Here is a 144,179-nt window from a genome sequence, read left to right as displayed (position 1 = left end):
TCAAAAAATATCATAGAACATAAAAAGTAGGAAACTTAATTCTCTACACAAAAGGTCTCTTAACATTTTGCCATAGCTCTCTTCGTTTCCGAGATATTTGCAGATTTATCTCAAGGGAAGGGGCCTGACGGACATATTTCGAGATATTTCTTCTTCTTGTTGTTCTTCTTCTGCACAGCTAAGCTGGAAGTGGCATTTGCAGCTCGCAATAGTGCAGAGTTATCTCAAAGAAAGGGGCCACGGTGTTTCTGTATCTCTATTATGTTGGTGCGGCTTTGGAACTTTTAAATATCTCGATATATCTCGAAAACTACGCTTCTGATCAAAAAATATCATAGAACATAAATTGTAGGAAACATAATTCTCTACAAAAAAGGTCTCTTAAGATTTTGCCATAGCTCGCTTCGTTTCCGAGATATTTGCAGATATATCTCAAGGGAAGGGGCCTGACGGACATATTTCGAGATATGTCTTCTTCTCGTTGTTCTTCTTCTGCACAGCTAAGCTGGAAGTGGCATTTACAGCTCGCAATAGTGCAGAGTTATCTCAAAGAAAGGGGCCACGGTGTTTCTGTATCTCTATTATGTTGGTGCGGCTTCGGAACTTTTAAACATCTTGATATATCTCGAGAACTACGCATCAGATCAAAAAATATCATAGAACATAAAAAGTAGGAAACTTAATTCTCTACAAAAAAGGTCTCTTAACATTTTGCCATAGCTCTCTTCGTTTCCGAGATATTTGCAGATTTATCTCAAGGGAAGGGGCCAGACGGACATATTTCGAGATATTTCTTCTTCTTGATGTTCTTCTTCTGCACAGCTAAGCTGGAAGTGGCATTTGCAGCTCGCAATAGTGCAGAGTTATCTCAAAGAAAGGGGCCACGGTGTTTCTGTATCTCTATTATGTTGGTGCGGCTTCGGAACTTTTAAATATCTTGATATATCTCGAGAACTACGCATCTGACCAAAAAATATCATAGAACATAAAACGTAGGAAGCTTAATTCTCTACAAAAAAGGTCTCTCAACATTTTGCCATAGCTCGCTTCGTTTCCGAGATATTTGCAGATTTATCTCAAGGGAAGGGGCCTGTCGGACATATTTCCAGATATTTCTTCGTCTTGTTGTTCTTCTTCTGCACAGCTAAGCTGGAAGTGGCATTTGCGGCTCGCAATAGTGCAGAGTTATCTCAAAGAAAGGGGCCTCGGTGTTTCTGTATCTCTATTATGTTGGTGCGGCTTCGGAACTTTTAAATATCTCGATATATCTCGAAAACTACGCTTCTGATCAAAAAATATCATAGAACATAAATTGTAGGAAACATAATTCTCTACAAAAAAGGTCTCTTAACATTTTGCCATAGCTCGCTTCGTTTCCGAGATATTTGCAGATATAGCTCAAGGGAAGGGGCCTGACGGACATATTTCGAGATATGTCTTCTTCTTGTTGTTCTTCTTCTGCACAGCTAAGCTGGAAGTGGCATTTACAGCTCGCAATAGTGCAGAGTTATCTCAAAGAAAGGGGCCACGGTGTTTCTGTATCTCTATTATGTTGGTGCGGCTTCGGAACTTTTAAATATCTTGATATATCTCGAGAACTACGCATCAGATCAAAAAATATCATAGAACATAAAAAGTAGGAAACTTAATTCTCTACAAAAAAGGTCGCTTAACATTTTGCCATAGCTCTCTTCGTTTCCGAGATATTTGCAGATTTACCTCAAGGGAAGGGGCCTGACGGACATATTTCGAGATATTTCTTCTTCTGTATGTTCTTCTTCTGCACAGCTAAGCTGGAAGTGGCATTTGCAGCTCGCAATAGTGCAGAGTTATCTCAAAGAAAGGGGCCACGGTGTTTCTGTATCTCTATTATGTTGGTGCGGCTTCGGAACTTTTAAATATCTTGATATATCTCGAGAACTACGCATCTGATCAAAAAATATCATAGAACATAAAACGTAGGAAACTTAATTCTCTACAAAAAAGGTCTCTCAACATTTTGCCATAGCTCGCTTCGTTTCCGAGATATTTGCAGATTTATCTCAAGGGAAGGGGCCTGACGGACATATTTCGAGATATTTCTTCTTCTTGTTGTTCTTCTTCTGCACAGCTAAGCTGGAAGTGGCATTTGCGGCTCGCAATAGTGCAGAGTTATCTCAAAGAAAGGGGCCACGGTGTTTCTGTATCTCTATTATGTTGGTGCGGCTTCGGAACTTTTAAGTACCTTGATATATCTCGAGAACTACGCATCAGATCAAAAAATATCATAGAACATAAAAAGTAGGAAACTTAATTCTCTACAAAAAAGGTCTCTTAACATTTTGCCATAGCTCTCTTCGTTTCCGAGATATTTGCAGATTTATCTCAAGGGAAGGGGCCTGACGGACATATTTCGAGATATTTCTTCTTCTTGATGTTCTTCTTCTGCACAGCTAAGCTGGAAGTGGCATTTGCGGCTCGCAATAGTGCAGAGTTATCTCAAAGAAAGGGGCCACGGTGTTTCTGTATCTCTATTATGTTGGTGCGGCTTCGGAACTTTTAAATATCTCGATATATCTCGAAAACTACGCTTCTGATCAAAAAATATCATAGAACATAAAACGTAGGAAGCTTAATTCTCTACAAAAAAGGTCTCTCAACATTTTGCCATAGCTCGCTTCGTTTCCGAGATATTTGCAGATTTATCTCAAGGGAAGGGGCCTGACGGACATATTTCGAGATATTTCTTCTTCTGTATGTTCTTCTTCTGCACAGCTAAGCTGGAAGTGGCATTTGCGGCTCGCAATAGTGCAGAGTTATCTCAAAGAAAGGGGCCACGGTGTTTCTGTATCTCTATTATGTTGGTGCGGCTTCGGAACTTTTAAATATCTTGATATATCTCGAGAACTACGCATCAGATCAAAAAATATCATAGAACATAAAAAGTAGGAAACTTAATTCTCTACAAAAAAGGTCTCTTAACATTTTGCCATAGCTCTCTTCGTTTCCGAGATATTTGCAGATTTATCTCAAGGGAAGGGGCCTGACGGACATACTTCGAGATATTTCTTCTTCTTGATGTTCTTCTTCTGCACAGCTAAGCTGGAAGTGGCATTTGCAGCTCGCAATAGTGCAGAGTTATCTCAAAGAAAGGGGCCACGGTGTTTCTGTATCTCTATTATGTTGGTGCGGCTTCGGAACTTTTAAATATCTTGATATATCTCGAGAACTACGCATCTGATCAAAAAATATCATAGAACATAAAACGTAGGAAACTTAACTCTCTACAAAAAAGGTCTCTCAACATTTTGCCATAGCTCGCTTCGTTTCCGAGATATTTGCAGATTTATCTCAAGGGAAGGGGCCTGACGGACATATTTCGAGATATTTCTTCTTCTTGTTGTTCTTCTTCTGCACAGCTAAGCTGGAAGTGGCATTTGCGGCTCGCAATAGTGCAGAGTTATCTCAAAGAAAGGGGCCACGGTGTTTCTGTATCTCTATTATGTTGGTGCGGCTTCGGAACTTTTAAATACCTTGATATATCTCGAGAACTACGCATCAGATCAAAAAATATCATAGAACATAAAAAGTAGGAAACTTAATTCTCTACAAAATAGGTCTCTTAACATTTTGCCATAGCTCTCTTCGTTTCCGAGATATTTGCAGATTTATCTCAAGGGAAGGGGCCTGACGGACATATTTCGAGATATTTCTTCTTCTTGATGTTCTTCTTCTGCACAGCTAAGCTGGAAGTGGCATTTGCGGCTCGCAATAGTGCAGAGTTATCTCAAAGAAAGGGGCCACGGTGTTTCTGTATCTCTATTATGTTGGTGCGGCTTCGGAACTTTTAAATATCTCGATATATCTCGAAAACTACGCTTCTGATCAAAAAATATCATAGAACATAAATTGTAGGAAACATAATTCTCTACAAAAAAGGTCTCTTAACATTTTGCCATAGCTCGCTTCGTTTCCGAGATATTTGCAGATATATCTCAAGGGAAGGGGCCTGACGGACATATTTCGAGATATGTCTTCTTCTTGTTGTTCTTCTTCTGCACAGCTAAGCTGGAAGTGGCATTTACAGCTCGCAATAGTGCAGAGTTATCTCAAAGAAAGGGGCCACGGTGTTTCTGTATCTCTATTATGTTGGTGCGGCTTCGGAACTTTTAAATATCTTGATATATCTCGAGAACTACGCATCAGATCAAAAAATATCATAGAACATAAAAAGTAGGAAACTTAATTCTCTACAAAAAAGGTCGCTTAACATTTTGCCATAGCTCTCTTCGTTTCCAAGATATTTGCAGATTTACCTCAAGGGAAGGGGCCTGACGGACATATTTCGAGATACTTCTTCTTCTTGATGTTCTTCTTCTGCACAGCTAAGCTGGAAGTGGCATTTGCAGCTCGCAATAGTGCAGAGTTATCTCAAAGAAAGGGGCCACGGTGTTTCGGTATCTCTATTATGTTGGTGCGGCTTCGGAACTTTTAAATATCTTGATATATCTCGAGAACTACGCATCTGATCAAAAAATATCATAGAACATAAAACGTAGGAAACTTAATTCTCTACAAAAAAGGTCTCTCAACATTTTGCCATAGCTCGCTTCGTTTCCGAGATATTTGCAGATTTATCTCAAGGGAAGGGGCCTGACGGACATATTTCGAGATATTTCTTCTTCTTGTTGTTCTTCTTCTGCACAGCTAAGCTGGAAGTGGCATTTGCGGCTCGCAATAGTGCAGGGTTATCTCAAAGAAAGGGGCCACGGTGTTTCTGTATCTCTATTATGTTGGTGCGGCTTCGGAACTTTTAAATATCTTGATATATCTCGAGAACTACGCATCAGATCAAAAAATATCATAGAACATAAAAAGTAGGAAACTTAATTCTCTACAAAAAAGGTCTCTTAACATTTTGCCATAGCTCTCTTCGTTTCCGAGATATTTGCAGATTTATCTCAAGGGAAGGGGCCTGACGGACATATTTCGAGATATTTCTTCTTCTTGTTGTTCTTCTTCTGCACAGCTAAGCTGGAAGTGGCATTTGCGGCTCGCAATAGTGCAGAGTTATCTCAAAGAAAGGGGCCTCGGTGTTTCTGTATCTCTATTATGTTGGTGCGGCTTCGGAACTTTTAAATATCTCGATATATCTCGAAAACTACGCTTCTGATCAAAAAATATCATAGAACATAAATTGTAGGAAACATAATTCTCTACAAAAAAGGTCTCTTAACATTTTGCCATAGCTCGCTTCGTTTCCGAGATATTTGCAGATATAGCTCAAGGGAAGGGGCCTGACGGACATATTTCGAGATATGTCTTCTTCTTGTTGTTCTTCTTCTGCACAGCTAAGCTGGAAGTGGCATTTACAGCTCGCAATAGTGCAGAGTTATCTCAAAGAAAGGGGCCACGGTGTTTCTGTATCTCTATTATGTTGGTGCGGCTTCGGAACTTTTAAATATCTTGATATATCTCGAGAACTACGCATCAGATCAAAAAATATCATAGAACATAAAAAGTAGGAAACTTAATTCTCTACAAAAAAGGTCGCTTAACATTTTGCCATAGCTCTCTTCGTTTCCGAGATATTTGCAGATTTACCTCAAGGGAAGGGGCCTGACGGACATATTTCGAGATATTTCTTCTTCTGTATGTTCTTCTTCTGCACAGCTAAGCTGGAAGTGGCATTTGCAGCTCGCAATAGTGCAGAGTTATCTCAAAGAAAGGGGCCACGGTGTTTCTGTATCTCTATTATGTTGGTGCGGCTTCGGAACTTTTAAATATCTTGATATATCTCGAGAACTACGCATCTGATCAAAAAATATCATAGAACATAAAACGTAGGAAACTTAATTCTCTACAAAAAAGGTCTCTCAACATTTTGCCATAGCTCGCTTCGTTTCCGAGATATTTGCAGATTTATCTCAAGGGAAGGGGCCTGACGGACATATTTCGAGATATTTCTTCTTCTTGTTGTTCTTCTTCTGCACAGCTAAGCTGGAAGTGGCATTTGCGGCTCGCAATAGTGCAGAGTTATCTCAAAGAAAGGGGCCACGGTGTTTCTGTATCTCTATTATGTTGGTGCGGCTTCGGAACTTTTAAATACCTTGATATATCTCGAGAACTACGCATCAGATCAAAAAATATCATAGAACATAAAAAGTAGGAAACTTAATTCTCTACAAAAAAGGTCTCTTAACATTTTGCCATAGCTCTCTTCGTTTCCGAGATATTTGCAGATTTATCTCAAGGGAAGGGGCCTGACGGACATATTTCGAGATATTTCTTCTTCTTGATGTTCTTCTTCTGCACAGCTAAGCTGGAAGTGGCATTTGCGGCTCGCAATAGTGCAGAGTTATCTCAAAGAAAGGGGCCACGGTGTTTCTGTATCTCTATTATGTTGGTGCGGCTTCGGAACTTTCAAATATCTCGATATATCTCGAAAACTACGCTTCTGATCAAAAAATATCATAGAACATAAATTGTAGGAAACATAATTCTCTACAAAAAAGGTCTCTTAACATTTTGCCATAGCTCGCTTCGTTTCCGAGATATTTGCAGATATATCTCAAGGGAAGGGGCCTGACGGACATATTTCGAGATATGTCTTCTTCTTGTTGTTCTTCTTCTGCACAGCTAAGCTGGAAGTGGCATTTGCGGCTCGCAATAGTGCAGAGTTATCTCAAAGAAAGGGGCCACGGTGTTTCTGTATCTCTATTATGTTGGTGCGGCTTCGGAACTTTTAAATATCTTGATATATCTCGAGAACTACGCATCAGATCAAAAAATATCATAGAACATAAAAAGTAGGAAACTTAATTCTCTACAAAAAAGGTCTCTTAACATTTTGCCATAGCTCTCTTCGTTTCCGAGATATTTGCAGATTTATCTCAAGGGAAGGGGCCTGACGGACATACTTCGAGATATTTCTTCTTCTTGATGTTCTTCTTCTGCACAGCTAAGCTGGAAGTGGCATTTGCAGCTCGCAATAGTGCAGAGTTATCTCAAAGAAAGGGGCCACGGTGTTTCTGTATCTCTATTATGTTGGTGCGGCTTCGGAACTTTTAAATATCTTGATATATCTCGAGAACTACGCATCTGATCAAAAAATATCATAGAACATACAAAGTAGGAAACTTAATTCTCTACAAAAAAGGTCTCTTAACATTTTACCATAGCTCGCTTCGTTTCCGAGATATTTGCAGATTTATCTCAAGGGACGGGGCCTGACGGACATATTTCGAGATATTTCTTCTTCTTGTTGTTCTTCTTCTACACAGCTAAGCTGGAAGTGGCATTTGCGGCTCCCACTAGTGCAGAGTTATCTCAAAGAAAGGGGCCACGGTGTTTCTGTATCTCTATTATGTTGGTGCGGCTTCGGAACTTTTAAATATCTTGATATATCTCGAGAACTACGCATCTGCTCAAAAAATATCGTAGAAGATAAAAAGTAGGAAACTTAATTCTCTACAAAAAAGGTCTCTTAACATTTCGCCATAGCTCGCTTCGTTTCCGAGATATTTGCAGATTTATCTCAAGGGAAGGGGCCTAACGGACATATTTCGAGATATTTCTTCTTCTTGTTGTTCTTCTTCTGCACAGCTAAACTGGAAGTGGCATTTCCAGCTCGCAATAGTGCAGAGTTATCTCAAAGAGAGGGGCCACGGTGTTTCTGTATCTCTATTATGTTGGTGCGGCTTCGGAACTTTTAAATATCTTGATATATCTCGAGAACTACGCATCTGATCAAAAAATATCATAGAACATAAAAAGTAGGAAACTTAATTCTCTACAAAAAAGGTCTCTTAACATTTTGCCATAGCTCGCTTCGTTTCCGAGATATTTGCAGATTTATCTCAAGGGAAGGGGCCTGACGGACATATTTCGAGATATTTCTTCTTCTTGTTGTACTTCTTCTGCACAGCTAAGCTGGAAGTGGCATTTGCGGCTCGCACTAGTGCAGAGTTATCTCAAAGAAAGGGGCCACGGTGTTTCTGTATCCCTATTATGTTGGTGCGGCTTCGGAACTTTTAAATATCTCGATATATCTCGAAAACTACGCTTCTGATCAAAAAATATCATAGAACATAAATTGTAGGAAACATAATTCTCTACAAAAAAGGTCTCTTAACATTTTGCCATAGCTCGCTTCGTTTCCGAGATATTTGCAGATTTATCTCAAGGGAAGGGGCCTGACGGACATATTTCGAGATATTTCTTCTTCTTGTTGTTCTTCTTCTGCACAGCTAAGCTGGAAGTGGCATTTGCAGCTCGCAATAGTGCAGAGTTATCTCAAAGAAAGGGGCCACGGTGTTTCTGTATCCCTATTATGTTGGTGCGGCTTCGGAACTTTTAAATATCTCGATATATCTCGAAAACTACGCTTCTGATCAAAAAATATCATAGAACATAAATTGTAGGAAACATAATTCTCTACAAAAAACGTCTCTCAACATTTTGCCATAGCTCGCTTCGTTTCCGAGATATTTGCAGATTTATCTCAAGGGAAGGGGCCTGACGGACATATTTCGAGATATTTCTTCTTCTTGTTGTTCTTCTTCTGCACAGCTAAGCTGGAAGTGGCATTTGCGGCTCGCACTAGTGCAGAGTTATCTCAAAGAGACGGGCCACGGTGTTTCTGTATCTCTATTATGTTGGTGCGGCTTCGGAACTTTTAAATATCTTGATATATCTCGAGAGCTACGCGTCTGATCAAAAAATATCATAGAACATAAAAAGTAGGAAACATAATTCTCTACAAAAAAGGTCTCTTAACATTTTGCCATAGCTCGCTTCGTTTCCGAGATATTTGCAGATTTATCTCAAGGGAAGTGGCCTGACGGACATATTTCGAGATATTTCTTCTTCTTGTTGTTCTTCTGCTGCACAGCTAAGCTGGAAGTGGCATTTGCGGCTCGCACTAGTGCAGAGTTATCGCAAAGAAAGGGGCCACGGTGTTTCTGTATCTCTATTATGTTGGTGCGGCTTCGGAACTTTTAAATATCTTGATATATCTCGAGAACTACGCATCTGATCAAAAAATATCATAGAACATAAAAAGTAGAAAACCTAATTTTCTACAAAAAAGGTCTCTTAACATTTTGCCATAGCTCGCTTCGTTTCCGAGATATTTGCAGATTTATCTCAAGGGAAGGGGCCTGACGGACATATTTCGAGATATTTCTTCTTCTTGTTGTTCTTCTTCTGCACAGCTAAGCTGGAAGTGGCATTTGCGGCTCGCACTAGTGCAGAGTTATCTCAAAGAAAGGGGCCACGGTGTTTCTGTATCCCTATTATGTTGGTGCGGCTTCGGAACTTTTAAATATCTCGATATATCTCGAAAACTACGCTTCTGATCAAAAAATATCATAGAACATAAATTGTAGCAAACATAATTCTCTACAAAAAACGTCTCTTAACATTTTGCCATAGCTCGCTTCGTTTCCGACATATTTGCAGATTCAGCTCAAAGGAACTGGCCTGACGGACATATTTCGAGATATTTCTTCTTCTTGTTGTTCTTCCTCTGCACAGCTAAGCTGGAAGTGGCATTTGCAGCTCGCAATAGTGCAGAGTTATCTCAAAGAAAGGGGCCACGGTGTTTCTGTATCTCTATTATGTTGGTGCGGCTTCGGAACTTTTAAATATCTTGATATATCTCGAGAACTACGCATCTGATCAAAAAATATCATAGAACATAAAAAGTAGGAAACTTAATTCTCTACAGAAAAGGTCCCCCAACATTTTGCCATAGCTCGCTTCGTTTCCGAGATATTTGCAGATTTATCTCAAGGGAAGGGGCCTGACGGACATATTTCGAGATATTTCTTCTTCTTGTTGTTCTTCTTCTGCACAGCTAAGCTGGAAGTGGCATTTGCGGCTCGCACTAGTGCAGAGTTATCTCAAAGAAAGGGGCCACGGGGTTTCTGTATCTCTATTATGTTGGTGCGGCTTTGGAACTTTTAAATATCTCGATATATCTCGAAAACTACGCTTCTGATCAAAAAATATCATAGAACGTAAATTGTAGGAAACATAATTCTCTACAAAAAAGGTCTCTTAACATTTTGCCATAGCTCGCTTCGTTTCCGAGATATTTGCAGATATATCTCAAGGGAAGGGGCGTGACGGACATATTTCGAGATATGTCTTCTTCTTGTTGTTCTTCTTCTGCACAGCTAAGCTGGAAGTGGCATTTACAGCTCGCAATAGTGCAGAGTTACCTCAAAGAAAGGGGCCACGGTGTTTCTGTATCTCTATTATGTTGGTGCGGCTTCGGAACTTTTAAATATCTTGATATATATCGAGAACTACGTATCTGATCAAAAAATATCATAGAACATAAAAAGTAGGAAACTTAATTCTCTACAAAAAAGGTCTCTTAACATTTTGCCATGGCTCGCTTCGTTTCCGAGATATTTGCAGATTTATCTCAAGGGAAGGGGCCTAACGGACATATTTCGAGATATTTCTTCTTCTTGTTGTTCTTCCTCTGCACAGCTAAGCTGGAAGTGGCATTTGCAGCTCGCAATAGTGCAGAGTTATCTCAAAGAAAGGGGCCACGGTGTTTCTGTATCTCTATTATGTTGGTGCGGCTTCGAAACTTTTAAATATCTTGATATATCTCGAGAACTACGCATCTGATCAAAAAATATCATAGAACATACAAAGTAGGAAACTTAATTCTCTACAAAAAAGGTCTCTTAACATTTTACCATAGCTCGCTTCGTTTCCGAGATATTTGCAGATTTATCTCAAGGGACGGGGCCTGACGGACATATTTCGAGATATTTCTTCTTCTTGTTGTTCTTCTTCTACACAGCTAAGCTGGAAGTGGCATTTGCGGCTCCCACTAGTGCAGAGTTATCTCAAAGAAAGGGGCCACGGTGTTTCTGTATCTCTATTATGTTGGTGCGGCTTCGGAACTTTTAAATATCTTGATATATCTCGAGAACTACGCATCTGCTCAAAAAATATTGTAGAAGATAAAAAGTAGGAAACTTAATTCTCTACAAAAAAGGTCTCTTAACATTTCGCCATAGCTCGCTTCGTTTCCGAGATATTTGCAGATTTATCTCAAGGGAAGGGGCCTAACGGACATATTTCGAGATATTTCTTCTTCTTGTTGTTCTTCTTCTGCACAGCTAAACTGGAAGTGGCATTTCCAGCTCGCAATAGTGCAGAGTTATCTCAAAGAGAGGGGCCACGGTGTTTCTGTATCTCTATTATGTTGGTGCGGCTTCGGAACTTTTAAATATCTTGATATATCTCGAGAACTACGCATCTGATCAAAAAATATCATAGAACATAAAAAGTAGGAAACTTAATTCTCTACAAAAAAGGTCTCTTAACATTTTGCCATAGCTCGCTTCGTTTCCGAGATATTTGCAGATTTATCTCAAGGGAAGGGGCCTGACGGACATATTTCGAGATATTTCTTCTTCTTGTTGTACTTCTTCTGCACAGCTAAGCTGGAAGTGGCATTTGCGGCTCGCACTAGTGCAGAGTTATCTCAAAGAAAGGGGCCACGGTGTTTCTGTATCCCTATTATGTTGGTGCGGCTTCGGAACTTTTAAATATCTCGATATATCTCGAAAACTACGCTTCTGATCAAAAAATATCATAGAACATAAATTGTAGGAAACATAATTCTCTACAAAAAAGGTCTCTTAACATTTTGCCATAGCTCGCTTCGTTTCCGAGATATTTGCAGATTTATCTCAAGGGAAGGGGCCTAACGGACATATTTCGAGATATTTCTACTTCTTGTTGTTCTTCTTCTGCACAGCTAAACTGGAAGTGGCATTTCCAGCTCGCAATAGTGCAGAGTTATCTCAAAGAGAGGGGCCACGGTGTTTCTGTATCTCTATTATGTTGGTGCGGCTTCGGAACTTTTAAATATCATGATATATCTCGAGAGCTACGCGTCTGATCAAAAAATATCATAGAACATAAAAAGTAGGAAACATAATTCTCTACAAAAAAGGTCTCTTAACATTTTGCCATAGCTCGCTTCGTTTCCGAGATATTTGCAGATTTATCTCAAGGGAAGTGGCCTGACGGACATATTTCGAGATATTTCTTCTTCTTGTTGTTCTTCTGCTGCACAGCTAAGCTGGAAGTGGCATTTGCGGCTCGCACTAGTGCAGAGTTATCTCAAAGAAAGGGGCCACGGTGTTTCTGTATCTCTATTATGTTGCTGCGGCTTCGGAACTTTTAAATATCTTGATATATCTCGAGAACTACGCATCTGATCAGAAAATATCATAGAAGATAAAAAGTAGGAAACATAATTCTCTACAAAAAACGTCTCTTAACATTTTGCCATAGCTCGCTTCGTTTCCGAGATATTTGCAGATTCAGCTCAAAGGAACTGGCCTGACGGACATATTTCGAGATATTTCTTCTTCTTGTTGTTCTTCTTCTGCACAGCTAAACTGGAAGTGGCATTTCCAGCTCGCAATAGTGCAGAGTTATCTCAAAGAGAGGGGCCACGGTGTTTCTGTATCTCTATTATGTTGGTGCGGCTTCGGAACTTTTAAATATCTTGATATATCTCGAGAGCTACGCGTCTGATCAAAAAATATCATAGAACATAAAAAGTAGGAAACATAATTCTCTACAAAAAAGGTCTCTCAACATTTTGCCATAGCTCGCTTCGTTTCCGAGATATTTGCAGATTTATCTCAAGGGAAGGGGCCTGACGGACATATTTCGAGATATTTCTTCTTCTTGTTGTTCTTCTTCTGCACAGCTAAGCTGGAAGTGGCATTTGCGGCTCGCACTAGTGCAGAGTTATCTCAAAGAAAGGGGCCACGGTGTTTCTGTATCCCTATTATGCTGGTGCGGCTTCGGAACTTTTAAATATCTCGATATATCTCGAAAACTACGCTTCTGATCAAAAAATATCATAGAACGTAAATTGTAGGAAACATAATTCTCTACAAAAAAGGTCTCTTAATATTTTGCCATAGCTCTCTTCGTTTCCGAGATATTTGCAGATTTATCTCAAGGGAAGGGGCCTGACGGACATATTTCGAGATATTTCTTCTTCTTGTTGTTCTTCTTCTGCACAGCTAAGCTGGAAGTGGCATTTGCAGCTCGCAATAGTGCAGAGTTATCTCAAAGAAAGGGGCCACGGTGTTTCTGTATCCCTATTATGTTGGTGCGGCTTCGGAACTTTTAAATATCTCGATATATCTCGAAAACTACGCTTCTGATCAAAAAATATCATAGAACATAAATTGTAGGAAACATAATTCTCTACAAAAAACGTCTCTTAACATTTTGCCATAGCTCGCTTCGTTTCCGAGATATTTGCAGATTCAGCTCAAAGGAACTGGCCTGACGGACATATTTCGAGATATTTCTTCTTCTTGTTGTTCTTCCTCTGCACAGCTAAGCTGGAAGTGGCATTTGCAGCTCGCAATAGTGCAGAGTTATCTCAAAGAAAGGGGCCACGGTGTTTCTGTATCTCTATTATGTTGGTGCGGCTTCGGAACTTTTAAATATCTTGATATATCTCGAGAACTACGCATCTGATCAAAAAATATCATAGAACATAAAAAGTAGGAAACTTAATTCTCTACAAAAAAGGTCTCTTAACATTTTGCCATAGCTCGCTTCGTTTCCGAGATATTTGCAGATTTATCTCAAGGGAAGGGGCCTGACGGACATATTTCGAGATATTTCTTCTTCTTGTTGTTCTTCTTCTGCACAGCTAAGCTGGAAGTGGCATTTGCGGCTCGCACTAGTGCAGAGTTATCTCAAAGAAAGGGGCCACGGTGTTTCTGTATCTCTATTATGTTGGTGCGGCTTCGGAACTTTTAAATATCTCGATATATCTCGAAAACTACGCTTCTGATCAAAAAATATCATAGAACATAAATTGTAGGAAACATAATTCTCTACAAAAAAGGTCTCTTAACATTTTGACATAGCTCGCTTCGTTTCCGAGATATTTGCAGATTTATCTCAAGGGAAGGGGCCTGACGGACATATTTCGAGATATTTCTTCTTCTTGTTGTTCTTCTTCTGCACAGCTAAGCTGGAAGTGGCATTTGCGGCTCGCACTAGTGCAGAGTTATCTCAAAGAAAGGGGCCACGGTGTTTCTGTATCTCTATTATGTTGGTGCGGCTTTGGAACTTTTAAATATCTCGATATATCTCGAAAACTACGCTTCTGATCAAAAAATATCATAGAACATAAAAGGTAGCAAACTTAATTCTCTACAAAAAAGGTCTCTTAACATTTTGCCATAGCTCGCTTCGTTTCCGAGATATTTGCAGATTTATCTCAAGGGAAGGGGCCTGACGGACATATTTCGAGATACTTCTTCTTCTTGTTGTTCTTCTTCTGCACAGCTAAGCTGGAAGTGGCATTTGCGGCTCGCACTAGTGCAGAGTTATCTCAAAGAAAGGGGCCACGGTGTTTCTGTATCCCTATTATGTTGGTGCGGCTTCGGAACTTTTAAATATCTCGATATATCTCGAAAACTACGCTTCTGATCAAAAAATATCATAGAACATAAATTGTAGGAAACATAATTCTCTACAAAAAACGTCTCTTAACATTTTGCCATAGCTCGCTTCGTTTCCGAGATATTTGCAGATTCAGCTCAAAGGAACTGGCCTGACGGACATATTTCGAGATATTTCTTCTTCTTGTTGTTCTTCCTCTGCACAGCTAAGCTGGAAGTGGCATTTGCAGCTCGCAATAGTGCAGAGTTATCTCAAGGAAAGGGGCCACGGTGTTTCTGTATCTCTATTATGTTGGTGCGGCTTCGGAACTTTTAAATATCTTGATATATCTCGAGAACTACGCATCTGATCAAAAAATATCATAGAACATAAAAAGTAGGAAACTTAATTCTCTACAAAAAAGGTCTCCCAACATTTTGCCATAGCTCGCTTCGTTTCCGAGATATTTGCAGATTTATCTCAAGGGAAGGGGCCTGACGGACATATTTCGAGATATTTCTTCTTCTTGTTGTTCTTCTTCTGCACAGCTAAGCTGGAAGTGGCATTTGCGGCTCGCAATAGTGCAGAGTTATCTCAAAGAAAGGGGCCACGGGGTTTCTGTATCTCTATTATGTTGGTGCGGCTTTGGAACTTTTAAATATCTCGATATATCTCGAAAACTACGCTTCTGATCAAAAAATATCATAGAACATAAATTGTAGGAAACATAATTCTCTACAAAAAAGGTCTCTTAACATTTTGCCATAGCTCGCTTCGTTTCCGAGATATTTGCAGATATATCTCAAGGGAAGGGGCCTGACGGACATATTTCGAGATATGTCTTCTTCTTGTTGTTCTTCTTCTGCACAGCTAAGCTGGAAGTGGCATTTACAGCTCGCAATAGTGCAGAGTTATCTCAAAGACAGGGGCCACGGTGTTTCTGTATCTCTATTATGTTGGTGCGGCTTCGGAACTTTTAAATATCTTGATATATATCGAGAACTACGCATCTGATCAAAAAATATCATAGAACATAAAAAGTAGGAAACTTAATTCTCTACAAAAAAGGTCTCTTAACATTTTGCCATAGCTCGCTTCGTTTCCGAGATATTTGCAGATTTATCTCAAGGGAAGGGGCCTAACGGACATATTTCGAGATATTTCTTCTTCTTGTTGTTCTTCTTCTGCACAGCTAAACTGGAAGTGGCATTTCCAGCTCGCAATAGTGCAGAGTTATCTCAAAGAGAGGGGCCACGGTGTTTCTGTATCTCTATTATGTTGGTGCGGCTTCGGAACTTTTAAATATCTTGATATATCTCGAGAACTACGCATCTGATCAAAAAATATCATAGAACATAAAAAGTAGGAAACTTAATTCTCTACAAAAAAGGTCTCTTAACATTTTGCCATAGCTCGCTTCGTTTCCGAGATATTTGCAGATTTATCTCAAGGGAAGGGGCCTGACGGACATATTTCGAGATATTTCTTCTTCTTGTTGTACTTCTTCTGCACAGCTAAGCTGGAAGTGGCATTTGCGGCTCGCACTAGTGCAGAGTTATCTCAAAGAAAGGGGCCACGGTGTTTCTGTATCCCTATTATGTTGGTGCGGCTTCGGAACTTTTAAATATCTCGATATATCTCGAAAACTACGCTTCTGATCAAAAAATATCATAGAACATAAATTGTAGGAAACATAATTCTCTACAAAAAACGTCTCTTAACATTTTGCCATAGCTCGCTTCGTTTCCGAGATATTTGCAGATTCAGCTCAAAGGAACTGGCCTGACGGACATATTTCGAGATATTTCTTCTTCTTGTTGTTCTTCCTCTGCACAGCTAAGCAGGAAGTGGCATTAGCAGCTCGCAATAGTGCAGAGTTATCTCAAAGGAAGGGGCCACGGTGTTTCTGTACCCCTATTATGTTGGTGCGGCTTCGGAACTTTTAAATATCTCGATATATCTCGAAAACTACGCTTCTGATCAAAAAATATCATAGAACATAAATTGTAGGAAACATAATTCTCTACAAAAAAGGTCTCTTAACATTTTGCCATAGCTCGCTTCGTTTCCGAGATATTTGCAGATTTATCTCAAGGGAAGGGGCCTGACGGACATATTTCGAGATATTTCTTCTTCTTGTTGTTCTTCTTCTGCACAGCTAAGCTGGAAGTGGCATTTGCGGCTCGCACTAGTGCAGAGTTATCTCAAAGAAAGGGGCCACGGTGTTTCTGTATCCCTATTATGTTGGTGCGGCTTCGGAACTTTTAAATATCTCGATATATCTCGAAAACTACGCTTCTGATCAAAAAATATCATAGAACATAAATTGTAGGAAACATAATTCTCTACAAAAAACGTCTCTTAACATTTTGCCATAGCTCGCTTCGTTTCCGAGATATTTGCAGATTTATCTCAAGGGAAGGGGCCTGACGGACATATTTCGAGATATTTCTTCTTCTTGTTGTTCTTCTTCTGCACAGCTAAGCTGGAAGTGGCATTTACAGCTCGCAATAGTGCAGAGTTATCTCAAAGAAAGGGGCCACGGTGTTTCTGTATCTCTATTATGTTGGTGCGGTTTCGGAACTTTTAAATATCTTGATATATCTCGAGAACTACGCATCTGATCAAAAAATATCATAGAACATAAAAAGTAGGAAACTTAATTCTCTGCAAAAAAGGTCTCTTAACATTTTGCCATAGCTCGCTTCGTTTCCGAGATATTTGCAGATTTATCTCAAGGGAAGGGGCCTGACGGACATATTTCGAGATATTTCTTCTTCTTGTTGTTCTTCTTCTGCACAGCTAAGCTGGAAGTGGCATTTGCGGCTCGCACTAGTGCAGAGTTATCTCAAAGAAAGGGGCCACGGTGTTTCTGTATCCCTATTATGTTGGTGCGGCTTCGGAACTTTTAAATATCTCGATATATCTCGAAAACTACGCTTCTGATCAAAAAATATCATAGAACATGAATTGTCGGAAACATAATTCTCTACAAAAAACGTCTCTTAACATTTTGCCATAGCTCGCTTCGTTTCCGAGATATTTGCAGATTCATCTCAAAGGAACTGGCCTGACGGACATATTTCGAGATATTTCTTCTTCTTGTTGTTCTTCCTCTGCACAGCTAAGCTGGAAGTGGCATTAGCAGCTCGCAATAGTGCAGAGTTATCTCAAAGAAAGGGGCCACGGTGTTTCTGTATCTCTATTATGTTGGTGCGGCTTCGGAACTTTTAAATATCTCGATATATCTCGAAAACTACGCTTCTGATCAAAAAATATCATAGAACATAAATTGTAGCAAACATAATTCTCTATAAAAAACGTCTCTTAACATTTTGCCATAGCTCGCTTCGTTTCCGAGATATTTGCAGATTCAGCTCAAAGGAACTGGCCTGACGGACATATTTCGAGATATTTCTTCTTCTTGTTGTTCTTCCTCTGCACAGCTAAGCTGGAAGTGGCATTTGCAGCTCGCAATAGTGCAGAGTTATCTCAAAGAAAGGGGCCACGGTGTTTCTGTATCTCTATTATGTTGGTGCGGCTTCGGAACTTTTAAATATCTTGATATATCTCGAGAACTACGCATCTGATCAAAAAATATCATACAATATAAAAAGTAGGAAACTTAATTCTCTACAAAAAAGGTCTCTTAACATTTTGCCATAGCTCGCTTCGTTTCCGAGATATTTGCAGATTTATCTCAAGGGAAGGGGCCTGACGGACATATTTCGAGATATTTCTTCTTCTTGTTGTTCTTCTTCTGCACAGCTAAGCTGGAACTGGCATTTGCGGCTCGCACTAGTGCAGAGTTATCTCAAAGAAAGGGGCCACGGTGTTTCTGTATCCCTATTATGTTGGTGCGGCTTCGGAACTTTTAAATATCTCGATATATCTCGAAAACTACGCTTCTGATCAAAAAATATCATAGAACATAAATTGTAGGAAACATAATTCTCTACAAAAAACGTCTCTTAACATTTTGCCATAGCTCGCTTCGTTTCCGAGATATTTGCAGATTCAGCTCAAAGGAACTGGCCTGACGGACATATTTCGAGATATTTCTTCTTCTTGTTGTTCTTCCTCTGCACAGCTAAGCTGGAAGTGGCATTTGCAGCTCGCAATAGTGCAGAGTTATCTCAAAGAAAGGGGCCACGGTGTTTCTGTATCTCTATTATGTTGGTGCGGCTTCGGAACTTCTAAATATCTTGATATATCTCGAGAACTACGCATCTGATCAAAAAATATCATACAACATAAAAAGTAGGAAACTTAATTCTCTACAAAAAAGGTCTCTTAACATTTTGCCATAGCTCGCTTCGTTTCCGAGATATTTGCAGATTTATCTCAAGGGAAGGGGCCTGACGGACATATTTCGAGATATTTCTTCTTCTTGTTGTTCTTCCTCTGCACAGCTATGCTGGAAGTGGCATTTGCAGCTCGCAATAGTGCAGAGTTATCTCAAAGAAAGGGGCCACGGTGTTTCTGTATCTCTATTATGTTGGTGCGGCTTCGGAACTTTTAAATATCTTGATATATCTCGAGAAATACGCATCTGATCAAAAAATATCATAGAACACAAAAAGTAGGAAACTTAATTCTCTACAAAAAAGGTCTCTTAACATTTCGCCATAGCTCGCTTCGTTTCCGAGATATTTGCAGATTTATCTCAAGGGAAGGGGCCTGACGGACATATTTCGAGATATTTCTTCTTCTTGTTGTTCTTCTTCTGCACAGCTAAGCTGGAAGTGGCATTTGCGGCTCGCACTAGTGCAGAGTTATCTCAAAGAAAGGGGCCACGGTGTTTCTGTATCCCTATTATGTTGGTGCGGCTTCGGAACTTTTAAATATCTCGATATATCTCGAAAACTACGCTTCTGATCAAAAAATATCATAGAACATAAATTGTAGGAAACATAATTCTCTACAAAAAACGTCTCTTAACATTTTGCCATAGCTCGCTTCGTTTCCGAGATATTTGCAGATTCAGCTCAAAGGAACTGGCCTGACGGACATATTTCGAGATATTTCTTCTTCTTGTTGTTCTTCCTCTGCACAGCTAAGCTGGAAGTGGCATTTGCAGCTCGCAATAGTGCAGAGTTATCTCAAAGAAAGGGGCCACGGTGTTTCTGTATCTCTATTATGTTGGTGCGGCTTCGGAACTTTTAAATATCTTGATATATCTCGAGATCTACGCATCTCATCAAAAAATATCATAGAACATAAAAAGTAGGAAACTTAATTCTCTACAAAAAAGGTCTCTTAACATTTTGCCATAGCTCGCTTCGTTTCAGAGATATTTGCAGATTTATCTCAAGGGAAGGGGCCTGACGGACATATTTCGAGATATTTCTTCTTCTTGTTGTTCTTCTTCTGCACAGCTAAGCTGGAAGTGGCATTTGCGGCTCGCACTAGTGCAGAGTTATCTCAAAGAAAGGGGCCACGGTGTTTCTGTATCTCTATTATGTTGGTGCGGCTTCGGAACTTTTAAATATCTCGATATATCTCGAAAACTACGCTTCTGATCAAAAAATATCATAGAACATAAATTGTAGGAAACAGAATTCTGTACAAAAAAGGTCTCTTAAGATTTTGCCATAGCTCGCTTCGTTTCCGAGATATTTGCAGATTCAGCTCAAAGGAACTGGCCTGACGGACATATTTCGAGATATTTCTTCTTCTTCTTGTTCTTCCTCTGCACAGCTAAGCTGGAAGTGGCATTTGCAGCTCGCAATAGTGCAGAGTTATCTCAAAGAAAGGGGCCACGGTGTTTCTGTATCTCTATTATGTTGGTGCGGCTTCGGAACTTTTAAATATCTTGATATATCTCGAGAACTACGCATCTGATCAAAAAATATCATACAACATAAAAAGTAGGAAACTTAATTCTCTACAAAAAAGGTCTCTTAACATTTTGCCATAGCTCGCTTCGTTTCCGAGATATTTGCAGATTTATCTCAAGGGAAGGGGCCTGACGGACATATTTCGAGATATTTCTTCTTCTTGTTGTTCTTCTTCTGCACAGCTAAGCTGGAACTGGCATTTGCGGCTCGCACTAGTGCAGAGTTATCTCAAAGAAAGGGGCCACGGTGTTTCTGTATCTCTATTATGTTGGTGCGGCTTCGGAACTTTTAAATATCTCGATGTATCTCGAAAACTACGCTTCTGATCAAAAAATATCATAGAACATAAATTGTAGGAAGCATAATTCTCTCCAAAAATGTCTCTTAACATTTTGCCATAGCTCGCTTCGTTTCCGAGATATTTGCAGATATATCTCAAGGGAAGGGGCCTGACCGACATATTTCGAGATATTTCTTCTTCTTGTTGTTCTTCTTCTGCACAGCTAAGCTGGAACTGGCATTTGCGGCTCGCACTAGTGCAGAGTTATCTCAAAGAAAGGGGCCACGGTGTTTCTGTATCTCTATTATGTTGGTGCGGCTTCGGAACTTTTAAATATCTCGATGTATCTCGAAAACTACGCTTCTGATCAAAAAATATCATAGAACATAAATTGTAGGAAGCATAATTCTCTCCAAAAATGTCTCTTAACATTTTGTCATAGCTCGCTTCGTTTCCGAGATATTTGCAGATATATCTCAAGGGAAGGGGCCTGACCGACATATTTCGAGATATTTCTTCTTCTTGTTGTTCTTCTTCTGCACAGCTAAGCTGGAAGTGGCATTTGCGGCTCGCACTAGTGCAGAGTTATCTCAAAGAAAGGGGCCACGGTGTTTCTGTATCCCTATTATGTTGGTGCGGCTTCGGAACTTTTAAATATCTCGATATATCTCGAAAACTACGCTTCTGATCAAAAAATATCATAGAACATAAATTGTAGGAAACATAATTCTCTATAAAAAACGTCTCTTAACATTTTGCCATAGCTCGCTTTGTTTCCGAGATATTTGCAGATTCAGCTCAAAGGAACTGGCCTGACGGACATATTTCGAGATATTTCTTCTTCTTGTTGTTCTTCCTCTGCACAGCTAAGCTGGAAGTGGCATTTGCAGCTCGCAATAGTGCAGAGTTATCTCAAAGAAAGGGGCCACGGTGTTTCTGTATCTCTATTATGTTGGTGCGGCTTCGGAACTTTTAAATATCTTGATATATCTCGAGAACTACGCATCTGATCAAAAAATATCATAGATCATAAAAAGTAGGAAACTTAATTCTCTACAAAAAAGGTCTCTTAACATTTTGCCATAGCTCGCTTCGTTTCCGAGATATTTGCAGATATATCTCAAGGGAAGGGGCCTGACGGACATATTTCGAGATATTTCTTCTTCTTGTTGTTCTTCTTCTGCACAGCTAAGCTGGAAGTGGCATTTACAGCTCGCAATAGTGCAGAGTTATCGCAAAGAAAGGGGCCACGGTGTTTCTGTATCTCTATTATGTTGGTGCGGCTTCGGAACTTTTAAATATCTTGATATATCTCGAGAACTACGCATCTGATCAAAAAATATCATAGAACATAAAAAGTAGGAAACTTAATTCCCTACAAAAAAGGTCTCTTAACATTTTGCCATAACTCGCTTCGTTTCCGAGATATTTGCAGATATATCTCAAGGGAAGGGACCTGACGGACATATTTCGAGATATTTCTTCTTCTTGTTGTTCTTCTTCTGCACAGCTAAGCTGGAAGTGGCATTTACAGCTCGCAATAGTGCAGAGTTATCTCAAAGAAAGGGGCCACGGTGTTTCTGTATCTCTATTATGTTGGTGCGGCTTCGGAACTTTTAAATATCTTAATATATCTCGAGAACTACGCATCTGATCAAAAAATATCATAGAAGATAAAAAGTAGGAAACTTAATTCTCTACGAAAAAGGTCTCTTAACATTTTGCCATAGCTCGCTTCGTTTCCGAGATATTTGCAGATTTATCTCAAGGGAAGGGGCCTGACGGACATATTTCGAGATATTTCTTCTTCTTGTTGTTCTTCTTCTGCACAGCTAAGCTGGAAGTGGCATTTGCAGCTCGCAATAGTGCAGAGTTATCTCAAAGAAAGGGGCCACGGTGTTTCTGTATCTCTATTATGTTGGTGCGGCTTCGGAACTTTTAGATATCTTGATATATCTCGAGAACTACGCATCTGATCAAAAAATATCATAGAACATAAAAAGTAGGAAACTTAATTCTCTACAAAAAAGGTCTCTTAACATTTTGCCATAGCTCGCTTCGTTTCCGAGATATTTGCAGATTTATCTCAAGGGAAGGGGCCTGACGGACATATTTCGAGATATTTCTTCTTCTTGTTGTTCTTCTTCTGCACAGCTAAGCTGGAAGTGGCATTTACAGCGCGCAATAGTGCAGAGTTATCTCAAAGAAAGGGGCCACGGTGTTTCTGTATCTCTATTATATTGGTGCGGCTTCGGAACTTTTAAATATCTTGATATATCTCGAGAACTACGCATCTGATCAAAAAATATCATAGAACATAAAAAGTAGGAAGCTTAATTCTCTACAAAAGAGGTCTCTTAACATTTTGCCATAGCTCGCTTCGTTTCCGAGATATTTGCAGATTTATCTCAAGGGAAGGGGCCTAACGGACATATTTCGGGATATTTCTTCTTCTTGTTGTTCTTCTTCTGCACAGCTAAACTGGAAGTGGCATTTCCAGCTCGCAGTAGTGCAGAGTTATCTCAAAGAGAGGGGCCACGGTGTTTCTGTATCTCTATTATGTTGGTGCGGCTTCGGAACTTTTAAATATCTCGATATATCTCGAAAACTACGCTTCTGATCAAAAAATATCATAGAACATAAATTGTAGGAAACATAATTCTCTACAAAAAAGGTCTCTTAACATTTTGCCATACCTCGCTTCGTTTCCGAGACATTTGCAGATATATCTCAAGGGAAGGGGCCTGACGGACATATTTCGAGATATTTCTTCTTCTTGTTGTTCTTCTCCTGCACAGCTAAGCTGGAAGTGGCATTTGCAGCTCGCAATAGTGCAGAGTTATCTCAAAGAAAGGGGCCACGGTGTTTCTGTATCTCTATTATGTTGGTGCGGCTTCGGAACTTTTAAATATCTTGATATATCTCGAGAACTACGCATCTGATCAAAAAATATCATAGAACATAAAACGTAGGAAACTTAATTCTCTACAAAAAAGGTCTCTCAACATTTTGCCATAGCTCGCTTCGTTTCCGAGATATTTGCAGATTTATCTCAAGGGAAGGGGCCTGACGGACATATTTCGAGATATTTCTTCTTCTTGTTGTTCTTCTTCTGCACAGCTAAGCTGGAAGTGGCATTTGCGGCTCGCACTAGTGCAGAGTTATCTCAAAGAAAGGGGCCACGGTGTTTCTGTATCCCTATTATGTTGGTGCGGCTTCGGAACTTTTAAATATCTCGATACATCTCGAAAACTACGCTTCTGATCAAAAAATATCATAGAACATAAATTGTAGGAAACATAATTCTCTACAAAAAACGTCTCTTAACATTTTGCCATAGCTCGCTTCGTTTCCGAGATATTTGCAGATTCAGCTCAAAGGATCTGGCCTGACGGACATATTTCGAGATATTTCTTCTTCTTGTTGTTCTTCTTCTGCACAGCTAAGCTGGAAGTGGCATTTGCGGCTCGCACTAGTGCAGAGTTATCTCAAAGAAAGGGGCCACGGTGTTTCTGTATCCCTATTATGTTGGTGCGGCTTCGGAACTTTTAAATATCTCGATATATCTCGGAAACTACGCTTCTGATCAAAAAATATCATAGAACATAAATTGTAGGAAACATAATTCTCTACAAAAAACGTCTCTTAACATTTTGCCATAGCTCGCTTCGTTTCCGAGATATTTGCAGATTTATCTCAAGGGAAGGGGCCTGACGGACATATTTCGAGATATTTCTTCTTCTTGTTGTTCTTCTTCTGCACAGCTAAGCTGGAAGTGGCATTTGCGGCTCGCACTAGTGCAGAGTTATCTCAACGAAAGGGGCCACGGTGTTTCTGTATCTCTATTATGTTGGTGCGGCTTCGGAACTTTTAAATATCTCGATATATCTCGAAAACTACGCATCAGATCAAAAAATATGATAGAACATAAAAAGTAGGAAACTTAATTCTCTACAAAAAAGGTCTCTTAACATTTTGCCATAGCTCTCTTCGTTTCCGAGATATTTGCAGATTTATCTCAAGGGAAGGGGCCTGACGGACATATTTCGAGATATTTCTTCTTCTTGTTGTTCTTCTTCTGCACAGCTAAGCTGGAAGTGGCATTTACAGCTCGCAATACTGCAGAGTTATCTCAAAGAAAGGGGCCACGGTGTTTCTGTATCCCTATTATGTTGGTGCGGCTTCGGAACTTTTAAATATCTCGATATATCTCGAAAACTACGCTTCTGATCAAAAAATATCATAGAACATAAATTGTAGGAAGCATAATTCTCTACAAAAAACGTCTCTTAACATTTTGCCATAGCTCGCTTCGTTTCCGAGATATTTGCAGATTCAGCTCAAAGGAACTGGCCTGACGGACATATTTCGAGATATTTCTTCTTCTTGTTGTTCTTCCTCTGCACAGCTAAGCTGGAAGTGGCATTTGCAGCTCGCAATAGTGCAGAGTTATGTCAAAGAAAGGGGCCACGGTGTTTCTGTATCTCTATTATGTTGGTGCGGCTTTGGAACTTTTAAATATCTCGACATATCTCGAAAACTACGCTTCTCACCAAAAAATATCATAGAACATAAATTGTACGAAACATAATTCTCTACAAAAAAGGTCTCTTAACATTTTCCCATAGCTCGCTTCGTTTCCGAGATATTTGCAGATATATCTCAAGGGAAGGGGCCTGACGGACATATTTCGAGATATTTCTTCTTCTTGTTGTTCTTCTTCTGCACGGCTAAGCTGGAAGTGGCATTTGCGGCTCGCACTAGTGCAGAGTTATCTCAAAGAAAGGGGCCACGGTGTTTCTGTATCCCTATTATGTTGGTGCGGCTTCGGAACTTTTAAATATCTTGATATATCTCGAGAACTACGCATCTGATCAAAAAATATCATAGAACATAAAAAGTAGGAAACTTAATTCTCTACAAAAAAGGTCTCTTAACAATTGGCCATAGCTCGCTTCGTTTCCGAGATATTTGCAGATTTATCTCAAGGGAAGGGGCCTGGCGGACATATTTCGAGATATTTCTTCTTCTTGTTGTTCTTCTTCTGCACAGCTAAGCTGGAAGTGGCATTTGCGGCTCGCACTAGTGCAGAGTTATCTCAAAGAAAGGGGCCACGGTGTTTCTGTATCCCTATTATGTTGGTGCGGCTTCGGAACTTTTAAATATCTTAATATATCTCGAGAACTACGCATCTGATCAAAAAATATCATAGAAGATAAAAAGTAGGAAACTTAATTCTCTACGAAAAAGGTCTCTTAACATTTTGCCATAGCTCGCTTCGTTTCCGAGATATTTGCAGATTTATCTCAAGGGAAGGGGCCTGACGGACATATTTCGAGATATTTCTTCTTCTTGTTGTTCTTCTTCTGCACAGCTAAGCTGGAAGTGGCATTTGCGGCTCGCACTAGTGCAGAGTTATCTCAAAGAAAGGGGCCACGGTGTTTCTGTATCCCTATTATGTTGGTGCGGCTTTGGAACTTTTAAATATCTCGATATATCTCGAAAACTACGCTTCTGACCAAAAAATATCATACAACATAAATTGTACGAAACATAATTCTCTACAAAAAAGGTCTCTTAACATTTTGCCATAGCTCGCTTCGTTTCCGAGATATTTGCAGATATATCTCAAGGGAAGGGGCCTGACGGACATATTTCGAGATATTTCTTCTTCTTGTTGTTCTTCTTCTGCACAGCTAAGCTGGAAGTGGCATTTACAGCTCGCAATAGTGCAGAGTTATCTCAAAGAAAGGGGCCACGGTGTTTCTGTATCTCTATTATGTTGGTGCGGCTTCGGAACTTTTAAATATCTTGATATATCTCGAGAACTACGCATCTGATCAAAAAATATCATAGAACATAAAAAGTAGGAAACTTAATTCTCTACAAAAAAGGTCTCTTAACATTTTGCCATAGCTCGCTTCGTTTCCGAGATATTTGCAGATATATCTCAAGGGAAGGGGCCTGACGGACATATTTCGAGATATTTCTTCTTCTTGTTGTTCTTCTTCTGCACAGCTGAGCTGGAAGTGGCATTTACAGCTCGCAATACTGCAGAGTTATCTCAAAGAAAGGGGCCACGGTGTTTCTGTATCCCTATTATGTTGGTGCGGCTTCGGAACTTTTAAATATCTCGATACATCTCGAAAACTACGCTTCTGATCAAAAAATATCATAGAACATAAATTGTAGGAAACATAATTCTCTACAAAAAACGTCTCTTAACATTTTGCCATAGCTCGCTTCGTTTCCGAGATATTTGCAGATTCAGCTCAAAGGATCTGGCCTGACGGACATATTTCGAGATATTTCTTCTTTTTGTTGTTCTTCTTCTGCACAGCTAAGCTGGAAGTGGCATTTGCGGCTCGCACTAGTGCAGAGTTATCTCAAAGAAAGGGGCCACGGTGTTTCTGTATCCCTATTATGTTGGTGCGGCTTCGGAACTTTTAAATATCTCGATATATCTCGAAAACTACGCATCAGATCAAAAAATATGATAGAACATAAAAAGTAGGAAACTTAATTCTCTACAAAAAAGGTCTCTTAACATTTTGCCATAGCTCTCTTCGTTTCCGAGATATTTGCAGATTTATCTCAAGGGAAGGGGCCTGACGGACATATTTCGAGATATTTCTTCTTCTTGTTGTTCTTCTTCTGCACAGCTAAGCTGGAAGTGGCATTTACAGCTCGCAATACTGCAGAGTTATCTCAAAGAAAGGGGCCACGGTGTTTCTGTATCCCTATTATGTTGGTGCGGCTTCGGAACTTTTAAATATCTCGATATATCTCGAAAACTACGCTTCTGATCAAAAAATATCATAGAACATAAATTGTAGGAAACATAATTCTCTACAAAAAACGTCTCTTAACATTTTGCCATAGCTCGCTTCGTTTCCGAGATATTTGCAGATTCAGCTCAAAGGAACTGGCCTGACGGACATATTTCGAGATATTTCTTCTTCTTGTTGTTCTTCCTCTGCACAGCTAAGCTGGAAGTGGCATTTGCAGCTCGCAATAGTGCAGAGTTATGTCAAAGAAAGGGGCCACGGTGTTTCTGTATCTCTATTATGTTGGTGCGGCTTTGGAACTTTTAAATATCTCGACATATCTCGAAAACTACGCTTCTCACCAAAAAATATCATAGAACATAAATTGTACGAAACATAATTCTCTACAAAAAAGGTCTCTTAACATTTTCCCATAGCTCGCTTCGTTTCCGAGATATTTGCAGATATATCTCAAGGGAAGGGGCCTGACGGACATATTTCGAGATATTTCTTCTTCTTGTTGTTCTTCTTCTGCACGGCTAAGCTGGAAGTGGCATTTGCGGCTCGCACTAGTGCAGAGTTATCTCAAAGAAAGGGGCCACGGTGTTTCTGTATCCCTATTATGTTGGTGCGGCTTCGGAACTTTTAAATATCTTGATATATCTCGAGAACTACGCATCTGATCAAAAAATATCATAGAACATAAAAAGTAGGAAACTTAATTCTCTACAAAAAAGGTCTCTTAACAATTGGCCATAGCTCGCTTCGTTTCCGAGATATTTGCAGATTTATCTCAAGGGAAGGGGCCTGGCGGACATATTTCGAGATATTTCTTCTTCTTGTTGTTCTTCTTCTGCACAGCTAAGCTGGAAGTGGCATTTGCGGCTCGCACTAGTGCAGAGTTATCTCAAAGAAAGGGGCCACGGTGTTTCTGTATCCCTATTATGTTGGTGCGGCTTCGGAACTTTTAAATATCTTAATATATCTCGAGAACTACGCATCTGATCAAAAAATATCATAGAAGATAAAAAGTAGGAAACTTAATTCTCTACGAAAAAGGTCTCTTAACATTTTGCCATAGCTCGCTTCGTTTCCGAGATATTTGCAGATTTATCTCAAGGGAAGGGGCCTGACGGACATATTTCGAGATATTTCTTCTTCTTGTTGTTCTTCTTCTGCACAGCTAAGCTGGAAGTGGCATTTGCAGCTCGCAATAGTGCAGAGTTATCTCAAAGAAAGGGGCCACGGTGTTTCTGTATCTCTATTATGTTGGTGCGGCTTCGGAACTTTTAGATATCTTGATATATCTCGAGAACTACGCATCTGATCAAAAAATATCATAGAACATAAAAAGTAGGAAACTTAATTCTCTACAAAAAAGGTCTCTTAACATTTTGCCATAGCTCGCTTCGTTTCCGAGATATTTGCAGATTTATCTCAAGGGAAGGGGCCTGACGGACATATTTCGAGATATTTCTTCTTCTTGTTGTTCTTCTTCTGCACAGCTAAGCTGGAAGTGGCATTTACAGCGCGCAATAGTGCAGAGTTATCTCAAAGAAAGGGGCCACGGTGTTTCTGTATCTCTATTATATTGGTGCGGCTTCGGAACTTTTAAATATCTTGATATATCTCGAGAACTACGCATCTGATCAAAAAATATCATAGAACATAAAAAGTAGGAAGCTTAATTCTCTACAAAAGAGGTCTCTTAACATTTTGCCATAGCTCGCTTCGTTTCCGAGATATTTGCAGATTTATCTCAAGGGAAGGGGCCTAACGGACATATTTCGGGATATTTCTTCTTCTTGTTGTTCTTCTTCTGCACAGCTAAACTGGAAGTGGCATTTCCAGCTCGCAGTAGTGCAGAGTTATCTCAAAGAGAGGGGCCACGGTGTTTCTGTATCTCTATTATGTTGGTGCGGCTTCGGAACTTTTAAATATCTCGATATATCTCGAAAACTACGCTTCTGATCAAAAAATATCATAGAACATAAATTGTAGGAAACATAATTCTCTACAAAAAAGGTCTCTTAACATTTTGCCATAGCTCGCTTCGTTTCCGAGACATTTGCAGATATATCTCAAGGGAAGGGGCCTGACGGACATATTTCGAGATATTTCTTCTTCTTGTTGTTCTTCCTCTGCACAGCTAAGCTGGAAGTGGCATTTACAGCTCGCAATAGTGCAGAGTTATCTCAAAGAAAGGGGCCACGGTGTTTCTGTATCTCTATTATGTTGGTGCGGCTTCGGAACTTTTAAATATCTTGATATATCTCGAGAACTACGCATCAGATCAAAAAATATTATAGAACATAAAAAGTAGGAAACTTAATTCTCTACAAAAAAGGTCTCTTAACATTTTGCCATAGCTCTCTTCGTTTCCGAGATATTTGCAGATTTATCTCAAGGGAAGGGGCCTGACGGACATATTTCGAGATATTTCTTCTTCTTGATGTTCTTCTCCTGCACAGCTAAGCTGGAAGTGGCATTTGCAGCTCGCAATAGTGCAGAGTTATCTCAAAGAAAGGGGCCACGGTGTTTCTGTATCTCTATTATGTTGGTGCGGCTTCGGAACTCTTAAATATCTTGATATATCTCGAGAACTACGCATCTGATCAAAAAATATCATAGAACATAAAACGTAGGAAACTTAATTCTCTACAAAAAAGGTCTCTCAACATTTTGCCATAGCTCGCTTCGTTTCCGAGATATTTGCAGATTTATCTCAAGGGAAGGGGCCTGACGGACATATTTCGAGATATTTCTTCTTCTTGTTGTTCTTCTTCTGCACAGCTAAGCTGGAAGTGGCATTTGCGGCTCGCACTAGTGCAGAGTTATCTCAAAGAAAGGGGCCACGGTGTTTCTGTATCTCTATTATGTTGGTGCGGCTTTGGAACTTTTAAATATCTCGATATATCTCGAAAACTACGCTTCTGACCAAAAAATATCATACAACATAAATTGTACGAAACATAATTCTCTACAAAAAAGGTCTCTTAACATTTTGCCATAGCTCGCTTCGTTTCCGAGATATTTGCAGATATATCTCAAGGGAAGGGGCCTGACGGACATATTTCGAGATATTTCTTCTTCTTGTTGTTCTACTTCTGCACAGCTAAGCTGGAAGTGGCATTTACAGCTCGCAATAGTGCAGAGTTATCTCAAAGAAAGGGGCCACGGTGTTTCTGTATCTCTATTATGTTGGTGCGGCTTCGGAACTTTTAAATATCTTGATATATCTCGAGAACTACGCATCTGATCAAAAAATATCATAGAACATAAAAAGTAGGAAACTTAATTCTCTACAAAAAAGGTCTCTTAACATTTTGCCATAGCTCGCTTCGTTTCCGAGATATTTGCAGATATATCTCAAGGGAAGGGGCCTGACGGACATATTTCGAGATATTTCTTCTTCTTGTTGTTCTTCTTCTGCACAGCTGAGCTGGAAGTGGCATTTACAGCTCGCAATACTGCAGAGTTATCTCAAAGAAAGGGGCCACGGTGTTTCTGTATCCCTATTATGTTGGTGCGGCTTCGGAACTTTTAAATATCTCGATACATCTCGAAAACTACGCTTCTGATCAAAAAATATCATAGAACATAAATTGTAGGAAACATAATTCTCTACAAAAAACGTCTCTTAACATTTTGCCATAGCTCGCTTCGTTTCCGAGATATTTGCAGATTCAGCTCAAAGGATCTGGCCTGACGGACATATTTCGAGATATTTCTTCTTCTTGTTGTTCTTCTTCTGCACAGCTAAGCTGGAAGTGGCATTTGCGGCTCGCACTAGTGCAGAGTTATCTCAAAGAAAGGGGCCACGGTGTTTCTGTATCCCTATTATGTTGGTGCGGCTTCGGAACTTTTAAATATCTCGATATATCTCGAAAACTACGCTTCTGATCAAAAAATATCATAGAACATAAATTGTAGGAAACATAATTCTCTACAAAAAACGTCTCTTAACATTTTGCCATAGCTCGCTTCGTTTCCGAGATATTTGCAGATTTATCTCAAGGGAAGGGGCCTGACGGACATATTTCGAGATATTTCTTCTTCTTGTTGTTCTTCTTCTGCACAGCTAAGCTGGAAGTGGCATTTGCGGCTCGCACTAGTGCAGAGTTATCTCAACGAAAGGGGCCACGGTGTTTCTGTATCTCTATTATGTTGGTGCGGCTTCGGAACTTTTAAATATCTCGATATATCTCGAAAACTACGCATCAGATCAAAAAATATGATAGAACATAAAAAGTAGGAAACTTAATTCTCTACAAAAAAGGTCTCTTAACATTTTGCCATAGCTCTCTTCGTTTCCGAGATATTTGCAGATTTATCTCAAGGGAAGGGGCCTGACGGACATATTTCGAGATATTTCTTCTTCTTGTTGTTCTTCTTCTGCACAGCTAAGCTGGAAGTGGCATTTACAGCTCGCAATACTGCAGAGTTATCTCAAAGAAAGGGGCCACGGTGTTTCTGTATCCCTATTATGTTGGTGCGGCTTCGGAACTTTTAAATATCTCGATATATCTCGAAAACTACGCTTCTGATCAAAAAATATCATAGAACATAAATTGTAGGAAACATAATTCTCTACAAAAAACGTCTCTTAACATTTTGCCATAGCTCGCTTCGTTTCCGAGATATTTGCAGATTCAGCTCAAAGGAACTGGCCTGACGGACATATTTCGAGATATTTCTTCTTCTTGTTGTTCTTCCTCTGCACAGCTAAGCTGGAAGTGGCATTTGCAGCTCGCAATAGTGCAGAGTTATCTCAAAGAAAGGGGCCACGGTGTTTCTGTATCTCTATTATGTTGGTGCGGCTTCGGAACTTTTAAATACCTTGATATATCTCGAGAACTACGCATCTGATCAAAAAATATCATAGAAGATAAAAAGTAGGAAACTTAATTCTCTACGAAAAAGGTCTCTTAACATTTTGCCATAGCTCGCTTCGTTTCCGAGATATTTGCAGATTCAGCTCAAAGGAACTGGCCTGACGGACATATTTCGAGATATTTCTTCTTCTTGTTGTTCTTCCTCTGCACAGCTAAGCTGGAAGTGGCATTTGCAGCTCGCAATAGTGCAGAGTTATCTCAAAGAAAGGGGCCACGGTGTTTCTGTATCTCTATTATGTTGGTGCGGCTTCGGAACTTTTAAATACCTTGATATATCTCGAGAACTACGCATCTGATCAAAAAATATCATACCACATAAAAAGTAGGAAACTTAATTCTCTACAAAAAAGGTCTCTTAACATTTTGCCATAGCTCGCTTCGTTTCCGAGATATTTGCAGATTTATCTCAAGGGAAGGGGCCTGACGGACATATTTCGAGATATTTCTTCTTCTTGTTGTTCTTCTTCTGCACAGCTAAGCTGGAACTGGCATTTGCGGCTCGCACTAGTGCAGAGTTATCTCAAAGAAAGGGGCCACGGTGTTTCTGTATCTCTATTATGTTGGTGCGGCTTCGGAACTTTTAAATATCTCGATGTATCTCGAAAACTACGCTTCTGATCAAAAAATATCATAGAACATAAATTGTAGGAAGCATAATTCTCTCCAAAAATGTCTCTTAACATTTTGCCATAGCTCGCTTCGTTTCCGAGATATTTGCAGATATATCTCAAGGGAAGGGGCCTGACCGACATATTTCGAGATATTTCTTCTTCTTGTTGTTCTTCTTCTGCACAGCTAAGCTGGAACTGGCATTTGCGGCTCGCACTAGTGCAGAGTTATCTCAAAGAAAGGGGCCACGGTGTTTCTGTATCTCTATTATGTTGGTGCGGCTTCGGAACTTTTAAATATCTCGATGTATCTCGAAAACTACGCTTCTGATCAAAAAATATCATAGAACATAAATTGTAGGAAGCATAATTCTCTCCAAAAATGTCTCTTAACATTTTGTCATAGCTCGCTTCGTTTCCGAGATATTTGCAGATATATCTCAAGGGAAGGGGCCTGACCGACATATTTCGAGATATTTCTTCTTCTTGTTGTTCTTCTTCTGCACAGCTAAGCTGGAAGTGGCATTTGCGGCTCGCACTAGTGCAGAGTTATCTCAAAGAAAGGGGCCACGGTGTTTCTGTATCCCTATTATGTTGGTGCGGCTTCGGAACTTTTAAATATCTCGATATATCTCGAAAACTACGCTTCTGATCAAAAAATATCATAGAACATAAATTGTAGGAAACATAATTCTCTATAAAAAACGTCTCTTAACATTTTGCCATAGCTCGCTTTGTTTCCGAGATATTTGCAGATTCAGCTCAAAGGAACTGGCCTGACGGACATATTTCGAGATATTTCTTCTTCTTGTTGTTCTTCCTCTGCACAGCTAAGCTGGAAGTGGCATTTGCAGCTCGCAATAGTGCAGAGTTATCTCAAAGAAAGGGGCCACGGTGTTTCTGTATCTCTATTATGTTGGTGCGGCTTCGGAACTTTTAAATATCTTAATATATCTCGAGAACTACGCATCTGATCAAAAAATATCATAGAAGATAAAAAGTAGGAAACTTAATTCTCTACGAAAAAGGTCTCTTAACATTTTGCCATAGCTCGCTTCGTTTCCGAGATATTTGCAGATTTATCTCAAGGGAAGGGGCCTGACGGACATATTTCGAGATATTTCTTCTTCTTGTTGTTCTTCTTCTGCACAGCTAAGCTGGAAGTGGCATTTGCAGCTCGCAATAGTGCAGAGTTATCTCAAAGAAAGGGGCCACGGTGTTTCTGTATCTCTATTATGTTGGTGCGGCTTCGGAACTTTTAGATATCTTGATATATCTCGAGAACTACGCATCTGATCAAAAAATATCATAGAACATAAAAAGTAGGAAACTTAATTCTCTACAAAAAAGGTCTCTTAACATTTTGCCATAGCTCGCTTCGTTTCCGAGATATTTGCAGATTTATCTCAAGGGAAGGGGCCTGACGGACATATTTCGAGATATTTCTTCTTCTTGTTGTTCTTCTTCTGCACAGCTAAGCTGGAAGTGGCATTTACAGCGCGCAATAGTGCAGAGTTATCTCAAAGAAAGGGGCCACGGTGTTTCTGTATCTCTATTATATTGGTGCGGCTTCGGAACTTTTAAATATCTTGATATATCTCGAGAACTACGCATCTGATCAAAAAATATCATAGAACATAAAAAGTAGGAAGCTTAATTCTCTACAAAAGAGGTCTCTTAACATTTTGCCATAGCTCGCTTCGTTTCCGAGATATTTGCAGATTTATCTCAAGGGAAGGGGCCTAACGGACATATTTCGGGATATTTCTTCTTCTTGTTGTTCTTCTTCTGCACAGCTAAACTGGAAGTGGCATTTCCAGCTCGCAGTAGTGCAGAGTTATCTCAAAGAGAGGGGCCACGGTGTTTCTGTATCTCTATTATGTTGGTGCGGCTTCGGAACTTTTAAATATCTCGATGTATCTCGAAAACTACGCTTCTGATCAAAAAATATCATAGAACATAAATTGTAGGAAGCATAATTCTCTCCAAAAATGTCTCTTAACATTTTGCCATAGCTCGCTTCGTTTCCGAGATATTTGCAGATATATCTCAAGGGAAGGGGCCTGACCGACATATTTCGAGATATTTCTTCTTCTTGTTGTTCTTCTTCTGCACAGCTAAGCTGGAACTGGCATTTGCGGCTCGCACTAGTGCAGAGTTATCTCAAAGAAAGGGGCCACGGTGTTTCTGTATCTCTATTATGTTGGTGCGGCTTCGGAACTTTTAAATATCTCGATGTATCTCGAAAACTACGCTTCTGATCAAAAAATATCATAGAACATAAATTGTAGGAAGCATAATTCTCTCCAAAAATGTCTCTTAACATTTTGTCATAGCTCGCTTCGTTTCCGAGATATTTGCAGATATATCTCAAGGGAAGGGGCCTGACCGACATATTTCGAGATATTTCTTCTTCTTGTTGTTCTTCTTCTGCACAGCTAAGCTGGAAGTGGCATTTGCGGCTCGCACTAGTGCAGAGTTATCTCAAAGAAAGGGGCCACGGTGTTTCTGTATCCCTATTATGTTGGTGCGGCTTCGGAACTTTTAAATATCTCGATATATCTCGAAAACTACGCTTCTGATCAAAAAATATCATAGAACATAAATTGTAGGAAACATAATTCTCTATAAAAAACGTCTCTTAACATTTTGCCATAGCTCGCTTTGTTTCCGAGATATTTGCAGATTCAGCTCAAAGGAACTGGCCTGACGGACATATTTCGAGATATTTCTTCTTCTTGTTGTTCTTCCTCTGCACAGCTAAGCTGGAAGTGGCATTTGCAGCTCGCAATAGTGCAGAGTTATCTCAAAGAAAGGGGCCACGGTGTTTCTGTATCTCTATTATGTTGGTGCGGCTTCGGAACTTTTAAATATCTTAATATATCTCGAGAACTACGCATCTGATCAAAAAATATCATAGAAGATAAAAAGTAGGAAACTTAATTCTCTACGAAAAAGGTCTCTTAACATTTTGCCATAGCTCGCTTCGTTTCCGAGATATTTGCAGATTTATCTCAAGGGAAGGGGCCTGACGGACATATTTCGAGATATTTCTTCTTCTTGTTGTTCTTCTTCTGCACAGCTAAGCTGGAAGTGGCATTTGCAGCTCGCAATAGTGCAGAGTTATCTCAAAGAAAGGGGCCACGGTGTTTCTGTATCTCTATTATGTTGGTGCGGCTTCGGAACTTTTAGATATCTTGATATATCTCGAGAACTACGCATCAGATCAAAAAATATTATAGAACATAAAAAGTAGGAAACTTAATTCTCTACAAAAAAGGTCTCTTAACATTTTGCCATAGCTCTCTTCGTTTCCGAGATATTTGCAGATTTATCTCAAGGGAAGGGGCCTGACGGACATATTTCGAGATATTTCTTCTTCTTGATGTTCTTCTCCTGCACAGCTAAGCTGGAAGTGGCATTTGCAGCTCGCAATAGTGCAGAGTTATCTCAAAGAAAGGGGCCACGGTGTTTCTGTATCTCTATTATGTTGGTGCGGCTTCGGAACTTTTAAATATCTTGATATATCTCGAGAACTACGCATCTGATCAAAAAATATCATAGAACATAAAACGTAGGAAACTTAATTCTCTACAAAAAAGGTCTGTCAACATTTTGCCATAGCTCGCTTCGTTTCCGAGATATTTGCAGATTTATCTCAAGGGAAGGGGCCTGACGGACATATTTCGAGATATTTCTTCTTCTTGTTGTTCTTCTTCTGCACAGCTAAGCTGGAAGTGGCATTTGCGGCTCGCACTAGTGCAGAGTTATCTCAAAGAAAGGGGCCACGGTGTTTCTGTATCCCTATTATGTTGGTGCGGCTTTGGAACTTTTAAATATCTCGATATATCTCGAAAACTACGCTTCTGACCAAAAAATATCATACAACATAAATTGTACGAAACATAATTCTCTACAAAAAAGGTCTCTTAACATTTTGCCATAGCTCGCTTCGTTTCCGAGATATTTGCAGATATATCTCAAGGGAAGGGGCCTGACGGACATATTTCGAGATATTTCTTCTTCTTGTTGTTCTTCTTCTGCACAGCTAAGCTGGAAGTGGCATTTACAGCTCGCAATAGTGCAGAGTTATCTCAAAGAAAGGGGCCACGGTGTTTCTGTATCTCTATTATGTTGGTGCGGCTTCGGAACTTTTAAATATCTTGATATATCTCGAGAACTACGCATCTGATCAAAAAATATCATAGAACATAAAAAGTAGGAAACTTAATTCTCTACAAAAAAGGTCTCTTAACATTTTGCCATAGCTCGCTTCGTTTCCGAGATATTTGCAGATATATCTCAAGGGAAGGGGCCTGACGGACATATTTCGAGATATTTCTTCTTCTTGTTGTTCTTCTTCTGCACAGCTGAGCTGGAAGTGGCATTTACAGCTCGCAATACTGCAGAGTTATCTCAAAGAAAGGGGCCACGGTGTTTCTGTATCCCTATTATGTTGGTGCGGCTTCGGAACTTTTAAATATTTCGATACATCTCGAAAACTACGCTTCTGATCAAAAAATATCATAGAACATAAATTGTAGGAAACATAATTCTCTACAAAAAACGTCTCTTAACATTTTGCCATAGCTCGCTTCGTTTCCGAGATATTTGCAGATTCAGCTCAAAGGATCTGGCCTGACGGACATATTTCGAGATATTTCTTCTTCTTGTTGTTCTTCTTCTGCACAGCTAAGCTGGAAGTGGCATTTGCGGCTCGCACTAGTGCAGAGTTATCTCAAAGAAAGGGGCCACGGTGTTTCTGTATCCCTATTATGTTGGTGCGGCTTCGGAACTTTTAAATATCTCGATATATCTCGAAAACTACGCTTCTGATCAAAAAATATCATAGAACATAAATTGTAGGAAACATAATTCTCTACAAAAAACGTCTCTTAACATTTTGCCATAGCTCGCTTCGTTTCCGAGATATTTGCAGATTTATCTCAAGGGAAGGGGCCTGACGGACATATTTCGAGATATTTCTTCTTCTTGTTGTTCTTCTTCTGCACAGCTAAGCTGGAAGTGGCATTTGCGGCTCGCACTAGTGCAGAGTTATCTCAACGAAAGGGGCCACGGTGTTTCTGTATCTCTATTATGTTGGTGCGGCTTCGGAACTTTTAAATATCTCGATATATCTCGAAAACTACGCATCAGATCAAAAAATATGATAGAACATAAAAAGTAGGAAACTTAATTCTCTACAAAAAAGGTCTCTTAACATTTTGCCATAGCTCTCTTCGTTTCCGAGATATTTGCAGATTTATCTCAAGGGAAGGGGCCTGACGGACATATTTCGAGATATTTCTTCTTCTTGTTGTTCTTCTTCTGCACAGCTAAGCTGGAAGTGGCATTTACAGCTCGCAATACTGCAGAGTTATCTCAAAGAAAGGGGCCACGGTGTTTCTGTATCCCTATTATGTTGGTGCGGCTTCGGAACTTTTAAATATCTCGATATATCTCGAAAACTACGCTTCTGATCAAAAAATATCATAGAACATAAATTGTAGGAAACATAATTCTCTACAAAAAACGTCTCTTAACATTTTGCCATAGCTCGCTTCGTTTCCGAGATATTTGCAGATATATCTCAAGGGAAGGGGCCTGACGGACATATTTCGAGATATTTCTTCTTCTTGTTGTTCTTCTTCTGCACAGCTAAGCTGGAAGTGGCATTTACAGCTCGCAATAGTGCAGAGTTATCTCAAAGAAAGGGGCCACGGTGTTTCTGTATCTCTATTATGTTGGTGCGGCTTCGGAACTTTTAAATATCTTGATATATCTCGAGAACTACGCATCTGATCAAAAAATATCATAGAACATAAAAAGTAGGAAACTTAATTCTCTACAAAAAAGGTCTCTTAACATTTTGCCATAGCTCGCTTCGTTTCCGAGATATTTGCAGATATATCTCAAGGGAAGGGGCCTGACGGACATATTTCGAGATATTTCTTCTTCTTGTTGTTCTTCTTCTGCACAGCTGAGCTGGAAGTGGCATTTACAGCTCGCAATACTGCAGAGTTATCTCAAAGAAAGGGGCCACGGTGTTTCTGTATCCCTATTATGTTGGTGCGGCTTCGGAACTTTTAAATATCTCGATACATCTCGAAAACTACGCTTCTGATCAAAAAATATCATAGAACATAAATTGTAGGAAACATAATTCTCTACAAAAAACGTCTCTTAACATTTTGCCATAGCTCGCTTCGTTTCCGAGATATTTGCAGATTCAGCTCAAAGGATCTGGCCTGACGGACATATTTCGAGATATTTCTTCTTCTTGTTGTTCTTCTTCTGCACAGCTAAGCTGGAAGTGGCATTTGCGGCTCGCACTAGTGCAGAGTTATCTCAAAGAAAGGGGCCACGGTGTTTCTGTATCCCTATTATGTTGGTGCGGCTTCGGAACTTTTAAATATCTCGATATATCTCGAAAACTACGCTTCTGATCAAAAAATATCATAGAACATAAATTGTAGGAAACATAATTCTCTACAAAAAACGTCTCTTAACATTTTGCCATAGCTCGCTTCGTTTCCGAGATATTTGCAGATTTATCTCAAGGGAAGGGGCCTGACGGACATATTTCGAGATATTTCTTCTTCTTGTTGTTCTTCTTCTGCACAGCTAAGCTGGAAGTGGCATTTGCGGCTCGCACTAGTGCAGAGTTATCTCAACGAAAGGGGCCACGGTGTTTCTGTATCTCTATTATGTTGGTGCGGCTTCGGAACTTTTAAATATCTCGATATATCTCGAAAACTACGCATCAGATCAAAAAATATGATAGAACATAAAAAGTAGGAAACTTAATTCTCTACAAAAAAGGTCTCTTAACATTTTGCCATAGCTCTCTTCGTTTCCGAGATATTTGCAGATTTATCTCAAGGGAAGGGGCCTGACGGACATATTTCGAGATATTTCTTCTTCTTGTTGTTCTTCTTCTGCACAGCTAAGCTGGAAGTGGCATTTACAGCTCGCAATACTGCAGAGTTATCTCAAAGAAAGGGGCCACGGTGTTTCTGTATCCCTATTATGTTGGTGCGGCTTCGGAACTTTTAAATATCTCGATATATCTCGAAAACTACGCTTCTGATCAAAAAATATCATAGAACATAAATTGTAGGAAACATAATTCTCTACAAAAAACGTCTCTTAACATTTTGCCATAGCTCGCTTCGTTTCCGAGATATTTGCAGATTCAGCTCAAAGGAACTGGCCTGACGGACATATTTCGAGATATTTCTTCTTCTTGTTGTTCTTCTTCTGCACAGCTAAGCTGGAAGTGGCATTTACAGCGCGCAATAGTGCAGAGTTATCTCAAAGAAAGGGGCCACGGTGTTTCTGTATCTCTATTATATTGGTGCGGCTTCGGAACTTTTAAATATCTTGATATATCTCGAGAACTACGCATCTGATCAAAAAATATCATAGAACATAAAAAGTAGGAAGCTTAATTCTCTACAAAAGAGGTCTCTTAACATTTTGCCATAGCTCGCTTCGTTTCCGAGATATTTGCAGATTTATCTCAAGGGAAGGGGCCTAACGGACATATTTCGGGATATTTCTTCTTCTTGTTGTTCTTCTTCTGCACAGCTAAACTGGAAGTGGCATTTCCAGCTCGCAGTAGTGCAGAGTTATCTCAAAGAGAGGGGCCACGGTGTTTCTGTATCTCTATTATGTTGGTGCGGCTTCGGAACTTTTAAATATCTCGATATATCTCGAAAACTACGCTTCTGATCAAAAAATATCATAGAACATAAATTGTAGGAAACATAATTCTCTACAAAAAAGGTCTCTTAACATTTTGCCATAGCTCGCTTCGTTTCCGAGACATTTGCAGATATATCTCAAGGGAAGGGGCCTGACGGACATATTTCGAGATATTTCTTCTTCTTGTTGTTCTTCCTCTGCACAGCTAAGCTGGAAGTGGCATTTACAGCGCGCAATAGTGCAGAGTTATCTCAAAGAAAGGGGCCACGGTGTTTCTGTATCTCTATTATGTTGGTGCGGCTTCGGAACTTTTAAATATCTTGATATATCTCGAGAACTACGCATCAGATCAAAAAATATTATAGAACATAAAAAGTAGGAAACTTAATTCTCTACAAAAAAGGTCTCTTAACATTTTGCCATAGCTCTCTTCGTTTCCGAGATATTTGCAGATTTATCTCAAGGGAAGGGGCCTGACGGACATATTTCGAGATATTTCTTCTTCTTGATGTTCTTCTCCTGCACAGCTAAGCTGGAAGTGGCATTTGCAGCTCGCAATAGTGCAGAGTTATCTCAAAGAAAGGGGCCACGGTGTTTCTGTATCTCTATTATGTTGGTGCGGCTTCGGAACTTTTAAATATCTTGATATATCTCGAGAACTACGCATCTGATCAAAAAATATCATAGAACATAAAACGTAGGAAACTTAATTCTCTACAAAAAAGGTCTCTCAACATTTTGCCATAGCTCGCTTCGTTTCCGAGATATTTGCAGATTTATCTCAAGGGAAGGGGCCTGACGGACATATTTCGAGATATTTCTTCTTCTTGTTGTTCTTCTTCTGCACAGCTAAGCTGGAAGTGGCATTTGCGGCTCGCACTAGTGCAGAGTTATCTCAAAGAAAGGGGCCACGGTGTTTCTGTATCTCTATTATGTTGGTGCGGCTTTGGAACTTTTAAATATCTCGATATATCTCGAAAACTACGCTTCTGACCAAAAAATATCATACAACATAAATTGTACGAAACATAATTCTCTACAAAAAAGGTCTCTTAACATTTTGCCATAGCTCGCTTCGTTTCCGAGATATTTGCAGATATATCTCAAGGGAAGGGGCCTGACGGACATATTTCGAGATATTTCTTCTTCTTGTTGTTCTTCTTCTGCACAGCTAAGCTGGAAGTGGCATTTACAGCTCGCAATAGTGCAGAGTTATCTCAAAGAAAGGGGCCACGGTGTTTCTGTATCTCTATTATGTTGGTGCGGCTTCGGAACTTTTAAATATCTTGATATATCTCGAGAACTACGCATCTGATCAAAAAATATCATAGAACATAAAAAGTAGGAAACTTAATTCTCTACAAAAAAGGTCTCTTAACATTTTGCCATAGCTCGCTTCGTTTCCGAGATATTTGCAGATATATCTCAAGGGAAGGGGCCTGACGGACATATTTCGAGATATTTCTTCTTCTTGTTGTTCTTCTTCTGCACAGCTGAGCTGGAAGTGGCATTTACAGCTCGCAATACTGCAGAGTTATCTCAAAGAAAGGGGCCACGGTGTTTCTGTATCCCTATTATGTTGGTGCGGCTTCGGAACTTTTAAATATCTCGATACATCTCGAAAACTACGCTTCTGATCAAAAAATATCATAGAACATAAATTGTAGGAAACATAATTCTCTACAAAAAACGTCTCTTAACATTTTGCCATAGCTCGCTTCGTTTCCGAGATATTTGCAGATTCAGCTCAAAGGATCTGGCCTGACGGACATATTTCGAGATATTTCTTCTTCTTGTTGTTCTTCTTCTGCACAGCTAAGCTGGAAGTGGCATTTGCGGCTCGCACTAGTGCAGAGTTATCTCAAAGAAAGGGGCCACGGTGTTTCTGTATCTCTATTATGTTGGTGCGGCTTCGGAACTTTTAGATATCTTGATATATCTCGAGAACTACGCATCTGATCAAAAAATATCATAGAACATAAAAAGTAGGAAACTTAATTCTCTACAAAAAAGGTCTCTTAACATTTTGCCATAGCTCGCTTCGTTTCCGAGATATTTGCAGATTTATCTCAAGGGAAGGGGCCTGACGGACATATTTCGAGATATTTCTTCTTCTTGTTGTTCTTCTTCTGCACAGCTAAGCTGGAAGTGGCATTTACAGCGCGCAATAGTGCAGAGTTATCTCAAAGAAAGGGGCCACGGTGTTTCTGTATCTCTATTATATTGGTGCGGCTTCGGAACTTTTAAATATCTTGATATATCTCGAGAACTACGCATCTGATCAAAAAATATCATAGAACATAAAAAGTAGGAAGCTTAATTCTCTACAAAAGAGGTCTCTTAACATTTTGCCATAGCTCGCTTCGTTTCCGAGATATTTGCAGATTTATCTCAAGGGAAGGGGCCTAACGGACATATTTCGGGATATTTCTTCTTCTTGTTGTTCTTCTTCTGCACAGCTAAACTGGAAGTGGCATTTCCAGCTCGCAGTAGTGCAGAGTTATCTCAAAGAGAGGGGCCACGGTGTTTCTGTATCTCTATTATGTTGGTGCGGCTTCGGAACTTTTAAATATCTCGATATATCTCGAGAACTACGCTTCTGATCAAAAAATATCATAGAACATAAATTGTAGGAAACATAATTCTCTACAAAAAAGGTCTCTTAACATTTTGCCATAGCTCGCTTCGTTTCCGAGACATTTGCAGATATATCTCAAGGGAAGGGGCCTGACGGACATATTTCGAGATATTTCTTCTTCTTGTTGTTCTTCCTCTGCACAGCTAAGCTGGAAGTGGCATTTACAGCTCGCAATAGTGCAGAGTTATCTCAAAGAAAGGGGCCACGGTGTTTCTGTATCTCTATTATGTTGGTGCGGCTTCGGAACTTTTAAATATCTTGATATATCTCGAGAACTACGCATCAGATCAAAAAATATTATAGAACATAAAAAGTAGGAAACTTAATTCTCTACAAAAAAGGTCTCTTAACATTTTGCCATAGCTCTCTTCGTTTCCGAGATATTTGCAGATTTATCTCAAGGGAAGGGGCCTGACGGACATATTTCGAGATATTTCTTCTTCTTGATGTTCTTCTCCTGCACAGCTAAGCTGGAAGTGGCATTTGCAGCTCGCAATAGTGCAGAGTTATCTCAAAGAAAGGGGCCACGGTGTTTCTGTATCTCTATTATGTTGGTGCGGCTTCGGAACTTTTAAATATCTTGATATATCTCGAGAACTACGCATCTGATCAAAAAATATCATAGAACATAAAACGTAGGAAACTTAATTCTCTACAAAAAAGGTCTGTCAACATTTTGCCATAGCTCGCTTCGTTTCCGAGATATTTGCAGATTTATCTCAAGGGAAGGGGCCTGACGGACATATTTCGAGATATTTCTTCTTCTTGTTGTTCTTCTTCTGCACAGCTAAGCTGGAAGTGGCATTTGCGGCTCGCACTAGTGCAGAGTTATCTCAAAGAAAGGGGCCACGGTGTTTCTGTATCCCTATTATGTTGGTGCGGCTTTGGAACTTTTAAATATCTCGATATATCTCGAAAACTACGCTTCTGACCAAAAAATATCATACAACATAAATTGTACGAAACATAATTCTCTACAAAAAAGGTCTCTTAACATTTTGCCATAGCTCGCTTCGTTTCCGAGATATTTGCAGATATATCTCAAGGGAAGGGGCCTGACGGACATATTTCGAGATATTTCTTCTTCTTGTTGTTCTTCTTCTGCACAGCTAAGCTGGAAGTGGCATTTACAGCTCGCAATAGTGCAGAGTTATCTCAAAGAAAGGGGCCACGGTGTTTCTGTATCTCTATTATGTTGGTGCGGCTTCGGAACTTTTAAATATCTTGATATATCTCGAGAACTACGCATCTGATCAAAAAATATCATAGAACATAAAAAGTAGGAAACTTAATTCTCTACAAAAAAGGTCTCTTAACATTTTGCCATAGCTCGCTTCGTTTCCGAGATATTTGCAGATATATCTCAAGGGAAGGGGCCTGACGGACATATTTCGAGATATTTCTTCTTCTTGTTGTTCTTCTTCTGCACAGCTGAGCTGGAAGTGGCATTTACAGCTCGCAATACTGCAGAGTTATCTCAAAGAAAGGGGCCACGGTGTTTCTGTATCCCTATTATGTTGGTGCGGCTTCGGAACTTTTAAATATCTCGATACATCTCGAAAACTACGCTTCTGATCAAAAAATATCATAGAACATAAATTGTAGGAAACATAATTCTCTACAAAAAACGTCTCTTAACATTTTGCCATAGCTCGCTTCGTTTCCGAGATATTTGCAGATTCAGCTCAAAGGATCTGGCCTGACGGACATATTTCGAGATATTTCTTCTTCTTGTTGTTCTTCTTCTGCACAGCTAAGCTGGAAGTGGCATTTGCGGCTCGCACTAGTGCAGAGTTATCTCAAAGAAAGGGGCCACGGTGTTTCTGTATCCCTATTATGTTGGTGCGGCTTCGGAACTTTTAAATATCTCGATATATCTCGAAAACTACGCTTCTGATCAAAAAATATCATAGAACATAAATTGTAGGAAACATAATTCTCTACAAAAAACGTCTCTTAACATTTTGCCATAGCTCGCTTCGTTTCCGAGATATTTGCAGATTTATCTCAAGGGAAGGGGCCTGACGGACATATTTCGAGATATTTCTTCTTCTTGTTGTTCTTCTTCTGCACAGCTAAGCTGGAAGTGGCATTTGCGGCTCGCACTAGTGCAGAGTTATCTCAACGAAAGGGGCCACGGTGTTTCTGTATCTCTATTATGTTGGTGCGGCTTCGGAACTTTTAAATATCTCGATATATCTCGAAAACTACGCATCAGATCAAAAAATATGATAGAACATAAAAAGTAGGAAACTTAATTCTCTACAAAAAAGGTCTCTTAACATTTTGCCATAGCTCTCTTCGTTTCCGAGATATTTGCAGATTTACCTCAAGGGAAGGGGCCTGACGGACATATTTCGAGATATTTCTTCTTCTTGTTGTTCTTCTTCTGCACAGCTAAGCTGGAAGTGGCATTTACAGCTCGCAATACTGCAGAGTTATCTCAAAGAAAGGGGCCACGGTGTTTCTGTATCCCTATTATGTTGGTGCGGCTTCGGAACTTTTAAATATCTCGATATATCTCGAAAACTACGCTTCTGATCAAAAAATATCATAGAACATAAATTGTAGGAAACATAATTCTCTACAAAAAACGTCTCTTAACATTTTGCCATAGCTCGCTTCGTTTCCGAGATATTTGCAGATTCAGCTCAAAGGAACTGGCCTGACGGACATATTTCGAGATATTTCTTCTTCTTGTTGTTCTTCCTCTGCACAGCTAAGCTGGAAGTGGCATTTGCAGCTCGCAATAGTGCAGAGTTATGTCAAAGAAAGGGGCCACGGTGTTTCTGTATCTCTATTATGTTGGTGCGGCTTTGGAACTTTTAAATATCTCGACATATCTCGAAAACTACGCTTCTCACCAAAAAATATCATAGAACATAAATTGTACGAAACATAATTCTCTACAAAAAAGGTCTCTTAACATTTTCCCATAGCTCGCTTCGTTTCCGAGATATTTGCAGATATATCTCAAGGGAAGGGGCCTGACGGACATATTTCGAGATATTTCTTCTTCTTGTTGTTCTTCTTCTGCACGGCTAAGCTGGAAGTGGCATTTGCGGCTCGCACTAGTGCAGAGTTATCTCAAAGAAAGGGGCCACGGTGTTTCTGTATCCCTATTATGTTGGTGCGGCTTCGGAACTTTTAAATATCTTGATATATCTCGAGAACTACGCATCTGATCAAAAAATATCATAGAACATAAAAAGTAGGAAACTTAATTCTCTACAAAAAAGGTCTCTTAACAATTGGCCATAGCTCGCTTCGTTTCCGAGATATTTGCAGATTTATCTCAAGGGAAGGGGCCTGGCGGACATATTTCGAGATATTTCTTCTTCTTGTTGTTCTTCTTCTGCACAGCTAAGCTGGAAGTGGCATTTGCGGCTCGCACTAGTGCAGAGTTATCTCAAAGAAAGGGGCCACGGTGTTTCTGTATCCCTATTATGTTGGTGCGGCTTCGGAACTTTTAAATATCTTAATATATCTCGAGAACTACGCATCTGATCAAAAAATATCATAGAAGATAAAAAGTAGGAAACTTAATTCTCTACGAAAAAGGTCTCTTAACATTTTGCCATAGCTCGCTTCGTTTCCGAGATATTTGCAGATTTATCTCAAGGGAAGGGGCCTGACGGACATATTTCGAGATATTTCTTCTTCTTGTTGTTCTTCTTCTGCACAGCTAAGCTGGAAGTGGCATTTGCAGCTCGCAATAGTGCAGAGTTATCTCAAAGAAAGGGGCCACGGTGTTTCTGTATCTCTATTATGTTGGTGCGGCTTCGGAACTTTTAGATATCTTGATATATCTCGAGAACTACGCATCTGATCAAAAAATATCATAGAACATAAAAAGTAGGAAACTTAATTCTCTACAAAAAAGGTCTCTTAACATTTTGCCATAGCTCGCTTCGTTTCCGAGATATTTGCAGATTTATCTCAAGGGAAGGGGCCTGACGGACATATTTCGAGATATTTCTTCTTCTTGTTGTTCTTCTTCTGCACAGCTAAGCTGGAAGTGGCATTTACAGCGCGCAATAGTGCAGAGTTATCTCAAAGAAAGGGGCCACGGTGTTTCTGTATCTCTATTATATTGGTGCGGCTTCGGAACTTTTAAATATCTTGATATATCTCGAGAACTACGCATCTGATCAAAAAATATCATAGAACATAAAAAGTAGGAAGCTTAATTCTCTACAAAAGAGGTCTCTTAACATTTTGCCATAGCTCGCTTCGTTTCCGAGATATTTGCAGATTTATCTCAAGGGAAGGGGCCTAACGGACATATTTCGGGATATTTCTTCTTCTTGTTGTTCTTCTTCTGCACAGCTAAACTGGAAGTGGCATTTCCAGCTCGCAGTAGTGCAGAGTTATCTCAAAGAGAGGGGCCACGGTGTTTCTGTATCTCTATTATGTTGGTGCGGCTTCGGAACTTTTAAATATCTCGATATATCTCGAAAACTACGCTTCTGATCAAAAAATATCATAGAACATAAATTGTAGGAAACATAATTCTCTACAAAAAAGGTCTCTTAACATTTTGCCATAGCTCGCTTCGTTTCCGAGACATTTGCAGATATATCTCAAGGGAAGGGGCCTGACGGACATATTTCGAGATATTTCTTCTTCTTGTTGTTCTTCCTCTGCACAGCTAAGCTGGAAGTGGCATTTACAGCGCGCAATAGTGCAGAGTTATCTCAAAGAAAGGGGCCACGGTGTTTCTGTATCTCTATTATGTTGGTGCGGCTTCGGAACTTTTAAATATCTTGATATATCTCGAGAACTACGCATCAGATCAAAAAATATTATAGAACATAAAAAGTAGGAAACTTAATTCTCTACAAAAAAGGTCTCTTAACATTTTGCCATAGCTCTCTTCGTTTCCGAGATATTTGCAGATTTATCTCAAGGGAAGGGGCCTGACGGACATATTTCGAGATATTTCTTCTTCTTGATGTTCTTCTCCTGCACAGCTAAGCTGGAAGTGGCATTTGCAGCTCGCAATAGTGCAGAGTTATCTCAAAGAAAGGGGCCACGGTGTTTCTGTATCTCTATTATGTTGGTGCGGCTTCGGAACTTTTAAATATCTTGATATATCTCGAGAACTACGCATCTGATCAAAAAATATCATAGAACATAAAACGTAGGAAACTTAATTCTCTACAAAAAAGGTCTCTCAACATTTTGCCATAGCTCGCTTCGTTTCCGAGATATTTGCAGATTTATCTCAAGGGAAGGGGCCTGACGGACATATTTCGAGATATTTCTTCTTCTTGTTGTTCTTCTTCTGCACAGCTAAGCTGGAAGTGGCATTTGCGGCTCGCACTAGTGCAGAGTTATCTCAAAGAAAGGGGCCACGGTGTTTCTGTATCTCTATTATGTTGGTGCGGCTTTGGAACTTTTAAATATCTCGATATATCTCGAAAACTACGCTTCTGACCAAAAAATATCATACAACATAAATTGTACGAAACATAATTCTCTACAAAAAAGGTCTCTTAACATTTTGCCATAGCTCGCTTCGTTTCCGAGATATTTGCAGATATATCTCAAGGGAAGGGGCCTGACGGACATATTTCGAGATATTTCTTCTTCTTGTTGTTCTTCTTCTGCACAGCTAAGCTGGAAGTGGCATTTACAGCTCGCAATAGTGCAGAGTTATCTCAAAGAAAGGGGCCACGGTGTTTCTGTATCTCTATTATGTTGGTGCGGCTTCGGAACTTTTAAATATCTTGATATATCTCGAGAACTACGCATCTGATCAAAAAATATCATAGAACATAAAAAGTAGGAAACTTAATTCTCTACAAAAAAGGTCTCTTAACATTTTGCCATAGCTCGCTTCGTTTCCGAGATATTTGCAGATATATCTCAAGGGAAGGGGCCTGACGGACATATTTCGAGATATTTCTTCTTCTTGTTGTTCTTCTTCTGCACAGCTGAGCTGGAAGTGGCATTTACAGCTCGCAATACTGCAGAGTTATCTCAAAGAAAGGGGCCACGGTGTTTCTGTATCCCTATTATGTTGGTGCGGCTTCGGAACTTTTAAATATCTCGATACATCTCGAAAACTACGCTTCTGATCAAAAAATATCATAGAACATAAATTGTAGGAAACATAATTCTCTACAAAAAACGTCTCTTAACATTTTGCCATAGCTCGCTTCGTTTCCGAGATATTTGCAGATTCAGCTCAAAGGATCTGGCCTGACGGACATATTTCGAGATATTTCTTCTTCTTGTTGTTCTTCTTCTGCACAGCTAAGCTGGAAGTGGCATTTGCGGCTCGCACTAGTGCAGAGTTATCTCAAAGAAAGGGGCCACGGTGTTTCTGTATCCCTATTATGTTGGTGCGGCTTCGGAACTTTTAAATATCTCGATATATCTCGAAAACTACGCTTCTGATCAAAAAATATCATAGAACATAAATTGTAGGAAACATAATTCTCTACAAAAAACGTCTCTTAACATTTTGCCATAGCTCGCTTCGTTTCCGAGATATTTGCAGATTTATCTCAAGGGAAGGGGCCTGACGGACATATTTCGAGATATTTCTTCTTCTTGTTGTTCTTCTTCTGCACAGCTAAGCTGGAAGTGGCATTTGCGGCTCGCACTAGTGCAGAGTTATCTCAACGAAAGGGGCCACGGTGTTTCTGTATCTCTATTATGTTGGTGCGGCTTCGGAACTTTTAAATATCTCGATATATCTCGAAAACTACGCATCAGATCAAAAAATATGATAGAACATAAAAAGTAGGAAACCTAATTCTCTACAAAAAAGGTCTCTTAACATTTTGCCATAGCTCTCTTCGTTTCCGAGATATTTGCAGATTTATCTCAAGGGAAGGGGCCTGACGGACATATTTCGAGATATTTCTTCTTCTTGTTGTTCTTCTTCTGCACAGCTAAGCTGGAAGTGGCATTTACAGCTCGCAATACTGCAGAGTTATCTCAAAGAAAGGGGCCACGGTGTTTCTGTATCCCTATTATGTTGGTGCGGCTTCGGAACTTTTAAATATCTCGATATATCTCGAAAACTACGCTTCTGATCAAAAAATATCATAGAACATAAATTGTAGGAAACATAATTCTCTACAAAAAACGTCTCTTAATATTTTGCCATAGCTCGCTTCGTTTCCGAGATATTTGCAGATTCAGCTCAAAGGAACTGGCCTGACGGACATATTTCGAGATATTTCTTCTTCTTGTTGTTCTTCCTCTGCACAGCTAAGCTGGAAGTGGCATTTGCAGCTCGCAATAGTGCAAAGTTATGTCAAAGAAAGGGGCCACGGTGTTTCTGTATCTCTATTATGTTGGTGCGGCTTTGGAACTTTTAAATATCTCGACATATCTCGAAAACTACGCTTCTCACCAAAAAATATCATAGAACATAAATTGTACGAAACATAGTTCTCTACAAAAAAGGTCTCTTAACATTTTCCCATAGCTCGCTTCGTTTCCGAGATATTTCCAGATATATCTCAAGGGAAGGGGCCTGACGGACATATTTCGAGATATTTCTTCTTCTTGTTGTTCTTCTTCTGCACGGCTAAGCTGGAAGTGGCATTTGCGGCTCGCACTAGTGCAGAGTTATCTCAAAGAAAGGGGCCACGGTGTTTCTGTATCCCTATTATGTTGGTGCGGCTTCGGAACTTTTAAATATCTTGATATATCTCGAGAACTACGCATCTGATCAAAAAATATCATAGAACATAAAAAGTAGGAAACTTAATTCTCTACAAAAAAGGTCTCTTAACAATTGGCCATAGCTCGCTTCGTTTCCGAGATATTTGCAGATTTATCTCAAGGGAAGGGGCCTGGCGGACATATTTCGAGATATTTCTTCTTCTTGTTGTTCTTCTTCTGCACAGCTAAGCTGGAAGTGGCATTTGCGGCTCGCACTAGTGCAGAGTTATCTCAAAGAAAGGGGCCACGGTGTTTCTGTATCCCTATTATGTTGGTGCGGCTTCGGAACTTTTAAATATCTCGATATATCTCGAAAACTACGCTTCTGATCAAAAAATATCATAGAACATAAATTGTAGGAAACATAATTCTCTACAAAAAATGTCTCTTAACATTTTGCCATAGCTCGCTTCGTTTCCGAGATATTTGCAGATTTATCTCAAGGGAAGGGGCCTGACGGACATATTTCGAGATATTTCTTCTTCTTGTTGTTCTTCTTCTGCACAGCTAAGCTGGAAGTGGCATTTGCGGCTCGCACTAGTGCAGAGTTATCTCAACGAAAGGGGCCACGGTGTTTCTGTATCTCTATTATGTTGGTGCGGCTTCGGAACTTTTAAATATCTCGATATATCTCGAAAACTACGCTTCTGATCAAAAAATATCATAGAACATAAATTGTAGTAAACATAATTCTCTACAAAAAAGGTCTCTTAACATTTTGCCATAGCTCGCTTCGTTTCCGAGATATTTGCAGATATATCTCAAGGGAAGGGGCCTGACGGACATATTTCGAGATATTTCTTCTTCTTGTTGTTCTTCTTCTGCACAGCTAAGCTGGAAGTGGCATTTACAGCTCGCAATAGTGCAGAGTTATCTCAAAGAAAGGGGCCACGGTGTTTCTGTATCTCTATTATGTTGGTGCGGCTTCGGAACTTTTAAATATCTTGATATATCTCGAGAACTACGCATCAGATCAAAAAATATGATAGAACATAAATTGTAGGAAACATAATTCTTTACAAAAAACGTCTCTAAACATTTTGCCATAGCTCGCTTCGTTTCCGAGATATTTGCAGATTCAGCTCAAAGGAACTGGCCTGACGGACATATTTCGAGATATTTCTTCTTCTTGTTGTTCTTCCTCTGCACAGCTAAGCTGGAAGTGGCATTTGCAGCTCGCAATAGTGCAGAGTTATCTCAAAGAGAGGGGCCACGGTGTTTCTGTATCTCTATTATGTTGGTGCGGCTTCGGAACTTTTAAATATCTTGATATATCTCGAGAACTACGCATCTGATCAAAAAATATCATAGAACATGAAAAGTAGGAAACTTAATTCTCTACAAAAAAGGTCTCTCAACATTTTGCCATAGCTCGCTTCGTTTCCGAGATATTTGCAGATTTATCTCAAGGGAAGGGGCCTGACGGACATATTTCGAGATATTCCTTCTTCTTGTTGTTCTTCTTCTGCACAGCTAAGGTGGAAGTGGCATTTGCGGCTCGCACTAGTGCAGAGTTATCTCAAAGAAAGGGGCCACGGTGTTTCTGTATCCCTATTATGTTGGTGCGGCTTCGGAACTTTTAAATATCTCGATATATCTCGAAAACTACGCTTCTGATCAAAAAATATCCTAGAACATAAATTGTAGGACACATAATTCTCTACAAAAAACGTCTCTTAACATTTTGCCATAGCTCGCTTCGTTTCCGAGATATTTGCAGATTTATCTCAAGGGAAGGGGCCTGACGGACATATTTCGAGATATTTCTTCTTCTTGTTGTTCTTCTTCTGCACAGCTAAACTGGAAGTGGCATTTCCAGCTCGCAATAGTGCAGAGTTATCTCAAAGAGAGGGGCCACGGTGTTTCTGTATCTCTATTATGTTGGTGCGGCTTCGGAACTTTTAAATATCTTGATATATCTCGAGAACTACGCATCTGATCAAAAAATATCATAGAACATAAAAAGTAGGAAACTTAATTCTCTACAAAAAAGGTCTCTCAACATTTTGCCATAGCTCGCTTCGTTTCCGAGATATTTGCAGATTTATCTCAAGGGAAGGGGCCTGACGGACATATTTCGAGATATTTCTTCTTCTTGTTGTTCTTCTTCTGCACAGCTAAGCTGGAAGTGGCATTTGCGGCTCGCACTAGTGCAGAGTTATCTCAAAGAAAGGGGCCACGGTGTTTCTGTATCCCTATTATGTTGGTGCGGCTTCGGAACTTTTAAATATCTCGATATATCTCGAAAACTACGCTTCTGATCAAAAAATATCATAGAACATAAATTGTGGGAAACATAATTCTCTACAAAAAACGTCTCTTAACATTTTGCCATACCTCGCTTCGTTTCCGAGATATTTGCAGATTTATCTCAAGGGAAGGGGCCTGACGGACATATTTCGAGATATTTCTTCTTCTTGTTGTTCTTCTTCTGCACAGCTAAGCTGGAAGTGGCATTTACAGCTCGCAATAGTGCAGAGTTATCTCAAAGAAAGGGGCCACGGTGTTTCTGTATCTCTATTATGTTGGTGCGGCTTCGGAACTTTTAAATATCTTGATATATCTCGAGAACTACGCATCTGATCAAAAAATATCATAGAACATAAAAAGTAGGAAACTTAATTCTCTACAAAAAAGGTCTCTCAACATTTTGCCATAGCTCGCTTCGTTTCCGAGATATTTGCAGATTTATCTCAAGGGAAGGGGCCTGACGGACATATTTCGAGATATTCCTTCTTCTTGTTGTTCTTCTTCTGCACAGCTAAGGTGGAAGTGGCATTTGCGGCTCGCACTAGTGCAGAGTTATCTCAAAGAAAGGGGCCACGGTGTTTCTGTATCCCTATTATGTTGGTGCGGCTTCGGAACTTTTAAATATCTCGATATATCTCGAAAACTACGCTTCTGATCAAAAAATATCCTAGAACATAAATTGTAGGACACATAATTCTCTACAAAAAACGTCTCTTAACATTTTGCCATAGCTCGCTTCGTTTCCGAGATATTTGCAGATTTATCTCAAGGGAAGGGGCCTGACGGACATATTTCGAGATATTTCTTCTTCTTGTTGTTCTTCTTCTGCACAGCTAAACTGGAAGTGGCATTTCCAGCTCGCAATAGTGCAGAGTTATCTCAAAGAGAGGGGCCACGGTGTTTCTGTATCTCTATTATGTTGGTGCGGCTTCGGAACTTTTAAATATCTTGATATATCTCGAGAACTACGCATCTGATCAAAAAATATCATAGAACATAAAAAGTAGGAAACTTAATTCTCTACAAAAAAGGTCTCTCAACATTTTGCCATAGCTCGCTTCGTTTCCGAGATATTTGCAGATTTATCTCAAGGGAAGGGGCCTGACGGACATATTTCGAGATATTTCTTCTTCTTGTTGTTCTTCTTCTGCACAGCTAAGCTGGAAGTGGCATTTGCGGCTCGCACTAGTGCAGAGTTATCTCAAAGAAAGGGGCCACGGTGTTTCTGTATCCCTATTATGTTGGTGCGGCTTCGGAACTTTTAAATATCTCGATATATCTCGAAAACTACGCTTCTGATCAAAAAATATCATAGAACATAAATTGTGGGAAACATAATTCTCTACAAAAAACGTCTCTTAACATTTTGCCATACCTCGCTTCGTTTCCGAGATATTTGCAGATTTATCTCAAGGGAAGGGGCCTGACGGACATATTTCGAGATATTTCTTCTTCTTGTTGTTCTTCTTCTGCACAGCTAAGCTGGAAGTGGCATTTACAGCTCGCAATAGTGCAGAGTTATCTCAAAGAAAGGGGCCACGGTGTTTCTGTATCTCTATTATGTTGGTGCGGCTTCGGAACTTTTAAATATCTTGATATATCTCGAGAACTACGCATCTGATCAAAAAATATCATAGAACATAAAAAGTAGGAAACTTAATTCTCTACAAAAAAGGTCTCTTAACATTTTGCCATAGCTCGCTTCGTTTCTGAGATATTTGCAGATATATCTCAAGGGAAGGGGCCTGACGGACATATTTCGAGATATTTCTTCTTCTTGTTGTTCTTCTTCTGCACAGCTAAGCTGGAAGTGGCATTTGCGGCTCGCACTAGTGCAGAGTTATCTCAAAGAAAGGGGCCACGGTGTTTCTGTATCCCTATTATGTTGGTGCGGCTTCGGAACTTTTAAATATCTTGATATATCTCGAGAACTACGCATCTGATCAAAAAATATCATAGAACATAAAAAGTAGGAAACTTAATTCTCTACGAAAAAGGTCTCTTAACAATTGGCCATAGCTCGCTTCGTTTCCGAGATATTTGCAGATTTATCTCAAGGGAAGGGGCCTGACGGACATATTTCGAGATATTTCTTCTTCTTGTTGTTCTTCTTCTGCACAGCTAAGCTGGAAGTGGCATTTGCGGCTCGCACTAGTGCAGAGTTATCTCAAAGAAAGGGGCCACGGTGTTTCTGTATCCCTATTATGTTGGTGCGGCTTCGGAACTTTTAAATATCTTGATATATCTCGAGAACTACGCATCTGATCAAAAAATATCATAGAACATAAAAAGTAGGAAACTTAATTCTCTACAAAAAAGGTCTCTTAACAATTGGCCATAGCTCGCTTCGTTTCCGAGATATTTGCAGATTTATCTCAAGGGAAGGGGCCTGGCGGACATATTTCGAGATATTTCTTCTTCTTGTTGTTCTTCTTCTGCACAGCTAAGCTGGAAGTGGCATTTGCGGCTCGCACTAGTGCAGAGTTATCTCAAAGAAAGGGGCCACGGTGTTTCTGTATCCCTATTATGTTGGTGCGGCTTCGGAACTTTTAAATATCTCGATATATCTCGAAAACTACGCTTCTGATCAAAAAATATCATAGAACATAAATTGTAGGAAACATAATTCTCTACAAAAAATGTCTCTTAACATTTTGCCATAGCTCGCTTCGTTTCCGAGATATTTGCAGATTTATCTCAAGGGAAGGGGCCTGACGGACATATTTCGAGATATTTCTTCTTCTTGTTGTTCTTCTTCTGCACAGCTAAGCTGGAAGTGGCATTTGCGGCTCGCACTAGTGCAGAGTTATCTCAACGAAAGGGGCCACGGTGTTTCTGTATCTCTATTATGTTGGTGCGGCTTCGGAACTTTTAAATATCTCGATATATCTCGAAAACTACGCTTCTGATCAAAAAATATCATAGAACATAAATTGTAGTAAACATAATTCTCTACAAAAAAGGTCTCTTAACATTTTGCCATAGCTCGCTTCGTTTCCGAGATATTTGCAGATATATCTCAAGGGAAGGGGCCTGACGGACATATTTCGAGATATTTCTTCTTCTTGTTGTTCTTCTTCTGCACAGCTAAGCTGGAAGTGGCATTTACAGCTCGCAATAGTGCAGAGTTATCTCAAAGAAAGGGGCCACGGTGTTTCTGTATCTCTATTATGTTGGTGCGGCTTCGGAACTTTTAAATATCTTGATATATCTCGAGAACTACGCATCAGATCAAAAAATATGATAGAACATAAATTGTAGGAAACATAATTCTTTACAAAAAACGTCTCTAAACATTTTGCCATAGCTCGCTTCGTTTCCGAGATATTTGCAGATTCAGCTCAAAGGAACTGGCCTGACGGACATATTTCGAGATATTTCTTCTTCTTGTTGTTCTTCCTCTGCACAGCTAAGCTGGAAGTGGCATTTGCAGCTCGCAATAGTGCAGAGTTATCTCAAAGAGAGGGGCCACGGTGTTTCTGTATCTCTATTATGTTGGTGCGGCTTCGGAACTTTTAAATATCTTGATATATCTCGAGAACTACGCATCTGATCAAAAAATATCATAGAACATGAAAAGTAGGAAACTTAATTCTCTACAAAAAAGGTCTCTCAACATTTTGCCATAGCTCGCTTCGTTTCCGAGATATTTGCAGATTTATCTCAAGGGAAGGGGCCTGACGGACATATTTCGAGATATTCCTTCTTCTTGTTGTTCTTCTTCTGCACAGCTAAGGTGGAAGTGGCATTTGCGGCTCGCACTAGTGCAGAGTTATCTCAAAGAAAGGGGCCACGGTGTTTCTGTATCCCTATTATGTTGGTGCGGCTTCGGAACTTTTAAATATCTCGATATATCTCGAAAACTACGCTTCTGATCAAAAAATATCCTAGAACATAAATTGTAGGACACATAATTCTCTACAAAAAACGTCTCTTAACATTTTGCCATAGCTCGCTTCGTTTCCGAGATATTTGCAGATTTATCTCAAGGGAAGGGGCCTGACGGACATATTTCGAGATATTTCTTCTTCTTGTTGTTCTTCTTCTGCACAGCTAAACTGGAAGTGGCATTTCCAGCTCGCAATAGTGCAGAGTTATCTCAAAGAGAGGGGCCACGGTGTTTCTGTATCTCTATTATGTTGGTGCGGCTTCGGAACTTTTAAATATCTTGATATATCTCGAGAACTACGCATCTGATCAAAAAATATCATAGAACATAAAAAGTAGGAAACTTAATTCTCTACAAAAAAGGTCTCTCAACATTTTGCCATAGCTCGCTTCGTTTCCGAGATATTTGCAGATTTATCTCAAGGGAAGGGGCCTGACGGACATATTTCGAGATATTTCTTCTTCTTGTTGTTCTTCTTCTGCACAGCTAAGCTGGAAGTGGCATTTGCGGCTCGCACTAGTGCAGAGTTATCTCAAAGAAAGGGGCCACGGTGTTTCTGTATCCCTATTATGTTGGTGCGGCTTCGGAACTTTTAAATATCTCGATATATCTCGAAAACTACGCTTCTGATCAAAAAATATCATAGAACATAAATTGTGGGAAACATAATTCTCTACAAAAAACGTCTCTTAACATTTTGCCATACCTCGCTTCGTTTCCGAGATATTTGCAGATTTATCTCAAGGGAAGGGGCCTGACGGACATATTTCGAGATATTTCTTCTTCTTGTTGTTCTTCTTCTGCACAGCTAAGCTGGAAGTGGCATTTACAGCTCGCAATAGTGCAGAGTTATCTCAAAGAAAGGGGCCACGGTGTTTCTGTATCTCTATTATGTTGGTGCGGCTTCGGAACTTTTAAATATCTTGATATATCTCGAGAACTACGCATCTGATGAAAAAATATCATAGAACATAAAAAGTAGGAAACTTAATTCTCTACGAAAAAGGTCTCTTAACAATTGGCCATAGCTCGCTTCGTTTCCGAGATATTTGCAGATTTATCTCAAGGGAAGGGGCCTGACGGACATATTTCGAGATATTTCTTCTTCTTGTTGTTCTTCTTCTGCACAGCTAAGCTGGAAGTGGCATTTGCGGCTCGCACTAGTGCAGAGTTATCTCAAAGAAAGGGGCCACGGTGTTTCTGTATCCCTATTATGTTGGTGCGGCTTCGGAACTTTTAAATATCTTGATATATCTCGAGAACTACGCATCTGATCAAAAAATATCATAGAACATAAAAAGTAGGAAACTTAATTCTCTACAAAAAAGGTCTCTTAACAATTGGCCATAGCTCGCTTCGTTTCCGAGATATTTGCAGATTTATCTCAAGGGAAGGGGCCTGGCGGACATATTTCGAGATATTTCTTCTTCTTGTTGTTCTTCTTCTGCACAGCTAAGCTGGAAGTGGCATTTGCGGCTCGCACTAGTGCAGAGTTATCTCAAAGAAAGGGGCCACGGTGTTTCTGTATCCCTATTATGTTGGTGCGGCTTCGGAACTTTTAAATATCTCGATATATCTCGAAAACTACGCTTCTGATCAAAAAATATCATAGAACATAAATTGTAGGAAACATAATTCTCTACAAAAAATGTCTCTTAACATTTTGCCATAGCTCGCTTCGTTTCCGAGATATTTGCAGATTTATCTCAAGGGAAGGGGCCTGACGGACATATTTCGAGATATTTCTTCTTCTTGTTGTTCTTCTTCTGCACAGCTAAGCTGGAAGTGGCATTTGCGGCTCGCACTAGTGCAGAGTTATCTCAACGAAAGGGGCCACGGTGTTTCTGTATCTCTATTATGTTGGTGCGGCTTCGGAACTTTTAAATATCTCGATATATCTCGAAAACTACGCTTCTGATCAAAAAATATCATAGAACATAAATTGTAGTAAACATAATTCTCTACAAAAAAGGTCTCTTAACATTTTGCCATAGCTCGCTTCGTTTCCGAGATATTTGCAGATATATCTCAAGGGAAGGGGCCTGACGGACATATTTCGAGATATTTCTTCTTCTTGTTGTTCTTCTTCTGCACAGCTAAGCTGGAAGTGGCATTTGCAGCTCGCAATAGTGCAGAGTTATCTCAAAGAAAGGGGCCACGGTGTTTCTGTATCTCTATTATGTTGGTGCGGCTTCGGAACTTTTAAATATCTTGATATATCTCGAGAACTACGCATCAGATCAAAAAATATGATAGAACATAAATTGTAGGAAACATAATTCTTTACAAAAAACGTCTCTAAACATTTTGCCATAGCTCGCTTCGTTTCCGAGATATTTGCAGATTCAGCTCAAAGGAACTGGCCTGACGGACATATTTCGAGATATTTCTTCTTCTTGTTGTTCTTCCTCTGCACAGCTAAGCTGGAAGTGGCATTTGCAGCTCGCAATAGTGCAGAGTTATCTCAAAGAGAGGGGCCACGGTGTTTCTGTATCTCTATTATGTTGGTGCGGCTTCGGAACTTTTAAATATCTTGATATATCTCGAGAACTACGCATCTGATCAAAAAATATCATAGAACATGAAAAGTAGGAAACTTAATTCTCTACAAAAAAGGTCTCTCAACATTTTGCCATAGCTCGCTTCGTTTCCGAGATATTTGCAGATTTATCTCAAGGGAAGGGGCCTGACGGACATATTTCGAGATATTCCTTCTTCTTGTTGTTCTTCTTCTGCACAGCTAAGGTGGAAGTGGCATTTGCGGCTCGCACTAGTGCAGAGTTATCTCAAAGAAAGGGGCCACGGTGTTTCTGTATCCCTATTATGTTGGTGCGGCTTCGGAACTTTTAAATATCTCGATATATCTCGAAAACTACGCTTCTGATCAAAAAATATCCTAGAACATAAATTGTAGGACACATAATTCTCTACAAAAAACGTCTCTTAACATTTTGCCATAGCTCGCTTCGTTTCCGAGATATTTGCAGATTTATCTCAAGGGAAGGGGCCTGACGGACATATTTCGAGATATTTCTTCTTCTTGTTGTTCTTCTTCTGCACAGCTAAACTGGAAGTGGCATTTCCAGCTCGCAATAGTGCAGAGTTATCTCAAAGAGAGGGGCCACGGTGTTTCTGTATCTCTATTATGTTGGTGCGGCTTCGGAACTTTTAAATATCTTGATATATCTCGAGAACTACGCATCTGATCAAAAAATATCATAGAACATAAAAAGTAGGAAACTTAATTCTCTACAAAAAAGGTCTCTCAACATTTTGCCATAGCTCGCTTCGTTTCCGAGATATTTGCAGATATATCTCAAGGGAAGGGGCCTGACGGACATATTTCGAGATATTTCTTCTTCTTGTTGTTCTTCTTCTGCACAGCTAAGCTGGAAGTGGCATTTGCGGCTCGCACTAGTGCAGAGTTATCTCAAAGAAAGGGGCCACGGTGTTTCTGTATCCCTATTATGTTGGTGCGGCTTCGGAACTTTTAAATATCTCGATATATCTCGAAAACTACGCTTCTGATCAAAAAATATCATAGAACATAAATTGTGGGAAACATAATTCTCTACAAAAAACGTCTCTTAACATTTTGCCATACCTCGCTTCGTTTCCGAGATATTTGCAGATTTATCTCAAGGGAAGGGGCCTGACGGACATATTTCGAGATATTTCTTCTTCTTGTTGTTCTTCTTCTGCACAGCTAAGCTGGAAGTGGCATTTACAGCTCGCAATAGTGCAGAGTTATCTCAAAGAAAGGGGCCACGGTGTTTCTGTATCTCAATTATGTTGGTGCGGCTTCGGAACTTTTAAATATCTTGATATATCTCGAGAACTACGCATCTGATCAAAAAATATCATAGAACATAAAAAGTAGGAAACTTAATTCTCTACAAAAAAGGTCTCTTAACATTTTGCCATAGCTCGCTTCGTTTCTGAGATATTTGCAGATATATCTCAAGGGAAGGGGCCTGACGGACATATTTCGAGATATTTCTTCTTCTTGTTGTTCTTCTTCTGCACAGCTAAGCTGGAAGTGGCATTTGCGGCTCGCACTAGTGCAGAGTTATCTCAAAGAAAGGGGCCACGGTGTTTCTGTATCCCTATTATGTTGGTGCGGCTTCGGAACTTTTAAATATCTTGATATATCTCGAGAACTACGCATCTGATCAAAAAATATCATAGAACATAAAAAGTAGGAAACTTAATTCTCTACGAAAAAGGTCTCTTAACAATTGGCCATAGCTCGCTTCGTTTCCGAGATATTTGCAGATTTATCTCAAGGGAAGGGGCCTGACGGACATATTTCGAGATATTTCTTCTTCTTGTTGTTCTTCTTCTGCACAGCTAAGCTGGAAGTGGCATTTGCGGCTCGCACTAGTGCAGAGTTATCTCAAAGAAAGGGGCCACGGTGTTTCTGTATCCCTATTATGTTGGTGCGGCTTCGGAACTTTTAAATATCTCGATATATCTCGAAAACTACGCTTCTGATCAAAAAATATCATAGAACATAAATTGTAGGAAACATAATTCTCTACAAAAAAGGTCTCTTAACATTTTGCCATAGCTCGCTTCGTTTCCGAGATATTTGCAGATATATCTCAAGGGAAGGGGCCTGACGGACATATTTCGAGATATTTCTTCTTCTTGTTGTTCTTCTTCTGCACAGCTAAGCTGGAAGTGGCATTTACAGCTCGCAATAGTGCAGAGTTATCTCAAAGAAAGGGGCCACGGTGTTTCTGTATCTCTATTATGTTGGTGCGGCTTCGGAACTTTTAAATATCTTGATATATCTCGAGAACTACGCATCTGATCAAAAAATATCATAGAACATGAAAAGTAGGAAACTTAATTCTCTACAAAAAAGGTCTCTCAACATTTTGCCATAGCTCGCTTCGTTTCCGAGATATTTGCAGATTTATCTCAAGGGAAGGGGCCTGACGGACATATTTCGAGATATTCCTTCTTCTTGTTGTTCTTCTTCTGCACAGCTAAGGTGGAAGTGGCATTTGCGGCTCGCACTAGTGCAGAGTTATCTCAAAGAAAGGGGCCACGGTGTTTCTGTATCCCTATTATGTTGGTGCGGCTTCGGAACTTTTAAATATCTCGATATATCTCGAAAACTACGCTTCTGATCAAAAAATATCATAGAACATAAATTGTAGGAAACATAATTCTCTACAAAAAAGGTCTCTTAACATTTTGCCATAGCTCTCTTCGTTTCCGAGATATTTGCAGATTTATCTCAAGGGAAGGGGCCTGACGGACATATTTCGAGATATTTCTTCTTCTTGTTGTTCTTCTTCTGCACAGCTGAGCTGGAAGTGGCATTTACAGCTCGCAATACTGCATAGTTATCTCAAAGAAAGGGGCCACGGTGTTTCTGTATCCCTATTATGTTGGCGCGGCTTCGGAACTTTTAAATATCTCGATATATCTCGAAAACTACGCTTCTGATCAAAAAATATCATAGAACATAAATTGTAGGAAACATAATTCTCTACAAAAAACGTCTCTTAACATTTTGCCATAGCTCGCTTCGTTTCCGAGATATTTGCAGATTCAGCTCAAAGGAACTGGCCTGACGGACATATTTCGAGATATTTCTTCTTCTTGTTGTTCTTCCTCTGCACAGCTAAGCTGGAAGTGGCATTTGCAGCTCGCAATAGTGCAGAGTTATCTCAAAGAAAGGGGCCACGGTGTTTCTGTATCTCTATTATGTTGGTGCGGCTTTGGAACTTTTAAATATCTCGATATATCTCGAAAACTACGCTTCTGATCAAAAAATATCATAGAACATAAATTGTAGGAAACATAATTCTCTACAAAAAAGGTCTCTTAACATTTTGCCATAGCTCGCTTCGTTTCCGAGATATTTGCAGATATATCTCAAGGGAAGGGGCCTGACGGACATATTTCGAGATATGTCTTCTTCTTGTTGTTCTTCTTCTGCACAGCAAAGCTGGAAGTGGCATTTACAGCTCGCAATAGTGCAGAGTTATCTCAAAGAAAGGGGCCACGGTGTTTCTGTATCTCTATTATGTTGGTGCGGCTTTGGAACTTTTAAATATCTCGATATATCTCGAAAACTACGCTTCTCACCAAAAAATATCATAGAACATAAATTGTACGAAACATAATTCTCTACAAAAAAGGTCTCTTAACATTTTCCCATAGCTCGCTTCGTTTCCGAGATATTTGCAGATATATCTCAAGGGAAGGGGCCTGACGGACATATTTCGAGATATTTCTTCTTCTTGTTGTTCTTCTTCTGCACAGCTAAGCTGGAAGTGGCATTTACAGCTCGCAATAGTGCAGAGTTATCTCAAAGAAAGGGGCCACGGTGTTTCTGTATCTCTATTATGTTGGTGCGGCTTCGGAACTTTTAAATATCTTGATATATCTCGAGAACTACGCATCTGATCAAAAAATATCATAGAACATAAAAAGTAGGAAACTTAATTCTCTACGAAAAAGGTCTCTTAACATTTTGCCATAGCTCGCTTCGTTTCCGAGATATTTGCAGATATATCTCAAGGGAAGGGGCCTGACGGACATATTTCGAGATATTTCTTCTTCTTGTTGTTCTTCTTCTGCACAGCTAAGCTGGAAGTGGCATTCGCGGCTCGCACTAGTGCAGAGTTATCTCAAAGAAAGGGGCCACGGTGTTTCTGTATCCCTATTATGTTGGTGCGGCTTCGGAACTTTTAAATATCTCGATATATCTCGAAAACTACGCTTCTGATCAAAAAATATCATAGAACATAAATTGTAGGAAACATAATTCTCTACAAAAAACGTCTCTTAACATTTTGCCATAGCTCGCTTCGTTTCCGAGATATTTGCAGATTCAGCTCAAAGGAACTGGCCTGACGGACATATTTCGAGATATTTCTTCTTCTTGTTGTTCTTCCTCTGCACAGCTAAGCTGGAAGTGGCATTTGCAGCTCGCAATAGTGCAGAGTTATCTCAAAGAAAGGGGCCACGGTGTTTCTGTATCTCTATTATGTTGGTGCGGCTTTGGAACTTTTAAATATCTCGATATATCTCGAAAACTACGCTTCTGATCAAAAAATATCATAGAACATAAATTGTAGGAAACATAATTCTCTACAAAAAAGGTCTCTTAACATTTTGCCATAGCTCGCTTCGTTTCCGAGATATTTGCAGATATATCTCAAGGGAAGGGGCCTGACGGACATATTTCGAGATATGTCTTCTTCTTGTTGTTCTTCTTCTGCACAGGTAAGCCGGAAGTGGCATTTCCAGCTCGCAATAGTGCAGAGTTATCTCAAAGAGAGGGGCCACGGTGTTTCTGTATCTCTATTATGTTGGTGCGGCTTCGGAACTATTAAATATCTTGATATATCTCGAGAACTACGCATCTGATCAAAAAATATCATAGAACATGAAAAGTAGGAAACTTAATTCTCTACAAAAAAGGTCTCTCAACATTTTGCCATAGCTCGCTTCGTTTCCGAGATATTTGCAGATTTATCTCAAGGGAAGGGGCCTGACGGACATATTTCGAGATATTCCTTCTTCTTGTTGTTCTTCTTCTGCACAGCTAAGGTGGAAGTGGCATTTGCGGCTCGCACTAGTGCAGAGTTATCTCAAAGAAAGGGGCCACGGTGTTTCTGTATCCCTATTATGTTGGTGCGGCTTCGGAACTTTTAAATATCTCGATATATCTCGAAAACTACGCTTCTGATCAAAAAATATCATAGAACATAAATTGTAGGAAACATTATTCTCTACAAAAACCGTCTCTCAACATTTTGCCATAGCTCGCTTCGTTTCCGAGATATTTGCAGATTCAGCTCAAAGGAACGGGCCTGACGGACATATTTCGAGATACTTCTTCTTCTTGTTGTTCTTCTTCTGCACAGCTAAGCTGGAAGTGGCATTTGCGGCTCGCACTAGTGCAGAGTTATCTCAAAGAAAGGGGCCACGGTGTTTCTGTATCTCTATTATGTTGGTGCGGCTTCGGAACTTTTAAATATCTTGATATATCTCGAGAACTACGCATCTGATCAAAAAATATCATAGAAGATAAAAAGTAGGAAACTTAATTCTCTACACAAAAGGTCTCTTCACATTTTGCCATAGCTCGCTTCGTTTCCGAGATATGTGCAGATTTATCTCAAGGGAAGGGGCCTGACGGACATATTTCGAGATATTTCTTCTTCTTGTTGTTCTTCTTCTGCACAGCTAAGCTGGAAGTGGCATTTGCGGCTCGCACTAGTGCAGAGTTATCTCAAAGAAAGGGGCCACGGTGTTTCTGTATCCCTATTATGTTGGTGCGGCTTCGGAACTTTTAAATATCTCGATATATCTCGAAAACTACGCTTCTGATCAAAAAATATCATAGAACATAAATTGTAGGAAACATAATTCTCTACAAAAAATGTCTCTTAACATTTTGCCATAGCTCGCTTCGTTTCAGAGATATTTGCAGATTTATCTCAAGGGAAGGGGCCTGACGGACATATTTCGAGATATTTCTTCTTCTTGTTGTTCTTCCTCTGCACAGCTAAGCTGGAAGTGGCATTTGCAGCTCGCAATAGTGCAGAGTTATCTCAAGGAAAGGGGCCACGGTGTTTCTGTATCTCTATTATGTTGGTGCGGCTTCGGAACTTTTAAATATCTTGATATATCTCGAGAACTACGCATCTGATCAAAAAATATCATAGAACATAAAAAGTAGGAAACTTAATTCTCTACAAAAAAGGTCTCTTAACATTTTACCATAGCTCGCTTCGTTTCCGAGATATTTGCAGATTTATCTCAAGGGAAGGGGCCTGACGGACATATTTCGAGATATTTCTTCTTCTTGTTGTTCTTCTTCTGCACAGCTAAGCTGGAAGTGGCATTTGCGGCTCGCACTAGTGCAGAGTTATCTCAAAGAAAGGGGCCACGGTGTTTCTGTATCTCTATTATGTTGGTGCGGCTTCGGAACTTTTAAATATCTCGATATATCTCGAAAACTACGCTTCTGATCAAAAAATATCATAGAACATAAATTGTAGGAAACATAATTCTCTACAAAAAAGGTCTCTTAACATTTTGCCATAGCTCGCTTCGTTTCCGAGATATTTGCAGATTTATCTCAAGGGAAGGGGCCTGACGGACATATTTCGAGATATTTCTTCTTCTTGTTGTTCTTCTTCTGCACAGCTAAACTGGAAGTGGCATTTCCAGCTCGCAATAGTGCAGAGTTATCTCAAAGAGAGGGGCCACGGTGTTTCTGTATCTCTATTATGTTGGTGCGGCTTCGGAACTTTTAAATATCTTGATATATCTCGAGAACTACGCATCTGATCAAAGAATATCATAGAACATAAAAAGTAGGAAACTTAATTCTCTACAAAAAAGGTCTCTCAACATTTTGCCATAGCTCGCTTCGTTTCCGAGATATTTGCAGATTTATCTCAAGGGAAGGGGCCTGACGGACATATTTCGAGATATTTCTTCTTCTTGTTGTTCTTCTTCTGCACAGCTAAGCTGGAAGTGGCATTTGCAGCTCGCAATAGTGCAGAGTTGTCTCAAAGAAAGGGGCCACGGTGTTTCTGTACCTCTATTATGTTGGTGCAGCTTCGGAACTTTTAAATATCTTGATATATCTCGAGAACTACGCATCTGATCAAAAAATATCATAGAACATAAATTGTAGGAAACATAATTCTCTACAAAAAAGGTCTCTTAACATTTTGCCATAGCTCGCTTCGTTTCCGAGATATTTGCAGATGTATCTCAAGGGAAGGGGCCTGACGGACATTTTTCGAGATATTTCTTCTTCTTGTTGTTCTTCTTCTGCACAGCTAAGCTGGAAGTGGCATTTGCAGCTCGCAATGGTGCAGAGTTATCCCAAAGAAAGGGGCCACGGTGTTTCTGTATCTCTATTATGTTGGTGCGTCTTCGGAACTTTTAAATATCTTGATATATCTCGAGAACTACGCTTCTGATCAAAAAATATCATAGAACGTAAATTGTAGGAAACATTATTCTCTACAAAAAAGGTCTCTTAACATTTTCCCATAGCTCGCTTCGTTTCCGAGATATTTGCAGATTTATCTCAAGGGAAGGGTCCTGATGGACATATTTCGAGATATTTCTTCTTCTTGTTGTTCTTCTTCTGCACAGCTAAACTGGAAGTGGCATTTCCAGCTCGCAATCGTGCAGAGTTATCTCAAAGAAAGGGGCCACGGTGTTTCTGTATCTCTATTATGTTGGTGCGGCTTCGGAACTTTTAAATATCTCGATATATCTCGAAAACTACGCTTCTGATCAAAAAATATCATAGAACATAAATTGTAGGAAACATAATTCTCTACAAAAACCGTCTCTCAACATTTTGCCATAGCTCGCTTCGTTTCCGAGATATTTGCAGATTCAGCTCAAAGGAACGGGCCTGACGGACATATTTCGAGATACTTCTTCTTCTTGTTGTTCTTCTTCTGCACAGCTAAGCTGGAAGTGGCATTTGCGGCTCGCACTAGTGCAGAGTTATCTCAAAGAAAGGGGCCACGGTGTTTCTGTATCTCTATTATGTTGGTGCGGCTTCGGAACTTTTAAATATCTTGATATATCTCGAGAACTACGCATCTGATCAAAAAATATCATAGAAGATAAAAAGTAGGAAACTTAATTCTCTACACAAAAGGTCTCTTCACATTTTGCCATAGCTCGCTTCGTTTCCGAGATATGTGCAGATTTATCTCAAGGGAAGGGGCCTGACGGACATATTTCGAGATATTTCTTCTTCTTGTTGTTCTTCTTCTGCACAGCTAAGCTGGACGTGGCATTTACAGCTCGCAATAGTGCAGAGTTATCTCAAAGAAAGGGGCCACGGTGTTTCTGTATCTCTATTATGTTGGTGCGGCTTCGGAACTTTTAAATATCTTGATATATCTCGAGAACTACGCATCTGATCAAAAAATATCATAGAACATAAAAAGTAGGAAACTTAATTCTCTACAAATAAGGTCTCTTAACATTTTGCCATAGCTCGCTTCGTTTCCGAGATATTTGCAGATTTATCTCAAGGGAAGGGGCCTGACGGACATTTTTCGAGATATTTCTTCTTCTTGTTGTTCTTCTTCTGCACAGCTAAGCTGGAAGTGGCATTTGCAGCTCGCAATAGTGCAGAGTTATCTCAAAGAAAGGGGCCACGGTGTTTCTGTATCTCTATTATGTTGGTGCGGCTTCGGAACTTTTGAATATCTTGATATATCTCGAGAACTACGCCTCAGATCGAAAAATATCGTAGAACATAAAAAGTAGGAAACTTAATTCTCTACAAAAAAGGTCTCTTAACATTTTGCCATAGCTCGCTTCGTTTCCGAGATATTTGCAGATTTATCTCAAGGGAAGGGGCCTGACGGACATATTTCGAGATATTTCTTCTTCTTGTTGTTCTTCTTCTGCACAGCTAAGCTGGAAGTGGCATTTGCAGCTCGCAATAGTGCAGAGTTATCGCAAAGAAAGGGGCTACGGTGTTTCTGTATCTCTATTATGTTGGTGCGGCTTCGGAACTTTTAAATATCTTGATATATCTCGAGAACTATGCATCTGATCAAAAAATATCATAGAACATAAAAAGTAGGAAACTTAATTCTCTACAAAAAAGGTCTCTTAGCGTTTTGCAATAGCTCGCTTCGTTTCCGAGATATTTGCAGATTTATCTCAAGGGAAGGGGCCTGACGGACATATTTCCAGATATTTCTTCTTGTTGTTGTTCTTCTTCTGCACAGCTAAGCTGGAAGTGGCATTTGCAGCTCGCAATAGTGCAGAGTTATCTCAAAGAAAGGGGCCACGGTGTTTCTGTACCTCTATTATGTTGGTGCAGCTTCGGAGCTTTTAAATATCTTGATATATCTCGAGAACTACGCATCTGATCAAAAAATATCATCGAACATAAAAAGTAGGAAACTTAATTCTCTACAAAAAAGGTCTCTTAACATTTTGCCATAGCTCGCTTCGTTTCCGAGATATTTGCAGATTTATCTCAAGGGAAGGGTCCTGATGGACATATTTCGAGATATTTCTTCTTCTTGTTGTTCTTCTTCTGCACAGCTAAACTGGAAGTGGCATTTGCAGCGCGCAATAGTGCAGAGTTATCTCAAAGAAAGGGGCCACGGTGTTTCTGTATCTCTATTATGTTGGTGCGGCTTCGGAACTTTTAAATATCTTGATATATCTCGAGAACTACGCATCTGTTCAAAAAATATCATAGAGCATAAAAAGTAGGAATCCTAATTTTCTACAAAAAAGGTCTCTTAACATTTTGCCGTAGCTCGCTTCGTTTCCGAGATATTTGCAGATTTATCTCAAGGGAAGGGGCCTGACGGACATATTTCCAGATATTTCTTCTTCTTGTTGTTCTTCTTCTGCACAGCTAAGCTGGAAGTGGCATTTGCCGCTCGCAATAGTGCAGAGTTATCTCAAAGAAAGGGGCCACGGTGTTTCTGTATCTCTATTATGTTGGTGCGGCTTCGGAACTTTCAAATATCTTGATATATCTCGAGAACTACGCATCTGATCAAAAAATATCATAGAACATAAAAAGTAGGAAACCTAATTTTCTACAAAAAAGGTCTCTTAACATTTTGCCATAGCTCGCTTCGTTTCCGAGATATTTGCAGATTTATCTCAAGGGAAGGGGCCTGACGGACATTTTTCGAGATATTTCTTCTTCTTGTTGTTCTTCTTCTGCACAGCTAAGCTGGAAGTGGCATTTGCAGCTCGCAATGGTGCAGAGTTATCTCAAAGAAAGGGGCCACGGTGTTTCTGTATCTCTATTATGTTGGTGCGTCTTCGGAACTTTTAAATATCTTGATATATCTCGAGAACTACGCTTCTGATCAAAAAATATCATAGAACGTAAATTGTGGGAAACATTATTCTCTACAAAAAAGGTCTCTTAACATTTTGCCATAGCTCGCTTCGTTTCCGAGATATTTGCAGATTCATCTCAAGGGAAGGGGTCTGACGGACATATTTCGAGATATTTCTTCTTCTTGTTGTTCTTCTTCTGCACAGCCAAGCTCGAAGTGGCATTTGCAGCTCGCAATAGTGCAGAGTTATCTCAAAGAAAGAGGCCACGGTGTTTCTGTACCTCTATTATGTTGGTGCAGCTTCGGATCTTTTAAATATCTTGATATATCTCGAGAACTACGCATCTGATCAAAAAATATCATCGAACATAAAAAGTAGGAAACTTAATTCTCTACAAAAAAGGTCTCTTAACATTTTGCCATAGCTCGCTTCGTTTCCGAGATATTTGCAGATTTATCTCAAGGGAAGGGTCCTGATGGACATATTTCGAGATATTTCTTCTTCTTGTTGTTCTTCTTCTGCACAGCTAAACTGGAAGTGGCATTTGCAGCGCGCAATAGTGCAGAGTTATCTCAAAGAAAGGGGCCACGGTGTTTCTGTATCTCTATTATGTTGGTGCGGCTTCGGAACTTTTAAATATCTTGATATATCTCGAGAACTACGCATCTGTTCAAAAAATATCATAGAGCATAAAAAGTAGGAATCCTAATTTTCTACAAAAAAGGTCTCTTAACATTTTGCCGTAGCTCGCTTCGTTTCCGAGATATTTGCAGATTTATCTCAAGGGAAGGGGCCTGACGGACATATTTCCAGATATTTCTTCTTCTTGTTGTTCTTCTTCTGCACAGCTAAGCTGGAAGTGGCATTTGCCGCTCGCAATAGTGCAGAGTTATCTCAAAGAAAGGGGCCACGGTGTTTCTGTATCTCTATTATGTTGGTGCGGCTTCGGAACTTTCAAATATCTTGATATATCTCGAGAACTACGCATCTGATCAAAAAATATCATAGAACATAAAAAGTAGGAAACCTAATTTTCTACAAAAAAGGTCTCTTAACATTTTGCCGTAGCTCGCTTCGTTTCCGAGATATTTGCAGATTTATCTCAAGGGAAGGGGCCTGACGGACATATTTCGAAATATTTCTTATTCTTGTTGTTCTTCTTCTGCACAGCTAAGCTGGAAGTGGCATTTGCAGCTCGCAATAGTGCAGAGTTATCTCAAAGGAAGGGGCCACGGTGTTTCTGTACCTCTATTATGTTGGTGCAGCTTCGGAGCTTTTAAATATCTTGATATATCTCGAGAACTACGCATCTGATCAAAAAATATCATAGAACATAAAAAGTAGGAAACTTAATTCTCTACAAATAAGGTCTCTTAACATTTTGCCATAGCTCGCTTCGTTTCCGAGATATTTGCAGATTTATCTCAAGGGAAGGGGCCTGACGGACATTTTTCGAGATATTTCTTCTTCTTGTTGTTCTTCTTCTGCACAGCTAAGCTGGAAGTGGCATTTGCAGCTCGCAATAGTGCAGAGTTATCTCAAAGAAAGGGGCCACGGTGTTTCTGTATCTCTATTATGTTGGTGCGGCTTCGGAACTTTTAAATATCTTGATATATCTCGAGAACTACGCATCTGGTCAAAAAATATCATAGAACATAAAAAGTAGGAAACTTAATTCTCTACAAAAAAGGTCTCTTACCATTTTGCCATAGCTCATTTCGTTTCCGAGATATTTGCAGATTTATCTCAAGGGAAGGGGCCTGACGGACATATTTCCAGATATTTCTTCTTCTTGTTGTTCTTCTTCTGCACAGCTAAGCTGGAAGTGGCATTTGCAGCTCGCAATAGTGCAGAGTTATCTCAAAGAAAGGGGCCACGGTGTTTCTGTATCTCTATTATGTTGGTGCGGCTTCGGAACTTTTGAATATCTTGATATATCTCGAGAACTACGCCTCTGATCGAAAAATATCATAGAACGTAAAAAGTAGGAAACTTAATTCTCTACAAAAAAGGTCTCTTAACATTTTGCCATAGCTCGCTTCGTTTCCGAGATATTTGCAGATTTATCTCAAGGGAAGGGGCCTGACGGACATATTTCGAGATATTTCTTCTTCTTGTTGTTCTTCTTCTGCACAGCTAAGCTGGAAGTGACATTTGCAGCTCGCAATAGTGCAGAGTTATCGCAAAGAAAGGGGCTACGGTGTTTCTGTATCTCTATTATGTTGGTGCGGCTTCGGAACTTTTAAATATCTTGATATATCTCGAGAACTACGCATCTGATCAAAAAATATCATACAACATAAAAAGTAGGAAACTTAATTCTCTACAAAAAAGGTCTCTTAACGTTTTGCAATAGCTCGCTTCGTTTCCGAGATATTTGCAGATTTATCTCAAGGGAAGGGTCCTGACGGACATATTTCGAGATATTTCTTCTTCTTGTTGTTCTTCTTCTGCACAGCTAAGCTGGAAGTGGCATTTGCAGCTCGCAATAGTGCAGAGTTATCTCAAAGAAAGGGGCCACGGTGTTTCTGTACCTCTATTATGTTGGTGCAGCTTCGGAGCTTTTAAATATCTTGATATATCTCGAGAACTACGCATCTGATCAAAAAATATCATAGAACATAAAAAGTAGGAAACTTAATTCTCTACAAAAAAGGTCTCTTAACATTTTGCCACAGCTCGCTTCGTTTCCGAGATATTTGCAGATATATCTCAAGGGAAGGGGCCTGACGGACATATTTCGAGATATTTCTTCTTCTTGTTGTTCTTCTTCTGCACAGCTAAGCTGGAAGTGGCATTTGCAGCGCGCAATAGTGCAGAGTTATCTCAAAGAAAGGGGCCACGGTGTTTCTGTATCTCTATTATGTTGGTGCGGCTTCGGAACTTTTAAATATCTCGATATATCTCGAAAACTACGCTTCTGATCAAAAAATATCAGAGAACGTAAATTGTAGGAAACATAATTCTCTACAAAAAAGGTCTCTTAACATTTTGCCATAGCTCGCTTCGTTTCCGAGATATTTGCAGATTTATCTCAAGGGAAGGGGCCTGACGGACATATTTCGAGATATTTCTTCGTCTTGTTGTTCTTCTTCTGCACAGCTAAGCTGGAAGTGGCATTTGCAGCTCGCAATAGTGCAGAGTTATCTCAAAGAAAGGGGCCACGGTGTTTCTGTATCTCTATTATGTTGGTGCGGCTTCGGAACTTTTAAATATCTTGATATATCTCGAGAACTACGCATCTGATCAAAAAATATCATAGAACATAAAAAGTAGGAAACCTAATTTTCTACAAAAAAGGTCTCTTAACATTTTGCCGTAGCTCGCTTCGTTTCCGAGATATTTGCAGATTTATCTCAAGGGAAGGGGCCTGACGGACATATTTCGAAGTATTTCTTATTCTTGTTGTTCTTCGTCTGCACAGCTAAGCTGGAAGTGGCATTTGCAGCTCGCAATAGTGCAGAGTTATCTCAAAGAAAGGGGCCACGGTGTTTCTGTATCTCTATTATGTTGGTGCGGCTTCGGAACTTTTAAATATCTTGATATATCTCGAGAACTATGCATCTGATCAAAAAATATCATAGAACATAAAAAGTAGGAAACTTAATTCTCTACAAAAAAGGTCTCTTAACATTTTGCCATAGCTCGCTTCGTTTCCGAGATATTTGCAGATTTATCTCGAGGGAAGGGGCCTGACGGACATATTTCGAGATATTTCTTCTTCTTGTTGTTCTTCTTCTGCACAGCTAAGCTGGACGTGGCATTTACAGCTCGCAATAGTGCAGAGTTATCTCAAAGAAAGGGGCCACGGTGTTTCTGTATCTCTATTATGTTGGTGCGGCTTCGGAACTTTTAAATATCTTGATATATCTCGAGAACTACGCATCTGATCAAAAAATATCATAGAACATAAAAAGTAGGAAACCTAATTTTCTACAAAAAAGGTCTCTTAATATTTTGCCGTAGCTCGCTTCGTTTCCGAGATATTTGCAGATTTATCTCAAGGGAAGGGGCCTGACGGACATATTTCGAGATATTTCTTCTTCTTGTTGTTCTTCTTCTGCACAGCTAAGCTGGAAGTGGCATTTGCAGCGCGCAATAGTGCAGAGTTATCTCAAAGAAAGGGGCCACGGTGTTTCTGTACCTCTATTATGTTGGTGCAGCTTCGGAGCTTTTAAATATCTTGATATATCTCGAGAACTACGCATCTGATCAAAAAATATCATAGAACATAAAAAGTTGGAAACTTAATTCTCTACAAAAAAGGTCTCTTAACATTTTCCCATAGCTGGCATCGTTTCCGAGATATTTGCAGATTTAGCTCAAGGGAAGGGGCCTGACGGACATATTCCGAGATATTTCTTCTTCTTGTTGTTCCTCTTCTGCACAGCTAAGCTGGAAGTGGCATTTGCAGGTCGCAATAGTGCAGAGTTATCTCAAAGAAAGGGGCCACGGTGTTTCTGTATCTCTATTATGTTGGTGCGGCTTCGGAACTTTTAAATATCTCGATATATCTCGAAAACTACGCTTCTGATCAAAAAATATCAGCGAACGTACATTGTAGGAAACATAGTTCTCTACAAAAAAGGTCTCTTAACATTTTGCCATAGCTCGCTTCGTTTCCGAGATATTTGCAGATTTATCTCAAGGGAAGGGGCCTGACGGACATATTTCGAGATATTTCTTCTTCTTGTTGTTCTTCTTCTGTACAGCTAAGCTGGAAGTGGCATTTGCAGCTCGCAATAGTGCAGAGTTATCTCAAAGAAAGGGGCCACGGTGTTTCTGTATCTCTATTATGTTGGTGCGGCTTCGGAACTTTTAAATATCTTGATATATCTCGAGAACTACGCATCTGATCAAAAAATATCGTAGAACATAAAAAGTAGGAAACTTAATTCTCTACAAATAAGGTCTCTAAACATTTTGCCATAGCTCGCTTGGTTTCCGAGATATTTGCAGATTTATCTCAAGGGAAGGGGCCTGACGGACATATTTCGAGATATTCCTTCTTCTTGTTGTTCTTCTTCTGCACAGCTAAGCTGGAAGTGGCATTTGCAGCTCGCAATAGTGCAGAGTTATCTCAAAGAAAGGGGCCACGGTGTTTCTGTATCTCTATTATGTTGGTGCGGCTTCGGAACTTTTAAATATCTTGATATATCTCGAGAACTACGCATCTGGTCAAAAAATATCATAGAACATAAAAAGTAGGAAACTTAATTCTCTACAAAAAAGGTCTCTTACCATTTTGCCATAGCTCATTTCGTTTCCGAGATATTTGCAGATTTATCTCAAGGGAAGGGGCCTGACGGACATATTTCCAGATATTTCTTCTTCTTGTTGTTCTTCTTCTGCACAGCTAAGCTGGAAGTGGCATTTGCAGCTCGCAATAGTGCAGAGTTATCTCAAAGAAAGGGGCCACGGTGTTTCTGTATCTCTATTATGTTGGTGCGGCTTCGGAACTTTTGAATATCTTGATATATCTCGAGAACTACGCCTCTGATCGAAAAATATCATAGAACGTAAAAAGTAGGAAACTTAATTCTCTACAAAAAAGGTCTCTTAACATTTTGCCATAGCTCGCTTCGTTTCCGAGATATTTGCAGATTTATCTCAAGGGAAGGGGCCTGACGGACATATTTCGAGATATTTCTTCTTCTTGTTGTTCTTCTTCTGCACAGCTAAGCTGGAAGTGACATTTGCAGCTCGCAATAGTGCAGAGTTATCGCAAAGAAAGGGGCTACGGTGTTTCTGTATCTCTATTATGTTGGTGCGGCTTCGGAACTTTTAAATATCTTGATATATCTCGAGAACTACGCATCTGATCAAAAAATATCATACAACATAAAAAGTAGGAAACTTAATTCTCTACAAAAAAGGTCTCTTAACGTTTTGCAATAGCTCGCTTCGTTTCCGAGATATTTGCAGATTTATCTCAAGGGAAGGGTCCTGACGGACATATTTCGAGATATTTCTTCTTCTTGTTGTTCTTCTTCTGCACAGCTAAGCTGGAAGTGGCATTTGCAGCTCGCAATAGTGCAGAGTTATCTCAAAGAAAGGGGCCACGGTGTTTCTGTACCTCTATTATGTTGGTGCAGCTTCGGAGCTTTTAAATATCTTGATATATCTCGAGAACTACGCATCTGATCAAAAAATATCATAGAACATAAAAAGTAGGAAACTTAATTCTCTACAAAAAAGGTCTCTTAACATTTTGCCACAGCTCGCTTCGTTTCCGAGATATTTGCAGATATATCTCAAGGGAAGGGGCCTGACGGACATATTTCGAGATATTTCTTCTTCTTGTTGTTCTTCTTCTGCACAGCTAAGCTGGAAGTGGCATTTGCAGCGCGCAATAGTGCAGAGTTATCTCAAAGAAAGGGGCCACGGTGTTTCTGTATCTCTATTATGTTGGTGCGGCTTCGGAACTTTTAAATATCTCGATATATCTCGAAAACTACGCTTCTGATCAAAAAATATCAGAGAACGTAAATTGTAGGAAACATAATTCTCTACAAAAAAGGTCTCTTAACATTTTGCCATAGCTCGCTTCGTTTCCGAGATATTTGCAGATTTATCTCAAGGGAAGGGGCCTGACGGACATATTTCGAGATATTTCTTCGTCTTGTTGTTCTTCTTCTGCACAGCTAAGCTGGAAGTGGCATTTGCAGCTCGCAATAGTGCAGAGTTATCTCAAAGAAAGGGGCCACGGTGTTTCTGTATCTCTATTATGTTGGTGCGGCTTCGGAACTTTTAAATATCTTGATATATCTCGAGAACTACGCATCTGATCAAAAAATATCATAGAACATAAAAAGTAGGAAACCTAATTTTCTACAAAAAAGGTCTCTTAACATTTTGCCGTAGCTCGCTTCGTTTCCGAGATATTTGCAGATTTATCTCAAGGGAAGGGGCCTGACGGACATATTTCGAAGTATTTCTTATTCTTGTTGTTCTTCGTCTGCACAGCTAAGCTGGAAGTGGCATTTGCAGCTCGCAATAGTGCAGAGTTATCTCAAAGAAAGGGGCCACGGTGTTTCTGTATCTCTATTATGTTGGTGCGGCTTCGGAACTTTTAAATATCTTGATATATCTCGAGAACTATGCATCTGATCAAAAAATATCATAGAACATAAAAAGTAGGAAACTTAATTCTCTACAAAAAAGGTCTCTTAACATTTTGCCATAGCTCGCTTCGTTTCCGAGATATTTGCAGATTTATCTCGAGGGAAGGGGCCTGACGGACATATTTCGAGATATTTCTTCTTCTTGTTGTTCTTCTTCTGCACAGCTAAGCTGGACGTGGCATTTACAGCTCGCAATAGTGCAGAGTTATCTCAAAGAAAGGGGCCACGGTGTTTCTGTATCTCTATTATGTTGGTGCGGCTTCGGAACTTTTAAATATCTTGATATATCTCGAGAACTACGCATCTGATCAAAAAATATCATAGAACATAAAAAGTAGGAAACCTAATTTTCTACAAAAAAGGTCTCTTAATATTTTGCCGTAGCTCGCTTCGTTTCCGAGATATTTGCAGATTTATCTCAAGGGAAGGGGCCTGACGGACATATTTCGAGATATTTCTTCTTCTTGTTGTTCTTCTTCTGCACAGCTAAGCTGGAAGTGGCATTTGCAGCGCGCAATAGTGCAGAGTTATCTCAAAGAAAGGGGCCACGGTGTTTCTGTACCTCTATTATGTTGGTGCAGCTTCGGAGCTTTTAAATATCTTGATATATCTCGAGAACTACGCATCTGATCAAAAAATATCATAGAACATAAAAAGTTGGAAACTTAATTCTCTACAAAAAAGGTCTCTTAACATTTTCCCATAGCTGGCATCGTTTCCGAGATATTTGCAGATTTAGCTCAAGGGAAGGGGCCTGACGGACATATTCCGAGATATTTCTTCTTCTTGTTGTTCCTCTTCTGCACAGCTAAGCTGGAAGTGGCATTTGCAGGTCGCAATAGTGCAGAGTTATCTCAAAGAAAGGGGCCACGGTGTTTCTGTATCTCTATTATGTTGGTGCGGCTTCGGAACTTTTAAATATCTCGATATATCTCGAAAACTACGCTTCTGATCAAAAAATATCAGCGAACGTACATTGTAGGAAACATAGTTCTCTACAAAAAAGGTCTCTTAACATTTTGCCATAGCTCGCTTCGTTTCCGAGATATTTGCAGATTTATCTCAAGGGAAGGGGCCTGACGGACATATTTCGAGATATTTCTTCTTCTTGTTGTTCTTCTTCTGTACAGCTAAGCTGGAAGTGGCATTTGCAGCTCGCAATAGTGCAGAGTTATCTCAAAGAAAGGGGCCACGGTGTTTCTGTATCTCTATTATGTTGGTGCGGCTTCGGAACTTTTAAATATCTTGATATATCTCGAGAACTACGCATCTGATCAAAAAATATCGTAGAACATAAAAAGTAGGAAACTTAATTCTCTACAAATAAGGTCTCTAAACATTTTGCCATAGCTCGCTTGGTTTCCGAGATATTTGCAGATTTATCTCAAGGGAAGGGGCCTGACGGACATATTTCGAGATATTCCTTCTTCTTGTTGTTCTTCTTCTGCACAGCTAAGCTGGAAGTGGCATTCGCAGCTCGCAATAGTGCAGAGTTACCTCAAAGAAAGGGGCCACGGTGTTTCTGTACCTCTATTATGTTGGTGCAGCTTCGGAGCTTTTAAATATCTTGATATATCTCGAGAAGTACGCATCTGATCAAAAAATATCATAGAACATAAAAAGTAGGAAACTTAATTCTCTACAAAAAAGGTCTCTTAACATTTTCCCATAGCTGGCATCGTTTCCGAGATATTTGCAGATTTAGCTCAAGGGAAGGGGCCTGACGGACATATTCCGAGATATTTCTTCTTCTTGTTGTTCCTCTTCTGCACAGCTAAGCTGGAAGTGGCATTTGCAGGTCGCAATAGTACAGAGTTATCTCAAAGAAAGGGGCCACGGTGTTTCTGTACCTCTATTATGTTGGTGCAGCTTCGGAGCTTTTAAATATCTTGATATATCTCGAGAAGTACGCATCTGATCAAAAAATATCATAGAACATAAAAAGTAGGAAACTTAATTCTCTACAAAAAAGGTCTCTTAACATTTTCCCATAGCTGGCATCGTTTCCGAGATATTTGCAGATTTAGCTCAAGGGAAGGGGCCTGACGGACATATTCCGAGATATTTCTTCTTCTTGTTGTTCCTCTTCTGCACAGCTAAGCTGGAAGTGGCATTTGCAGGTCGCAATAGTGCAGAGTTATCTCAAAGAAAGGGGCCACGGTGTTTCTGTATCTCTATTATGTTGGTGCGGCTTCGGAACTTTTAAATATCTCGATATATCTCGAAAACTACGCTTCTGATCAAAAAATATCAGAGAACGTAAATTGTAGGGCACATAATTCTCTACAAAAAAGGTCTCTTAACATTTTGCCATAGCTCGCTTCGTTTCCGAGATATTTGCAGATTTATCTCAAGGGAAGGCGCCTGACGGACATATTCCGAGATATTCCTTCTTCTTGTTGTTCTTCTTCTGCACAGCTAAGCTGGAAGTGGCATTCGCAGCTCGCACTAGTGCAGAGTTACCTCAAAGAAAGGGGCCACGGTGTTTCTGTAACTCTATTATGTTGGTGCCGCTTCGGAACTTTTAAATATCAGGATATATCTCGAGAACTACGCATCTGATCAAAAAATAACATAGAACATAAAAAGTAGGAAACTTAATTCTCTACAAAAATGGTCTCTTAACATTTTGCCATAGCTCGCTTCGTTTCCGAGATATTTGCAGATTTATCTCAAGGGAAGGGGCCTGACGGACATATTTCGAAATATTTCTTATTCTTGTTGTTCTTCTTCTGCACAGCTAAGCTGGAAGTGGCATTTGCAGCTCGCAATAGTGCAGAGTTATCTCAAAGAAAGGGGCCACGGTGTTTCTGTACCTCTATTATGTTGGTGCAGCTTCGGAGCTTTTAAATATCTTGATATATCTCGAGAAGTACGCATCTGATCAAAAAATATCATAGAACATAAAAAGTAGGAAACTTAATTCTCTACAAAAAAGGTCTCTTAACATTTTCCCATAGCTGGCATCGTTTCCGAGATATTTGCAGATTTAGCTCAAGGGAAGGGGCCTGACGGACATATTCCGAGATATTTCTTCTTCTTGTTGTTCCTCTTCTGCACAGCTAAGCTGGAAGTGGCATTTGCAGGTCGCAATAGTACAGAGTTATCTCAAAGAAAGGGGCCACGGTGTTTCTGTACCTCTATTATGTTGGTGCAGCTTCGGAGCTTTTAAATATCTTGATATATCTCGAGAAGTACGCATCTGATCAAAAAATATCATAGAACATAAAAAGTAGGAAACTTAATTCTCTACAAAAAAGGTCTCTTAACATTTTCCCATAGCTGGCATCGTTTCCGAGATATTTGCAGATTTAGCTCAAGGGAAGGGGCCTGACGGACATATTCCGAGATATTTCTTCTTCTTGTTGTTCCTCTTCTGCACAGCTAAGCTGGAAGTGGCATTTGCAGGTCGCAATAGTGCAGAGTTATCTCAAAGAAAGGGGCCACGGTGTTTCTGTATCTCTATTATGTTGGTGCGGCTTCGGAACTTTTAAATATCTCGATATATCTCGAAAACTACGCTTCTGATCAAAAAATATCAGAGAACGTAAATTGTAGGGCACATAATTCTCTACAAAAAAGGTCTCTTAACATTTTGCCATAGCTCGCTTCGTTTCCGAGATATTTGCAGATTTATCTCAAGGGAAGGGGCCTGACGGACATATTTCGAGATATTTCTTCTTCTTGTTGTTCTTCTTCTGCACAGCTAAGCTGGAAGTGGCATTTGCAGCTCGCAATAGTGCAGAGTTATCTCAAAGAAAGGGGCCACGGTGTTTCTGTATCTCTATTATGTTGGTGCGGCTTCGGAACTTTTAAATATCTTGATATATCTCGAGAACTACGCATCTGATCAAAAAATATCGTAGAACATAAAAAGTAGGAAACTTAATTCTCTACAAATAAGGTCTCTAAACACTTTTGCCATAGCTCGCTTGGTTTCCGAGATATTTGCAGATTTATCTCAAGGGAAGGGGCCTGACGGACATATTTCGAGATATTCCTTCTTCTTGTTGTTCTTCTTCTGCACAGCTAAGCTGGAAGTGGCATTTGCAGCTCGCAATAGTGCAGAGTTATCTCAAAGAAAGGGGCCACGGTGTTTCTGTACCTCTATTATGTTGGTGCAGCTTCGGAGCTTTTAAATATCTTGATATATCTCGAGAAGTACGCATCTGATCAAAAAATATCATAGAACATAAAAAGTAGGAAACTTAATTCTCTACAAAAAAGGTCTCTTAACATTTTCCCATAGCTGGCATCGTTTCCGAGATATTTGCAGATTTAGCTCAAGGGAAGGGGCCTGACGGACATATTCCGAGATATTTCTTCTTCTTGTTGTTCCTCTTCTGCACAGCTAAGCTGGAAGTGGCATTTGCAGGTCGCAATAGTGCAGAGTTATCTCAAAGAAAGGGGCCACGGTGTTTCTGTATCTCTATTATGTTGGTGCGGCTTCGGAACTTTTAAATATCTCGATATATCTCGAAAACTACGCTTCTGATCAAAAAATATCAGAGAACGTAGATTGTAGGGCACATAATTCTCTACAAAAAAGGTCTCTTAACATTTTGCCATAGCTCGCTTCGTTTCCGAGATATTTGCAGATTTATCTCAAGGGAAGGGGCCTGACGGACATATTTCGAGATATTTCTTCTTCTTGTTGTTCTTCTTCTGCACAGCTAAGCTGGAAGTGGCATTTGCAGCTCGCAATAGTGCAGAGTTATCTCAAAGAAAGGGGCCACGGTGTCTCTGTATCTCTATTATGTTGGTGCGGCTTCGGAACTTTTAAATATCTTGATATATCTCGAGAACTACGCATCTGATCAAAAAATATCGTAGAACATAAAAAGTAGGAAACTTAATTCTCTACAAATAAGGTCTCTAAACACTTTTGCCATAGCTCGCTTGGTTTCCGAGATATTTGCAGATTTATCTCAAGGGAAGGGGCCTGACGGACATATTTCGAGATATTCCTTCTTCTTGTTGTTCTTCTTCTGCACAGCTAAGCTGGAAGTGGCATTTGCAGCTCGCAGTAGTGCAGAGTTATCTCAAGGAAAGGGGCCACGGTGTTTCTGTATCTCTATTATGTTGGTGCGGCTTCGGAACTTTTAAATATCTTGATATATCTCGAGAACTACGCATCTGATCAGAAAATATCATAGAACATAAAAAGTAGGAAACTTAATTCTCTACAAAAAAGGTCTCTTAACATTTTGCCATAGCTCGCTTCGTTTCCGAGATATTTGCAGATTTATCTCAAGGGAAGGGGCCTGACGGACATATTTCGAGATATTTCTTCTTCTTGTTGTTCTTCTTCTGCACAGCTAAGCTGGAAGTGGCATTTGCAGCTCGCAATAGTGCAGAGTTATCTCAAAGAAAGGGGCCACGGTGTTTCTGTATCTCTATTATGTTGGTGCGGCTTCGGAACTTTTAAATATCTTGATATATCTCGAGAACTACGCATCTGATCAAAAAATATCGTAGAACATAAAAAGTAGGAAACTTAATTCTCTACAAATAAGGTCTCTAAACACTTTTGCCATAGCTCGCTTGGTTTCCGAGATATTTGCAGATTTATCTCAAGGGAAGGGGCCTGACGGACATATTTCGAGATATTCCTTCTTCTTGTTGTTCTTCTTCTGCACAGCTAAGCTGGAAGTGGCATTTGCAGCTCGCAATAGTGCAGAGTTACCTCAAAGAAAGGGGCCACGGTGTTTCTGTATCTCTATTATGTTGGTGCCGCTTCGGAACTTTTAAATATCAGGATATATCTCGAGAACTACGCATCTGATCAAAAAATATCATAGAACATAAAAAGTAGGAAACTTAATTCTCTACAAAAATGGTCTCTTAACATTTTGCCATAGCTCGCTTCGTTTCCGAGATATTTGCAGATTTATCTCAAGGGAAGGGGCCTGACGGACATATTTCGAGATATTTCTTCTTCTTGTTGTTCTTCTTCTGCACAGCTAAGCTGGAAGTGGCATTTGCAGCTCGCAGTAGTGCAGAGTTATCTCAAAGAAAGGGGCCACGGTGTTTCTGTATCTCTATTATGTTGGTGCGGCTTCGGAACTTTTAAATATCTTGATATATCTCGAGAACTACGCATCTGATCAGAAAATATCATAGAACATAAAAAGTAGGAAACTTAATTCTCTACAAAAAAGGTCTCTTAACATTTTGCCATAGCTCGCTTCGTTTCCGAGATATTTGCAGATTTATCTCAAGGGAAGGGGCCTGACGGACATATTTCGAGATATTTCTTCTTCTTGTTGTTCTTCTTCTGCACAGCTAAGCTGGAAGTGGCATTTGCAGCTCGCAATAGTGCAGAGTTACCTCAAAGAAAGGGGCCACGGTGTTTCTGTATCTCTATTATGTTGGTGCCGCTTCGGAACTTTTAAATATCAGGATATATCTCGAGAACTACGCATCTGATCAAAAAATATCATAGAACATAAAAAGTAGGAATCCTAATTTTCTACAAAAAAGGTCTCTTAACATTTTGCCGTAGCTCGCTTCGTTTCCGAGATATTTGCAGATTTATCTCAAGGGAAGGGGCCTGACGGACATATTTCCAGATACTTCTTCTTCTTGTTGTTCTTCTTCTGCACAGCTAAGCTGGAAGTGGCATTTGCAGCTCGCAATAGTGCAGAGTTATCTCAAAGAAAGGGGCCACGGTGTTTCTGTGTCTCTATTATGTTGGTGCGGCTTCGGAACTTTTAAATATCTTGATATATCTCGAGAACTACGCATCTGATCAAAAAATATCGTAGAACATAAAAAGTAGGAAACTTAATTCTCTACAAATAAGGTCTCTTAACATTTTGCGATAGCTCGCTTGGTTTCCGAGATATTTGCAGATTTATCTCAAGGGAAGGGGCCTGACGGACATATTTCGAGATATTTCTTCTTCTTGTTGTTCTTCTTCTGCACAGCTAAGCTGGAAGTGGCATTTGCAGCTCGCAATAGTGCAGAGTTACCTCAAAGAAAGGGGCCACGGTGTTTCTGTATCTCTATTATGTTGGTGCGGCTTCGGAACTTTTAAATATCTTCATATATCTCGAGAACTACGCATCTGATCAAAAAATATCATAGAACATAAAAAGTAGGAAACTTAATTCTCTACAAAAAAGGTCTCTTAACATTTTGCCGTAGCTCGCTTCGTTTCCGAGATATTTGCAGATTTATCTCAAGGGAAGGGGCCTGACGGACATATTTCCAGATATTTCTTCTTCTTGTTGTTCTTCTTCTGCACAGCTAAGCTGGAAGTGGCATTTGCAGCTCGCAATAGTGCAGAGTTATCGCAAAGAAAGGGGCCACGGTGTTTCTGTATCTCTATTATGTTGGTGCGGCTTCGGAACTTTTAAATATCTTGATATATCTCGAGAACTACGCATCTGATCAAAAAATATCACAGAACATAAAAAGTAGGAAACCTAATTTTCTACAAAAAAGGTCTCTTAACATTTTGCCGTAGCTCGCTTCGTTTCCAAGATATTTGCAGATTTATCTCAAGGGAAGGGGCCTGACGGACATATTTCGAAATATTTCTTATTCTTGTTGTTCTTCTTCTGCACAGCTAAGCTGGAAGTGGCATTTGCAGCTCGCAATAGTGCAGAGTTATCTCAAAGAAAGGGGCCACGGTGTTTCTGTATCTCTATTATGTTGGTGCGGCTTCGGAACTTTTAAATATCTCGATATATCTCGAAAACTACGCTTCTGATCAAAAAATATCATAGAACATAAAAAGTAGGAAACTTAATTCTCTACAAAAAAGGTCTCTTAACATTTTGCCATAGCTCGCTTCGTTTCCGAGATATTTGCAGATTTATCTCAAGGGAAGGGGCCTGACGGACATATTTCGAGATATTTCTTCTTCTTGTTGTTCTTCTTCTGCACAGCTAAGCTGGAAGTGGCATTTGCAGCTCGCAATAGTGCAGAGTTATCTCAAAGAAAGGGGCCACGGTGTTTCTGTATCTCTATTATGTTGGTGCGGCTTCGGAACTTTTAAATATCTTGATATATCTCGAGAACTACGCATCTGATCAAAAAATATCGTAGAACATAAAAAGTAGGAAACTTAATTCTCTACAAATAAGGTCTCTAAACACTTTTGCCATAGCTCGCTTGGTTTCCGAGATATTTGCAGATTTATCTCAAGGGAAGGGGCCTGACGGACATATTTCGAGATATTCCTTCTTCTTGTTGTTCTTCTTCTGGACAGCTAAGCTGGAAGTGGCATTTGCAGCTCGCAATAGTGCAGAGTTACCTCAAAGAAAGGGGCCACGGTGTTTCTGTATCTCTATTATGTTGGTGCCGCTTCGGAACTTTTAAATATCAGGATATATCTCGAGAACTACGCATCTGATCAAAAAATATCATAGAACATAAAAAGTAGGAAACTTAATTCTCTACAAAAATGGTCTCTTAACATTTTGCCATAGCTCGCTTCGTTTCCGAGATATTTGCAGATTTATCTCAAGGGAAGGGGCCTGACGGACATATTTCGAGATATTTCTTCTTCTTGTTGTTCTTCTTCTGCACAGCTAAGCTGGAAGTGGCATTTGCAGCTCGCAGTAGTGCAGAGTTATCTCAAAGAAAGGGGCCACGGTGTTTCTGTATCTCTATTATGTTGGTGCGGCTTCGGAACTTTTAAATATCTTGATATATCTCGAGAACTACGCATCTGATCAGAAAATATCATAGAACATAAAAAGTAGGAAACTTAATTCTCTACAAAAAAGGTCTCTTAAGATTTTGCCATAGCTCGCTTCGTTTCCGAGATATTTGCAGATTTATCTCAAGGGAAGGGGCCTGACGGACATATTTCGAGATATTTCTTCTTCTTGTTGTTCTTCTTCTGCACAGCTAAGCTGGAAGTGGCATTTGCAGCTCGCAATAGTGCAGAGTTACCTCAAAGAAAGGGGCCACGGTGTTTCTGTATCTCTATTATGTTGGTGCCGCTTCGGAACTTTTAAATATCAGGATATATCTCGAGAACTACGCATCTGATCAAAAAATATCATAGAACATAAAAAGTAGGAATCCTAATTTTCTACAAAAAAGGTCTCTTAACATTTTGCCGTAGCTCGCTTCGTTTCCGAGATATTTGCAGATTTATCTCAAGGGAAGGGGCCTGACGGACATATTTCCAGATACTTCTTCTTCTTGTTGTTCTTCTTCTGCACAGCTAAGCTGGAAGTGGCATTTGCAGCTCGCAATAGTGCAGAGTTATCTCAAAGAAAGGGGCCACGGTGTTTCTGTGTCTCTATTATGTTGGTGCGGCTTCGGAACTTTTAAATATCTTGATATATCTCGAGAACTACGCATCTGATCAAAAAATATCGTAGAACATAAAAAGTAGGAAACTTAATTCTCTACAAATAAGGTCTCTTAACATTTTGCGATAGCTCGCTTGGTTTCCGAGATATTTGCAGATTTATCTCAAGGGAAGGGGCCTGACGGACATATTTCGAGATATTTCTTCTTCTTGTTGTTCTTCTTCTGCACAGCTAAGCTGGAAGTGGCATTTGCAGCTCGCAATAGTGCAGAGTTACCTCAAAGAAAGGGGCCACGGTGTTTCTGTATCTCTATTATGTTGGTGCGGCTTCGGAACTTTTAAATATCTTGATATATCTCGAGAACTACGCATCTGATCAAAAAATATCATAGAACATAAAAAGTAGGAAACTTAATTCTCTACAAAAAAGGTCTCTTAACATTTTGCCATAGCTCGCTTCGTTTCCGAGATATTTGCAGATTTATCTCAAGGGAAGGGGCCTGACGGACATATTTCGAGATATTTCTTCTTCTTGTTGTTCTTCTTCTGCACAGCTAAGCTGGAAGTGGCATTTGCAGCGCGCAATAGTGCAGAGTTATCTCAAAGAAAGGGGCCACGGTGTTTCTGTATCTCTATTATGTTGGTGCGGCTTCGGAACTTTTAAATATCTTGATATATCTCGAGAACTACGCATCTGTTCAAAAAATATCATAGAACATAAAAAGTAGGAATCCTAATTTTCTACAAAAAAGGTCTCTTAACATTTTGCCGTAGCTCGCTTCGTTTCCGAGATATTTGCAGATTTATCTCAAGGGAAGGGGCCTGACGGACATATTTCCAGATATTTCTTCTTCTTGTTGTTCTTCTTCTGCACAGCTAAGCTGGAAGTGGCATTTGCAGCTCGCAATAGTGCAGAGTTATCGCAAAGAAAGGGGCCACGGTGTTTCTGTATCTCTATTATGTTGGTGCGGCTTCGGAACTTTTAAATATCTTGATATATCTCGAGAACTACGCATCTGATCAAAAAATATCACAGAACATAAAAAGTAGGAAACCTAATTTTCTACAAAAAAGGTCTCTTAACATTTTGCCGTAGCTCGCTTCGTTTCCGAGATATTTGCAGATTTATCTCAAGGGAAGGGGCCTGACGGACATATTTCGAAATATTTCTTATTCTTGTTGTTCTTCTTCTGCACAGCTAAGCTGGAAGTGGCATTTGCAGCTCGCAATAGTGCAGAGGTATCTCAAAGAAAGGGGCCACGGTGTTTCTGTACCTCTATTATGTTGGTGCAGCTTCGGAGCTTTTAAATATCTTGATATATCTCGAGAACTACGCATCTGATCAAAAAATATCATAGAACATAAAAAGTAGGAAACTTAATTCTCTACAAAAAAGGTCTCTTAACATTTTGCCATAGCTCGCTTCGTTTCCGAGATATTTGCAAATTTATCTCAAGGGAAGGGGCCTGACGGACATATTTCGAGATATTTCTTCTTCTTGTTGTTCTTCTTCTGCACAGCTAAGCTGGAAGTGGCATTTGCTGCGCGCAAGAGTGCAGAGTTATCTCAAAGAAAGGGGCCACGGTGTTTCTGTATCTCTATTATGTTGGTGCGGCTTCGGAACTTTTAAATATCTTGATATATCTCGAGAAATACGCATCTGATCAAAAAATATCATAGAAAATAAAAAGTAGGAAACTTAATTCTCTACAAAAAAGGTCTCTTAACATTTTCCCATAACTGGCATCGTTTCCGAGATATTTGCAGATTTAGCTCAAGGGAAGGGGCCTGACGGACATATTCCGAGATATTTCTTCTTCTTGTTGTTCCTCTTCTGCACAGCTAAGCTGGAAGTGGCATTTGCAGGTCGCAATAGTGCAGAGTTATCTCAAAGAAAGGGGCCACGGTGTTTCTGTATCTCTATTATGTTGGTGCGGCTTCGGAACTTTTAAATATCTCGATATATCTCGAAAACTACGCTTCTGATCAAAAAATATCAGAGAACGTAAATTGTAGGAAACATAATTCTCTACAAAAAAGGTCTCTTAACATTTTGCCGTAGCTCGCTTCGTTTCCGAGATATTTGCAGATTTATCTCAAGGGAAGGGGCCTGACGGACATATTTCGAAATATTTCTTATTCTTGTTGTTCTTCTTCTGCACAGCTAAGCTGGAAGTGGCATTTGCAGCTCGCAATAGTGCAGAGTTATCTCAAAGAAAGGGGCCACGGTGTTTCTGTACCTCTGTTATGTTGGTGCAGCTTCGGAGCTTTTAAATATCTTGATATATCTCGAGAACTACGCCTCTGATCGAAAAATATCATAGAACATGAAAAGTAGGAAACTTAATTCTCTACAAAAAAGGTCTCTTAACATTTTGCCATAGCTCGCTTCGTTTCCGAGATATTTGCAGATTTATCTCAAGGGAAGGGGCCTGACGGACATATTTCGAGATATTTCTTCTTCTTGTTGTTCCTCTTCTGCACAGCTAAGCTGGAAGTGGCATTTGCAGCGCGCAATAGTGCAGAGTTATCTCAAAGAAACGGGCCACGGTGTTTCTGTATCTCTATTATGTTGGTGCGGCTTCGGAACTTTTAAATATCTTGATATATCTCGAGAACTACGCATCTGATCAAAAAATATCATAGAACATAAAAAGTAGGAAACTTAATTCTCTACAAAAAAGGTCTCTTAACATTTTGTCATAGCTCGCTTCGTTTCCGAGATATTTGCAGATTTATCTCGAGGGAAGGGGCCTGACGGACATATTTCGAGATATTTCTTCTTCTTGTTGTTCTTCCTCTGCACAGCTAAGCTGGAAGTGGCATTTGCAGCTCGCAATAGTGCAGAGTTATCTCAAAGAAAGGGGCCACGGTGTTTCTGTATCTCTATTATGTTGGTGCGGCTTCGGAACTTTTAAATATCTCGATATATCTCGAAAACTACGCTTCTGATCAAAAAATATCATAGAACATAAATTGTAGGAAACATAATTCTCTACAAAAAAGGTCTCTTAACATTTTGCCATAGCTCGCTTCGTTTCCGAGATATTTGCAGATATATCTCAAGGGCAGGGGCCTGACGGACATATTTCGAGATATTTCTTCTTCTTGTTGTTCTTCTTCTGCACAGCTAAGCTGGAAGTGGCATTTACAGCTCGCAATAGTGCAGAGTTATCTCAAAGAAAGGGGCCACGGTGTTTCTGTATCTCTATTATGTTGGTGCGGCTTCGGATCTTTTAAATATCTCGATATATCTCGAAAACTACGCTTCTGATCAAAAAATATCATAGAACATAAATTGTAGGAAACTTAATTCTCTACAAAAAAGGTCTCTTAACATTTTGCCATAGCTCTCTTCGTTTCCGAGATATTTCCAGATTTATCTCAAGGGAAGGGGCCTGACGGACATATTTCGAGATACTTCTTCTTCTTGTTGTTCTTCTTCTGCACAGCTAAGCTGGAAGTGGCATTTGCAGCTCGCAATAGTGCAGAGTTATCTCAGAGAAAGGGGCCACGGTGTTTCTGTATCTCTATTATGTTGGTGCGGCTTCGGAACTTTTAAGTATCTCGATATATCTCGAAAACTACGCTTCTGATCAAAAAATATCATAGAACATAAATTGTAGGAAACATAATTCTCTACAAAAAACGTCTATTAACATTTTGCCATAGTTCACTTCGTTTCCGAGATATTTGCAGATTCAGCTCAAAGGAACTGGCCTGACGGACATATTTCGAGATATTTCTTCTTCTTGTTGTTCTTCCTCTGCACAGCTAAGCTGGAAGTGGCATTTGCAGCTCGCAATAGTGCAGAGTTATCTCAAAGAAAGGGGCCACGGTGTTTCTGTATCTCTATTATGTTGGTGCGGCTTCGGAACTTTTAAATATCTCGATATATCTCGAAAACTACGCTTCTGATCAAAAAATATCATAGAACATAAATTGTAGGAAACATAATTCTCTACAAAAAAGGTCTCTTAACATTTTGCCATAGCTCGCTTCGTTTCCGAGATATTTGCAGATATATCTCAAGGACAGGGGCCTGACGGACATATTTCGAGATATTTCTTCTTCTTGTTGTTCTTCTTCTGCACAGCTAAGCTGGAAGTGGCATTTGCAGCTCGCAATAGTGCAGAGTTATCTCAAAGAAAGGGGCCACGGTGTTTCTGTATCTCTATTATGTTGGTGCGGCTTCGGAACTTTTAAATATCTTGATATATCTCGAGAACTACGCATCTGATCAAAAAATATCGTAGAACATAAAAAGTAGGAAACTTAATTCTCTACAAATAAGGTCTCTAAACACTTTTGCCATAGCTCGCTTGGTTTCCGAGATATTTGCAGATTTATCTCAAGGGAAGGGGCCTGACGGACATATTTCGAGATATTCCTTCTTCTTGTTGTTCTTCTTCTGCACAGCTAAGCTGGAAGTGGCATTTGCAGCTCGCAATAGTGCAGAGTTACCTCAAAGAAAGGGGCCACGGTGTTTCTGTATCTCTATTATGTTGGTGCCGCTTCGGAACTTTTAAATATCAGGATATATCTCGAGAACTACGCATCTGATCAAAAAATATCATAGAACATAAAAAGTAGGAAACTTAATTCTCTACAAAAATGGTCTCTTAACATTTTGCCATAGCTCGCTTCGTTTCCGAGATATTTGCAGATTTATCTCAAGGGAAGGGGCCTGACGGACATATTTCGAGATATTTCTTCTTCTTGTTGTTCTTCTTCTGCACAGCTAAGCTGGAAGTGGCATTTGCAGCTCGCAGTAGTGCAGAGTTATCTCAAAGAAAGGGGCCACGGTGTTTCTGTATCTCTATTATGTTGGTGCGGCTTCGGAACTTTTAAATATCTTGATATATCTCGAGAACTACGCATCTGATCAGAAAATATCATAGAACATAAAAAGTAGGAAACTTAATTCTCTACAAAAAAGGTCTCTTAACATTTTGCCATAGCTCGCTTCGTTTCCGAGATATTTGCAGATTTATCTCAAGGGAAGGGGCCTGACGGACATATTTCGAGATATTTCTTCTTCTTGTTGTTCTTCTTCTGCACAGCTAAGCTGGAAGTGGCATTTCCAGCTCGCAATAGTGCAGAGTTACCTCAAAGAAAGGGGCCACGGTGTTTCTGTATCTCTATTATGTTGGTGCCGCTTCGGAACTTTTAAATATCAGGATATATCTCGAGAACTACGCATCTGATCAAAAAATATCATAGAACATAAAAAGTAGGAATCCTAATTTTCTACAAAAAACGTCTCTTAACATCTTGCCGTAGCTCGCTTCGTTTCCGAGATATTTGCAGATTTATCTCAAGGGAAGGGGCCTGACGGACATATTTCCAGATATTTCTTCTTCTTGTTGTTCTTCTTCTGCACAGCTAAGCTGGAAGTGGCATTTGCAGCTCGCAATAGTGCAGAGTTACCTCAAAGAAAGGGGCCACGGTGTTTCTGTATCTCTATTATGTTGGTGCCGCTTCGGAACTTTTAAATATCAGGATATATCTCGAGAACTACGCATCTGATCAAAAAATATCATAGAACATAAAAAGTAGGAATCCTAATTTTCTACAAAAAAGGTCTCTTAACATCTTGCCGTAGCTCGCTTCGTTTCCGAGATATTTGCAGATTTATCTCAAGGGAAGGGGCCTGACGGACATATTTCCAGATATTTCTTCTTCTTGTTGTTCTTCTTCTGCACAGCTAAGCTGGAAGTGGCATTTGCAGCTCGCAGTAGTGCAGAGTTATCTCAAGGAAAGGGGCCACGGTGTTTCTGTATCTCTATTATGTTGGTGCGGCTTCGGAACTTTTAAATATCTTGATATATCTCGAGAACTACGCATCTGATCAGAAAATATCATAGAACATAAAAAGTAGGAAACTTAATTCTCTACAAAAAAGGTCTCTTAACATTTTGCCATAGCTCGCTTCGTTTCCGAGATATTTGCAGATTTATCTCAAGGGAAGGGGCCTGACGGACATATTTCGAGATATTTCTTCTTCTTGTTGTTCTTCTTCTGCACAGCTAAGCTGGAAGTGGCATTTGCAGCTCGCAATAGTGCAGAGTTATCTCAAAGAAAGGGGCCACGGTGTTTCTGTATCTCTATTATGTTGGTGCGGCTTCGGAACTTTTAAATATCTTGATATATCTCGAGAACTACGCATCTGATCAAAAAATATCGTAGAACATAAAAAGTAGGAAACTTAATTCTCTACAAATAAGGTCTCTAAACACTTTTGCCATAGCTCGCTTGGTTTCCGAGATATTTGCAGATTTATCTCAAGGGAAGGGGCCTGACGGACATATTTCGAGATATTTCTTCTTCTTGTTGTTCTTCTTCTGCACAGCTAAGCTGGAAGTGGCATTTGCAGCTCGCAATAGTGCAGAGTTATCTCAAAGAAAGGGGCCACGGTGTTTCTGTATCTCTATTATGTTGGTGCGGCTTCGGAACTTTTAAATATCTTGATATATCTCGAGAACTACGCATCTGATCAAAAAATATCGTAGAACATAAAAAGTAGGAAACTTAATTCTCTACAAAAAAGGTCTCTAAACACTTTTGCCACAGCTCGCTTGGTTTCCGAGATATTTGCAGATTTATCTCAAGGGAAGGGGCCTGACGGACATATTTCGAGATATTCCTTCTTCTTGTTGTTCTTCTTCTGCACAGCTAAGCTGGAAGTGGCATTTGCAGCTCGCAATAGTGCAGAGTTACCTCAAAGAAAGGGGCCACGGTGTTTCTGTATCTCTATTATGTTGGTGCCGCTTCGGAACTTTTAAATATCAGGATATATCTCGAGAACTACGCATCTGATCAAAAAATATCATAGAACATAAAAAGTAGGAAACTTAATTCTCTACAAAAATGGTCTCTTAACATTTTGCCATAGCTCGCTTCGTTTCCGAGATATTTGCAGATTTATCTCAAGGGAAGGGGCCTGACGGACATATTTCGAAATATTTCTTATTCTTGTTGTTCTTCTTCTGCACAGCTAAGCTGGAAGTGGCATTTGCAGCTCGCAATAGTGCAGAGTTATCTCAAAGAAAGGGGCCACGGTGTTTCTGTACCTCTATTATGTTGGTGCAGCTTCGGAGCTTTTAAATATCTTGATATATCTCGAGAACTACGCATCTGATCAACAAATATCATAGAACATAAAAAGTAGGAAACTTAATTCTCTACAAAAAAGGTCTCTAAACATTTTGCCATAGCTCGCTTCGTTTCCGAGATATTTGCAAATTTATCTCAAGGGAAGGGGCCTGACGGACATATTTCGAGATATTTCTTCTTCTTGTTGTTCTTCTTCTGCACAGCTAAGCTGGAAGTGGCATTTGCTGCGCGCAAGAGTGCAGAGTTATCTCAAAGAAAGGGGCCACGGTGTTTCTGTATCTCTATTATGTTGGTGCGGCTTCGGAACTTTTAAATATCTTGATATATCTCGAGAAATACGCATCTGATCAAAAAATATCATAGAAAATAAAAAGTAGGAAACTTAATTCTCTACAAAAAAGGTCTCTTAACATTTTCCCATAACTGGCATCGTTTCCGAGATATTTGCAGATTTAGCTCAAGGGAAGGGGCCTGACGGACATATTCCGAGATATTTCTTCTTCTTGTTGTTCCTCTTCTGCACAGCTAAGCTGGAAGTGGCATTTGCAGGTCGCAATAGTGCAGAGTTATCTCAAAGAAAGGGGCCACGGTGTTTCTGTATCTCTATTATGTTGGTGCGGCTTCGGAACTTTTAAATATCTCGATATATCTCGAAAACTACGCTTCTGATCAAAAAATATCAGAGAACGTAAATTGTAGGAAACATAATTCTCTACAAAAAAGGTCTCTTAACATTTTGCCGTAGCTCGCTTCGTTTCCGAGATATTTGCAGATTTATCTCAAGGGAAGGGGCCTGACGGACATATTTCGAAATATTTCTTATTCTTGTTGTTCTTCTTCTGCACAGCTAAGCTGGAAGTGGCATTTGCAGCTCGCAATAGTGCAGAGTTATCTCAAAGAAAGGGGCCACGGTGTTTCTGTACCTCTGTTATGTTGGTGCAGCTTCGGAGCTTTTAAATATCTTGATATATCTCGAGAACTACGCCTCTGATCGAAAAATATCATAGAACATGAAAAGTAGGAAACTTAATTCTCTACAAAAAAGGTCTCTTAACATTTTGCCATAGCTCGCTTCGTTTCCGAGATATTTGCAGATTTATCTCAAGGGAAGGGGCCTGACGGACATATTTCGAGATATTTCTTCTTCTTGTTGTTCCTCTTCTGCACAGCTAAGCTGGAAGTGGCATTTGCAGCGCGCAATAGTGCAGAGTTATCTCAAAGAAACGGGCCACGGCGTTTCTGTATCTCTATTATGTTGGTGCGGCTTCGGAACTTTTAAATATCTTGATATATCTCGAGAACTACGCATCTGATCAAAAAATATCATAGAACATAAAAAGTAGGAAACTTAATTCTCTACAAAAAAGGTCTCTTAACATTTTGCCATAGCTCGCTTCGTTTCCGAGATATTTGCAGATTTATCTCGAGGGAAGGGGCCTGACGGACATATTTCGAGATATTTCTTCTTCTTGTTGTTCTTCCTCTGCACAGCTAAGCTGGAAGTGGCATTTGCAGCTCGCAATAGTGCAGAGTTATCTCAAAGAAAGGGGCCACGGTGTTTCTGTATCTCTATTATGTTGGTGCGGCTTCGGAACTTTTAAATATCTCGATATATCTCGAAAACTACGCTTCTGATCAAAAAATATCATAGAACATAAAAAGTAGGAAACTTAATTCTCTACAAAAAAGGTCTCTAAACATTTTGCCATAGCTCGCTTCGTTTCCGAGATATTTGCAGATATATCTCAAGGGCAGGGGCCTGACGGACATATTTCGAGATATTTCTTCTTCTTGTTGTTCTTCTTCTGCACAGCTAAGCTGGAAGTGGCATTTACAGCTCGCAATAGTGCAGAGTTATCTCAAAGAAAGGGGCCACGGTGTTTCTGTATCTCTATTATGTTGGTGCGGCTTCGGATCTTTTAAATATCTCGATATATCTCGAAAACTACGCTTCTGATCAAAAAATATCATAGAACATAAAAAGTAGGAAACTTAATTCTCTACAAAAAAGGTCTCTAAACATTTTGCCATAGCTCGCTTCGTTTCCGAGATATTTGCAAATTTATCTCAAGGGAAGGGGCCTGACGGACATATTTCGAGATATTTCTTCTTCTTGTTGTTCTTCTTCTGCACAGCTAAGCTGGAAGTGGCATTTGCTGCGCGCAAGAGTGCAGAGTTATCTCAAAGAAAGGGGCCACGGTGTTTCTGTATCTCTATTATGTTGGTGCGGCTTCGGAACTTTTAAATATCTTGATATATCTCGAGAAATACGCATCTGATCAAAAAATATCATAGAAAATAAAAAGTAGGAAACTTAATTCTCTACAAAAAAGGTCTCTTAACATTTTCCCATAACTGGCATCGTTTCCGAGATATTTGCAGATTTAGCTCAAGGGAAGGGGCCTGACGGACATATTCCGAGATATTTCTTCTTCTTGTTGTTCCTCTTCTGCACAGCTAAGCTGGAAGTGGCATTTGCAGGTCGCAATAGTGCAGAGTTATCTCAAAGAAAGGGGCCACGGTGTTTCTGTATCTCTATTATGTTGGTGCGGCTTCGGAACTTTTAAATATCTCGATATATCTCGAAAACTACGCTTCTGATCAAAAAATATCAGAGAACGTAAATTGTAGGAAACATAATTCTCTACAAAAAAGGTCTCTTAACATTTTGCCGTAGCTCGCTTCGTTTCCGAGATATTTGCAGATTTATCTCAAGGGAAGGGGCCTGACGGACATATTTCGAAATATTTCTTATTCTTGTTGTTCTTCTTCTGCACAGCTAAGCTGGAAGTGGCATTTGCAGCTCGCAATAGTGCAGAGTTATCTCAAAGAAAGGGGCCACGGTGTTTCTGTACCTCTGTTATGTTGGTGCAGCTTCGGAGCTTTTAAATATCTTGATATATCTCGAGAACTACGCCTCTGATCGAAAAATATCATAGAACATGAAAAGTAGGAAACTTAATTCTCTACAAAAAAGGTCTCTTAACATTTTGCCATAGCTCGCTTCGTTTCCGAGATATTTGCAGATTTATCTCAAGGGAAGGGGCCTGACGGACATATTTCGAGATATTTCTTCTTCTTGTTGTTCCTCTTCTGCACAGCTAAGCTGGAAGTGGCATTTGCAGCGCGCAATAGTGCAGAGTTATCTCAAAGAAACGGGCCACGGCGTTTCTGTATCTCTATTATGTTGGTGCGGCTTCGGAACTTTTAAATATCTTGATATATCTCGAGAACTACGCATCTGATCAAAAAATATCATAGAACATAAAAAGTAGGAAACTTAATTCTCTACAAAAAAGGTCTCTTAACATTTTGCCATAGCTCGCTTCGTTTCCGAGATATTTGCAGATTTATCTCGAGGGAAGGGGCCTGACGGACATATTTCGAGATATTTCTTCTTCTTGTTGTTCTTCCTCTGCACAGCTAAGCTGGAAGTGGCATTTGCAGCTCGCAATAGTGCAGAGTTATCTCAAAGAAAGGGGCCACGGTGTTTCTGTATCTCTATTATGTTGGTGCGGCTTCGGAACTTTTAAATATCTCGATATATCTCGAAAACTACGCTTCTGATCAAAAAATATCATAGAACATAAATTGTAGGAAACATAATTCTCTACAAAAAAGGTCTCTTAACATTTTGCCATAGCTCGCTTCGTTTCCGAGATATTTGCAGATATATCTCAAGGGCAGGGGCCTGACGGACATATTTCGAGATATTTCTTCTTCTTGTTGTTCTTCTTCTGCACAGCTAAGCTGGAAGTGGCATTTACAGCTCGCAATAGTGCAGAGTTATCTCAAAGAAAGGGGCCACGGTGTTTCTGTATCTCTATTATGTTGGTGCGGCTTCGGATCTTTTAAATATCTCGATATATCTCGAAAACTACGCTTCTGATCAAAAAATATCATAGAACATAAATTGTAGGAAACTTAATTCTCTACAAAAAAGGTCTCTTAACATTTTGCCATAGCTCTCTTCGTTTCCGAGATATTTCCAGATTTATCTCAAGGGAAGGGGCCTGACGGACATATTTCGAGATACTTCTTCTTCTTGTTGTTCTTCTTCTGCACAGCTAAGCTGGAAGTGGCATTTGCAGCTCGCAATAGTGCAGAGTTATCTCAGAGAAAGGGGCCACGGTGTTTCTGTATCTCTATTATGTTGGTGCGGCTTCGGAACTTTGAAGTATCTCGATATATCTCGAAAACTACGCTTCTGATCAAAAAATATCATAGAACATAAATTGTAGGAAACATAATTCTCTACAAAAAACGTCTATTAACATTTTGCCATAGTTCGCTTCGTTTCCGAGATATTTGCAGATTCAGCTCAAAGGAACTGGCCTGACGGACATATTTCGAGATATTTCTTCTTCTTGTTGTTCTTCCTCTGCACAGCTAAGCTGGACGTGGCATTTGCAGCTCGCAATAGTGCAGAGTTATCTCAAAGAAAGGGGCCACGGTGTTTCTGTATCTCTATTATGTTGGTGCGGCTTCGGAACTTTTAAATATCTCGATATATCTCGAAAACTACGCTTCTGATCAAAAAATATCATAGAACATAAATTGTAGGAAACATAATTCTCTACAAAAAAGGTCTCTTAACATTTTGCCATAGCTCGCTTCGTTTCCGAGATATTTGCAGATATATCTCAAGGACAGGGGCCTGACGGACATATTTCGAGATATTTCTTCTTCTTGTTGTTCTTCTTCTGCACAGCTAAGCTGGAAGTGGCATTTGCAGCTCGCAATAGTGCAGAGTTATCTCAAAGAAAGGGGCCACGGTGTTTCTGTATCTCTATTATGTTGGTGCGGCTTCGGAACTTTTAAATATCTTGATATATCTCGAGAACTACGCATCTGATCAAAAAATATCGTAGAACATAAAAAGTAGGAAACTTAATTCTCTACAAATAAGGTCTCTAAACACTTTTGCCATAGCTCGCTTGGTTTCCGAGATATTTGCAGATTTATCTCAAGGGAAGGGGCCTGACGGACATATTTCGAGATATTCCTTCTTCTTGTTGTTCTTCTTCTGCACAGCTAAGCTGGAAGTGGCATTTGCAGCTCGCAATAGTGCAGAGTTACCTCAAAGAAAGGGGCCACGGTGTTTCTGTATCTCTATTATGTTGGTGCCGCTTCGGAACTTTTAAATATCAGGATATATCTCGAGAACTACGCATCTGATCAAAAAATATCATAGAACATAAAAAGTAGGAAACTTAATTCTCTACAAAAATGGTCTCTTAACATTTTGCCATAGCTCGCTTCGTTTCCGAGATATTTGCAGATTTATCTCAAGGGAAGGGGCCTGACGGACATATTTCGAGATATTTCTTCTTCTTGTTGTTCTTCTTCTGCACAGCTAAGCTGGAAGTGGCATTTGCAGCTCGCAGTAGTGCAGAGTTATCTCAAAGAAAGGGGCCACGGTGTTTCTGTATCTCTATTATGTTGGTGCGGCTTCGGAACTTTTAAATATCTTGATATATCTCGAGAACTACGCATCTGATCAGAAAATATCATAGAACATAAAAAGTAGGAAACTTAATTCTCTACAAAAAAGGTCTCTTAACATTTTGCCATAGCTCGCTTCGTTTCCGAGATATTTGCAGATTTATCTCAAGGGAAGGGGCCTGACGGACATATTTCGAGATATTTCTTCTTCTTGTTGTTCTTCTTCTGCACAGCTAAGCTGGAAGTGGCATTTCCAGCTCGCAATAGTGCAGAGTTACCTCAAAGAAAGGGGCCACGGTGTTTCTGTATCTCTATTATGTTGGTGCCGCTTCGGAACTTTTAAATATCTTGATATATCTCGAGAACTACGCATCTGTTCAAAAAATATCATAGAACATAAAAAGTAGGAATCCTAATTTTCTACAAAAAAGGTCTCTTAACATTTTGCCGTAGCTCGCTTCGTTTCCGAGATATTTGCAGATTTATCTCAAGGGAAGGGGCCTGACGGACATATTTCCAGATATTTCTTCTTCTTGTTGTTCTTCTTCTGCACAGCTAAGCTGGAAGTGGCATTTGCAGCTCGCAATAGTGCAGAGTTATCGCAAAGAAAGGGGCCACGGTGTTTCTGTATCTCTATTATGTTGGTGCGGCTTCGGAACTTTTAAATATCTTGATATATCTCGAGAACTACGCATCTGATCAAAAAATATCATAGAACATAAAAAGTAGGAAACCTAATTTTCTACAAAAAAGGTCTCTTAACATTTTGCCGTAGCTCGCTTCGTTTCCGAGATATTTGCAGATTTATCTCAAGGGAAGGGGCCTGACGGACATATTTCGAAATATTTCTTATTCTTGTTGTTCTTCTTCTGCACAGCTAAGCTGGAAGTGGCATTTGCAGCTCGCAATAGTGCAGAGTTATCTCAAAGAAAGGGGCCACGGTGTTTCTGTACCTCTATTATGTTGGTGCAGCTTCGGAGCTTTTAAATATCTTGATATATCTCGAGAACTACGCATCTGATCAAAAAATATCATAGAACATAAAAAGTAGGAAACTTAATTCTCTACAAAAAAGGTCTCTTAACATTTTGCCATAGCTGGCTTCGTTTCCGAGATATTTGCAGATATATCTCAAGGGCAGGGGCCTGACGGACATATTTCGAGATATTTCTTCTTCTTGTTGTTCTTCTTCTGCACAGCTAAGCTGGAAGTGGCATTTACAGCTCGCAATAGTGCAGAGTTATCTCAAAGAAAGGGGCCACGGTGTTTCTGTATCTCTATTATGTTGGTGCGGCTTCGGAACTTTTAAATATCTTGATATATCTCGAGAACTACGCATCTGATCAAAAAATATCATAGAACATAAAAAGTAGGAAACTTAATTCTCTACAAAAAAGGTCTCTTAACATTTTGCCATAGCTCTCTTCGTTTCCGAGATATTTGCAGATTTATCTCAAGGGAAGGGGCCTGACGGACATATTTCGAGATACTTCTTCTTCTTGTTGTTCTTCTTCTGCACAGCTAAGCTGGAAGTGGCATTTGCAGCTCGCAATAGTGCAGAGTTATCTCAAAGAAAGGGGCCACGGTGTTTCTGTATCTCTATTATGTTGGTGCGGCTTCGGAACTTTTAAATATCTTGATATATCTCGAGAACTACGCATCTGATCAAAAAATATCGTAGAACATAAAAAGTAGGAAACTTAATTCTCTACAAATAAGGTCTCTAAACACTTTTGCCATAGCTCGCTTGGTTTCCGAGATATTTGCAGATTTATCTCAAGGGAAGGGGCCTGACGGACATATTTCGAGATATTCCTTCTTCTTGTTGTTCTTCTTCTGCACAGCTAAGCTGGAAGTGGCATTTGCAGCTCGCAATAGTGCAGAGTTACCTCAAAGAAAGGGGCCACGGTGTTTCTGTATCTCTATTATGTTGGTGCCGCTTCGGAACTTTTAAATATCAGGATATATCTCGAGAACTACGCATCTGATCAAAAAATATCATAGAACATAAAAAGTAGGAAACTTAATTCTCTACAAAAAAGGTCTCTTAACATTTTGCCATAGCTCGCTTCGTTTCCGAGATATTTGCAGATTTATCTCGAGGGAAGGGGCCTGACGGACATATTTCGAGATATTTCTTCTTCTTGTTGTTCTTCTTCCGCACAGCTAAGCTGGAAGCGGCATTTGCGGCTCGCACTAGTGCAGAGTTATCTCAAAGAAAGGGGCCACGGTGTTTCTGTATCTCTATTATGTTGGTGCGGCTTCGGATCTTTTAAATATCTCGATATATCTCGAAAACTACGCTTCTGATCAAAAAATATCATAGAACATAAATTGTAGGAAACTTAATTCTCTACAAAAAAGGTCTCTTAACATTTTGCCATAGCTCTCTTCGTTTCCGAGATATTTCCAGATTTATCTCAAGGGAAGGGGCCTGACGGACATATTTCGAGATACTTCTTCTTCTTGTTGTTCTTCTTCTGCACAGCTAAGCTGGAAGTGGCATTTGCAGCTCGCAATAGTGCAGAGTTATCTCAGAGAAAGGGGCCACGGTGTTTCTGTATCTCTATTATGTTGGTGCGGCTTCGGAACTTTTAAGTATCTCGATATATCTCGAAAACTACGCTTCTGATCAAAAAATATCATAGAACATAAATTGTAGGAAACATAATTCTCTACAAAAAACGTCTATTAACATTTTGCCATAGTTCGCTTCGTTTCCGAGATATTTGCAGATTCAGCTCAAAGGAACTGGCCTGACGGACATATTTCGAGATATTTCTTCTTCTTGTTGTTCTTCCTCTGCACAGCTAAGCTGGAAGTGGCATTTGCAGCTCGCAATAGTGCAGAGTTATCTCAAAGAAAGGGGCCACGGTGTTTCTGTATCTCTATTATGTTGGTGCGGCTTCGGAACTTTTAAATATCTCGATATATCTCGAAAACTACGCTTCTGATCAAAAAATATCATAGAACATAAATTGTAGGAAACATAATTCTCTACAAAAAAGGTCTCTTAACATTTTGCCATAGCTCGCTTCGTTTCCGAGATATTTGCAGATATATCTCAAGGACAGGGGCCTGACGGACATATTTCGAGATATTTCTTCTTCTTGTTGTTCTTCTTCTGCACAGCTAAGCTGGAAGTGGCATTTGCAGCTCGCAATAGTGCAGAGTTATCTCAAAGAAAGGGGCCACGGTGTTTCTGTATCTCTATTATGTTGGTGCGGCTTCGGAACTTTTAAATATCTTGATATATCTCGAGAACTACGCATCTGATCAAAAAATATCGTAGAACATAAAAAGTAGGAAACTTAATTCTCTACAAATAAGGTCTCTAAACACTTTTGCCATAGCTCGCTTGGTTTCCGAGATATTTGCAGATTTATCTCAAGGGAAGGGGCCTGACGGACATATTTCGAGATATTCCTTCTTCTTGTTGTTCTTCTTCTGCACAGCTAAGCTGGAAGTGGCATTTGCAGCTCGCAATAGTGCAGAGTTACCTCAAAGAAAGGGGCCACGGTGTTTCTGTATCTCTATTATGTTGGTGCCGCTTCGGAACTTTTAAATATCAGGATATATCTCGAGAACTACGCATCTGATCAAAAAATATCATAGAACATAAAAAGTAGGAAACTTAATTCTCTACAAAAATGGTCTCTTAACATTTTGCCATAGCTCGCTTCGTTTCCGAGATATTTGCAGATTTATCTCAAGGGAAGGGGCCTGACGGACATATTTCGAGATATTTCTTCTTCTTGTTGTTCTTCTTCTGCACAGCTAAGCTGGAAGTGGCATTTGCAGCTCGCAGTAGTGCAGAGTTATCTCAAAGAAAGGGGCCACGGTGTTTCTGTATCTCTATTATGTTGGTGCGGCTTCGGAACTTTTAAATATCTTGATATATCTCGAGAACTACGCATCTGATCAGAAAATATCATAGAACATAAAAAGTAGGAAACTTAATTCTCTACAAAAAAGGTCTCTTAACATTTTGCCATAGCTCGCTTCGTTTCCGAGATATTTGCAGATTTATCTCAAGGGAAGGGGCCTGACGGACATATTTCGAGATATTTCTTCTTCTTGTTGTTCTTCTTCTGCACAGCTAAGCTGGAAGTGGCATTTGCAGCTCGCAATAGTGCAGAGTTACCTCAAAGAAAGGGGCCACGGTGTTTCTGTATCTCTATCATGTTGGTGCGGCTTCGGAACTTTTAAATATCTTGATATATCTCGAGAACTACGCATCTGATCAAAAAATATCATAGAACATAAAAAGTAGGAAACTTAATTCTCTACAAAAAAGGTCTCTTAACATTTTGCCATAGCTCGCTTCGTTTCCGAGATATTTGCAGATTTATCTCAAGGGAAGGGGCCTGACGGACATATTTCGAGATATTTCTTCTTCTTGTTGTTCTTCTTCTGCACAGCTAAGCTGGAAGTGGCATTTGCAGCGCGCAATAGTGCAGAGTTATCTCAAAGAAAGGGGCCACGGTGTTTCTGTATCTCTATTATGTTGGTGCGGCTTCGGAACTTTTAAATATCTTGATATATCTCGAGAACTACGCATCTGTTCAAAAAATATCATAGAACATAAAAAGTAGGAATCCTAATTTTCTACAAAAAAGGTCTCTTAACATTTTGCCGTAGCTCGCTTCGTTTCCGAGATATTTGCAGATTTATCTCAAGGGAAGGGGCCTGACGGACATATTTCCAGATATTTCTTCTTCTTGTTGTTCTTCTTCTGCACAGCTAAGCTGGAAGTGGCATTTGCAGCTCGCAATAGTGCAGAGTTATCGCAAAGAAAGGGGCCACGGTGTTTCTGTATCTCTATTATGTTGGTGCGGCTTCGGAACTTTTAAATATCTTGATATATCTCGAGAACTACGCATCTGATCAAAAAATATCATAGAACATAAAAAGTAGGAAACCTAATTTTCTACAAAAAAGGTCTCTTAACATTTTGCCGTAGCTCGCTTCGTTTCCGAGATATTTGCAGATTTATCTCAAGGGAAGGGGCCTGACGGACATATTTCGAAATATTTCTTATTCTTGTTGTTCTTCTTCTGCACAGCTAAGCTGGAAGTGGCATTTGCAGCTCGCAATAGTGCAGAGTTATCTCAAAGAAAGGGGCCACGGTGTTTCTGTACCTCTATTATGTTGGTGCAGCTTCGGAGCTTTTAAATATCTTGATATATCTCGAGAACTACGCATCTGATCAAAAAATATCATAGAACATAAAAAGTAGGAAACTTAATTCTCTACAAAAAAGGTCTCTTAACATTTTGCCATAGCTCGCTTCGTTTCCGAGATATTTGCAGATTTATCTCAAGGGAAGGGGCCTGACGGGCATATTTCGAGATATTTCTTCTTCTTGTTGTTCTTCTTCTGCACAGCTAAGCTGGAAGTGGCATTTGCTGCGCGCAATAGTGCAGAGTTATCTCAAAGAAAGGGGCCACGGTGTTTCTGAATCTATATTATGTTGGTGCGGCTTCGGAACTTTTAAATATCTTGATATATCTCGAGAACTACGCATCTGATCAAAAAATATCATAGAACATAAAAAGTAGGAAACTTAATTCTCTACAAAAAAGGTCTCTTAACATTTTCCCATAACTGGCATCGTTTCCGAGATATTTGCAGATTTAGCTCAAGGGAAGGGGCCTGACGGACATATTCCGAGATATTTCTTCTTCTTGTTGTTCCTCTTCTGCACAGCTAAGCTGGAAGTGGCATTTGCAGGTCGCAATAGTGCAGAGTTATCTCAAAGAAAGGGGCCACGGTGTTTCTGTATCTCTATTATGTTGGTGCGGCTTCGGAACTTTTAAATATCTCGATATATCTCGAGAACTACGCATCTGATCAGAAAATATCATAGAACATAAAAAGTAGGAAACTTAATTCTCTACAAAAAAGGTCTCTTAACATTTTGCCATAGCTCGCTTCGTTTCCGAGATATTTGCAGATTTATCTCAAGGGAAGGGGCCTGACGGACATATTTCGAGATATTTCTTCTTCTTGTTGTTCTTCTTCTGCACAGCTAAGCTGGAAGTGGCATTTGCAGCTCGCAATAGTGCAGAGTTACCTCAAAGAAAGGGGCCACGGTGTTTCTGTATCTCTATTATGTTGGTGCCGCTTCGGAACTTTTAAATATCAGGATATATCTCGAGAACTACGCATCTGATCAAAAAATATCATAGAACATAAAAAGTAGGAATCCTAATTTTCTACAAAAAAGGTCTCTTAACATCTTGCCGTAGCTCGCTTCGTTTCCGAGATATTTGCAGATTTATCTCAAGGGAAGGGGCCTGACGGACATATTTCCAGATATTTCTTCTTCTTGTTGTTCTTCTTCTGCACAGCTAAGCTGGAAGTGGCATTTGCAGCTCGCAATAGTGCAGAGTTACCTCAAAGAAAGGGGCCACGGTGTTTCTGTATCTCTATTATGTTGGTGCCGCTTCGGAACTTTTAAATATCAGGATATATCTCGAGAACTACGCATCTGATCAAAAAATATCATAGAACATAAAAAGTAGGAATCCTAATTTTCTACAAAAAAGGTCTCTTAACATCTTGCCGTAGCTCGCTTCGTTTCCGAGATATTTGCAGATTTATCTCAAGGGAAGGGGCCTGACGGACATATTTCCAGATATTTCTTCTTCTTGTTGTTCTTCTTCTGCACAGCTAAGCTGGAAGTGGCATTTGCAGCTCGCAATAGTGCAGAGTTATCTCAAAGAAAGGGGCCACGGTGTTTCTGTACCTCTATTATGTTGGTGCAGCTTCGGAGCTTTTAAATATCTTGATATATCTCGAGAACTACGCATCTGATCAAAAAATATCATAGAACATAAAAAGTAGGAAACTTAATTCTCTACAAAAAAGGTCTCTTAACATTTTGCCATAGCTCGCTTCGTTTCCGAGATATTTGCAGATTTATCTCAAGGGAAGGGGCCTGACGGACATATTTCGAGATATTTCTTCTTCTTGTTGTTCTTCTTCTGCACAGCTAAGCTGGAAGTGGCATTTGCTGCGCGCAATAGTGCAGAGTTATCTCAAAGAAAGGGGCCACGGTGTTTCTGTATCTCTATTATGTTGGTGCGGCTTCGGAACTTTTAAATATCTTGATATATCTCGAGAACTACGCATCTGATCAAAAAATATCATAGAACATAAAAAGTAGGAAACTTAATTCTCTACAAAAAAGGTCTCTTAACATTTTCCCATAACTGGCATCGTTTCCGAGATATTTGCAGATTTAGCTCAAGGGAAGGGGCCTGACGGACATATTCCGAGATATTTCTTCTTCTTGTTGTTCCTCTTCTGCACAGCTAAGCTGGAAGTGGCATTTGCAGGTCGCAATAGTGCAGAGTTATCTCAAAGAAAGGGGCCACGGTGTTTCTGTATCTCTATTATGTTGGTGCGGCTTCGGAACTTTTAAATATCTCGATATATCTCGAAAACTACGCTTCTGATCAAAAAATATCAGAGAACGTAAATTGTAGGAAACGTAATTCTCTACAAAAAAGGTCTCTTAACATTTTGCCGTAGCTCGCTTCGTTTCCGAGATATTTGCAGATTTATCTCAAGGGAAGGGGCCTGACGGACATATTTCGAAATATTTCTTATTCTTGTTGTTCTTCTTCTGCACAGCTAAGCTGGAAGTGGCATTTGCAGCTCGCAATAGTGCAGAGTTATCTCAAAGAAAGGGGCCACGGTGTTTCTGTACCTCTATTATGTTGGTGCAGCTTCGGAGCTTTTAAATATCTTGATATATCTCGAGAACTACGGATCTGATCAAAAAATATCATAGAACATAAAAAGTAGGAAACTTAATTCTCTACAAAAAAGGTCTTTTAACGTTTTGCAATAGCTCGCTTCGTTTCCGAGATATTTGCAGATTTATCTCAAGGGAAGGGTCCTGACGGACATATTTCGAGATATTTCTTCTTCTTGTTGTTCTTCTTCTGCACAGCTAAACTGGAAGTGGCATTTCCAGCTCGCAATCATGCAGAGTTATCTCAAAGAGAGGGGCCACGGTGTTTCTGTATCTCTATTATGTTGGTGCGGCTTCGGAACTTTTAAATATCTTGATATATCTCGAGAACTACGCCTCTGATCGAAAAATATCATAGAACATGAAAAGTAGGAAACTTAATTCTCTACAAAAAAGGTCTCTTAACATTTTGCCATACCTCGCTTCGTTTCCGAGATATTTGCAGATTTATCTCAAGGGAAGGGGCCTGACGGACATATTTCGAGATATTTCTTCTTCTTGTTGTTCCTCTTCTGCATAGCTAAGCTGGAAGTGGCATTTGCAGCGGGCAATAGTGCAGAGTTATCTCAAAGAAACGGGCCACGGTGTTTCTGTATCTCTATTATGTTGGTGCGGCTTCGGAACTTTTAAATATCTTGATATATCTCGAGAACTACGCATCTGATCAAAAAATATCATAGAACATAAAAAGTAGGAAACCTAATTTTCTACAAAAAAGGTCTCTTAACATTTTGCCGTAGCTCGCTTCGTTTCCGAGATATTTGCAGATTTATCTCAAGGGAAGGGGCCTGACGGACATATTTCGAGATACTTCTTCTTCTTGTTGTTCTTCTTCTGCACAGCTAAGCTGGAAGTGGCATTTGCAGCTCGCAATAGTGCAGAGTTATCTCAAAGAAAGGGGCCACGGTGTTTCTGTATCTCTATTATGTTGGTGCGGCTTCGGAACTTTTAAGTATCTCGATATATCTCGAAAACTACGCTTCTGATCAAAAAATATCATAGAACAAAAATTGTAGGAAACATAATTCTCTACAAAAAACGTCTCTTAACATTTTGCCATAGTTCGCTTCGTTTCCGAGATATTTGCAGATTCAGCTCAAAGGAACTGGCCTGACGGACATATTTCGAGATATTTCTTCTTCTTGTTGTTCTTCCTCTGCACAGCTAAACTGGAAGTGGCATTTGCAGCTCGCTATAGTGCAGAGTTATCTCAAAGAAAGGGGCCACGGTGTTTCTGTATCTCTATTATGTTGGTGCGGCTTCGGAACTTTTAAATATCTCGATATATCTCGAAAACTACGCTTCTGATCAAAAAATATTATAGAACATAAATTGTAGGAAACATAATTCTCTACAAAAAAGGTCTCTTAACATTTTGCCATAGCTCGCTTCGTTTCCGAGATATTTGCAGATATATCTCAAGGGCAGGGGCCTGACGGACATATTTCGAGATATTTCTTCTTCTTGTTGTTCTTCTTCTGCACAGCTAAGCTGGAAGTGGCATTTGCAGCTCGCAATAGTGCAGAGTTATCTCAAAGAAAGGGGCCACGGTGTTTCTGTATCTCTATTATGTTGGTGCGGCTTCGGAACTTTTAAATATCTTGATATATCTCGAGAACTACGCATCTGATCAAAAAATATCGTAGAACATAAAAAGTAGGAAACTTAATTCTCTACAAATAAGGTCTCTAAACACTTTTGCCATAGCTCGCTTGGTTTCCGAGATATTTGCAGATTTATCTCAAGGGAAGGGGCCTGACGGACATATTTCGAGATATTCCTTCTTCTTGTTGTTCTTCTTCTGCACAGCTAAGCTGGAAGTGGCATTTGCAGCTCGCAATAGTGCAGAGTTACCTCAAAGAAAGGGGCCACGGTGTTTCTGTATCTCTATTATGTTGGTGCCGCTTCGGAACTTTTAAATATCAGGATATATCTCGAGAACTACGCATCTGATCAAAAAATATCATAGAACATAAAAAGTAGGAAACTTAATTCTCTACAAAAAAGGTCTCTTAACATTTTGCCATAGCTCGCTTCGTTTCCGAGATATTTGCAGATTTATCTCGAGGGAAGGGGCCTGACGGACATATTTCGAGATATTTCTTCTTCTTGTTGTTCTTCTTCTGCACAGCTAAGCTGGAAACGGCATTTGCGGCTCGCACTAGTGCAGAGTTATCTCAAAGAAAGGGGCCACGGTGTTTCTGTATCTCTATTATGTTGGTGCGGCTTCGGATCTTTTAAATATCTCGATATATCTCGAAAACTACGCTTCTGATCAAAAAATATCATAGAACATAAATTGTAGAAAACTTAATTCTCTACAAAAAAGGTCTCTTAACATTTTGCCATAGCTCTCTTCGTTTCCGAGATATTTCCAGATTTATCTCAAGGGAAGGGGCCTGACGGACATATTTCGAGATACTTCTTCTTCTTGTTGTTCTTCTTCTGCACAGCTAAGCTGGAAGTGGCATTTGCAGCTCGCAATAGTGCAGAGTTATCTCAAAGAAAGGGGCCACGGTGTTTCTGTATCTCTATTATGTTGGTGCGGCTTCGGAACTTTTAAGTATCTCGATATATCTCGAAAACTACGCTTCTGATCAAAAAATATCATAGAACATAAATTGTAGGAAACATAATTCTCTACAAAAAACGTCTCTTAACATTTTGCCATAGTTCGCTTCGTTTCCGAGATATTTGCAGATTCAGCTCAAAGGAACTGGCCTGACGGACATATTTCGAGATATTTCTTCTTCTTGTTGTTCTTCCTCTGCACAGCTAAGCTGGAAGTGGCATTTGCAGCTCGCAATAGTGCAGAGTTATCTCAAAGAAAGGGGCCACGGTGTTTCTGTATCTCTATTATGTTGGTGCGGCTTCGGAACTTTTAAATATCTCGATATATCTCGAAAACTACGCTTCTGATCAAAAAATATCATAGAACATAAATTGTAGGAAACATAATTCTCTACAAAAAAGGTCTCTTAACATTTTGCCATAGCTCGCTTCGTTTCCGAGATATTTGCAGATATATCTCAAGGGCAGGGGCCTGACGGACATATTTCGAGATATTTCTTCTTCTTGTTGTTCTTCTTCTGCACAGCTAAGCTGGAAGTGGCATTTGCAGCTCGCAATAGTGCAGAGTTATCTCAAAGAAAGGGGCCACGGTGTTTCTGTATCTCTATTATGTTGGTGCGGCTTCGGAACTTTTAAATATCTTGATATATCTCGAGAACTACGCATCTGATCAAAAAATATCGTAGAACATAAAAAGTAGGAAACTTAATTCTCTACAAATAAGGTCTCTAAACACTTTTGCCATAGCTCGCTTGGTTTCCGAGATATTTGCAGATTTATCTCAAGGGAAGGGGCCTGACGGACATATTTCGAGATATTCCTTCTTCTTGTTGTTCTTCTTCTGCACAGCTAAGCTGGAAGTGGCATTTGCAGCTCGCAATAGTGCAGAGTTACCTCAAAGAAAGGGGCCACGGTGTTTCTGTATCTCTATTATGTTGGTGCCGCTTCGGAACTTTTAAATATCAGGATATATCTCGAGAACTACGCATCTGATCAAAAAATATCATAGAACATAAAAAGTAGGAAACTTAATTCTCTACAAAAAAGGTCTCTTAACATTTTGCCATAGCTCGCTTCGTTTCCGAGATATTTGCAGATTTATCTCGAGGGAAGGGGCCTGACGGACATATTTCGAGATATTTCTTCTTCTTGTTGTTCTTCTTCTGCACAGCTAAGCTGGAAACGGCATTTGCGGCTCGCACTAGTGCAGAGTTATCTCAAAGAAAGGGGCCACGGTGTTTCTGTATCTCTATTATGTTGGTGCGGCTTCGGATCTTTTAAATATCTCGATATATCTCGAAAACTACGCTTCTGATCAAAAAATATCATAGAACATAAATTGTAGAAAACTTAATTCTCTACAAAAAAGGTCTCTTAACATTTTGCCATAGCTCTCTTCGTTTCCGAGATATTTCCAGATTTATCTCAAGGGAAGGGGCCTGACGGACATATTTCGAGATACTTCTTCTTCTTGTTGTTCTTCTTCTGCACAGCTAAGCTGGAAGTGGCATTTGCAGCTCGCAATAGTGCAGAGTTATCTCAAAGAAAGGGGCCACGGTGTTTCTGTATCTCTATTATGTTGGTGCGGCTTCGGAACTTTTAAGTATCTCGATATATCTCGAAAACTACGCTTCTGATCAAAAAATATCATAGAACATAAATTGTAGGAAACATAATTCTCTACAAAAAACGTCTCTTAACATTTTGCCATAGTTCGCTTCGTTTCCGAGATATTTGCAGATTCAGCTCAAAGGAACTGGCCTGACGGACATATTTCGAGATATTTCTTCTTCTTGTTGTTCTTCCTCTGCACAGCTAAGCTGGAAGTGGCATTTGCAGCTCGCAATAGTGCAGAGTTATCTCAAAGAAAGGGGCCACGGTGTTTCTGTATCTCTATTATGTTGGTGCGGCTTCGGAACTTTTAAATATCTCGATATATCTCGAAAACTACGCTTCTGATCAAAAAATATCATAGAACATAAATTGTAGGAAACATAATTCTCTACAAAAAAGGTCTCTTAACATTTTGCCATAGCTCGCTTCGTTTCCGAGATATTTGCAGATATATCTCAAGGGCAGGGGCCTGACGGACATATTTCGAGATATTTCTTCTTCTTGTTGTTCTTCTTCTGCACAGCTAAGCTGGAAGTGGCATTTGCAGCTCGCAATAGTGCAGAGTTATCTCAAAGAAAGGGGCCACGGTGTTTCTGTATCTCTATTATGTTGGTGCGGCTTCGGAACTTTTAAATATCTTGATATATCTCGAGAACTACGCATCTGATCAAAAAATATCGTAGAACATAAAAAGTAGGAAACTTAATTCTCTACAAATAAGGTCTCTAAACACTTTTGCCATAGCTCGCTTGGTTTCCGAGATATTTGCAGATTTATCTCAAGGGAAGGGGCCTGACGGACATATTTCGAGATATTCCTTCTTCTTGTTGTTCTTCTTCTGCACAGCTAAGCTGGAAGTGGCATTTGCAGCTCGCAATAGTGCAGAGTTACCTCAAAGAAAGGGGCCACGGTGTTTCTGTATCTCTATTATGTTGGTGCCGCTTCGGAACTTTTAAATATCAGGATATATCTCGAGAACTACGCATCTGATCAAAAAATATCATAGAACATAAAAAGTAGGAAACTTAATTCTCTACAAAAAAGGTCTCTTAACATTTTGCCATAGCTCGCTTCGTTTCCGAGATATTTGCAGATTTATCTCGAGGGAAGGGGCCTGACGGACATATTTCGAGATATTTCTTCTTCTTGTTGTTCTTCTTCTGCACAGCTAAGCTGGAAACGGCATTTGCGGCTCGCACTAGTGCAGAGTTATCTCAAAGAAAGGGGCCACGGTGTTTCTGTATCTCTATTATGTTGGTGCGGCTTCGGATCTTTTAAATATCTCGATATATCTCGAAAACTACGCTTCTGATCAAAAAATATCATAGAACATAAATTGTAGAAAACTTAATTCTCTACAAAAAAGGTCTCTTAACATTTTGCCATAGCTCTCTTCGTTTCCGAGATATTTCCAGATTTATCTCAAGGGAAGGGGCCTGACGGACATATTTCGAGATACTTCTTCTTCTTGTTGTTCTTCTTCTGCACAGCTAAGCTGGAAGTGGCATTTGCAGCTCGCAATAGTGCAGAGTTATCTCAAAGAAAGGGGCCACGGTGTTTCTGTATCTCTATTATGTTGGTGCGGCTTCGGAACTTTTAAGTATCTCGATATATCTCGAAAACTACGCTTCTGATCAAAAAATATCATAGAACATAAATTGTAGGAAACATAATTCTCTACAAAAAACGTCTCTTAACATTTTGCCATAGTTCGCTTCGTTTCCGAGATATTTGCAGATTCAGCTCAAAGGAACTGGCCTGACGGACATATTTCGAGATATTTCTTCTTCTTGTTGTTCTTCCTCTGCACAGCTAAGCTGGAAGTGGCATTTGCAGCTCGCAATAGTGCAGAGTTATCTCAAAGAAAGGGGCCACGGTGTTTCTGTATCTCTATTATGTTGGTGCGGCTTCGGAACTTTTAAATATCTCGATATATCTCGAAAACTACGCTTCTGATCAAAAAATATCATAGAACATAAATTGTAGGAAACATAATTCTCTACAAAAAAGGTCTCTTAACATTTTGCCATAGCTCGCTTCGTTTCCGAGATATTTGCAGATATATCTCAAGGGCAGGGGCCTGACGGACATATTTCGAGATATTTCTTCTTCTTGTTGTTCTTCTTCTGCACAGCTAAGCTGGAAGTGGCATTTGCAGCTCGCAATAGTGCAGAGTTATCTCAAAGAAAGGGGCCACGGTGTTTCTGTATCTCTATTATGTTGGTGCGGCTTCGGAACTTTTAAATATCTTGATATATCTCGAGAACTACGCATCTGATCAAAAAATATCGTAGAACATAAAAAGTAGGAAACTTAATTCTCTACAAATAAGGTCTCTAAACACTTTTGCCATAGCTCGCTTGGTTTCCGAGATATTTGCAGATTTATCTCAAGGGAAGGGGCCTGACGGACATATTTCGAGATATTCCTTCTTCTTGTTGTTCTTCTTCTGCACAGCTAAGCTGGAAGTGGCATTTGCAGCTCGCAATAGTGCAGAGTTACCTCAAAGAAAGGGGCCACGGTGTTTCTGTATCTCTATTATGTAGGTGCGGCTTCGGAACTTTTAAATATCTTGATATATCTCGAGAACTACGCATCTGATCAAAAAATATCATAGAACATAAAAAGTAGGAAACTTAATTCTCTACAAAAAAGGTCTCTTAACATTTTGCCATAGCTCGCTTCGTTTCCGAGATATTTGCAGATTTATCTCAAGGGAAGGGGCCTGACGGACATATTTCGAGATATTTCTTCTTCTTGTTGTTCTTCTTCTGCACAGCTAAGCTGGAAGTGGCATTTGCAGCGCGCAATAGTGCAGAGTTATCTCAAAGAAAGGGGCCACGGTGTTTCTGTATCTCTATTATGTTGGTGCGGCTTCGGAACTTTTAAATATCTTGATATATCTCGAGAACTACGCATCTGTTCAAAAAATATCATAGAACATAAAAAGTAGGAATCCTAATTTTCTACAAAAAAGGTCTCTTAACATTTTGCCGTAGCTCGCTTCGTTTCCGAGATATTTGCAGATTTATCTCAAGGGAAGGGGCCTGACGGACATATTTCCAGATATTTCTTCTTCTTGTTGTTCTTCTTCTGCACAGCTAAGCTGGAAGTGGCATTTGCAGCTCGCAATAGTGCAGAGTTATCGCAAAGAAAGGGGCCACGGTGTTTCTGTATCTCTATTATGTTGGTGCGGCTTCGGAACTTTTAAATATCTTGATATATCTCGAGAACTACGCATCTGATCAAAAAATATCATAGAACATAAAAAGTAGGAAACCTAATTTTCTACCAAAAAGGTCTCTTAACATTTTGCCGTAGCTCGCTTCGTTTCCGAGATATTTGCAGATTTATCTCAAGGGAAGGGGCCTGACGGACATATTTCGAAATATTTCTTATTCTTGTTGTACTTCTTCTGCACAGCTAAGCTGGAAGTGGCATTTGCAGCTCGCAATAGTGCAGAGTTATCTCAAAGAAAGGGGCCACGGTGTTTCTGTACCTCTATTATGTTGGTGCAGCTTCGGAGCTTTTAAATATCTTGATATATCTCGAGAACTACGCATCTGATCAAAAAATATCATAGAACATAAAAAGTAGGAAACTTAATTCTCTACAAAAAAGGTCTCTTAACATTTTGCCATAGCTCGCTTCGTTTCCGAGATATTTGCAGATTTATCTCAAGGGAAGGGGCCTGACGGACATATTTCGAGATATTTCTTCTTCTTGTTGTTCTTCTTCTGCACAGCTAAGCTGGAAGTGGCATTTGCTGCGCGCAATAGTGCAGAGTTATCTCAAAGAAAGGGGCCACGGTGTTTCTGTATCTCTATTATGTTGGTGCGGCTTCGGAACTTTTAAATATCTTGATATATCTCGAGAACTACGCATCTGATCAAAAAATATCATAGAACATAAAAAGTAGGAAACTTAATTCTCTACAAAAAAGGTCTCTTAACATTTTCCCATAACTGGCATCGTTTCCGAGATATTTGCAGATTTAGCTCAAGGGAAGGGGCCTGACGGACATATTCCGAGATATTTCTTCTTCTTGTTGTTCCTCTTCTGCACAGCTAAGCTGGAAGTGGCATTTGCAGGTCGCAATAGTGCAGAGTTATCTCAAAGAAAGGGGCCACGGTGTTTCTGTATCTCTATTATGTTGGTGCGGCTTCGGAACTTTTAAATATCTCGATATATCTCGAAAACTACGCTTCTGATCAAAAAATATCAGAGAACGTAAATTGTAGGAAACGTAATTCTCTACAAAAAAGGTCTCTTAACATTTTGCCGTAGCTCGCTTCGTTTCCGAGATATTTGCAGATTTATCTCAAGGGAAGGGGCCTGACGGACATATTTCGAAATATTTCTTATTCTTGTTGTTCTTCTTCTGCACAGCTAAGCTGGAAGTGGCATTTGCAGCTCGCAATAGTGCAGAGTTATCTCAAAGAAAGGGGCCACGGTGTTTCTGTACCTCTATTATGTTGGTGCAGCTTCGGAGCTTTTAAATATCTTGATATATCTCGAGAACTACGCATCTGATCAAAAAATATCATAGAAAATAAAAAGTAGGAAACTTAATTCTCTACAAAAAAGGTCTTTTAACGTTTTGCAATAGCTCGCTTCGTTTCCGAGATATTTGCAGATTTATCTCAAGGGAAGGGTCCTGACGGACATATTTCGAGATATTTCTTCTTCTTGTTGTTCTTCTTCTGCACAGCTAAACTGGAAGTGGCATTTCCAGCTCGCAATCATGCAGAGTTATCTCAAAGAGAGGGGCCACGGTGTTTCTGTATCTCTATTATGTTGGTGCGGCTTCGGAACTTTTAAATATCTTGATATATCTCGAGAACTACGCCTCTGATCGAAAAATATCATAGAACATGAAAAGTAGGAAACTTAATTCTCTACAAAAAAGGTCTCTTAACATTTTGCCATAGCTCGCTTCGTTTCCGAGATATTTGCAGATTTATCTCAAGGGAAGGGGCCTGACGGACATATTTCGAGATATTTCTTCTTCTTGTTGTTCCTCTTCTGCACAGCTAAGCTGGAAGTGGCATTTGCAGCGCGCAATAGTGCAGAGTTATCTCAAAGAAAGGGGCCACGGTGTTTCTGTATCTCTATTATGTTGGTGCGGCTTCGGATCTTTTAAATATCTCGATATATCTCGAAAACTACGCTTCTGATCAAAAAATATCATAGAACATAAATTGTAGAAAACTTAATTCTCTACAAAAAAGGTCTCTTAACATTTTGCCATAGCTCTCTTCGTTTCCGAGATATTTCCAGATTTATCTCAAGGGAAGGGGCCTGACGGACATATTTCGAGATACTTCTTCTTCTTGTTGTTCTTCTTCTGCACAGCTAAGCTGGAAGTGGCATTTGCAGCTCGCAATAGTGCAGAGTTATCTCAAAGAAAGGGGCCACGGTGTTTCTGTATCTCTATTATGTTGGTGCGGCTTCGGAACTTTTAAGTATCTCGATATATCTCGAAAACTACGCTTCTGATCAAAAAATATCATAGAACATAAATTGTAGGAAACATAATTCTCTACAAAAAACGTCTCTTAACATTTTGCCATAGTTCGCTTCGTTTCCGAGATATTTGCAGATTCAGCTCAAAGGAACTGGCCTGACGGACATATTTCGAGATATTTCTTCTTCTTGTTGTTCTTCCTCTGCACAGCTAAGCTGGAAGTGGCATTTGCAGCTCGCAATAGTGCAGAGTTATCTCAAAGAAAGGGGCCACGGTGTTTCTGTATCTCTATTATGTTGGTGCGGCTTCGGAACTTTTAAATATCTCGATATATCTCGAAAACTACGCTTCTGATCAAAAAATATCATAGAAGATAAATTGTAGGAAACATAATTCTCTACAAAAAAGGTCTCTTAACATTTTGCCATAGCTCGCTTCGTTTCCGAGATATTTGCAGATATATCTCAAGGGCAGGGGCCTGACGGACATATTTCGAGATATTTCTTCTTCTTGTTGTTCTTCTTCTGCACAGCTAAGCTGGAAGTGGCATTTGCAGCTCGCAATAGTGCAGAGTTATCTCAAAGAAAGGGGCCACGGTGTTTCTGTATCTCTATTATGTTGGTGCGGCTTCGGAACTTTTAAATATCTTGATATATCTCGAGAACTACGCATCTGATCAAAAAATATCGTAGAACATAAAAAGTAGGAAACTTAATTCTCTACAAATAAGGTCTCTAAACACTTTTGCCATAGCTCGCTTGGTTTCCGAGATATTTGCAGATTTATCTCAAGGGAAGGGGCCTGACGGACATATTTCGAGATATTCCTTCTTCTTGTTGTTCTTCTTCTGCACAGCTAAGCTGGAAGTGGCATTTGCAGCTCGCAATAGTGCAGAGTTATCTCAAAGAAAGGGGCCACGGTGTTTCTGTACCTCTATTATGTTGGTGCAGCTTCGGAGCTTTTAAATATCTTGATATATCTCGAGAACTACGCCTCTGATCGAAAAATATCATAGAACATGAAAAGTAGGAAACTTAATTCTCTACAAAAAAGGTCTCTTAACATTTTGCCATAGCTCTCTTCGTTTCCGAGATATTTCCAGATTTATCTCAAGGGAAGGGGCCTGACGGACATATTTCGAGATACTTCTTCTTCTTGTTGTTCTTCTTCTGCACAGCTAAGCTGGAAGTGGCATTTGCAGCTCGCAATAGTGCAGAGTTATCTCAAAGAAAGGGGCCACGGTGTTTCTGTATCTCTATTATGTTGGTGCGGCTTCGGAACTTTTAAGTATCTCGATATATCTCGAAAACTACGCTTCTGATCAAAAAATATCATAGAACATAAATTGTAGGAAACATAATTCTCTACAAAAAACGTCTCTTAACATTTTGCCATAGTTCGCTTCGTTTCCGAGATATTTGCAGATTCAGCTCAAAGGAACTGGCCTGACGGACATATTTCGAGATATTTCTTCTTCTTGTTGTTCTTCCTCTGCACAGCTAAGCTGGAAGTGGCATTTGCAGCTCGCAATAGTGCAGAGTTATCTCAAAGAAAGGGGCCACGGTGTTTCTGTATCTCTATTATGTTGGTGCGGCTTCGGAACTTTTAAATATCTCGATATATCTCGAAAACTACGCTTCTGATCAAAAAATATCATAGAACATCAATTGTAGGAAACATAATTCTCTACAAAAAAGGTCTCTTAACATTTTGCCATAGCTCGCTTCGTTTCCGAGATATTTGCAGATTTATCTCAAGGGAAGGGGCCTGACGGACATATTTCGAGATATTTCTTCTTCTTGTTGTTCTTCTTCTGCACAGCTAAGCTGGAAGTGGCATTTGCAGCTCGCAATAGTGCAGAGTTACCTCAAAGAAAGGGGCCACGGTGTTTCTGTATCTCTATTATGTTGGTGCGGCTTCGGAACTTTTAAATATCTTGATATATCTCGAGAACTACGCATCTGATCAAAAAATATCATAGAACATAAAAAGTAGGAAACTTAATTCTCTACAAAAAAGGTCTCTTAACATTTTGCCATAGCTCACTTCGTTTCCGAGATATTTGCAGATTTATCTCAAGGGAAGGGGCCTGACGGACATATTTCGAGATATTTCTTCTTCTTGTTGTTCTTCTTCTGCACAGCTAAGCTGGAAGTGGCATTTGCTGCGCGCAATAGTGCAGAGTTATCTCAAAGAAAGGGGCCACGGTGTTTCTGTATCTCTATTATGTTGGTGCGGCTTCGGAACTTTTAAATATCTTGATATATCTCGAGAACTACGCATCTGATCAAAAAATATCATAGAACATAAAAAGTAGGAAACTTAATTCTCTACAAAAAAGGTCTCTTAACATTTTCCCATAACTGGCATCGTTTCCGAGATATTTGCAGATTTAGCTCAAGGGAAGGGGCCTGACGGACATATTCCGAGATATTTCTTCTTCTTGTTGTTCCTCTTCTGCACAGCTAAGCTGGAAGTGGCATTTGCAGGTCGCAATAGTGCAGAGTTATCTCAAAGAAAGGGGCCACGGTGTTTCTGTATCTCTATTATGTTGGTGCGGCTTCGGAACTTTTAAATATCTCGATATATCTCGAAAACTACGCTTCTGATCAAAAAATATCAGAGAACGTAAATTGTAGGAAACGTAATTCTCTACAAAAAAGGTCTCTTAACATTTTGCCGTAGCTCGCTTCGTTTCCGAGATATTTGCAGATTTATCTCAGGGGAAGGGGCCTGACGGACATATTTCGAAATATTTCTTATTCTTGTTGTTCTTCTTCTGCACAGCTAAGCTGGAAGTGGCATTTGCAGCTCGCAATAGTGCAGAGTTATCTCAAAGAAAGGGGCCACGGTGTTTCTGTACCTCTATTATGTTGGTGCAGCTTCGGAGCTTTTAAATATCTTGATATATCTCGAGAACTACGCATCTGATCAAAAAATATCATAGAACATAAAAAGTAGGAAACTTAATTCTCTACAAAAAAGGTCTTTTAACGTTTTGCAATAGCTCGCTTCGTTTCCGAGATATTTGCAGATTTATCTCAAGGGAAGGGTCCTGACGGACATATTTCGAGATATTTCTTCTTCTTGTTGTTCTTCTTCTGCACAGCTAAACTGGAAGTGGCATTTCCAGCTCGCAATCATGCAGAGTTATCTCAAAGAGAGGGGCCACGGTGTTTCTGTATCTCTATTATGTTGGTGCGGCTTCGGAACTTTTAAATATCTTGATATATCTCGAGAACTACGCCTCTGATCGAAAAATATCATAGAACATGAAAAGTAGGAAACTTAATTCTCTACAAAAAAGGTCTCTTAACATTTTGCCATAGCTCGCTTCGTTTCCGAGATATTTGCAGATTTATCTCAAGGGAAGGGGCCTGACGGACATATTTCGAGATATTTCTTCTTCTTGTTGTTCCTCTTCTGCACAGCTAAGCTGGAAGTGGCATTTGCAGCGCGCAATAGTGCAGAGTTATCTCAAAGAAACGGGCCACGGTGTTTCTGTATCTCTATTATGTTGGTGCGGCTTCGGAACTTTTAAATATCTTGATATATCTCGAGAACTACGCATCTGATCAAAAAATATCATAGAACATAAAAAGTAGGAAACTTAATTCTCTACAAAAAAGGTCTCTTAACATTTTGCCATAGCTCGCTTCGTTTCCGAGATATTTGCAGATTTATCTCGAGGGAAGGGGCCTGACGGACATATTTCGAGATATTTCTTCTTCTTGTTGTTCTTCTTCTGCACAGCTAAGCTGGAAGTGGCATTTGCGGCTCGCACTAGTGCAGAGTTATCTCAAAGAAAGGGGCCACGGTGTTTCTGTATCTCTATTATGTTGGTGCGGCTTCGGAACTTTTAAATATCTCGATATATCTCGAAAACTACGCTTCTGATCAAAAAATATCATAGAACATAAATTGTAGCAAACATAATTCTCTACAAAAAAGGTCTCTTAACATTTTGCCATAGCTCGCTTCGTTTCCGAGATATTTGCAGATATATCTCAAGGAAAGGGGCCTAACGGGCATATTTCGAGATATTTCTTCTTCTTGTTGTTCTTCTTCTGCACAGCTAAGCTGGAAGTGGCATTTTACAGCTCGCAATAGTGCAGAGTTATCTCAAAGAAAGGGGCCACGGTGTTTCTGTATCTCTATTATGTTGGTGCGGCTTCGGAACTTTTAAATATCTTGATATATCTCGAGAACTACGCATCCGATCAAAAAATATCATAGAACATGAAAAGTAGGAAACTTAATTCTCTACAAAAAAGGTCTCTTAACATTTTGCCATAGCTCTCTTCGTTTCCGAGATATTTGCAGATTTATCTCAAGGGAAGGGGCCTGACGGACATATTTCGAGATACTTCTTCTTCTTGTTGTTCTTCTTCTGCACAGCTAAGCTGGAAGTGGCATTTGCGGCTCGCACAGGTGCAGAGTTATCTCAAAGAAAGGGGCCACGGTGTTTCTGTATCTCTATTATGTTGGTGCGGCTTCGGAACTTTTAAGTATCTCGATATATCTCGAAAACTACGCTTCTGATCAAAAAATATCATAGAACATAAATTGTAGGAAACATAATTCTCTACAAAAAACGTCTCTTAACATTTTGCCATAGTTCGCTTCGTTTCCGAGATATTTGCAGATTCAGCTCAAAGGAACTGGCCTGACGGACATATTTCGAGATATTTCTTCTTCTTGTTGTTCTTCCTCTGCACAGCTAAGCTGGAAGTGGCATTTGCAGCTCGCAATAGTGCACAGTTATCTCAAAGAAAGGGGCCACGGTGTTTCTGTATCTCTATTATGTTGGTGGGGCTTCGGAACTTTTAAATACCTTGATATATCTCGAGAACTACGCATCTGATCAAAAAATATCATAGAACATAAAAAGTAGGAAACTTAATTCCCTACAAAAAAGGTCGCTTAACATTTTGCCATAGCTCGCTTCGTTTCCGAGATATTTGCAGATTTATCTCAAGGGAAGGGGCCTAACGGACATATTTCGAGATATTTCTTCTTCTTGTTGTTCTTCTTCTGCACAGCTAAGCTGGAAGTGGCATTTGCGGCTCGCACTAGTGCAGAGTTATCTCAAAGAAAGGGGCCACGGTGTATCTGTATCTCTATTATGTTGGTGCGGCTACGGAACTTTTAAATATCTCGACATATCTCGAAAACTACGCTTCTGATCAAAAAATATCATAGAACATAAATTGTAGGAAACATAATTCTCTACAAAAAAGGTCTCTCAACATTTTGCCATAGCTCGCTTCGTTTCCGAGATATTTGCAGATATATCTCAAGGGCAGGGTCCTGACGGACATATTTCGAGATATTTCTTCTTCTTGTTGTTCTTCTTCTGCACAGCTAAGCTGGAAGTGGCATTTGCAGCTCGCAATAGTGCAGAGATATCTCAAAGAAAGGGGCCACGGTGTTTCTGTATCTCTATTATGTTGGTGCGGCTTCGGAACTTTTAAATATCTTGATATATCTCGAGAACTACGCGTCTGATCAAAAAATATCATAGAACGTAAAAAGTAGGAAACATAATTCTGTACAAAAAAGGTCTCTTAACATTTTGCCATAGCTCGCTTCCTTTCCGAGATATTTGCAGATTTATCTCAAGGGAAGGGGCCTGACGGACATATTTCGAGATATTTCTTCTTCTTGTTGTTCTTCTTCTGCACAGCTAAGCTGGAAGTGGCATTTACAGCTCGCAATAGTGCAGAGTTATCTCAAAGAAAGGGGCCACGGTGTTTCTGTATCTCTATTATGTTGGTGCGGCTTCGGAACTTTTAAATATCTTGATATATCTCGAGAACTACGCATCTGATCAAAAAATATCATAGAACATGAAAAGTAGGAAACTTAATTCTCTACAAAAAAGGTCTCTTAACATTTTGCCGTAGCTCTCTTCGTTTCCGAGATATTTGCAGATATATCTCAAGGGAAGGGGCCTGACGGACATATTTCGAGATATTTCTTCTTCTTGTTGTTCTTCTTCTGCACAGCTAAGCTGGAAGTGGCATTTGCAGCTCGCAATAGTGCAGAGTTATCTCAAAGAAAGGGGCCACGGTGTTTCTGTATCTCTATTATGTTGGTGCGGCTTCGGAACTTTTAAATATCTTGATATATCTCGAGAACTACGCATCTGATCAAAAAATATCATAGAACATAAAAAGTAGGAAACTTAATTCTCTACAAAAAAGGTCGCTTAACATTTTGCCATAGCTCGCTTCGTTTCCGAGATATTTGCATATTTATCTCAAGGGAAGGGGCCTGACGGACATATTTCGAGATATTTCTTCTTCTTGTTGTTCTTCTTCTGCACAGCTAAGCTGGAAGTGGCATTTGCGGCTCGCACTAGTGCAGAGTTATCTCAAAGAAAGGGGCCACGGTGTTTCTGTATCTCTATTATGTTGGTGCGGCTTCGGAACTTTTAAATATCTCGATATATCTCGAAAACTACGCTTCTGATCAAAAAATATCATAGAACATAAATTGTAGCAAACATAATTCTCTACAAAAAAGGTCTCTTAACATTTTGCCATAGCTCGCTTCGTTTCCGAGATATTTGCAGATATATCTCAAGGAAAGGGGCCTAACGGGCATATTTCGAGATATTTCTTCTTCTTGTTGTTCTTCTTCTGCACAGCTAAGCTGGAAGTGGCATTTACAGCTCGCAATAGTGCAGAGTTATCTCAAAGAAAGGGGCCACGGTGTTTCTGTATCTCTATTATGTTGGTGCGGCTTCGGAACTTTTAAATATCTTGATATATCTCGAGAACTACGCATCCGATCAAAAAATATCATAGAACATGAAAAGTAGGAAACTTAATTCTCTACAAAAAAGGTCTCTTAACATTTTGCCATAGCTCTCTTCGTTTCCGAGATATTTGCAGATATATCTCAAGGGAAGGGGCCTGACGGACATATTTCGAGATATTTCTTCTTCTTGTTGTTCTTCTTCTGCACAGCTAAGCTGGAAGTGGCATTTGCGGCTCGCACTAGTGCAGAGTTATCTCAAAGAAAGGGGCCACGGTGTTTCTGTATCTCTATTATGTTGGTGCGTCTTCGGAACTTTTAAATATCTCGATATATCTCGAAAACTACGCTTCTGATCAAAAAATATCATAGAACATAAATTGTAGGAAACATAATTCTCTACAAAAAACGTCTCTTAACATTTTGCCATAGCTCGTTTCGTTTCCGAGATATTTGCAGATTCAGCTCAAAGGAACTGGCCTGACGGACATATTTCGAGATATTTCTTCTTCTTGTTGTTCTTCTTCTGCACAGCTAAGCTGGAAGTGGCATTTGCAGCTCGCAAGAGTGCAGAGTTATCCCAAAGAAAGGGGCCACGGTGTTTCTGTATCTCTATTATGTTGGTGCGGCTTCGGAACTTTTAAATATCTTGATATATCTCGAGAACTACGCATCTGATCAAAAAATATCATAGAACATAAAAAGTAGGAAACTTAATTCTCTACAAAAACGGTCTCTTAAAATTTTGCCATAGCTCGCTTCGTTTCCGAGATATTTGCATATTTATCTCAAGGGAAGGGGCCTGACGGACATATTTCGAGATATTTCTTCTTCTTGTTGTTCTTCTTCTGCACAGCTAAGCTGGAACTGGCATTTACAGCTCGCAATAGTGCAGAGTTATCTCAAAGAAAGGGGCCACGGTGTTTCTGTATCTCTATTATGTTGGTGCTGCTTCGGAACTTTTAAATATCTTGATATATCTCGAGAACTACGCATCTGATCAAAAAATATCTAAGAACATGAAAAGTGGGAAACTTAATTCTCTACAAAAAAGGTCTCTTAACATTTTGCCATAGCTCTCTTCGTTTCCGAGATATTTGCAGATTTATCTCAAGGGAAGGGGCCTGACGGACATATTTCGAGATATTTCTTCTTCTTGTTGTTCTTCTTCTGCACAGCTAAGCTCGAAGTGGCATTTGCAGCTCGCAATAGTGCAGAGTTATCTCAAAGAAAGAGGCCACGGTGTTTCTGTACCTCTATTATGTTGGTGCAGCTTCGGAACTTGTAAATATCTTGATATATCTCGAGAACTACGCATCTGATCAAAAAATATCATAGAACATAAAAAGTAGGAAACTTAATTCTCTACAAAAAAGGTCGCTTAACATTTTGCCATAGCTCGCTTCGTTTCCGAGATATTTGCAGATATATCTCAAGGAAAGGGGCCTAACGGGCATATTTCGAGATATTTCTTCTTCTTGTTGTTCTTCTTCTGCACAGCTAAGCTGGAAGTGGCATTTACAGCTCGCAATAGTGCAGAGTTATCTCAAAGAAAGGGGCCACGGTGTTTCTGTATCTCTATTATGTTGGTGCGGCTTCGGAACTTTTAAATATCTTGATATATCTCGAGAACTACGCATCCGATCAAAAAATATCATAGAACATGAAAAGTAGGAAACTTAATTCTCTACAAAAAAGGTCTCTTAACATTTTGCCATAGCTCTCTTCGTTTCCGAGATATTTGCAGATATATCTCAAGGGAAGGGGCCTGACGGACATATTTCGAGATATTTCTTCTTCTTGTTGTTCTTCTTCTGCACAGCTAAGCTGGAAGTGGCATTTGCGGCTCGCACTAGTGCAGAGTTATCTCAAAGAAAGGGGCCACGGTGTTTCTGTATCTCTATTATGTTGGTGCGTCTTCGGAACTTTTAAATATCTCGATATATCTCGAAAACTACGCTTCTGATCAAAAAATATCATAGAACATAAATTGTAGGAAACATAATTCTCTACAAAAAACGTCTCTTAACATTTTGCCATAGCCCGTTTCGTTTCCGAGATATTTGCAGATTCAGCTCAAAGGAACTGGCCTGACGGACATATTTCGAGATATTTCTTCTTCTTGTTGTTCTTCTTCTGCACAGCTAAGCTGGAAGTGGCATTTGCAGCTCGCAAGAGTGCAGAGTTATCCCAAAGAAAGGGGCCACGGTGTTTCTGTATCTCTATTATGTTGGTGCGGCTTCGGAACTTTTAAATATCTTGATATATCTCGAGAACTACGCATCTGATCAAAAAATATCATAGAACATAAAAAGTAGGAAACTTAATTCTCTACAAAAAAGGTCTCTTAACATTTTGCCATAGCTCGCTTCGTTTCCGAGATATTTGCATATTTATCTCAAGGGAAGGGGCCTGACGGACATATTTCGAGATATTTCTTCTTCTTGTTGTTCTTCTTCTGCACAGCTAAGCTGGAACTGGCATTTACAGCTCGCAATAGTGCAGAGTTATCTCAAAGAAAGGGGCCACGGTGTTTCTGTATCTCTATTATGTTGGTGCTGCTTCGGAACTTTTAAATATCTTGATATATCTCGAGAACTACGCATCTGATCAAAAAATATCTAAGAACATGAAAAGTGGGAAACTTAATTCTCTACAAAAAAGGTCTCTTAACATTTTGCCATAGCTCTCTTCGTTTCCGAGATATTTGCAGATTTATCTCAAGGGAAGGGGCCTGACGGACATATTTCGAGATATTTCTTCTTCTTGTTGTTCTTCTTCTGCACAGCTAAGCTCGAAGTGGCATTTGCAGCTCGCAATAGTGCAGAGTTATCTCAAAGAAAGAGGCCACGGTGTTTCTGTACCTCTATTATGTTGGTGCAGCTTCGGAACTTTTAAATATCTTGATATATCTCGAGAACTACGCATCTGATCAAAAAATATCATCGAACATAAAAAGTAGGAAACTGAATTCTCTACAAAAAAGGTCTCTTAACATTTTGCCATAGCTCGCTTCGTTTCCGAGATATTTGCAGATTTATCTCAAGGGAAGTGGCCTGACGGACATATTTCGAGATATTTCTTCTTCTTGTTGTTCTTCTTCTGCACAGCTAAACTGGAAGTGGCATTTGCGGCTCGCACTAGTGCAGAGTTATCTCAAAGAAAGGGGCCACGGTGTTTCTGTATCTCTATTATGTTGGTGCGTCTTCGGAACTTTTAAATATCTCGATATATCTCGAAAACTACGCTTCTGATCAAAAAATATCATAGAACATAAATTATAGGAAACATAATTCTCTACAAAAAAGGTCTCTTAACATTTTGCCATAGCTCGTTTCGTTTCCGAGATATTTGCAGATTCAGCTCAAAGGAACTGGCCTGACGGACATATTTCGAGATATTTCTTCTTCTTGTTGTTCTTCCTCTGCACAGCTAAGCTGGAAGTGGCATTTGCAGCTCGCAATAGTGCAGAGTTATCTCAAAGAAAGGGGCCACGGTGTTTCTGTATCTCTATTATGTTGGTGCGGCTTCGGAACTTTTAAATATCTTGATATATCTCGAGAACTACGCATCTGATCAAAAAATATCATAGAACATAAAAAGTAGGAAACTTAATTCTCTACAAAAATGGTCTCTTAACATTTTGCCATAGCTCTCTTCGTTTCCGAGATATTTGCATATTTATCTCAAGGGAAGGGGCCTTACGGACATATTTCGAGATATTTCTTCTTCTTGTTGTTCTTCTTCTGCACAGCTAAGCTGGAAGTGGCATTTACAGCTCGCAATAGTGCAGAGTTATCTCAAAGAAAGGGTCCACGGTGTTTCTGTATCTCTATTATGTTGGTGCTGCTTCGGAACTTTTAAATATCTTGATATATCTCGAGAACTACGCATCTGATCAAAAAATATCATCGAACATAAAAAGTAGGAAACTTAATTCTCTACAAAAAAGGTCTCTTAACATTTTGCCATAGCTCGCTTCGTTTCCGAGATATTTGCAGATTTATCTCAAGGGAAGTGGCCTGACGGACATATTTCGAGATATTTCTTCTTCTTGTTGTTCTTCTTCTGCACAGCTAAACTGGAAGTGGCATTTGCGGCTCGCACTAGTGCAGAGTTATCTCAAAGAAAGGGGCCACGGTGTTTCTGTATCTCTATTATGTTGGTGCGTCTTCGCAACTTTTAAATATCTCGATATATCTCGAAAACTACGCTTCTGATCAAAAAATATCATAGAACATAAATTGTAGGAAACATAATTCTCTACAAAAAAGGTCTCTTAACATTTTGCCATAGCTCGTTTCGTTTCCGAGATATTTGCAGATTCAGCTCAAAGGAACCGGCCTGACGGACATATTTCGAGATATTTCTTCTTCTTGTTGTCCTTCCTCTGCACAGCTAAGCTGGAAGTGGCATTTGCAGCTCGCAATAGTGCAGAGTTATCTCAAAGAACGGGGCCACGGTGTTTCTGTATCTCTATTATGTTGGTGCGGCTTCGGAACTTTTAAATATCTTGGTATATCTCGAGAACTACGCATCTGATCAAAAAATATCATAGAACATAAAAAGTAGGAAACTTAATTCTCTACAAAAAAGGTCTCTTAACATTTTGCCATAGCTCGCTTCGTTTCCGAGATATTTGCATATTTATCTCAAGGGAAGGGGCCTGACGGACATATTTCGAGATATTTCTTCTTCTTGTTGTTCTTCTTCTGCACAGCTAAGCTGGAAGTGGCATTTACAGCTCGCAATAGTGCAGAGTTATCTCAAAGAAAGGGGCCACGGTGTTTCTGTATCTCTATTATGTTGGTGCTGCTTCGGAACTTTTAAATATCTTGATATATCTCGAGAACTACGCATCTGATCAAAAAATATCATAGAACATGAAAAGTAGGAAACTTAATTCTCTACAAGAAAGGTCTCTTAACATTTTGCCATAGCTCTCTTCGTTTCTGAGATATTTGCAGATTTATCTCAAGTGAAGGGGCCTGACGGACATATTTCGAGATATTTCTTCTTCTTGTTGTTCTTCTTCTGCACAGCTAAGCTCGAAGTGGCATTTGCAGCTCGCAATAGTGCAGAGTTATCTCAAAGAAAGAGGCCACGGTGTTTCTGTACCTCTATTATGTTGGTGCGGCTTCGGAACTTTTAAATATCTCGATATATCTCGAAAACTACGCTTCTGATCAAAAAATATCATAGAACATAAATTGTAGGAAAGATAATTCTCTACAAAAAACGTCTCTTAACATTTTGCCATAGCTCGCTTCGTTTCCGAGATATTTGCAGATTCAGCTCAAAGGAACGGGCCTGACGGACATATTTCGAGATACTTCTTCTTCTTGTTGTTCTTCCTCTGCACAGCTAAGCTGGAAGTGGCATTTGCAGCTCGCAATAGTGCAGAGTTATCTCAAAGAAAGGGGCCACGGTGTTTCTGTATCTCTATTATGTTGGTGCGGGTTCGGAACTTTTAAATATCTTGATATATCTCGAGAACTACGCATCTGATCAAAAAATATCATAGAACATAAAAAGTAGGAAACTTAATTCTCTACAAAAAAGGTCTCTGAACATTTTGCCATAGGTCGCTTCGTTTCCGAGATATTTGCAGATTTATCTCAAGGGAAGGAGCCTAACGGAAATATTTCGAGATATTTCTTCTTCTTGTTGTTCTTCTTCTGCACAGCTAAGCTGGAAGTGGCATTTGCGGCTCGCACTAGTGCAGAGTTATCTCAAAGAAAGGGGCCACGGTGTTTCTGTATCCCTATTATGTTGGTGCGGCTTCGGAACTTTTAAATATCTCGATATATCTCGAAAACTACGCATCTGATCAAAAAATATCATAGAACATAAAAAGTAGGAAACTTAATTCTCTACAAAAAAGGTCTCTTAACATTTTGCCATAGCTCGCTTCGTTTCCGAGATATTTGCAGATTTATCTCAAGGGAAGGGGCCTGACGGACATATTTCGAGATATTTCTTCTTCTTGTTGTTCTTCTTCTGCACAGCTAAGCTGGAAGTGGCATTTGCGGCTCGCACAGGTGCAGAGTTATCTCAAAGAAAGGGGCCACGGTGTTTCTGTATCTCTATTATGTTGGTGCGGCTTCGGAACTTTTAAATATCTTGATATATCTCGAGAACTACGCATCTGATCAAAAAATATCATAGAACATAAAAAGTAGGAAACTTAATTCTCTACAAAAAAGGTCTCTTAACCTTTTGCCATAGCTCGCTTCGTTTCCGAGATATTTGCATATTTATCTCAAGGGACGGGGCCTGACGGACATATTTCGAGATATTTCTTCTTCTTGTTGTTCTTCTTCTGCACAGCTAAGCTGGAAGTGGCATTTACAGCTCGCAATAGTGCAGAGTTATCTCAAAGAAAGGGGCCACGGTGTTTCTGTATCTCTATTATGTTGGTGCTGCTTCGGAACTTTTAAATATTTTGATATATCTCGAGAACTACGCATCTGATCAAAAAATATCATAGAACATGAAAAGTAGGAAACTTAATTCTCTACAAAAAAGGTCTCTTAACATTTTGCCATAGCTCTCTTCGTTTCCGAGATATTTGCAGATTTATCTCAAGGGAAGGGGCCTGACGGACATATTTCGAGATATTTCTTCTTCTTGTTGTTCTTCTTCTGCACAGCTAAGCTCGAAGTGGCATTTGCAGCTCGCAATAGTGCAGAGTTATCTCAAAGAAAGAGGCCACGGTGTTTCTGTACCTCTATTATGTTGGTGCAGCTTCGGAACTTTTAAATATCTTGATATATCTCGAGAACTACGCATCTGATCAAAAAATATCATCGAACATAAAAAGTAGGAAACTTAATTCTCTACAAAAAAGGTCTCTTAACATTTTGCCATAGCTCGCTTCGTTTCCGAGATATTTGCAGATTTATCTCAAGGGAAGTGGCCTGACGGACATATTTCGAGATATTTCTTCTTCTTGTTGTTCTTCTTCTGCACAGCTAAACTGGAAGTGGCATTTGCGGCTCGCACTAGTGCAGAGTTATCTCAAAGAAAGGGGCCACGGTGTTTCTGTATCTCTATTATGTTGGTGCGTCTTCGGAACTTTTAAATATTTTGATATATCTCGAAAACTACGCATCTGATCAAAAAATATCATAGAACATAAAAAGTAGGAAACTTAATTCTCTACAAAAAAGGTCTCTTAACATTTTGCCATAGCTCGTTTCGTTTCCGAGATATTTGCAGATTCAGCTCAAAGGAACTGGCCTGACGGACATATTTCGAGATATTTCTTCTTCTTGTTGTTCTTCCTCTGCACAGCTAAGCTGGAAGTGGCATTTGCAGCTCGCAATAGTGCAGAGTTATCTCAAAGAAAGGGGCCACGGTGTTTCTGTATCTCTATTATGTTGGTGCGGCTTCGGAACTTTTAAATATCTTGATATATCTCGAGAACTACGCATCTGATCAAAAAATATCATAGAACATAAATTGTAGGAAACATAATTCTCTACAAAAAAGGTCTCTTAACATTTTGCCATAGCTCGTTTCGTTTCCGAGATATTTGCAGATTCAGCTCAAAGGAACTGGCCTGACGGACATATTTCGAGATATTTCTTCTTCTTGTTGTTCTTCCTCTGCACAGCTAAGCTGGAAGTGGCATTTGCAGCTCGCAATAGTGCAGAGTTATCTCAAAGAAAGGGGCCACGGTGTTTCTGTATCCCTATTATGTTGGTGCGGTTTCTGAACTTTTAAATATCTCGATATATCTCGAAAACTACGCTTCTGACCAAAAAATATCATAGAACATAAATTGTAGGAAACATAATTCTCTACAAAAAACGTCTCTTAACATTTTGCCATAGCTCGCTTCGTTTCCGAGATATTTGCAGATTCAGCTCAAAGGAACTGGCCTGACGGACATATTTCGCGATATTTCTTCTTCTTGTTGTTCTTCCTCTGCACAGCTAAGCTGAAAGTGGCATTTGCGGCTCGCACTAGTGCAGAGTTATCTCAAAGAAAGGGGCCACGGTGTTTCTGTATCCCTATTATGTTGGTGCGGCTTCGGAACTTTTAAATATCTCGATATATCTCGAAAAATACGCTTCTGATCAAAAAATATCATAGAACGTAAATTGTAGGAAACATAATTCTCTACAAAAAACGTCTCTTAACATTTTGCCATAGCTCGCTTCGTTTCCGAGATATTTGCCGATTCAGCTCAAAGGAACTGGCCTGACGGACATATTTCGAGATATTTCTTCTTCTTGTTGTTCTTCCTCTGCACAGCTAAGCTGGAAGTGGCATTTGCAGCTCGCAATAGTGCAGAGTTATCTCAAAGAAAGGGGCCACGGTGTTTCTGTATCTCTATTATGTTGGTGCGGCTTCGAAACTTTTAAATATCTTGATATATCTCGAGAACTACGCATCTGATCAAAAAATATCATAGAACATAAAAAGTAGGAAACTTAATTCTCTACAAAAAAGGTCTCTTAACATTTTGCCATAGCTCGCTTCGTTTCCGAGATATTTGCAGATTTATCTCAAGGGAAGGGGCCTGACGGACATATTTCGAGATATTTCTTCTTCTTGTTGTTCTTCTTCTGCACAGCTAAGCTGGAAGTGGCATTTACAGCTCGCAATAGTGCAGAGTTATCTCAAAGAAAGGGGCCACGGTGTTTCTGTATCTCTATTATGTTGGTGCGGCTTCGGAACTTTTAAATATCTTGATATATCTCGAGAACTACGCATCAGATAAAGAAATATCATAGAACATAAAAAGTAGGAAACTTAATTCTCTACAAAAAAGGTCTCTTAACATTTTGCCATAGCCCTCTTCGTTTCCGAGATATTTGCAGATTTATCTCAAGGGAAGGGGCCTGACGGACATTAATCGAGATATTTCTTCTTCTTGATGTTCTTCTTCTGCACAGCTAAGCTGGAAGTGGCATTTGCAGCTCGCAATAGTGCAGAGTTATCTCAAAGAAAGGGGCCACGGTGTTTCTGTATCTCTATTATGTTGGTGCGGCTTCGGAACTTTTAAATATCTTGATATATCTCGAGAACTACGCATCTGATCAAAAAATATCATAGAACATAAAAAGTAGGAAACTTAATTCTCTACAAATAAGGTCTCTTAACATTTTGCCATAGCTCGCTTCGTTTCCGAGATATTTGCAGATTTATCTCAAGGGAAGGGGCCTGACGGACATATTTCGAGATATTTCTTCTTCTTGTTGTTCTTCTTCTGCGCAGCTAAGCTGGAAGTGGCATTTGCAGCTCGCAATAGTGCAGAGATATCTCAAAGAAAGGGGCCACGCTGTTTCTGTATCTCTATTATGTTGGTGCGGCTTCGGAACTTTTAAATATCTTGATATATCTCGAGAACTACGCATCTGATCAAAAAATATCATAGAACATAAAAAGTAGGAAACTTAATTCTCTACAAAAAAGGTCTCTTAACATTTTGCCATAGCTCGCTTCGTTTCCGAGATATTTGCAGATTTATCTCAAGGGAAGGGGCCTGACGGACATATTTCGAGATATTTCTTCTTCTTGTTGTTCTTCTTCTGCACAGCTAAGCTGGAAGTGGCATTTGCGGCTCGCACTAGTGCAGAGTTATCTCAAAGAAAGTGGCCACGGTGTTTCTGTATCTCTATTATGCTGGTGCCGCTTCGGAACTTTTAAATATCTCGATGTATCTCGAAAACTACGCTTCTGATCAAAAAATATCATACAACATAAATTGTAGGAAACATAATTCTCTATAAAAAACGTCTCTTAACATTTTGCCATAGCTCGCTTGGTTTCCGAGATATTTGCAGATTCATCTCAAAGGAACTGGCCTGACGGACATATTTCGAGATATTTCTTCTTCTTGTTGTTCTTCCTCTGCACAGCTAAGCTGGAAGTGGCATTTGCAGCTCGCAATAGTGCAGAGTTATCTCAAAGAAAGGGGCCACGGTGTTTCTGTATCTCTATTATGTTGGTGCGGCTTCGAAACTTTTAAATATCTTGATATATCTCGAGAACTACGCATCTGATCAAAAAATATCATAGAACATAAAAAGTAGGAAACTTAATTCTCTACAAAAAAGGTCTCTTAACATTTTGCCATAGCTCGCTTCGTTTCCGAGATATTTGCAGATTTATCTCAAGGGAAGGGGCCTGACGGACATATTTCGAGATATTTCTTCTTCTTGTTGTTCTTCTTCTGCACAGCTAAGCTGGAAGTGGCATTTACAGCTCGCAATAGTGCAGAGTTATCTCAAAGAAAGGGGCCACGGTGTTTCTGTATCTCTATTATGTTGGTGCGGCTTCGGAACTTTTAAATATCTTGATATATCTCGAGAACTACGCATCAGATAAAGAAATATCATAGAACATAAAAAGTAGGAAACTTAATTCTCTACAAAAAAGGTCTCTTAACATTTTGCCATAGCCCTCTTCGTTTCCGAGATATTTGCAGATTTATCTCAAGGGAAGGGGCCTGACGGACATTAATCGAGATATTTCTTCTTCTTGATGTTCTTCTTCTGCACAGCTAAGCTGGAAGTGGCATTTGCAGCTCGCAATAGTGCAGAGTTATCTCAAAGAAAGGGGCCACGGTGTTTCTGTATCTCTATTATGTTGGTGCGGCTTCGGAACTTTTAAATATCTTGATATATCTCGAGAACTACGCATCTGATCAAAGAATATCATAGAACATAAATTGTAGGAAACATAATTCTCTACAAAAAAGGTCTCTTAACATTTTGCCATAGCTCGCTTCGTTTCCGAGATATTTGCAGATATATCTCAAGGGAAGGGGCCTGACGGACATATTTCGAGATATTTCTTCTTCTTGTTGTTCTTCTTCTGCACAGCTAAGCTGGAAGTGGCATTTGCGGCTCGCACTAGTGCAGAGTTATCTCAAAGAAAGGGGCCACGGTACTTCTGTATCCCTATTATGTTGGTGCGGCTTCGGAACTTTTAAATATCTCGATATATCTCGAAAACTACGCTTCTGATCAAAAAATATCATAGAGCATAAATTGTAGGAAACATAATTCTCTACAAAAAAGGTCTCTTAACATTTTGCCATACCTCGCTTCGTTTCCGAGATATTTGCAGATATATCTCAAGGGAAGGGGCCTGACGGACATATTTCGAGATATTTCTTCTTCTTGTTGTTCTTCTTCTGCACAGCTAAGCTGGAAGTGGCATTTGCGGCTCGCACTAGTGCAGAGTTATCTCAAAGAAAGGGGCCACGGTGTTTCTGTATCTCTATTATGTTGGTGCGGCTTTGGAACTTTTAAATATCTCGATATATCTCGAAAACTACGCTTCTGATCAAAAAATATCATAGAACATAAATTGTAGGAAACATAATTCTGTACAAAAAAGGTCTCTTAACATTTTGCCATAGCTCGCTTCGTTTCCGAGATATTTGCAGATATATCTCAAGGGAAGGGGCCTGACGGACATATTTCGAGATATTTCTTCTTCTTGTTGTTCTTCTTCTGCACAGCTAAGCTGGAAGTGGCATTTACAGCTCGCAATAGTGCAGAGTTATCTCAAAGAAAGGGGCCACGGTGTTTCTGTATCTCTATTATGTTGGTGCGGTTTCGGAACTTTTAAATATCTTGATATATCTCGAGAACTACGCATCTGATCAAAAAATATCATAGAACATAAAAAGTAGGAAACTTAATTCTCTACAAATAAGGTCTCTTAACATTTTGCCATAGCTCGCTTCGTTTCCGAGATATTTGCAGATTTATCTCAAGGGAAGGGGCCTGACGGACATATTTCGAGATATTTCTTCTTCTTGTTGTTCTTCTTCTGCGCAGCTAAGCTGGAAGTGGCATTTGCAGCTCGCAATAGTGCAGAGATATCTCAAAGAAAGGGGCCACGCTGTTTCTGTATCTCTATTATGTTGGTGCGGCTTCGGAACTTTTAAATATCTTGATATATCTCGAGAACTACGCATCTGATCAAAAAATATCATAGAACATAAAAAGTAGGAAACTTAATTCTCTACAAAAAAGGTCTCTTAACATTTTGCCATAGCTCGCTTCGTTTCCGAGATATTTGCAGATTTATCTCAAGGGAAGGGGCCTGACGGACATATTTCGAGATATTTCTTCTTCTTGTTGTTCTTCTTCTGCACAGCTAAGCTGGAAGTGGCATTTGCGGCTCGCACTAGTGCAGAGTTATCTCAAAGAAAGTGGCCACGGTGTTTCTGTATCTCTATTATGCTGGTGCCGCTTCGGAACTTTTAAATATCTCGATGTATCTCGAAAACTACGCTTCTGATCAAAAAATATCATACAACATAAATTGTAGGAAACATAATTCTCTATAAAAAACGTCTCTTAACATTTTGCCATAGCTCGCTTGGTTTCCGAGATATTTGCAGATTCATCTCAAAGGAACTGGCCTGACGGACATATTTCGAGATATTTCTTCTTCTTGTTGTTCTTCCTCTGCACAGCTAAGCTGGAAGTGGCATTTGCAGCTCGCAATAGTGCAGAGTTATCTCAAAGAAAGGGGCCACGGCGTTTCTGTATCTCTATTATGTTGGTGCGGCTTCGGAACTTTTAAATATCTTGATATATCTCTAGAACTACGCATCTGATCAAAAAATATCATAGAACATAAAAAGTAGGAAACTTAATTCTCTACAAAAAAGGTCTCTTAACATTTTGCCATAGGTCGCTTCGTTTCCGAGATATTTGCAGATTTATCTCAAGGGAAGGGGCCTAACGGACATATTTCGAGATATTTCTTCTTCTTGTTGTCCTTCTTCTGCACAGCTAAACTGGAAGTGGCATTTCCAGCTCGCAATAGTGCAGAGTTATCTCAAAGAGAGGGGCCACGGTGTTTCTGTATCTCTATTATGTTGGTGCGGCTTCGGAACTTTTAAATATCTCGATAGTTCTCGAAAACTACGCTTCGGATCAAAAAATATCATAGAACATAAATAGTAGGAAACATAATTCTCTACAAAAAACGTCTCTTAACATTTTGCCTTAGCTCGCTTCGTTTCCGAGATATTTGCAGATTTATCTCAAGGGAAGGGGCCTAACGGACATATTTCGAGATATTTCTTCTTCTTGTTGTCCTTCTTCTGCACAGCTAAACTGGAAGTGGCATTTCCAGCTCGCAATAGTGCAGAGTTATCTCAAAGAGAGGGGCCACGGTGTTTCTGTATCTCTATTATGTTGGTGCGGCTTCGGAACTTTTAAATATCTCGATATATCTCGAAAACTACGCTTCGGATCAAAAAATATCATAGAACATAAATAGTAGGAAACATAATTCTCTACAAAAAACGTCTCTTAACATTTTGCCATAGCTCGCTTCGTTTCCGAGATATGTGCAGATTTATCTCAAGGGAAGGGGCCTGACGGACATAATTCGAGATATTTCTTCTTCTTGTTGTTCTTCTTCTGCACAGCTAAGCTGGAAGTGGCATTTGCGGCTCGCACTAGTGCAGAGTTATCTCAACGAAAGGGGCCACGGTGTTTCTGTATCTCTATTATGTTGGTGCGGCTTCGGAACTTTTAAATATCTCGATATATCTCGAAAACTACGCTTCTGATCAAAAAATATCATAGAACATAAATTGTAGGAAACATAATTCTCTACAAAAAAGGTCTCTCAACATTTTGCCATAGCTCGCTTCGTTTCCGAGATATTTGCAGATATATCTCAAGGGAAGGGGCCTGACGGACATATTTCGAGATATTTCTTCTTCTTGTTGTTCTTCTTCTGCACAGCTAAGCTGGAGGTGGCATTTACAGCTCGCAATAGTGCAGAGTTATCTCAAAGAAAGGGGCCACGGTGTTTCTGTATCTCTATTATGTTGGTGCGTCTTCGGAACTTTTAAATATCTCGATATATCTCGAAAACTACGCTTCTGATCAAAAAATATCATAGAACATAAATTGTAGGAAACATAATTCTCTACAAAAAACGTCTCTTAACATTTTGCCATAGCTCGCTTCGTTTCCGAGATATTTGCAGATTCAGCTCAAAGGAACTGGCCTGACGGACATATTTCGAGATATTTCTTCTTCTTGTTGTTCTTCCTCTGCACAGCTAAGCTGGAAGTGGCATTTGCAGCTCGCAATAGTGCAGAGTTATCTCAAAGAAAGGGGCCACGGTGTTTCTGTATCCCTATTATGTTGGTGCGGCTTCGGAACTTTTAAATATCTCGATATATCTCGAAAACTACGCTTCTGATCAAAAAATATCATAGAACATAAATTGTAGGAAACATAATTCTCTACAAAAAACGTCTCTTAACATTTTGCCATAGCTCGCTTCGTTTCCGAGATATTTGCAGATTCAGCTCAAAGGAACTGGCCTGACGGACATATTTCGAGATATTTCTTCTTCTTGTTGTTCTTCCCCTGCACAGCTAAGCTGGAAGTGGCATTTGCAGCTCGCAATAGTGCAGAGTTATCTCAAAGAAAGGGGCCACGGCGTTTCTGTATCTCTATTATGTTGGTGCGGCTTCGGAACTTTTAAATATCTTGATATCTCTCGAGAACTACGCATCTGATCAAAAAATATCATAGAACATAAAAAGTAGGAAACTTAATTCTCTACAAAAAAGGTCTCTTAACATTTTGCCATAGCTCGCGTCGTTTCCGAGATATGTGCAGATTTATCTCAAGGGAAGGGGCCTGACGGACATATTTCGAGATATTTCTTCTTCTTGTTGTTCTTCTTCTGCACAGCTAAGCTGGAAGTGGCATTTGCGGCTCGCACTAGTGCAGAGTTATCTCAACGAAAGGGGCCACGGTGTTTCTGTATCTCTATTATGTTGGTGCGGCTTCGGAACTTTTAAATATCTCGATATATCTCGAAAACTACGCTTCGGATCAAAAAATATCATAGAACATAAATAGTAGGAAACATAATTCTCTACAAAAAACGTCTCTTAACATTTTGCCATAGCTCGCTTCGTTTCCGAGATATGTGCAGATTTATCTCAAGGGAACGGGCCTGACGGACATAATTCGAGATATTTCTTCTTCTTGTTGTTCTTCTTCTGCACAGCTAAGCTGGAAGTGGCATTTGCGGCTCGCACTAGTGCAGAGTTATCTCAACGAAAGGGGCCACGGTGTTTCTGTATCTCTATTATGTTGGTGCGGCTTCGGAACTTTTAAATATCTCGATATATCTCGAAAACTACGCTTCTGATCAAAAAATATCATAGAACATAAATTGTAGGAAACATAATTCTCTACAAAAAAGGTCTCTCAACATTTTGCCATAGCTCGCTTCGTTTCCGAGATATTTGCAGATATATCTCAAGGGAAGGGGCCTGACGGACATATTTCGAGATATTTCTTCTTCTTGTTGTTCTTCTTCTGCACAGCTAAGCTGGAGGTGGCATTTACAGCTCGCAATAGTGCAGAGTTATCTCAAAGAAAGGGGCCACGGTGTTTCTGTATCTCTATTATGTTGGTGCGTCTTCGGAACTTTTAAATATCTCGATATATCTCGAAAACTACGCTTCTGATCAAAAAATATCATAGAACATAAATTGTAGGAAACATAATTCTCTACAAAAAACGTCTCTTAACATTTTGCCATAGCTGGCTTCGTTTCCGAGATATTTGCAGATTCAGCTCAAAGGAACTGGCCTGACGGACATATTTCGAGATATTTCTTCTTCTTGTTGTTCTTCCTCTGCACAGCTAAGCTGGAAGTGGCATTTGCAGCTCGCAATAGTGCAGAGTTATCTCAAAGAAAGGGGCCACGGTGTTTCTGTATCCCTATTATGTTGGTGCGGCTTCGGAACTTTTAAATATCTCGATATATCTCGAAAACTACGCTTCTGATCAAAAAATATCATAGAACATAAATTGTAGGAAACATAATTCTCTACAAAAAACGTCTCTTAACATTTTGCCATAGCTCGCTTCGTTTCCGAGATATTTGCAGATTCAGCTCAAAGGAACTGGCCTGACGGACATATTTCGAGATATTTCTTCTTCTTGTTGTTCTTCCCCTGCACAGCTAAGCTGGAAGTGGCATTTGCAGCTCGCAATAGTGCAGAGTTATCTCAAAGAAAGGGGCCACGGCGTTTCTGTATCTCTATTATGTTGGTGCGGCTTCGGAACTTTTAAATATCTTGATATATCTCGAGAACTACGCATCTGATCAAAAAATATCATAGAACATAAAAAGTAGGAAACTTAATTCTCTACAAAAAAGGTCTCTTAACATTTTGCCATAGCTCGCGTCGTTTCCGAGATATGTGCAGATTTATCTCAAGGGAAGGGGCCTGACGGACATATTTCGAGATATTTCTTCTTCTTGTTGTTCTTCTTCTGCACAGCTAAGCTGGAAGTGGCATTTGCGGCTCGCACTAGTGCAGAGTTATCTCAACGAAAGGGGCCACGGTGTTTCTGTATCTCTATTATGTTGGTGCGGCTTCGGAACTTTTAAATATCTTGATATATCTCGAGAACTACGCATCTGATCAAAAAATATCATAGAAGATAAAAAGTAGGAAACTTAATTCTCTACAAAAAAGGTCTCTTAACATTTTGCCATAGCTCGCTTCGTTTCCGAGATATTTGCAGATTTATCTCAAGGGAAGGGGCCTGACGGACATATTTCGAGATATTTCTTCTTCTTGTTGTTCTTCTTCTGCACAGCTAAACTGGAAGTGGCATTTCCAGCCCGCAATAGTGCAGAGTTATCTCGAAGAGAGGGGCCACGGTGTTTCTGTATCTCTATTATGTTGGTGCGGCTTCGGAACTTTTAAGTATCTTGATATATCTCGAGAACTACGCATCTGATCAAAAAATATCATAGAAGATAAAAAGTAGGAAACTTAATTCTCTACAAAAAAGGTCTCTTAACATTTTGCCATAGCTCGCTTCGTTTCCGAGATATTTGCAGATTTATCTCAAGGGAAGGGGCCTGACGGACATATTTCGAGATATTTCTTCTTCTTGTTGTTCTTCCTCTGCACAGCTAAGCTGGAAGTGGCATTTGCGGCTCGCACTAGTGCAGAGTTATCTCAAAGAAAGGGGCCACGGTGTTTCTCTATCCCTATTATGTTGGTGCGGCTTCTGAACTTTTAAATATCTCGATATATCTCGAAAACTACGCTTCTGACCAAAAAATATCATAGAACATAAATTGTAGGAAACATAATTCTCTACAAAAAACGTCTCTTAACATTTTGCCATAGCTCGCTTCGTTTCCGAGATATTTGCCGATTCAGCTCAAAGGAACTGGCCTGACGGACATATTTCGAGATATTTCTTCTTCTTGTTGTTCTTCCTCTGCACAGCTAAGCTGGAAGTGGCATTTGCAGCTCGCAATAGTGCAGAGTTATCTCAAAGAAAGGGGCCACGGTGTTTCTGTATCTCTATTATGTTGGTGCGGCTTCGAAACTTTTAAATATCTTGATATATCTCGAGAACTACGCATCTGATCAAAAAATATCATAGAACATAAAAAGTAGGAAACTTAATTCTCTACAAAAAAGGTCTCTTAACATTTTGCCATAGCTCGCTTCGTTTCCGAGATATTTGCAGATTTATCTCAAGGGAAGGGGCCTGACGGACATATTTCGAGATATTTCTTCTTCTTGTTGTTCTTCTTCTGCACAGCTAAGCTGGAAGTGGCATTTGCGGCTCGCACTAGTGCAGAGTTATCTCAAAGAAAGGGGCCACGGTGTTTCTGTATCTCTATTATGTTGGTGCGGCTTCGGAACTTTTAAATATCTCGATATATCTCGAAAACTACGCTTCTGATCAAAAAATATCATAGAACATAAATTGTAGGAAACATACTTCTCTACAAAAAAGGTCTCTTAACATTTTGCCATAGCTCGCTTGGTTTCCGAGATATTTGCAGATATATCTCAAGGGAAGGGGCCTGACGGACATATTTCGAGATATTTCTTCTTCTTGCTGTTCTTCTTCTGCACAGCTAAGCTGGAAGTGGCATTTACAGCTCGCAATAGTGCAGAGTTATCTCAAAGAAAGGGGCCACGGTGTTTCTGTATCTCTATTATGTTGGTGCGGCTTCGGAACTTTTAAATATCTTGATATATCTCGAGAACTACGCATCTGATCAAAAAATATCATAGAACATAAAAAGTAGGAAACTTAATTCTCTACAAAAAAGGTCTCTTAACATTTTGCCATAGCTCTCTTCGTTTCCGAGATATTTGCAGATTTATCTCAAGGGAAGGGGCCTGACGGACATATTTCGAGATATTTCTTCTTCTTGTTGTTCTTCTTCTGCACAGCTAAGCTGGAAGTGGCATTTACAGCTCGCAATAGTGCAGAGTTATCTCCAAGAAAGGGGCCACGGTGTTTCTGTATCTCTATTATGTTGGTGCGGCTTCGGAACTTTTAAATATCTCGATATATCTCGAAAACTACGCTTCTGATCAAAAAATATCGTAGAACATAAATTGTAGGAAACGTAATTGTCTACAAAAAAGGTCTCTTAACATTTTGCCATAGCTAGCTTCGTTTCCGAGATATTTGCAGATATATCTCAAGGGAAGGGGCCTGACGGACATATTTCGAGATATTTCTTCTTCTTGTTGTTCTTCTTCTGCACAGCTAAGCTGGAAGTGGCATTTACAGCTCGCAATAGTGCAGAGTTATCTCAAAGAAAGGGGCCACGGTGTTTCTGTATCTCTATTATGTTGGTGCGGCTTCGGAACTTTTCAATATCTTGATATATCTCGAGAACTACGCATCAGATAAAAAAATATCATAGAACATAAAAAGTAGGAAACTTAATTCTCTACAAAAAAGGTCTCTTAACATTTTGCCATAGCCCTCTTCGTTTCCGAGATATTTGCAGATTTATCTCAAGGGAAGGGGCCTGACGGACATTAATCGAGATATTTCTTCTTCTTGATGTTCTTCTTCTGCACAGCTAAGCTGGAAGTGGCATTTGCAGCTCGCAATAGTGCAGAGATATCTCAAAGAAAGGGGCCACGCTGTTTCTGTATCTCTACTATGTTGGTGCGGCTTCGGAACTTTTAAATATCTTGATATATATCGAGAGCTACGCGTCTGATCAAAAAATATCATAGAACATAAAAAGTGGGAAACATAATTCTCCACAAAAAAGGTCTCTTAACATTTTGCCATAGCTCGCTTCGTTTCCGAGATATTTGCAGATATATCTCAAGGGAAGGGGCCTGACGGACATATTTCGAGATATTTCTTCTTCTTGTTGTTCTTCTTCTGCACAGCTAAGCTGGAAGTGGCATTTGCGGCTCGCACTAGTGCAGAGTTATCTCAAAGAAAGGGGCCACGGTGTTTCTGTATCTCTATTATGTTGGTGCGGCTTCGGAACTTTTAAATATCTCGATATATCTCGAAAACTACGCTCCTGATCAAAAAATATCATAGAACATAAATTGTAGGAAACATAATTTTCTACAAAAAAGGTCTCTTAACATTTTGTCATAGCTCGCTTCGTTTCCGAGATATTTGCAGATATATCTCAAGGGAAGGGGCCTGACGGACATATTTCGAGATATTTCTTCTTCTTGTTGTTCTTCTTCTGCACAGCTAAGCTGGAAGTGGCATTTGCGGCTCGCACTAGTGCAGAGTTATCTCAAAGAAAGGGGCCACGGTGTTTCTGTATCCCTATTATGTTGGTGCGGCTTCGGAACTTTTAAATATCTCGATATATCTCGAAAACTACGCTTCTGATCAAAAAATATCATAGAACTTAAATTGTAGGAATCATAATTCTCTACAAAAAACGTCTCTTAACATTTTGCCATAGCTCGCTTCGTTTCCGAGATATTTGCAGATATATCTCAAGGGCAGGGGCCTGACGGACATATTTCGAGATATTTCTTCTTCTTGTTGTTCTTCTTCTGCACAGCTAAGCTGGAAGTGGCATTTACAGCTCGCAATAGTGCAGAGTTATCTCAAAGAAAGGGGCCACGGTGTTTCTGTATCTCTATTATGTTGGTGCGGCTTCGGAACTTTTAAATATCTTGATATATCTCGAGAACTACGCATCTGATCAAAAAATATCATAGAACATAAAAAGTAGGAAACTTAATTCTCTACAAAAAAGGTCTCTTAACATTTTGCCATAGCTCGCTTCGTTTCCGAGATATTTGCAGATTTATCTCAAGGGAAGGGGCCTGACGGACATATTTCGAGATATTTCTTCTTCTTGTTGTTCTTCTTCTGCACAGCTAAGCTGGAAGTGGCATTTGCAGCTCGCAATAGTGCAGAGTTATCTCAAAGAGAGGGGCCACGGTTTTACTGTATCTCTATTATGTTGGTGCGGCTTCGGAACTTTTAAATATCTTGATATATCTCGAGAACTACGCATCAGATAAAAAAATATCATAGAACATAAAAAGTAGGAAACTTAATTCTCTACAAAAAAAGTCTCTTAACATTTTGCCATAGCCCTCTTCGTTTCCGAGATATTTGCAGATTTATCTCAAGGGAAGGGGCCTGACGGACATTAATCGAGATATTTCTTCTTCTTGATGTTCTTCTTCTGCACAGCTAAGCTGGAAGTGGCATTTGCAGCTCGCAATAGTGCAGAGTTATCTCAAAGAAAGGGGCCACGGTGTTTCTGTATCTCTATTATGTTGGTGCGGCTTCGGAACTTTTAAATATCTTGATATATCTCGAGAACTACGCATCTGATCAGAAAATATCATAGAAGATAAAAAGTAGGAAACATAATTCTCTACAAAAAAGGTCTCTTAACATTTTGCCATAGCTCCCTTCGTTTCCGAGATATTTGCAGATTTATCTCAAGGTAAGGGGCCTGACGGACATATTTCGAGATATTTCGTCTTCTTGTTGTTCTTCTTCTGCACAGCTAAGCTGGAAGTGGCATTTGCAGCTCGCAATAGTGCATAGTTATCTGAAAGAAAGGGGCCACGGTGTTTCTGTATCTCTATTATGTTGGTGCGGCTTCGGAACTTTTAAATATCTTGATATATCTCGAGAACTACGCATCTGATCAAAAAATATCATAGAACATAAAAAGTAGGAAACTCAATTCTCTACAAAAAAGGTCTCTTAACATTTTGCAATAGCTCGCTTCGTTTCCGAGATATTTGCAGATTTATCTCAAGGGAAGTGGCCTGACGGACATATTTCGAGATATTTCTTCTTCTTGTTGTTCTTCTTCTGCACAGCTAAGCTGGAAGTGGCATTTGCGGCTCGCACTAGTGCAGAGTTATCTCAAAGAAAGG

This window comes from Osmia lignaria, unplaced genomic scaffold (genome assembly GCF_051020975.1).
Source record: "Osmia lignaria lignaria isolate PbOS001 unplaced genomic scaffold, iyOsmLign1 scaffold0005, whole genome shotgun sequence".
Lineage (NCBI taxonomy): Eukaryota > Metazoa > Arthropoda > Insecta > Hymenoptera > Megachilidae > Osmia > Osmia lignaria.
The sequence above is the reverse complement of the archived record's forward strand: the minus strand, read 5'-3'. Positions refer to the sequence as shown.